The sequence below is a fragment of the Phodopus roborovskii genome, unplaced genomic scaffold, assembly GCF_943737965.1.
Source record: "Phodopus roborovskii unplaced genomic scaffold, PHOROB, whole genome shotgun sequence".
Taxonomy (NCBI): Eukaryota; Metazoa; Chordata; class Mammalia; order Rodentia; family Cricetidae; genus Phodopus; species Phodopus roborovskii.
In genome coordinates, this window is record NW_026125375.1 from 34501 (window position 1) to 166603 (window position 132103).

Consider the following 132103-nt stretch of genomic DNA (forward strand, 5'->3'; position numbering starts at 1 on the left):
TGTCAAATGGGAGGTGTTAAACTACAGGGTTAAAAAAAATCCAAGCTTTAGTGTTGTTCAGAAACTTCAATGTATAAAGGCGCTTAATGCTATGACTGATGACCTGAGTTCAAATGTGGATCTTATAAAAACAAATTGTTTCCAGTTCTCTGTACCTCATTTTCCTCGTCTGTACTTTTAAAAATGTATCTTAAAACACATATGTGAGATGTAAATGTAGTACCTTATCATTTCTAATATTTAATAAATCATGGTGGATTTGTTGGGGGAATGTGTTAAAAACATGCATCCTAGTACCTTGCACATAGTAGGAACACAGTAAGCCACTTCAGGTAAAAGTCTTGGCTGAGAGGGGGAGACAACACTGCTCTTATTACTCTGTGGAAGGAGGGGGAGCTGGCAGGTGAGCATATGCTATGTCAGCCTCTCTTACCTGTGGGAATTAACTATTGATTTCATTTTCACTTCATTAGGTAGGATATTGATTTTAAGAAGGCAGAGTGTAAGATGAGAGTTGATCACTAAGCAAACACTCAAGAAAGCAGGGAAGTTTGCGCATCCTTCAGGAATGGGGTTATTCCAGACCACCAGACCTCCTGTAAGGTTTGCTGGAGAGCCTAGCCTGCTCCTTAGGACCATGAAAAAGAGATAAATCAATAAAAGGGTAGTCATTAAGGAATCAACATGTACTTGCCTCCTGCTTTTAAGACAGTAGTTGAGGTGTTCCCTATCTCAGAGCTTTGAAAGTAGTTATAATTTTTCTCAGTGCACCAGACCAAAACATCCTGAGGCCAAGGTTAGGAAAAAGTGACATGGTGGGATATGTTTGGACACTGAAGATGGAGAGGCAGGGATATTCTGGGTCAACTTTGAGCAACAAGCAAATATTTTTAAAGGACCCCATCTTGACCTGGACAGTTGGGTGGAAATGAAGTTACAGGGCGCCAAGGGAATGTGCAAATAAGTCACAAAGCAAGGAAAATTGGCAATGTGTATGTAACATGATCCTAACCATGTCTGAGATTGAATCAACTCTTGTCTAAGGAACAAATCATGGTGATAGTTTGTAGCCAACCATCCCTGGAACGATCTGTTAATTTCAGCCCCCCTCTACTCCATTAGGTGACAGATGAATAAGCCTCTGTCAAACCAGCCATGCTAACAGTCCACAGCAAGTGGACAATAAGTAGTAAGGCAGTGGCCTTAGGAGCTATGCATGGAAAGGCTCTGTTCTCTTTTTTATCAGGTTGCCAGTATATCAATATAAAAATAACACAAACCACCATGATAAAAAAAAATTATAAAAGAGAGTCACAGAAAATTGAACCACACATGGTGTCTCAAACATCTTTTCAGAAAATGTCAAATGAAAATGTTGTTAAGTTTAGTAACTTGGTTTCACACTGGAGATTTATTTGTTATTTTAATAATTATTGTGTGACTGCATTAGACACACACTGGAATACATCTACTGTAATACCTATTTGATACATGGAATACCAAGAATAAAAGGCATGATTTTTTGGTACAAAAGAATTTTTCAAAGAATCTCCTGGAAGTTCTGTTTTAAAGAACCTAGTCTGAAACATTCAGATTTCCTTCATATGCTTATCATGATATGCATGAATGAATATATTTTTAACATGCATATTTAACTGAGGAGTGCTGAGCTTATATGTGAACCTGGAGGCCAGAGGGTGATGTCAGGTGATTTTTTAGTTTACTCTGCTCATTATATATTGAGTTAGGGTCTTTTACTTTAACCTAGATCTAGTTTACTGATTTGTCTAGCCTAGCTAGACAGCTTGTTCCTGGAATCCCCTGCTTCTACCTCCCATATGCTGGAATTATAGGCTGAAAGACATTCCGTCTCAGCATTTAAGGGGAGTGCTGGGGATATGGATTCTGCTCCTCATGCTTCACTGACAAGTGCTTTTTTTTCATTATCCAACCACACTGACCATATCTTATCAGATTTCCTTTGAGAGTTGATGAGGGGCTCTTGCAGGGACAGACTGAAACTTTAGAGATTTTTTAGAAATTACTTTTCCCTAGGTTCTTTTTCTGGAATTCTTTATCTCTGGTCAAGACATTTCCCCTAAAGACTTCAACCCAATTATCCCCTGTTAATCATCTACCATTGTGATAGCAATTGTGGTAGCCACAAATGCAGGATCTGAAGATATAATAATACAGTCCCTCATTGAGGTCTTGGGTAGCCTTCCCTTCTGTAAGGCCTTGGAGACATACCTTTTATAGCTTGTCCATATTTGCTCACCCCTACCTGCTTTCATGATGCACTCTGTAAAGTGGAAATTCATTATTTAAGTACTACTAGCTTCTGCTATTTCTCGGTGGAAAGAATGAGAAAGCCACCATACCGATGCACTGTAATTCCTGCACAGAAGGACAGTATCGTAGTTCGATTTTCTGTTGCTGTGATGAAACAAAATGACTAAAAAGGAAGTTAGGGAGAAAGGGGTTTATTTTGCTTTTACTTCCATATTGCTTTCATTATAGAAGGAAGTTGGGACAGGAACTCAGATCTGGAGGCAGGAGTTGATAAAGCACCATGGAGGGGTGCTGCATACTGGTTTGCTTCCCTTGTCTTGCTCAGTCTGCTATTTGAAGAACCCAGGAGCCCCTAGCCTAGAGATAAAACCACCCACAATGGGCTGGGCCCTCCTCCATCATTCATCTATTAGGAAAATCTCTTTCAGGTGGATATTATAGAGACATCTTCTGAATTGATGTTCCCTCCTTTCAGAAAACTCAGGTTGACATAAGACTAGCCAACACAAGAAGCACAAGTGTATATCACCAGCAAGACACTTCTCCAGTCACATGGTGCATGCATGCGGAGGTCAGAGGATAAAATCAAGTGTTTGTTATATTTCCACATTGATTGACACAGGGTCTGGAAGACCTATAGGTGTCTGTAGCTCTTCCTGTCAGTGTCTCCCATCTTCCTCTAAGAGCACTAGGATTGAAGCCTATATTCCACAACATCCTTTTATCTAGGTTCTGAGAAATTAAAATCAGACCTTCATGCTTGCTTTCCCCACTGAGTCCTCCCACAGTCTCCTACCTATAACCATTTTGATCCCCATTTTTTCTTCTTCACGTGCAAATTGCAAATCAGTGGTTCTATTATTTGAATTGAACAGGAAGCTCTAGACAGAGACAGTGTTGTAGATGAAGAAGACATAGACATTCAGAAGGACATGGTGAAAGCAGAAGCTTTTGAGGGCCACTTGGGTGCATCCTGGCTGAATTAAAAGATAATGATGTTGCTTGTTAGTTTTTCTATTGTGTTTATCTGTGTCAGTCCTTCCACCATTTGCAACTCAGTTTCCTTGAATGGAAAAGTGGGTTAAATTTGCACCTTTAGTATAGTTCTTGTGAGGATTTAATTAAATGGGTTGATGGGTAGAAAAGTGCTCAAAATTATTATGTGAGGAAGAATTATGAATGAGGCCTTTTAAGATATTTTTTTCCATAAAGGACTAAAGTTAAAAATAGTCATCTAAACTTTAACATTAATCAGGTGACTGATTTTTTTATAAAAGAAAATCAAGGACTTATTTTATTAACCTATATTTAGAGGTTTGATATGAACTGATTTCTCAATTCCTGATAACCATTTTTATCCAAATTTCTCTTTGGGTAGCCATGATTTAAATTCACCTAGCTCCTCCGAGTTTGATCGGCTTTTAGCCAAAACATAAGCTGCAGGAAACCAGGGCTGGCAGCTGTAGCTGTATAATTTTGACAATTTAAAAAGCCAGCCAGTGGGGAAGTTATTTTTCTCAGCATTTTAATATGCATGAGTAAATGGTTGATTGACAGAGTAGTGTGAAGTCATGAAGAAGGAACTTTGATCTTTTTCCTGGACTTACATAATTCTGGTTAGCTAAGTGTCCCCTGTGCCATACCTCCTACCCAGAACATCAAAAGAGAAAGTGTAAAAGCCACACTATGTGAAACGAATATGTGAAACAGGATGAAGTTTGCTGGAGGGAGGGTGGGAGCAGAAGAAATGTCACTCTGAAGGGGAGAGGGCTTCACATCTGTATCAGCCATGAGTATGGAATGATGTTTCTTCTGTAGGACCAGCACCGATTAACTTACAACACTCATTGCAAACAGTACAGGTTGTAAATTCCTAGTTCTCACTATATGCTTACTATGAATTTTGCTTCTCTCACAGTTGATCCAGGAATCAAAAGTGCCATTCATATCAATTTTAGTGACAGTACTTTTGATAGACCTGTTTTTTTGTTGGATTGATGAACTCACCATCTAAGCTCTATATCAACTGTCTGAAAGACATTGTCCTGTGGTTGATGCAGTAAGAGCTATATGACTCTGGGTCAGGAAAACTTCATACATAAGAAAGTCAGGGGAGTCCTCAGAGTGGCAGATTAGCCCAGATCCACAGTACCCCAAAAGCTCTATGACTCTTTTTTGTAAAACTAAGTGATGTTTGAAGGGATAGCTTCTCTCTGTTTTGGCTTAATTAAACACTGGAAACTTGATTTCTTAGTTGTTCTACTATTGTTTAACCCAGTATCTCCCCTAAAGGCTCCTAGATTATAAGTTTTGTCTTTACTTCTAGGCACTACTAGGTAAGCAGGTGGGAGTGGGGAAAAACTCCTAATAGATGAAAGAAAGTCAGGTCATTGGGAATGTACTATTGAAGGGGATGTTGAGACACCAGCCCTTTCCTCCATCTTTGCTTCCTGGCCACTATTTGAAGCTGCCTCCCCAGGTCTATGTCCCACTGTGATGAACTATGCCATCACTGACCCCAGATGGCTATGAGACTCTTTGGCTATGAGACAATGGAGCCCAAACTAACTGTCTCTCTTTTTCAATCATTTTAAATATTTTATCACTGCCATAGAAAACTGGCATTAGCTTTATTTAATACCTGAAAATTATAGAACAGAACAAAAAAATTGGTGCCCAGTGGGATAATTTCTGTTCCCCAGGGAATAAGTGACAATATCTGGTGACAGGTTTGATTATTACAACTGAGAGGTGCTACTGATATGTAATGGAGAAAAGCCAAGAATGATGAAAAGCTAAACATTTTACAATGTCATGATAATTCCTCTGTTCCCCAAACACATTACATGAAGAATAAAATAGCTCAAAATGCTAACATTCTTACAGTATAAAGGCCTGGTATAAGAGGCAATATACAATGCACTTTGCATTTTTCCATTTTCCTTTAATATTGTACTTCTTATGATGGCTCCTTGATTAACAGTATGATGATATTTAGGATCAATTCTTCAAAAGAGATAGCCTGTAATTTTTAGAGGAAAATCCTCGATTCAGGCCCAAAGTATCAAAGATCATCTAAAAGTGACTATTTCTGTGTCACACCCAATTAGGAGTGGCGCTGGAGCTGGCTAATAATGGCCTCCCAACCCAGTGTATTTTGAACCCAAAATAGATGAAAGTTTGACCACCAAAAAGGATTTTCTGGGCCCACATCTATCTATCACCAATTAGAAAATTTAGCACTGACCACTTTCCTTAGTTCAAACGTCTTAAAACAGAATTTGTATTAGAAAGAACTAGGAAGCTGAGAAAAGATGCAGGCATTGGGATTCTGTTTGCTCTGATATCTGGCAATCACAAGGTGTCCTCATCAGGACCATCTTTAAAAATGCATACTAACAGTTAGTTACCTAGCATGTGCTTGCACTTCCTGTTCCTTAGTTTTGTTACTCATTACATGTTTCACTTGAAGAATTACATATTTTTGTATATTATGTGTTTCAACTATTCATTGAAGGAGGCAAGAAGGGAATAAAGGAGAGCATTAGTAGTTAACATCTTTGAGGTGAGCTCCATAGCAGGGCTTCTGATAGAAGCATGGTTTCAATGAACTCATTAACACCAGACTTATCTACTAGCAGCTGTTGATACCCCACCCCACCGCACCATGTGCTACTACAGCTAAGGAAATGAATCAAGTCACTTATTCAAAGCACATAGTCAATAGTGAAAGGCATGGCTCAACTTTTCTAAAATGTAATATTGCTCAGGAGAGCATTTTACGATAAGTAAACATAAGCCCAATACCCAAATCTCAACAAATAGGAAAAGTGAAATAATAACAGGAAAGCTTTCTTTGCAAGATATATCCAAGGAAGAAAAAGAATATGCAGCAAGGAACCAGGTAGAACCAGTGAGATGAAGTCACAGGTGATTTTAAACCCTGCTGGCAATGGATACTCTGGGAACCCACCCTCCTATGGAAACTGTAGGATGGGGGTTGACAAGGTGGAAATTGATGATACCAGCTATAGCACAGTCCTAGAGGAAAACACCATTTTAAAACCTTTATAGGCAATCAGTTTTCTGCCTTACAACCTTCTTAGGCTGAATTCTCCAAAGCTTTCCTTGCAATACTCCCAGGAATTGAAAGCAATTCCCTGCTCCCAACACTCATTTATTTTTTCCAGGTCCAGCCTGGCAGCCATCTGTAACTGTAAACAATAGTTCCATTTGGGACAATTAAAATTGATTTTCTATTACACTAAAAACACTCAATTAGCATTCCTGTCCTCACCACATTGATAGATGTTTTAAAGATGGCATTTGAATATCTGTGAAGGAGAAGGATATCATTAGAATCCAGACTGGCCTTGTCATATGTCACATGCCTTCCCTCCTCATTTCTTTTTTGTCATCCCTAGGAATGTGTGGCTCATGAATAACTTCCCCTTTGCAAACCAACAGCTTTTGGGTCCCTTCCCAACTGGCTCTAGACTGGTTAAAAGGTTATTCTAAGTATGAATTTGTGGATTTTTACAAATAACTTCATTCACATTCTAGACTTAGAGAAAGATAACCCATAAGCTTATGCATGAATTCCAACTCCCCAAGGTTTCTTCTGAACTTGAATAAAAAAGAAAGAAATAGAAAATCAGAAACAAAAACATAAGAGAGATCTCTAATTATCCACCCACAATTCCATCCAAATGACTCCCTTCTTTCTTATATAAGCATGTATGCAGATGCCTTCAGAAGCCAGAAGACAGCATTAGTAACTCTGACCTCTGGAGCAGGAGGTACAGGCATTTTTGTATAGGTCACTGGTGATGTTGGGAAATTAACCTGGGTCTTTTGCAAGAGCAGTTGATACTTTTAAGTACTGATCCATCTCTCCAGCCCTCCAAATGATTCCAAAAGTATTTCCCTCTCCTCAAAATGCTGAAAATTGTAAAACAAATATTGTATTATTGTTATTATTGTCATCATCATTATCATCATCAAAATCAGAGTACATGGTAAGAGTGGGAAGATTGTATCTTCAGGTACAACACACCAACACACACACATGCACACACACACACACACACAAACACAAACACGCACATATATATATATGATATATATATATACATATCATATATATATGTATATATATATATATATACATATATATATTCTGGAGCCATTGTGAATAGCCTTTGCAGAAATCATATTTATCACAGACAAACATGAATTCATTCCTGACAAGTAATACACCAACTTTTTATTGTCTCATTTATTTTAAGTAATCATTAGATATTACCTTTTATTTGTTACACAAACTGTTCCATCCTGGGCCTTTTCATAGTCAGTGAACAGTCACTCCCACAGCCACACTCATATGTATAATTTCAGACAATATCATCTGGAAGTTAATGTCAGATACAACCTGCAAGTGTAATGGAAAGAGTCCCCTGTTACCTGTTTTGTGTCTTTTGACTTCTTTAGACAGTCACAGACACATATTCAAATTCTTCTAGGACTCTCCAGTTTGGCTTAATTAACAGATAACTTACAAAACCATAAGACTTTATAACACCCTTCCATGGAATATCTATGGTACTCTGTCACCATGGCCTGAGATGGCCCAGGTCTTAGTATAATTACAGTAGTCTCAACACTGCAGGGAGATGAGAGGTGTCATTGATGATGAATGTGAACACAGTCTGTAATGGTGAATCCACTCAATCTTAGTGACACAGGGTCATCATGTCAGGTGTGTACCCACCAGTGCTCAGCAAGCCTCTGAACGTGACCAGGTGGCAAACAGATTTTGTTGATTTTGGAAGAAGGAAGTCCTTCACTCTGATGTTATTTTGGCATCCCTGATCAGGCTACTGGACATCTGTTCCTACTGCTAACTTTCTAAATGATGAGGGCATTACTCAACTTTCTTTCCACCCAGAATCTCACAATCAAGGTTTAGGGAAATAAACCTAAGCCAGGCCACTCAGGGTCTCTTTCTGTGGATTACAAAAACTAATCCAGAGCTGGTAAGGAGGCTCACTGTGTAAAGGTGTTTGCTTGCCAATCCTGACAACTGAGTTCATTCCAAGGTATCATTATGGTGGAAAGAACTGACATCCTCTAGCAGTCTTCTGACATTAGCATGCTCATTGTAGCACACATGTGCTCTCTCTCTCTCTCTCTCTCTCTCTCTCTCTCTCTCTCACACACACACACACACACACACACACATATACACACACACAGAGGCACACACACTCACACTTACCCCCACACACCACATGCATACACAAACACACACAGAGGTACAAACATACACACAGAGGCACATACATACAGGCATACACACACACAAACAGATATAAAAACATAGAAAATATATAACAAAATGAAATAAAATAGTGAGCCAGATAGAGACAAGAATCAGTCACAAACCCCACATAGATTACCGATATTACTTTCATGTCCAAATCTCTGAGGTCTTGGTGCTAGCCTATTTCCTGTGTGGTAACTTAACATGGGTTAACTTTACTCTAAAGGACTGAGGAATGTTCTAGTGATAGAGTGTCATTGTTATTATCCATCTACCCTGTGGCAGTTGAAACACAGCCACATAAATTCTACAAGCATATGCATTCAGGCAAAGAATTTGAGTGTGTGTGTGTGTGTGTGTGTGTGTGTGTGTGTGTGTGTGTGTGTGTGTGTGTGTTTGTGTGCTCTTTGTAAGTTATGACTTATTCTCCTCTTTTTGTCTTTTGTTTCTCTTCAGCTGCTGAGACTATGAAAGATATTTTCAGCATGTTTGCTTTGCCAAACAAGACAGGTTTGATCCAGTCTCCGGGCTTTATACCCATCTTTTCCTAATCACTCCTTTTATTTTGTCTCACATAACTGGAGTTCAGTTCTGTCATATGACATGAAAGAAGAGAGACTTTAAATGGCAACACTTTTACTCATATCTAAGGGAAATTTGCCACCAGGTTCACCAACCACACAGATTTTGTCACTTGATCATGCCTGCATCCGTTCTGCTTGGATCACAAGGGCATGTCTCTTGAAAGCTCTCTTAAGATCAGCCTGAGCAATTGAGTGAGTTCCCATCTCAAAATGAAGAGTAATCAAAGGGGTTAGGGATGTAACTCAGAAGTAAAGTGCTTGCCTAGTATGAGACAAAAACCTGGGTTCAACTCTCAGCACCACCAGAAGGAAAAGAGCTTTTAGTTCAAGGCCTTTAAATTTTACTTTTTCTGCTAGTTAAAATAGAATGTTAAACATCACAAATTATGAAACTAATTTGTGTTAGGAGTGAATAGAATCCTATATGAAAAGCGTCTATTTTAGCCATTAGTTTTTTCAAGAAAACACACAATTAACCAAGAAAAATCGGGGTATTAACTGCGAAAATCCTCACTGGTGATTTCATGGCAACTTTACTGATGTTCTTTTACTTTAATCCACAGACAATTCTTCAGAGCTCTTTCTTAATACTGTAGAAAATCTTCCCAGCTAAGAGCATCAACCTGGCCTCACTTATCCTGTCCTTGGAAGAAATGGATTTGGGATGTGTTCTCCACCAAGTCTTTCTCAAGTGCTACTAAAGAAAGATAGCTCATAGGTTGACCTGAAGACTGTCATTTTCTACCTTTCTTAACTTGGATGGATGGGCAGTCCTATGCCCTGAGGAGTTGTGGCCAAAGTTCAGGGCTTACTAGAGTGTAGATTGGATCTATGAAAGGACATATATCCCTGAAGTTCTGCCTTATTTAGTATTGTCACACCTGTGAAGACAGACTTACCTAATTTCACCTCAGGATGAGGTGTGGAACTCACAGAAAGGGTCGGAAATACACAGGGAACCAATGGAAAATACTTTGAGCTGAATTTATTACACCAGTATTCAAGTCTTCACAAGAATTTTTATAAGTTCTAAATATCTTATTTTATTTCTTCCTAAATCTCTTGTAACTATTATGGTAGGAATCTAAAATATTCCCCAGGAGGTTGATTTGAAGGCTTGTCCCCTAACTAAGGAATAGTTAAAGAAACATGAATGCAAAATTCATACACATATACATACATACATACATACATACACACAAAAAGCATACATAAACATATGTTTCTTGGCTCTTATATTGACCACCTGCTACTTTAATATTTACTTCTGTGTACAAATCTGCTTTCTACTTCTTTCTGAAAAGATTGTTTACTACATGTATGTACTTAGTTTGAATGGGTATTTATGTGGGTGCACATGTGTCTCAGGGTACCCAGAGAGGTCCAAAGACAACTTTTATAAGTCTGTTCTCTTCTTACATCATAAAGGTCCTGGGGGCTGAATCGTGTCATCAGATTAGGTGGCAGGTGCCATTGAACCAGCCCTGATTTTATTTCCCAGGCTATTTTATCACCCAAAGCTAACAAACTTCCTCTGGTGATAGGTCCACTGCAGTGACATCCCTCACCAGCTCCATTTGTGGAATCTACCTAAACTGTAAATGGCAAATGAGTATTTTAACACAGCATTTCAAAAACATTGCTTTTGTTTTAATCTTCTGAATGAGGAAAGCAACCAAGATTTAGGTGTCAGAGGAAGGAAAATGAAACTTAAGGACATAATGGCTGCTGGGAAACAGTACATCTCCTAGCCTGGATTATGCAATAGTAAGAATTCAACTGTTTTTAAAACATAATTGAACACTACAGAAACAGTATAAATTTTTACAAAGAGAATGGATGTTAAAAAAAAAAATGAAACCATGAAAACACCTGCAATATAAAACCCTAGTCACCATCTTTGTTTGCTCAGTAATTCACTGTGAATTAATTACCTCAGGTCTTCTCACTAGGTGTTGAATATCTAAAGTCATTGCAATCCAGCCAGTTCTTAAATAGGGTTGTACATCAGGGTTAGATTTAGCCTCAGCCTTTATCTGCTGCTAAGTTAATTGGCTTCAATTAGCTCACACACCTTATCACAGCCACAAGAGTCTCTTTAATCTGGCCAATCTTTGGCTCAGAGCAAGTGATTTTCTACAAGTAGTTTCCCTGAAAAACAAAGAATGTTGTGGGCTTTCTCCCTTGGGACATAATATGTTTCCTTCTGCTTATTTCTCTCTATCTGGAAGTACTTGTATAAATGTCCAAAGACAGATATTTAACATTTACTTGTCTCAGCAGCTGCATCTTGACCAGACACTGGCTGCTAGGAGCCCATTATTGAGGTGTTTACTGTCAAGCTCTTTGGACTGATTCCTGCCTTGCTCTCAATTGGGTTTTTACATCTTTAGAAAAGAAAATTCCATTCATTGTCTCTCTGCTGACATTAACCAGGCTCATTTTTTTTGTTATTTACAATTCTTTATACCTGAGAAAGATTGCATGAAGATATCAACCATCTTGTGACAGGCTATGGTTCACTAATGAACAAAGGTAGAGTTTCTGTTCATAGCTTGCATCTTATAAGAAGTAACCATACATGATTGTGGTATGGAGCTGGAGGGGTGGTTCACTTGTTCCTCTTGCAGAGGATACAGTTTGTTTCCCAGAACCAATATGGAGGCTTACAACCATCCATGAGTCCAGTTCCCAGAAATCAGATGATCTCTTCTGGACTCCACAAGAACTAAGTATGTATGTGGTATACTGACATAAACACAGTCAAAACACTCCTATGTGTAAAAATAAATAAATATTTTTTAAAAGACAATTTATTGGAAGATGGTAGGTGCTTGAACACTGTTGGGTCCCTTTGAATACTGTCATCTGGAGATAACAGCAAGAAATAATTATACTACTATAACTCAGATTTAACTGAAGGAAAGGAGGCACCTATTTTAAGAGATAGGGAAAGATATTCCATGCAGAAGGCCTTTAGGGTATTCCTGTGCTGAGGAAGCTGCTAAGCAGGTGTGAAGCCTTGTGGCCAGTCCTCCAGTATCAAACTCATTCTTCTATCTACCCATTCATCCTCTTATCTATCCATTCATCCATCCATCTATGCATTCACCCATTTATCTAACAAATATTCTATTCTGGAGGGAAGAGTAAATAATAATGTGATCTGAAAGATTTTGTTAGCTTTAAGGAAAGTAGTTAAGCAGTTTACCATTTAGATGGGCCTAGTCCTTTTTTACCTGCCTTTGCAGCCACCTACCAGTATAAAGTCTTCAATATCCATCCAATCCTACACACAAAATATCATAGAATAAAAATTTGATGGGAGTAATTTATATAAACACACACACTATATATATATATATATATATATATATATATATATATATCAACTTCTTTCATAAGTTTGACCTCTGTTTCTCAAAACAATTTTAAAACCTTTCTGAGTTTGGGATATATCAGTCACAGTTCATGTTTCTACACATCAAGCATGTGGTCCATATCCCACAGTTGATATTCTAAATGCTCATCCATAGAGAACTGTTAGACCATTCCCATGGGTAAGACTAACCCTGTAGAGATTTCTCTCTGTGGATCGCCTTACCTCCACATTCATTAATTAAAGCAATTAGGTTGGAGATTCTTTGTATTTCCAGGCTAGACTGAAAAAGCTGACAGTTCAATTGAATTCGTCAGGTAAGTACCTAAATTTACAAGCTCTTATAATTATAATTGACTTTGGAGATTTTAGCAAACAACGACAAGCATACCAACATTTTCAACCCCTTCTAACAACGACTAACCTTTAGTCTACCATACTAGTATCCTATAGGGAGGGTACATGCAATATACAACCAAGTGGGATCCATTATGCCATGTCTCATTAAAAATGTGTTCATCACAGATGACAAAACACATACAAACACTGGCACATGTATGCTCACAGATGACACACATGGAAGAATAATGAAGATGTAACAAATAGCAGAAATGCAAATTACTTGGACTTGTTTTTGAAGTGAATAGAATTGACATGTTTACATATCTTATATTAGGTAAGCCTTTGAAAAGAGTTGTTTTTCTCTATCCTTGAACAGGAGGTCCTTATCCTCATATCACTAAGCATCTAGGTGAGAGATATTATGGAGGGACATGAAGGATGGCTTTTGTCTGGCTGTCTATTGACTAAGAAGTCCATTGTTCAAACCAATCCTCTGGACCAGCACAAGTCAGCAAAGGCATGCTCACCCAAGGGGGTGGGAGTGAGAATCTGATGGATAATAAGCGTTTGTATCTGAATTTTTCATGCAGTTGAAAGCAAATAAAAAAACAAACAAAACTCTTAGTCAGTATCATTGAGTAACATAAGACATTCATTTCAGGCCACTGGATAGAGAAACTTTCAGGAATGTGGGTGATTGGAAAAGCCAGTTTCAATTCTCCCTCAAAATCTTTTGTGTGATGACTCAGGTGAAGAAAATTGCCTGCTGCATTTGAGATTCCAAATAAAAACATCAAGAGGTCCCTAAGCTTAGCAATGAGAAGCAAATGCCAAATTTATCCTCTTATCACCCTTAAAGGGAATGACACCTTCAATATATTTCCAATGAGAAATGAGTTCGTTCTCATTTCAATGGTGGATTGGATAGGAAGATTCTGTTTTGATGCAACAGAATATCTTATTCACGGTTATTTGAAGGAAGACTTGGAATCATATGAGCTTCACAGTGAATTGCATGCAGGTGATATCTTAACCTGGTTTGTCAAGACTGGTTTGCAAAAGGCTCATTAAGAATAATGGATGCTTGAATATGAGATGGGTATGTGCTATGGGGCAGAGAAGCCAGAAAGAACGGACTCTAAAATTCACTTTAAAGTAGCATTCTGGGCTATGCCTGAATCATAGCTTTCTCAGCTCAATCATGAGCTTAGAACCAGACAACATGTGAGCATTGATGTGTAACTGTTTTTATCCTATGCATCATTAGCCACACAAAATCTCTATGACTCTATCTCCTTGAAGGAAAATACAAACCTACTTCTAAGGATTTTGTGAGAATTAATAGGTAACATTAATAAAAGCAGCATTCACTAGAGATTTTCCTCCTAATACATTAGCTTTTAGTGAGACCAGAGCTGTTGCCATCATTATACATTAGAAGTAGATTTGTTTCGCTAGGGTTTGGTGGTTCCTTAAAGGACTACAAATTTATTGAGCATCATGAGCAGCAGTGTCTATGGTGTCCATTGAAAATACAAGGGTCTTTGGAAAGAGAAATGCTATAGACATACAGGAGACAGAGACAGGCAGATCCCTGTGAGTTTGAGGCCATCTTAGTAGGCAGAATGAGTTGTAGACTAACCTGAATTACATATTTAGGACTTTTCTCAAACAAACAAACAAACACAACCAATAAGTTAATAAAAAAATCAAAATGAACAAAATTAAAAGTGATGAAAGACAATGATATCAACTCTAAATGAGACTTGGGATTCATTTGACAAACATTTAAAGCAGTAATCATTACAATGACTCAGTCATCAACTATGAGTTCTTCTGAAACAAATACAAATATTTTAAAAACCTTATGAAGGAAAATAATAACATAAATAGAACCAAATGGAAATTATACAATTAAAATTACAAAAGTAGCAAATAAACTGGATGGGCTTAAGAGGAGACTGAACACAACAGAAGTTGGGATGAGGAAACTTGAGGAATCATGAATAGGATGTACCTAACTTGATCAAAAAGTAGGAAGTTGTCTGGACAAAATGACCAGAAGTATCTATTTGGTGATAGGAATGTGCTGTATGTATAACAGACTCCCAGAAGGAAAACAGAAAGAGATTGAGGTTGGAGAGTATTTGAAATAAATAATAGCTGAATTCTCTCCACACTTAGTAAAAGACACAGCCTAGACACTTAAGAAGATTACCTCACTCCCCAAAGGACTAACCCAAAGAAACAAACACCATAGTTAAATTTTTGGAAAGTAAAAAGAAACAAACAAAAAAGAAACAAAACAAAGAAATACATCTGGGAAACACCCAGAGAGAAATGTTGTGTTTTCTATTGTAGATCCCTCATTGAAATAATGAAAGCCAGAAGGACAACTTCAGATTCCAGATGCTTACAAATGATAATTGCCAATTTTGAAGAATTTCAGGTCTTATAAAACTGCCTCACAGAAATAAACCACTCATTCTAACATTTTCCTTGGAAGTCTCATAAATCCCATGCTGGAATTGACACTAAAATTGCTGTACTGTTTTTTTTTTTTTTTTTTTTTTTTTTTTTTTAGCTAAGATAATGAATGACAACAAAAATGGTAAACAGAATTGAGGTTTCTATGTTTCTCTCAAAGAGGAAAACATTGAATCGAGTAGAGTGTTTTAATGGAGGTTCAGGTACTGTAATACCGAGAAGAGATACTGCTAAAATACACAGATGCCTTCAAAATAAACAAGTCAAGTCAGAATTCTAGAGACCGTTTACATAGTCCAAAGGAAGCGTTAAAAGAAACAGAAGACCAAGTATCAGAGAAAATAAGATAACAAGAGGGTATAGCACTGATTTTCAATTATCCTGAATACAGATATTCAAAACACACGAATCAAAAGAACAATAGCCAGAGTGGATTAAAATTTATATGACCCAATGACACAATTTGAACAAACACTTTAAAGCATACTTCATAAATAGGTTAAAGTAAAAGGGACAGGGAGAGACATATAATGCAAGCATTATTTTAAAAGTGGAGATCCACTAGATTTTAAAATGTGATAAAGTAGACTCTTGAAGCAAAATGATTGCTAAAATATCATAATAAAAATGTGTGTACATATTGATGTTTAATAAGGACCAGGAGAAACAAATAGGCCGAATAGTTGTTTATTCAGGGAGAAATAACTCACAACATAGACAGATGAACACTAGCAGGTTCCTGGTCCCAAGGATGCCTCTGGAAATGCTCCTTCGGGAAGTGCTCCTGTCCCCGTGTTGCAAGCAAGAGAGCACTCTGGAGCACCCTCCTCAGCCTTAGTTCCCCCAGATCACATCCTGCCCTGTCTCCACCCCACGTGGGCATGGTCTATGCCACAGGTGCTGACAAGGTGAATATCTCACTACATGTACGTGTGTATGTGTGATGTACATGTATGTGTTACTCTAACAAATTAGAAATACAAAAGTTTTCCAAGCATGAAAAGAATATTTATTAAGATAGAACATAGGCTCACCTATAAGCAAAACCTAACTAATTTAATGTAATTTAATTAACAGATACTGTGAACAGGAACTACCTTGTTAACAGGAAATACAAAATAGAAAGACAACAGGAAAAAAAAAAAGGGAAAACAATACATTTCTAAATAACTGATAATCTAAAATGAATATCTAAGAAAAAATATAAAATATCATTAAAGTGGATGCAAATAGATCTGGAGACAGGGATTGATGCACAAGAGTGCTTGCTTTGCTTCTTTAGGACCTCAGTTCCAATCCCCAGCACTCATGTTAAATTCTGGGTATAGCTGCATATCAGTGTAATACAGGCATTGGGAGAGCAGACAAGGGCAGATCCTAAGACTTCATTGGCCAGCAAACATAGCCTAAATGGGAAGATTCCAATTCAGTAAGTGATGGGAGATGTCATTCTGTATATGTTTCTCATACTTGTTAATGAATAAAGTACTGTTGGCCAATAGGAAAGGAAGATAGGAGGGACTAGGAGACAAGGAGGAAATAGGATGTAGGAAAGAGGAGTCAATATGGAGAGCCAAGATGGAGAGTCGGGAGAAAGCAGTATGCCGGCCGGCTCCCCGGTTAGAAAAATACATAGATGAGCAGAAATGGGTTAATACTTAAGACAGAGCTAGCCGAAAAGAAACAAGTACCTGGCCAATAGCATTGTATCTAATACAGAGTCTCTGTGTGCGTTATTTGGGGCTGGCGCAGGGGCGAGACAAGACCAGGCGGCGGGCGGAAAAACCATACTCCTTACAAGTAAGAGTCTCTGTTTCCAGGCAATAAGGTAGATGATGTCGGAGGAAATTATATGGTCTGTTTTGATCCCTGTGTATGCAAACCTATGCCCCCCCCTACACACACAGACAACATGAGCAGAAACAATCACATTTAAATTGTAGGATGCAACTAAATCAGGAGTGACTGTAGAAATGAGCACCTCCATTAACTACAATGGAGGTTGGGGAGATGATTAGATGGTTAAGAGCACTGGCCAGTCCTGCAGAGAACCTGGGTTTGATTCCCAGCACCTATGATGTGGCTCACAACCATCTTTAAGTACAGTTCCCGGGAATCTGATCCCCTCTTCTGACCTCTGTAGGCAATTCACTCACATGGCACATATGCAGGCATAGAAGCAAGGCACACTCAAGTACAGAAAATAAAATACATACATATTTTAAAAATGTTTTCCAAAGTATAACCCAGGATATGTTCTAAGAAGCAAAGGGAAAAATAAGAGATTAATTACTCAAAGCAAGAGAAAGTAGAAAATATTGGGGGAGGGGGTAGGAATAATGAAAAAAGATGTGTTTTTAAAAGTAGAATTAGCGTCAATAAAAACTGATGATAGACAAAACACAAATCACAAGCAAGCACCAGAAATTAAGTGAGCTTTTAGTATAAATACTGCAGATCCTTCTATCATTAAAAATAAAATGAACATGACCAAGTACTTCATACCCATGAATTCAATAAATTTTAAAAAATCATAGCCCATCTGAACTCCTTTAAGATGAAGCAGGCAACTTGAATAGGTTCATGACTATAATATCAATCTGTAATTTTAGAAAGCTCCAGGCTCTCATGGCTTCATTGGAGGATTTAATCAAACATATAAGTAAGGATTAATACTAATTGCATTCCATCTCTGTTGGAGAAGGAAGAAACATTAACTCATTTTAGGAAACCAGTGTTGCTCTGTTTCAAAATCCAATGGGCACACATTCATTAATTTAAATTCAAAACCCTCCATGAAGCTTAGCAAATACAATCCAACAACACAGAAGAACTGTAGACCATGCTAGCAAGGATGGTTCCATGACAGAAAAGCAGCCAATGTAATCCAATATGTTACAAACCAAATTATGACCCTACTTCATTGTTTCAATACCCACTCATATTCTTCCCAAGGGAACTCAGAAGACATTTCCAGAAATATCTGTGAAAAGGTGTTTGTTATCAGGAATTTGTAAGGTTCTTAGCATGCTCTAAATACCACCTGGTGTTTCTATGTTGTGTTTCACTTAGTCTTTACTACTGTCTTATTTTTCAAATAAAGAAACTAACAGAGAAAGATGACTAGCTCAAAATCAAATACCTATTAGTAAAGGAGTGGGTGTCTAATGCCATCCCTAATATTATCACTTCGCCTAGTGACTAAGAACATTTCCCAGAAATGTAGAATTAAAGAAACTCGCTCCCTCCCAATGAAAATCAGGCAGTGAGATACTATGCCAACCTTCTTGGCCTTCTTGGTATCTCAAGTCAATGTTATAGTGAACCAGAAATGCCTTTTGCAAATTATAATACAGAGAAATTCTAAATGTTAAAGGAAAAAGTTCATCTTTTTCTTAGATAGCCTATCAAATCATTTTCTTCAACAATGTACAAAAATAAATTGAAAATAGAATAATTTACCCACCCAGAATTAAAAAAACAAAACCAGTGTTTTTTCCCCAATTCCTTATGTTTGTTTACCCAGGTATGTTTTAATTATTTTCATGGTCATGTAAAGTATCTGAGCTGAGCACTTAATATAAACTAAGAAATTATATATTGAAAGAAAGAGTAGACAGGCTCTGTTCTAAGGACACAGCTAATTAGGGATCAAAATTTATTACTAGATAACCAGCCTTTTTGCTTTCTGATCTAAATATACTTGAAGACATCACAACCATTTAAGGGTAGCCAAGTTGTAATCAGAAAGATATTGTCCATCAACTGATAAGAATAAATGCAGAGAGCCACAGCCAAACACTAGGCTCAGCCAGGGGGACCCAGAAGAAGAGTGGAAGGAAAGGACACTGGTGCCAGAAGGGTCAAAGACAGATACCACAAGCAAATTACCACAGAATCAACTAAGGAGGGTTCATATGGGCTCACAAAGACTGAAGAGACAATCATGGACCCTGTATGGGTATGAGTAGGTCATCTGCATACATTCTGGTTCTTTAGTTTAAATTTTTTGTTGGACTCATAACAATTTGAGTGGGGGTATTTATGATTATTCTGCCTGCTTATGGGAACTTTTTCCTTTTACTGGGTTGCCTTGTCCAGCCTTGATATGAGAGCTTGTTCCTAGTCTTATTGTAATTTGTGATGCCATGTTCAGTTGATATCCCTAAGAAGTCTGCCCTTCTTCTTGTTCTTCCTAGTCCTCCTCATCTTCTTCATCTTCCTCATTCCTATTTCTTTCTTTTATTTTTGAAGGAAAATAGAGGAGGAGCTAATCTAGGGAAGAGGTGAGGTGAGTGTTGTGGGGGGCTGGGAGGAGTGGAGTTGGGGGAAACTGTAGTCAGGTTGGAATGTATGTAAAAAAAATAACTGCCACTAGCTCAAGCCAACTGTCTCTGTGGTTTTCCCTCTTCCCTCTCTTCACCTGATCTCCAAGAAGGAGCTCAGCCTAGAGCATGGTTGTGGGCCACTGTATCCACTTCCATCATTTACTGGATGCATGTTTTATGGTGACAATTAGTATAGTCACTAATCTGATCAAAGGGGAAGACTACTTCAGACACCCTCTCAACTGTTGCCAGGAGTCTTAGCTGGAGTCATCTTTGTGGATTCCTGAGAATTTCCCTAGCACCAGGTTTCACCCTAACCCCATAATGGCTCCATCTATCAAGATATCTCTTACATTGCTCTCTCCCTCCATTCCTTCCCCAAGTCAGCCTTATTGATCCCTCATGCTCCCATCTTCAATCCCCTCTTCTACCCCAGTTTATCCAGGAGATCTTAACTATTTTTCCATCTAGGGACCTTCCATGTATGTCCCTCTTAGAGTCCCCCTTTTTAACCTATCTTCTCTGGCGTTGTGGATTGTGGGGAGGTTATCCTTTGTTTTACTTCTAATATCCATTTATGAATGAATTTATGCCATGCTTGCCTTTCTGGGTGTGGGTTACCTCACTCAGGATGTTTTTTTCTAGTTCCATTCATTTGCCTGAAAATTTCAGGCAAATTTGTTTTGTTTTTCTGATGAGTAATACTCCATTGTATAAATGCACATTTTCTTCATACATTCTTTGCTTGAGGGGCATCTAGGTTATTTCCAGGTTCTGGCTATTACAAATAGTGCTGCTAAGAACACAGTTGAGTAAAAATGTCCTTACAGTTTTGATTGTACATTCTTTAGTTGTATGCCCAAGAGTGCTATTGCTGTGTCTTGAGGTAGGTTAATTCCCAATTTCCTGAGAAACCACCATACTGATTTCAGACTATGGATTGTCAGCTGGGGAACCTATATGGGACTGAAGTGGCCCTCTGAATATGGGTGACAATATGTGGCTTCATCTGTTGGAGGGGGTGGCAGTCAGTCAAATCAGAACCTATCCTGGATTAATGAACTGACTTTTTGGAGCCTAGTCCCTGTGGTGGGTTGCCTTCCTCAGCCTTGAGACAGTGGGGAGGGGAATGGTCCTGCCTCAGCTTGGTATGCTAGACTTTGTTGACTCCTCAGGAAAGAAAAACCTTATTTCCTCTGAGGAGCAGATGGGAAAAGGGAAGGGTTAAAAAAAAAAGGTAAAAATGGGGGGGGGAGCCATTTACAGGCCTACAAAATGGTCTAGCAGGTAAATGGGCTTAATACCTATGTTCACTTACCTGAGTTTGATCCCTAGAGTCCACATAAAGATAGAAAGAGAGAATAGACTCCTTAAAGTTGCCCTCTGACCTCCACATGCCTTTGTCATATTAGGCCTCACATGCTCGTTCACAGTTGTATATATACACAATGTTAGAGTAAAATAAATTATTAAATATAAAATGATGTACCATTGAAGGGCTGGGAGTGTATAGCTTAGTCGTGGAATACTTACCCAGCAAGTTCCAGGAGTGATGTCAATATTAAGAGTCACAACAATTAGATATACCATTCAACATATATGTTTTACTTGCTTTCAATTGTTAGTTATGCATTTCCTTTATTTTAGTTCATATCTTTCCCTTAAACTCTAAGGAATAGAACTGTGGGTCTAGAAAATATTTAACATATGATTTCTGAAATTCCTGTCTATACCTCATACAGCTTACATGAAGATAATATGTAACAACTATGTGTATTATTGTGATTTTCAAAACCCTTTGAAAGCGGCCCATTTTGAAGAATAAGAAGAGAGTTTAGTATATGCATATATAAAACTCTTTCTTCAAATCTGGCCATGGCAGCTTTAGTGAGGAAATGCCTACAGCAGTCTGTGTTGTTTCAGCACTTGGTCCTCAGGTGATGACACTGTTTGGGCAGTTTTAGGAGCTGTAGTCTTGTGATCAGATGTCAGCCTTGGGTTTAAAGCCTTACCCATTTCTAGTTCACTTTGACTGCTTTGCCCTTGTGCTTGAAGACATGAACTCTCAGCTTCCTGCTCTTTCCTCCACCATTCATTCTTATCATTACTATCCCATATCCTCACAATGATGGATAGATTCTTATCTCCCTGGAACCATAACTATAAGTAAACTCTTCCTTAAGATGCCTCAGTCCTGTTATTTTACCACATGCAACAGAAAAGCAACATATAAACTGTATTATATTACAACAGACATTGTGAGGTTTTGTCCATAGACAATAAATACAAATATTTTCTAGAAAGACTAAATTAAGTTTTAGAGTATCAGGCTTAGAGAAAAACAACAGTTTATGCAGTAAGTCATTTCCTATTTAGCCCATATGATGGGCTGAATATGTGAACTAGACCTCCTTGGGGAGGTATAAACACAAGAAACTTACAGGCTCCATTAGTTAACTGAATACTTGTTATGTTGTTTAGTTGTATGTGCTCTTGTCTATACTATAGCTTATACATTGTCTGAAAGATGATATTTCCTGTGCTTTAATTTTCTTAAGTAACATTAAAGTACAAGATGATGATATGATCCCAAAGTTGAAAATATTTGCAAAGAGAATTGTTAAAGACATAAAAGGAATGAATGTGATGGGTTTTCATTACACTATAGTTATTTATTTTTTTGTTTATTTGAGACAGGGTTTCTCTGTGAATTACCTCTGGCAGTTCCAGAACTCACTCTGTAGACCAGGCTGGCCTCTAACTCAAATATCTACCTGCCTCTGCCTCCTGAGTGCTGTGACTAAATTTATACAAGATATTCAAAGACTAAGTGAGTCGACGATCATATTTATTAGTTATATATCTTTGATTTCTTGTTTTTGAATTGAGATTTTGTCATAAGTATGTAATTAGTTAAAGTTTGGGAATAGAATATATTTAAAAAAAAATTCCGATAATATTATTGGGGAAAATAATATATATTTTGTATTCATTACAAATATGTAATGAAATATGTAACATAGTTATTCTCTACAAGTTTTTGTGTTGTATATTATTCATAATGTGCTCCTGTTCACATCTTATATTTAGCCATGAAGCCTGCATGCACTCTGTAAAACTTAGCTGTTTTTGAAGTGTTGGGTTTGAACCTAAGACCTAACATTTAGCTATATCTGGAATTTCTCTGTGATAAATTTAAATATTCATTTGTTTTAATTTCATATGAGAATTTCAGCTGCATGTACGTGTGTATTTTTTTGTAAGTGTGTATTTATGTGTACTATGTGTGTGTCTGTTTCTTCTGGAGGCTAAAGGAGCCCACCAGATCTCTTGGAACTACAGTTACAAATGGTTGTGAGCAGCTGTGTTAATGGTTGCTTCTGAAATGGGATATCATAATCAGTCACTCATAATCTTTGAGCCATCTTTATAGGCACCTGTAGTGAAGTTTAAGTACTCAGCATCTATGTGACCCTAATAAATGACTCTATGAAGAGCATATATTCATAATATATAACAGAATACTAATTGAAATATAATATGATGAACTAAGGTAATATATATGTACATATTTTTGGCTGGTACTCCCAAACATCCATGCTTTCCACCTAAATTATCTGTGCAAATGTTTAGGATCCCACAGCAAGACACAGAACTACTTAAAAACAGTCTTATGATAGAGAATGTTGCTGTCACAACCTTATACTTCAGCGTGAGGAGACTCAAGTTCTTACTCTCATATGAGTCCAATGAGCTGGCAACTACTAATCTACACTTTCAATCCCTCCTCCAACTTGCACTTATAAAAGTGAAAGAAAAACAACTTGCACAACATAAGTTGTTGTGCATAGTGTGAGGTTATATGTGGCCACATGCCCTAGTCTCTTGACAAATGGTAATAGTGGTGGAAGGAGAGATTAGGGAAAAGGAAGACATAGGTAACATTTAATAGTGTTCAACCAACACCATTCAAACAATTAAAAAAAGAAAATAGATTCCTTCCTATGTGTATGTGTGGGCTGTGTTATGATATGTACTTGTTATCAGAGTACACATGCAGTGATCTCTGCTCTTGGTGGTGGGTGTAATGTGATGCATTCTCTTGAGTTCCTGCCTCTGTGACTTCCTCCATTGTGATGGACTGTTACCTGGAACCATCAGCCAAATAAGTCATTCTCCCTTAAGTAGCTTTTGTCCAGCTCTTTTACATTGGCATCATAAAACAACGGGACACCAGCTTTATTCTAGCTGTGTAAGGCTTGTTGGGATAGGACTCATGTTTATTTCTATTCTCACCCTCCTTGTGACTTTCTTTGTCCTAAGATGTTGCACTAAATCGGCTTTTTCATCAGTGAGTACCAAAGAATGTGCAGTCAGGAGGGGGAAGAAAACAGCTCTGCTATTTTGCAGGGCCTGGCAAACATGTTCATGCTTAGATTTTGTTTCTTCCACTTAGGTGGGTAATTCTGAGCATCTGTACTGCCTAGTTAGACTCTGTGATAGATGAGGCTGTCTGTCTTACTCTCTCTGGGACTACCGGCAGCTCTGAGAACAAAGCTCTTGCACACAGGAGACCTTCAGTCACCTCACTTGACTGATGATTATATCTGCATCTGACAAGCTGGGACTCCATTGTGCACAGAAATCGCATGGGCAAGGGCTACATTGTGCACTGCAAATGAATGGGCAGGGTCTAAATGAAGAAAAATGTCAAGTCGTTTGTTTGTTAGGACTCTTCCTGGCATCACATAAATTACCTGAGTGGTAAAATAAAAATAAAGGTTAGACTTAGTTAACTTTTATGGAAGCATAAGCATCTTTTTAGGCAATATTTTCCTCTTTTGCTCACAGGGATATTTCCAGGGACTATATGGAGTTGTTATGAATGCAGAATCTGGAGGCAGACTATTGAACTCATTCCTCATCCCAACTTATTGTCTGAAAGACTTCACAAGAAAGCCATTGGGGACCTAGTTCCTCATCTGAAAAATGAATGATAACATCAACTTTGTGAAGAAGTGATGAGGGCTAAACAAGCTAGCAGGTTGTCTGGTGGTGACAGGTTTAAAATGGGTGGTTGAAAGTTAAATATAATTAGTTATTATCATGGAACATACTCTTCTGCATGAATAAAGTAAACTCTCTGAGATGGAGAAATTTGGGGGATTAGAAGCATTAGATGTGGCCTACCCATGTCTGCTTGGCATACCTCAGCTTTCACCTGCTATACCTCCTCAGTACTGCTGGGCAGACACTCAGCAACAACTGTTGACATGGCAATGTGGCTCTGCCTGAGGGTGTTTTGTGATAGTGTTGACATGACATGAGTGCTGTGGAGATTGTCACTAGAGCTTAGGGTTCGATACACCAAAGCATGGAGCTCTTGGGCAGTTCTACTAGCTTCTTTCCCACAGTACTTAGGCTGAAATGAACACTCTGAGTCTCTTGCAGGACACAGAACACATATAGGAGTGTCCAGCCTGGCACTCTGTAGGGGCATCTTTCCTTTTGTGGCTTCACTGGCCTTCTTTCTTACATGTTTTTTCTTAAATGTTTTTTTTTTTTTTTTGGGGGGGGACCATCTACTAGATACAAATCTCATATTCTGCTTTATTGGGAAAGGTGAGTAAGGGCAGTGTTGATATCCCTTCCTTACATACAGATTCATCAGTGTCCAGAGAAGTTTGCTGGAGGATGTGTCTTGACTGCTGAACTGAACCATAAGTTTATGATGGCCATATTTTAGGGCATTGAGAAATAAGAGGAGAATCAAATAACCAGACAACAAAAGGATTGCTCCTTTAAGAAATATATATATATATATATATATATATATATATATATATATATATATTCCTGAATGCCTGGAGAAGTTAAGTGAGACTAAGTTAAGATAACCCATCTTGCTTACTAGTGATATTCTGAATATTAAGAGAGCATCATTCTTCCTGTTAGTTATTGACCATGGTGTTTCTCAAACCTATACCCTGCATAGCCTCCCTGAAATGTTTCCAGCTGGCTTGGGGGGTCATTCATATATGACTAAGGTCAATAGGTTCAGGATCCTCCTCCAGCTAGGGCTGATAATTATTTCTTAATAATCCCCAGAATTTCCCAGTAATTAATGTTTGGAACCAAATCTTATTGGCAAAAATATGATTGCCAGCTAAGATATTCACTGACTAGACCCCATGCTTCATTCTCTCCCCTTCATTTTCAAAACTTCCCATTCATCTCTCAGCTGAAATCATGTCTCCTTGATCCATTGGCCAGCATAAAACTTTAATGCTATGAGCAATTACCCAGGCAATATCTTTCCCACTGCTCCAGAACTGAGGGAACAGAGCCCACTGCAGTGAAGACATCCACCAAAGAGGGGCAGGAACATATGGTCTTTCAATAGGTCAGTAGCTCCCCAAGATATTTTTATGGAAGGTGTGGCAAATACTAAGGCTACAATTTCATGTTTGCTCACAATGCTGTCAGTATGACATTCGGTGAGCTGAAGAAAGGACCATGCCCATCGGGGATGTGTAAGCATAGCAAATGAGTAAGGGGGGAAGTCCAAGATCTCATTTGCTTCAGCATGGACTGTGATTGGTACTTTTTCATACCAAGTACATCATCTTTTCTGACATGTGGGAAAGGGAAGGTGCATGAAGCCAAGTCAAGGCTTTGCTATTTACCATTAGTCACCAACACCCATTGTAGGAACTACTGTAGAAACTACTGTGTGCTAAGGCATTTCCATATGATTTTTACCTTTCAATGGAAAGATTTAGGCTTTGGTGAGAATGAGGAGGGAAACTAGAAATCTCACGAGAAATGGCTGGAAGAAGGGATATAGAACATTCAAATTAAGCTTCACAAGGCTTAAATCTTAGAAAGGAATAGATATTTCCCTTTGTGTGGATCACAGAAAAGTGCGAAACAAACAAAAGGTCTAAAACAACATAGACATATATTTCAGAAAGAAATAATGCAAATGAGAAAAGGGTACATCCTAAAGCTGTCTAGCTGGCAGAGAATTCCTTCTTGAAGAAGTCACCTAACACAGATAATGAAATCTGTTCCTTCAAGCTACATACCTGTGTCTGCTTTGTTGAAAATAATGGATTTTGAAAGTAATTAATCACTGTGTATACATCTTAGAAGCCATCTGGCACCACAGTCAAAGGGAGACGTTTCAGGAATACACAGAATTGGAAAGGGTGGGGGATTGGTTAGCTCTTTCTCTGTCTCTGGCTAAAGACCACTTCCTACATCCTGTTTCTGCTGTCCATGGTAACATGGAAGGCTGAGGTTCCCCAAATTGTTGTGGTAATGACAGCCAGACTTCTTGTTGCTTTGAGAGCACCCTTTAAATGTAAGCTAGTGGTGTTCTGTCATCTACAATCTGAATTTCAGTGTTCTCTCTGAATATAAAATTGGTTCCAGAGGATAGATCTGAATTTTCACCTCTACACTAATTCATTCTGAAGTAGTGACATGGTGCCTGATACTGTGATAGGTCCTTAAAGATACAGTGCAGTGGAAGAATTGTTTGGGAATAGTTAAAGACAAAATATCAATGTGGCAATGGGAGGCTTCAGTCAGGGAGGTCAAGGAAGGAGTTGTTCTGGGTGTGAATATATGCAGTAGGATAGAATGGGTCACATGCATGAAAATGTATCCAGAAGGGTAGTTAGGTAAAAGGAGAAGGCAGGAAGTGGGGACTGGTGTCTACAACCATATGGTGGGATGGTATAGGGAGTAGCATGATCCATTTATGTCTCCAAAAACATAGCAACAACTCTCAGGAAATGGTGTGGTCAGTAATGTATTATTTAGGCAAATCTGAGGACCTGAATTCAAACCCAAAATGCAACGTTAAAAAGGCAGACATGTTTCTAATCCTAGCACTAGAGAGGCAGAGACAAGCAGATTCCAGGGATTCTCTAATCAGCTTGCTCACCAGAATTCTAGAGCAACAGAGTTCTATGAGAAACTCTGTACCAGAAAAGAAGGTAGATAGCTACCAATGAACACAAGGAAGATTGATTACATATATGTGCACATACATGTGCATGCATACACCCCCACCCCCCCACACACACAATGAACACATCCATATGTACAACATTCAGGCTTGCAATGTACATATAAATACACACAAAGGAAAATACCAACAACACACCAGCTGTCAATCACACCAGCTAAAGTCTTGAGTACAATTAAGGTGACGATGGGTTGGGGAGCATTATTAGTCCCATTACATAGATATGTAGAACAAGGAAATGAGGGGTAAGGCAAAATACACATTCAATAAGCAGCAAATTTCAGGATTCATACCGAACCAAATTGCTTCACTCTATAGATTTGTACCGTTGCCCTGTGTTCACTGCATATGAATGCTAGCACATGCTTGTTAACATGACTGTACTGAGTTTCTTTCAATGTTTCAGAAAGAATAAGTAAGTGGGGAGAAGCAGATTTGACCACAATGATCAATGATAGTTTTTTCTTGCAAAATGATGCCACTGAGTACTGTAGCTTCTGATAATTTTAAAAACAAATTTAGATACAAAGCACAGGTCGGTAAAAGACAGCATTTCAATGCTAGTCCCTGAATCTTGATGACACAAGTTATCAAAATGATCCCAGACACTCTAGAGTCTAATAAAACACTAGACATTGAAAAAGCTATGAGGCAGCTGTGAAATCGTCAATCGTTTAGCTATAGAACTGTCAGGTAATGACTACAAAGCAAGTTAGTTTAGCCTCCTGCTCAAATCTCCTTTCATCATTGCTGCCTCAAGTGGCAATGGCTCTCATTTGTGTAACAATAACAGTGATGAGAGAGAGGGAAGGAGCTTTTGGTTCTGCCCCTTCTGTCATACTGCAGACACCCTAATCTGGTATTATTGACTGAATCCCAAACGATTTCCATTTACAGCTAAGGTGATCTATATAGTTATTGGAAAAAATTTAACTACATTTGGATTACATAACTGACTATTCACTAACTTCGATGTTAGCTTCTTACAGAAGCAGAAATGATTCTGGTCATTTCAGGAAGCCACTTAGTGCTCTAATGCATATGCAATGGTATGTTAAAGCTTATGCAGAAGGCATGATTTTCTGTAGAAGGCATCACAGTCCCAGCTAAGATGGAGGTCCTGTCTCATTCAGTCACCTCAAAGGCTCCATCACAGAATGCTACACACTCTATCAAGAACACATTTGCTATCAATGAGAAATTTAGACTTTATAATTTCCCCATTGCATCCTTTTTGCTTTCCTCTTCTGACACTGCTACTTCTTTCTTGGGAAGGCTCTTGAGATTGACTGATAGTACTCACTATGGGTAAATAGGAGAGTGCTAATTGAAGAAGCCATGTACAATGTGCTTGAGCTTGGTCAGGTAGCTGTGTAAGCAAGTACTTTTAAAATACAATGCATATAGTTGGAAGATGCTCCCAAGTCTCTCCCCTGGACTTTTCTCTTTATGTCTCACCAGAACAGACAGGATGGATTTTTATCTCTGGGCTACACAATCAGCCTAATGGAAACATGTGAGCTTTAGCATTAAAAGCTCACTTAGCCTTCTTTCCAGATTAACAATAAGAAATTTACTATACAGCTGTGAAATCATCATGAGCCATCACTCATTTCCACTTACCTATTATACAAGGAGTTGAGGCTCCCATGGTAGCTATGTTTAGTATTTTAAAAACTTGACCATATTTTTAACATGTTTTTCTTCTTTTCATTTTTGAATGCAATGGAAGACAATTACTTGGGAATCTTGGATCTCAAATGTCACTGGAAACATGAACTGGGGTGAAGTGGATTGGGAAATATAATTTAGTATAACTACAAGATTATCAAACTGTATACAAGAGGAGCTCATGAGCTCAGAGCAGGTGGCATGAAATAACAGTGAAGAACATTAATTGCTTCCTTTTATTTATTATTCAAGAATTTCATACTTGCATACAGTAAATTTTGTTCAAATGTACTCTTTCCCCCCGCTTCTGTACTTCCCCAATGCTACCCCTCTTCTCTTCCAACTTTAAGTGCTCTATTATACTTTTTAGAGTCAATGAGTCCACTTAGAGTTGACTGCACGTACATGAGTGTTTAACCCTCTATTGGAGCATGGGTAGCCTCTCAGCCATATCCTTGAGGTCATAGGCCCCAATGGGGGACATAGTACTATCCTAATAAATGGTCACAGCAATGAACTCTGACATCAGTTCTTATTTGTGTACCCACAGATTAGTGTACCTTTTGTACTTTGATCATATTTTATGTTTTCATATCTCAGTTCCCTGGGAGCTCCACTCAGTTAGGAGGCTGTGTTATATCCCAGATAGGGAGACTGAAAACAGATAGAGATGAACAGAAGTGTCTCCTGGAACTCAGCTAAGTCTCCTGTGGTGAGTTCACTCATTAACTTCTGGACATATTAATCTAAATTCCTGGACATGTACCCTAAAGTCAAGTGGATCCAGTTTCTTTATTCTATTTAGTGTTTTCTCTTTGAGACTTTCCAGATATGGAAACAGAGATTATATCATCTTGACACCACTCATATTCACACAAAAATTTCATAATTTTTTATACACATTCACAATAATAGCAACTCTGCAATGAAATTCCAATATTTATATGCTAATCTTCCCAGAAAAGTAAAGTCATTCGATATACTAAAGAATGACTAGAGGCAAAATAGCCAGTTTCTCCGATTTTCCCACAAAGACACCCACTTTCTAATTTCTGAAACCTTCAAACACATCATATTAAATGGCAAGAGAGACTTTGCAAGTGAAATGAAGTTATGGACCTTAAAATTCAAAAGATAAACCTCAGTTACGTAGTTCAATTACATAGATCTTTCAAAATGTAAGTGTGAGATGGTAGATGAGTTAAAGAAATGTGCCAATCGGGCTTGGCAAGATGGCTAAATTGTTAAGAATGTACTGTTTTGCAGATAACCCAAGCTCCATTCCCAGTACACATATCAGACAGCTTACAACCACCTATAATTCAACTTCTGAGGTTCTAATGCCTTTTTCTGGCTCCCAGGAACAGTGCACATGCACAGCCCAACAGACACAAAGTCACACATACACATACTTGAAACATACATTTTTAAAACATTAAATGTTCTGAAAGATATAAAAAGCAAAAGGACCAGGATATTAGACCTGTCCTCGATGCCTTAGAATCATAAACCAAAGCTGCTTCTATGATATGGATGTAGCTGCCTGTGGAGACTCAAGGACATCAGATCCAGAAATATAAGGAACTGAATTATTTCAGCCAAAGGAAGAATCTGAATAGAATTTCCTAAGTGCTTTGCAAAAAAGAGTGAGAATACTGGTGGGTTGTTGATTTCTAGAAATTCAAGTTAGTGATGGGGCATTTTAAGATTGATTTACTTTTATTTTAAATGTAGGAATGTTTTGCCTACATGCATATCCATATACCACACTTTCCAGGTACCATACAGGCCAGAAGATGGCAAAACCACTGTAAATGGAGGTATGGACAATATAAACTGCAGTGTGGAGTTTGGGAACAAAATCTAGGTCCTCTGCAAGAGTAGCAAGTGATTTTAAGTAGTGAGATACCTTTTGAGCTCCAGAATTTGTGGTATTTTAAATCAGAGTTATGTAGCTTAAATATTTTGTTTGCTTTTTATTTTTCAGTGTAGAAACAAAACACAAATATAAGAAATATAAGCATACTCTCATATGCATTCTTAGCATGTTGTAGTATTCTTAATGTATTTGCAAAGCGCCCATCCTAGGCAGTTAAATTACTTGACATTATTTTAAAAGCTAAATAGGTTGGGTCATACAGTGGGCACATGGTCCTCTTGCTCACAGATAAATGCTAGAGAAACCAGGAAGTTTGAGCATGCTTGTTTCTTCAAAGGAGGGGTTGGTTTTGTGAATATGTTTCCCACACAGATGGCTGGGAATGGATGTGCTAATAGCCTGGTTATCCGTGCTACCTGTAGGGAGGGGCATGCCACACCCAAATCTCCCAGGCTAAAATATTTACCCAAATTCTTCCTCCCTAGACCTTCATCTTGAGCATTGCTTCTCAGTCAATAGAACCCATCTGTCCTGGCTAGCTTTATGTCTTCTGACACAAGCTAGAGCCCTCTGAAAAGAGAACCTAAACTGAGAAAATGCTTCCATAAGATAGTAATTAATTAATTTATGGGAGAGGGCCAAGACCATGGTGGGTGGTGCTAACCTTTGGGATGGTGGTCCTGGGTTCTTTAAGAAAACCTTACTAAGCCAAGATATAGGAAGGTGGGCCTTGGTCCTGCCTCAAAGTGATGTGCCAGACTTTGTTGACTCCCCATGGGAAGCTGTACCCTGAGGAGTGGATGAGGGGTGGGATGGGTAGAAAATAGAGGGGAACAGGAAAATGGGACAGAGTGGGAACTGGGATTTGTATGTTAAATGAGAAAAGATTGTTTTAAAATCAAAACAAACAAAAAAAAGTAAATGAAGAAAGCAGACTGAGTAAAGCCTTGGAAGGAAGCCAGTAAACATCACCCTCCATGGCCTCTGCAAAAGATCCTGCCATCCACTTTCCTGTCCCATTTGTGTTAATGTCCTGGCTTCCTTCAGTGGTGAACTACAGGGTTATGGATGTGTAAGCCAAATAAACCTTTCCTCACCAGCTTGCTTTTTGTCATGGTGTTTCATTGTAGCAATAGATACCCTAATTAAGACACATCCTTAGGGCAGATGTCACATGTAGTTTATAGCCTCATGACCTTTATGCTATCTATATGACTGAGACCACATCAGATCCTAGTTCCTTAAGAACTCATCTTCAATGTGGAAGTTAAATGTACTTTGTAAAAGAGTTTGATGTAATCATGCCTTAAGCTTTATTGTGCACATGGAATTGAGATAATTGCTAGCACTAAACTTTTTTTCCCAAGTGTATACTGTACTTACATATGTCTAAAATAAACCACTTAGTGTCCGGATCTAGAAGTTTAAACCAGCATCAGCTTACTAGGTTGTTCTAAACTGAATTAAAAAGTGTATCATGATAGGAGATTCTGGGTCATTGTGGAAAGTCTAGCGCCATATCCCCAAAGGAAAAACCCTGTGGGCTATAGATTCAAAACCCCAAACTATGTGCCAAGTAACCCTCCCATTTCATAGGCAGATTAGCTCAGGTATTTGGCCACAGTGATGGAAATGTTACTTACAAAGGATGTTACTCATCAGTTTCGGTAAGCACTTAATGGTAAAGGCTGCGACCCAGATGGTACTTTCTGTAGGTATCCCAATTTTTTCTCATCTCCTAGTTATTTGCAAACACTTCTGACATAATTCCTATATTTTAATATAAAAAAAATAGGAAGACCATTCTACATGTTTTAGCTTTCTGGTGACAAAGGAATCAGAGATAGGGGAACATAGATTTGTATTATTTAATTTCCCAGTTAGATTAGCAATAACTAGGATGAGTTCCTGATAGACTAGCTGAGCTCTCTAAACCCATTCATTTTTATTTCCCTTTTCCATATATACTTTGCCTGAGTCTAAAATGCAAATAGTAATGAAACACAACAATTTCCCTGCCAAGCCCAGAGTATTTAAATAAATATGAAGTGATTTGCTTGAATGCCTACCATGCAAACAAGAATTTATGGGAGTTCAGGGTTCTGTAATGCACATGTTTGTGGAGCCATATTTATAATTATAAATACTATTAATCTTCTAGACACACACAGAAAGAGCCCAGATATACACCATTGGTTACAAGAAGAGATGCTAACAAATCAAGGGAGAAGCTGTCTCTTTCCTTTCTAACATGTTTTGTACTAGGGACAAAGATGTTCACAAACAAAGCTACTGTCTTCTGTGAAAGTATCAGTCTGTTACGTACTGCAGTTATTGACCCTCTACAAAAAGTATTATTACCCACTTATGGTTGCTTTAGGCCATTAACTCTATTGATATATTATTGTTGATTTTCTGGAAAAAAAATTCCAGAGGCTGTAAATAAGAAGTAAAGCATATGCTTAAGCCAAATTAGTAGAAGTCAGCTTGGACTTACTGTCTACCTTGTGTGAATGAAACTTTATGTTTGTGTGAAGCATGGGTACTCTGTGGAGGTAAGTAAGTGGATGAGAGTGAGGGTCTGTGGTCATAAGAGAACTTAAACCTGTCTAAAGTGAAAAGGTGTGATTTTGACATAGTCAGTTCAGCATTTGTTGGGCAGGAATAAGGCATATTATTGCCAGAGGTGACCTTTCAGAGAAGCCAAGAATATATACATCTGATTATAAATGGAACACCAAGTCATTAATATCTAAGCATGCCTGCTACATTCTGTGTGGGTTCTCATATGTGGTTAGCTGACAAATACAGACAGTTTACAATGGGATGTGTAAATGTCTTTTGTTGTATTTTATATCAGATATGCCGAAAAATGGAAGTACTTCCTGCCTCTCTGGTAGCAAGTTAAATGACATCTGTTCGGAGAGCATGCCTCTTTGTGGAGGTTCAGGGAGCTCCCAACTTGATAGTCATAATTATAGACCAGATCACTCTACCCCTATATTTTTTATAGTTTCATTTGTCCTCTATATAGAGGGGAGATAAGGAAACAACACATACAATGATGCCTCATCCTTTTCTTATTATTGCACTCTACTGAAAGCAGAAGTACCTGATGTCTTCTGTACTTGAGATGATGCTCCAAGAGCAGTAATCCCATCTCATGTTTTCAAGGAGCTATCAGCAAGTTTCCAGAAGTACAAATCAATGGGAGCAAAACCCCAACAATTTCTTTTCTTCATTTGCTTCTTTTCTTTATTACTTATCATTTATAGACTAAGCCAGCATATTTCTGTGACCCAAAAATAACTACAGAGCTCCTAGAGAAGAGTCAGGACCCTATGTGCTCAATCAACCTCCTTTCCTTTTGAGACACGACTAAATATATAGCCATGGCTGGACTGAAATTCTCTATGTAGACTAGGCTGGCCTCTACTTAAACACTGATTTATCTGCTTCTGTCTCCCTAGTGCTGGGATTCTAAAGGTGCACACAACGTTCTCAGCTGTAAAACAAGTTATTAAATTATTTAAGTTATGCAGAACTCCTGACTGGGCTAAACTTGTCATTGGGATGCTAAATTAAAATTAACATGCTCTGTAATTTATATAAAACATTAGTTTTTTATCTCCCCATTCACTTAATATTTAATTAGATATGTCTATATGCTAAGTATACAGGCAAATGCTGAGTTATAAGGAAAAGTCATTAGTTTAGCACTAGAAATTAAGCTGTTGAAGAATTATAGATCACACTAGGGACTATCACTATTTCATTATTATTATCATTGTTGCTATAGTAGCCAAGGAGTGCTGAATAGTTACTGTTTCAACTATTTTATATGTATTTAATTCAGTTACTGTAATTCTAACTTAAAGCTGCTAACAGTAGAATTTTGACTCATTTACCTTCTGTTGTCTGGCATGCTCCTCTGAATTGTAGCATTCCTCCAAATTGAAATATTACCTTCAACAGGGAAGAGGAGGTTCATGAGCCTTAGGTGGTAAAGAGAAGGTCACCAAAATGTCACAAGTGCAGGACAACAAGCACTTGGAAAAGTCTTGACAAATTGGACACCAGGACAGCCTTCACTTTGGTCTTTTCTAGACTTTCTAGGATGAGTAGACCTGTATGTTGTGTCTATCCAGGAAAAGTCTGTTACACAACACCTCCATAGACTTTAGACCTTAATTACTCACCAATAACACTATAAGTTAAAAGAAAAGAACTATTAATGATGACAAGTAGCAAGCCAAGTTGATTAAATAATTTAAACTGAAGCTGAAGAAGTGCTAGAATTTTTTTTTATGTCTATTTACACTCTAGCACAGTGGCTATGGATATTGGAAGAAGATGATGGGTTCTATGGAGCTTGAGTTACTAGCAGTTGTGAGCCCCCTAATCTGAGTGCTGGAAATGAACTTGGGTCCTTTGCAAGTGAGAAAATGCTCTTAACTACTTAGCTATTCTCCACACCTGAAGTACTATCAAAATGAACATATTTTTTGTTCTGCCAGTATTGCTATAAGTATGGCTATTGCCCTATGTTAATCAAGTACATTATGAATTGATGGTGATTATATTTCTAGTAAACATTTTACTGTTGTAATTATAATACAATAGAGTGATTAGTAATCTTATAGGTAGGTACATGATTATAAATTCCCAATTTTAATAAATGTTAATTTTGGAAATCAACTATTGTTAATTCCTCAAATGTCTGCTGCGGTGAAAATTCTAATGAATGTGAAAGATTTAGTATTCAACAAAATTAAAACTTTAGGTATTAAATTTTAATTAGTGCCATGAAAACCTTTGCCCAATAAAATGAGTTTAACTTTTACATTTCTTTTTCATTCTCAGCCAATGCCCAGACCTAGTTTCTGTTTTCTTTCTTTTTTTTTTTTTTTTTTTTATTTTTGTTCTAGTGATGAACCCTGGGACCATGAGCATACTACTCAAGCATTCTACCGTTAAGGTATATCTAGCCCATTAATTTAAAATTTAATCAGTTAATTAATTAATCTAATGCATGTAACCTGTGCCAATGAAAGTACTTGTGGAGGACAGAGGACAACTATCAGGAGTTGGTTCTCTCCTACCACTTTGCAGGGTCTAGTGACTAAACTCATGTCATCAGCTGTCCCCCAATTACCTACCCCAAGTGAAAGGAGGCACCTATACTCATGACACCCAGGGTCTGCCAGTGTATCTCAGGCTGGCTTTGAATTCCTGACCACCATGCCTTTCATCGACAAGTATTGGGGATATCTGTGTTTTTCCCCACACTCTACTGTTTCTTTGTTGTTTACAATGATGACAAGATTGTAGGTGAATCCTATGTTACTTGAATTCTTCTTCCAATGTGATACTAAAAGAAGATCTCAGAAATCATTCAAACAGCTTCTAATGAAGGGCTTTCTAAGGCTCACATAGTGTGACATAGATCTAGTTTCTCTTTATGAGATTTGGTTCCTTTTCCCTGGAAATTATACACTGTAGCCTCAAACACAAGCTCCCCAAGCTCCCGATGGTGTGTTCATTTGTTATACATAGAAATAGCATGTTGACTACCCAAACAGGGTAGTGGCCATGCAGTGGTTTATCTGTGAACAGCCTTTGCTAAACATACCTTAGCATCACCATGCCCTCACTGTCTAACTTAGGCTGAATTGTTGCTGTCATGGAACTTGGAAACCATTTATATAGAAACAAAGGCTAATGAAGGAGATATGGGTGCTAAAAAATCCTATCTTCACTCCCCATGGATGTATACATTAACTTAAAAAAATGCTTAGCTTATTAACATGCATAAAATATGACCCCAACCTGGATTAAATCCCTGCAGTTTTGAATATCCAAACATGAATTGTAAGTTCAATACAATGGAAATTATTAACAAAATAGCTGAAAACCCCCATAATCCTTAGGGTTTCCCCATGTTATTCTGCTATAGCAAAGAACAGGTAACCTTGGGATAACTTGAATCATTTGTATAGTGCTCAGCAAGATTCCCTTGGCTTCCTCTCTAAGAGAAAGAAACCTCAAGTAATTTTCCCGTTAAGACTAGCACTAAAAGCAGCTGGAGAGATGGTTCTGTGGTTAGGAGAGTACATAGCTATTCTAAAACACTCTAAATTGATTCCAGTATTGTTTCTGCCTCCAGTTCCAGGGTACCTGACCCTCTTTTCTTGATTTTGTGGTACATGTACTCAAATATATGAATATACAAAATGAAAATAATAAATCTTAAAAAACTAAAACATTAATGTTCTCTTATTTGAATTTCAGCTATTTCCATAATTAACCCTTTGGGCATATCTGAATTTCCTACTAATTCCAGATAAATTAAAGATGATAGTTTTAAAAGAAAATCACTTTTAAGAAAGGGAAGAACTTGATTTCAGGTTGGGGCAGGCAACCGTTCCTTGGTTATATCCTTTCCACTGTTACCATTACAGAATGCATATACCTATTCAAGTGAATACATTGAAACAAAACACAATCACTTTTGTTTCTATACCGAATATATAACAGTGCTTTAAATATAGGCATAGAAAAGGTTTAAGCACACACATTCCACTTCTTTCTTTTTCCTGACATCTACTTAAAATTTGAAACACAACCACGTTATTCATTCTCAAGCATTTTTCCCCTCAACTCTTTCAAGGAAAATACTTATGACCCTTTAAGATGCTGATCATAGGTTTCCTTAAGCCAATAGTTCTGTGTCCTATAATATATTATGCATATTATAATCGCCTCATTGCAGTCTGGACTCTTCAGAACACAGGGACCCACTCTGCTTATCTTAGCATTCTCATGGGTTGTCATTGCCTGACCCAAAACTTGTCCCTTCTTTCCCATGAAGTTATTTTATGGAATATCTTGATAGTACAATAAAAACACGAGTAACCGAGTCAAGTTTATTTTTGTAGGTACTTTCAAATGGCTGAGTAAATGATTACTTTGTTTCCATTTCCCTTCTGTGGAATTTTGGGTTTATTTTCACACAGAAATACTCTAGCATCACACCACATAGTCATCTTGTTAAGATCTGGGATAACAGAGTCTTAGAGCTACAATGTTGTTGGAAGGGCACATGAGATGCTCTGTAATAGACAGCACACCAATAGGCACCCACATTCAGGAAGAGCACATCCTGGAAAGCTGGGCAGCCTGGTTTGCGGCATTGGGATGCTGAAAACTGAAAAGTACATTGGCTCAGAAACTAATTTGCAATTACTGACCTCAGAGGAAGCACTCCTAAAAATTTCATTTGTTAGAAAAGATGTAGCTGGGGATTGAAAGAGCACCCTTGAGTCTTTGTAAATGAGAAGTAGAAGCATTACTTCAAATGCTTTGTTTTGTTCCACTGAAAAGAAGAAAGTGAACCAACAGAATGCTTGCTTAAATTCCATGCTAGCTGTTAAAGAAAAAATATAAAAGAATTATGACAGACAGGCATTACAAAAGGGACAGCAGGGACAAAATAATGTTACCCAGGAGACCAGTCACCAGATGGGACACCTGGACCATGGCTCTGAATCTCCGTGTATGTAGAGTGAGGTTTAGTGTGGGTACTATAATTACTTTTTATTTTTATCACCGGCTTTAAATGATTATATTCACTTTAACAATGACAGGTTTTCTCACAGTGACCTCCTATTCCGACCACTTAACTCAGTGGCTATGCCATCTGAATTTGCCATTGGTCATTGTCAAAATGGCCTTGTTTGTGCCTCAGTCATTCATTATACTTCCCATACAACCAAAGAGTAAGCTAAGACATCCATGTGAGATTTGGATGGCCAGTTCTCTTTACCCTAACACACTGCCACTGGTGTTACAAAATGTAACAAAGAAATACTCATTCAGTGCCAGAAATCCTCCCAGAAATCAAACAAAACTCCCAAGCATGTGGTTCACTCAACTCTATAGGAATTGTGGATATACTATTTTTAATCTTGGTTCAGTGTAGAGTAGTAGAAAACAGTGTTATTTTCAAGGAGATAGTCAAGGCCTGAAGGGGTCCTTCCTGTTCTGTATTTCTTTACTAGTGGAGTTTCAAGCCATTTATAGATTTAGTAGTGGGCACCACTTTTTGTGTGGCTGTATGTCCATATCTTTCTCTATGCTCATCTTATTCTTCCAGATCTAGGAAGTACCACATATTTAAAAATTCCAAATAACTTATATTCTTGATTCCATTTCTCCCACTCTTAGCATCCCATCTCTTTTAACATACTGCCAGAAGCCATAAAGAGTTTCACATAATATATATCTACCACTCACTTTGCTTCATTTTCATGGACAAATAGAGTTTTCAGGCAAGGATTCTCAAAGGGTCATTAGCTCTCCCCTGGGACTTCTTAGAAAGGCAAACATTTGGTTCTACCTAAGCTTCAGACCTAATGAATCATACTCAGGGGATGAGCCTCACTTTCTAGAGTTTATGAACCTACAGATGGCTCCAACAAACAGTGATATTGAGGGGTGATTAGCTCTCCACTCATTCTGCTCTGAAAAATGCAAAAAGACTTTTACATGGTTTTTCTGCTCCTACTCTTTCCACCTCCAATTCATTATTTGCCCAGCAATCAGTAATTAAGAGAAAGAGAGAGACACACACAGAGAAAGAGAGAGAGCAAGAGGGAGGGAGACAGACAGACAGAGAGAGAGAGAGAGAGAGAGAGAATAGGTAAAATCACTCTAGCATTGTTCATCAGGAGATGTCTAACTTGTTCTTTGAGACAGTCTCTCTCATTAGAACCTGTGTTCATCAAATATACTAGTCTGTGTGGCCAATGTGTCATAGGGATGCCCCTGTCTCTGCTGTTCCAGCACTGAGATTACAGCACATGCCTCACATCCATTTTTTTTAAAGGTAGGGGCTAGGGACTGAACTCAGGACCTTGTATTTGTGCAACTAGTACTTTATCCACTGAGCTATCTTTCTAGTGTCTCAAAGTGATGTTTATTTTTAAATTTTTAAAATAAACCAATTTTTAAAAATTTTGTTTCTACATAGTTACACCTTTCCTTAATTTGAAGTAGATTTTAAATTATCTGAGGAATAAAATTAAGTGGTTTTCCCATGATGTACAGGAAACTGCATTAATATGACTGCATGTTAGTGCCATACCTCTTACGGCTTCTTCCTTATTTTCTCATGGTTCACTATCTCTGGCTAAGCCTTTTGACCCGCCACCACTCATATTTTTCACAATGGTAGATTCCCATCCCTCAGATCCCTCCCTTCCCATTTTCACTGCCCTGTTTCCCATCACCTCTCAACCACACATTGTAATTTCTGCATGCATGTTTGTTCTATTGTGTACCTTATAGCTGTATGCTAGGTGTGAGATGTGGGGTTGCCTTTGTTTATCTCCACTGTGTAACTCTCATGGTACCTATCATAGGAAGGATATGTAAGGAAAAAAAAACAATAACAACTTGCTGATTGGAAAATTACATACAATTATTATGAGGGATGGTATCAATTAAAACAAAATGAGCTTGCTTAAGGATTCCCAGATTACACTCTGGTATGTAAGGGGCAAGTGGGCATTCTTATGGACATGGAAAAGTCACACCTACTCGAAACTTAGCATTGGTGCTGAAGTGTATCCTGAGAAACACTAAGGAACAAATTTAATTTCCTCTCTAATATATAGTCATAATTTCTGCATAAGCCAAATTGCTGCAAGTCTTGACTATTAGGCATATGCCTTTAAACTTGGATGACTGAATTTGTACCACAGGGATACTAAAAAACAATTAGGCAGGAAACAGTGCTTTGATTTTTATTATTATTATTATTATTATTATTACTATTTAGGATTTTGTGGCACAAGTCTCACTATCGTATCCCAGGCTAGCCTCAGACTGTCTACTAGTCTCAGACTCCCTAGTCACTAGTCACAATTTCCAAAATCAAACTTGATTCTAGCTTTTTATCATTAAGTTCTAAATTTAACCTTCTGAAAGGCTTTTTCCTTTAAATTTTTTTTTAATATAAGTTTGGTGTGTCTTGGATTTGGCCTAATTTCAGCCGCTTTCTTTACTCTTGCCCTTAGCCATGACTGGTTTCTGCTAACTGGCTCCATCATTCTCAGACACCAGAACGTAGTCATTTGGGTGGCACTCCTCAAAGGAAAGAGAACAGACAAGTGTAAGTGAAGTCAGCACAGGGCAATGTGTGCGTCAGATAACTGGTCAGCAGTATTTTGACCAGTTCCTAGATCTAGCTGTCATACTCCACCCTTTCACCTCAAGTTATCTATTATTTTTATTTCTGACTGTGAGTTTCCTACACATTTCAAACTTAACTTGACTTCTCTTCCTGAATGATCACATTTGTGCTAATCATAACACCAAAAAAGAGATATACCTTGGGTGTGTCAGCCTCTTTTTTCATTAATTGCTACAGTGTCTCTGAGGTTCAGACTGGGGAAAGCCACAGGCATATACCCTCTTTTAATGAGATACAGAATTAATTATCTGTGATGGTAACTATGATGATCAACTTTATATGTTAATGTTATATGTTATATGTTAATATGATTGAACTACAGAACATACATGTATTCAGCAAAATATAATTCTGTGGATACCTTCAAAGCTATTTCTAGATAAATTTAATATCTGAGTCAGAGACTAAGTAAAGCAGATTATCCTTCTCACAGTCCTCCCTACCCCAAGCTTGCATGTGTCTCAGCCAATCCAGTTAAGGACCAAAGAGGACATAAAGATGGAGTAAGAGTGACTGTGTTCTCTTTTAAGAGGGACATTGACAAGCAAGCAGCTGCTCAGTTAAGGACACACTGTATAGAAAAATAGAAATGTTACACAAAGGTATTGTTAAGAGGTAATTCTGAACACAAAAGCTTAAAATGGAATGATAAAATCATAAAAAAATTATTACTATCAAATGAAAAAGGAAGAGAGAGGTATTGGTCTCCTTAACAAATAAGCTTTTAAAATGTAACTCATTAGAAATATGAGTAAGATTCAATGAAGGATTTCACAGAATTAAAAACTAGTATACAAACTCAATGCTAGGCCATCAAGCTGTCTCAGCAGTTATAAGGAATTTGCTGCCAATCTTGAATGCTTGAGTTTGACCTTAGAAACTCACATGGTAAATAGAGAGAGTTGAGTCCTTCAATTTGCCATCTGACCTCGACATGCATGCCTCCCCTCAATCAAACCCAATACACACAATTATTGTCATCATTACCATCATTACTACAGTATTTGTGGGTGGATGGGTTATCACAGAGCCTGGAACAAATTGCAAGTTCCATTTATATGTGCATAAACACATAAACAGGAAACAAATATCTATTTGACAAATTAATACCCCAATTATTATCATACCAGGAAAAGAGAGGAACAATCAGAACTCACATTGAGCTGAAGTTCATCTGTCCACTGCCCAATGAGACGATAACCAGGGTTGGAGGTGTTTGTTGTCTGGTACTGGAAGATATCATACCGCCCAGGGGCATCCCCATTTTTGTTAAACATCACTGGGGTGCCAGCACTACCTGAAGGACACAAGAAAATGCCAGAATGAAGCAAGATTCCTTCCATCTTCTGAGTGATGAAGTTCAGAGCTAACTGTATTCCTAGTAATATGGTCTCTAATGTTCTCTCCAGCTAATGGCAGGTCATCTCTACAGTGTCTGCACTATGGTAACAGAATGTTGGGAGAAAACATCTCTGTTCCTTTGCATGGCTCTATTCTTGATCTTTCTGAAGATTTTTTCTAAAGCTTTCTCATAAGCAAAAATCAATCCATGAATTAATTTTCAGAGACAAAAATATGTTTTAACACAATGCTGCTGCTAGATGTGATTGCAATATTCATGATGGCTATTTTGTTTTGTACTTCACATTAAATTGAAATTAATAAAGAGTAAGTTCAAAAATAGTAATTGTTAAAATTGATACATCATTACAAATAACCAAAATAATTCACTTAAATGTATGTTTCTCCCCTGACTGAATTTAAGTACTTCTTATATTGATTATTTCTAATTTAGAGAGAGCATGTAGGAAGTAAATGCCAAACAGTGTGCCTGGAAGATAGTCCATAAACATTATTTTCATCTTCAAGCCTTACTTAATTAGGTCTTGTTAAAAGGTACACTTTTGATGAAAAGTGAGATGTTTCAGCAAGTGAGAACATCTGTTGAGCAAATCTGAGAACACGGATTCAAATTCTCAGCACCTCTCCTTCTGTAGTAAAAGAACTGAAATATCAATTTATTCAATTAGGCAGGTGTTTCACATTTATATTTTGATGCACATACAAAAGTGAGCTTGTAAAATTGTGTCATTGTCTGATGCTTGTAATAACTTTGCTATTGGAAACAGAGACAGAAGGGTCTCCTGAACTTTCTGGCTGCCAGCCTCGCTCCAGGTTCAGTAAGAAAGCATTTTTAAAGGAAATGTGAGAGATAAGGCTGTGAGTGGTAGAGGACACCTTATTAGGCACATGAATACCGGACACTAAGAACAAACCCACATCCAGAAAGAGAGATTCTATATTGGGTTTTAAGAGCTATATGAACTGTGTCATCTTACTGAATGATACAACATCATAGCTAGGACAAAGGAACATCTATGGTACATATCTTCTTGTAGTTACGAATTACAGATTTTATGATAGATCTGAATTTCAGAAAAGAAAATCATAGCTTGTGATGGGATGCAAAATGGTCCCAATATGCCTGTTCTGTAATGATGTGACAGAGTTCATGGCCTTAACATGTATAGAAATTCCTGTATAATGTGACTTGGTCCAATTTTCTTACACCAGTCTAACTAAAATAGACACAAAAGGAGCCAAAAGCAGTGTATGTGTGGGTGTATATGTGTCTTATGACAAAAGTAGGTGTGTTTGGAGACATTCATTACAACTGAAATGGGTTATAGAATCTATGAAACAATAGGGAATAGATTTTTATTCAGTCTTCAGAAGGATAATAGACTTGCCTTCACCATTATAGGGGTCCTGGGAAATCTATGGTGGTCTTCCATATTGAAGATATATGAGCTAGTCCATGTTGTGATGGCTAACTTGTTGGTAACTTTGAAACACCTGGGAAGAAGGAGCCTCAATTGAGAGTGTATTTCATCAGATTGGCCTATGGGTCATTTTCTTGATGGCTAATTAACCTAGGAGATACCATCACTAGACAGGGTTATCTAGCCCTGTATAAGAAAGATAGTTTAATGTAAGCCAGAAATCAAGCCATTAAGCAGTATTCCTAAGTGGTAGTCTCTGCTTCAGTTCCTGCCTCCAGATTCCTGTCTTTATCTCTCACTCTGGAGTCTTTCCGTGATGTCTGTGACCTATTAGCTGAAATAAACCTTTTCTTCCTCTGAGCTGTGTTGTGGACATGGTAATCATCACTTGGGCAACAGAAAGCCAAAGTAAGGCACATGTGCATTGTTTAAGACATTAGATTGTGGTTATATTTAGAGGTGTGTGTGTGGGGGGGTGATTAGGTAGGAATTAAAAACACAGCTGGAGGACACAGAACACCAACCTTCCTCATCTTACAGTTAAGAAATTTCTTAAATTCAGGTGGGAAACTTTTCTTGTCTGTGACACAGATAATGCCACCAGATAGCACAGATAATTAAACCAAAATAATACCTAGTAAAAGGTTTTTGAATTTTTGAGACAGATTTATATTACAGTTTGATCTCGCAGTATCTGTGTGACTTGAGTAAATTATTTGAATTTAGCCAACTGTCTGCCACTGTGATGCCTTTCCATAGGGTTAGTGTGCATACTGAATGCAATAACCTAACAGTGTGCACACTCCTGCCTGTGCCCTCAGGTAACAGTCACCCCATAGTAATGCTTTTTTAAAATGAGATCTGTGAATGTGAGTGTTTGTGTGACTCTATGCCACATGTACAGGTATGTGTGGAAGGCAGAAGAGTGGGTTGGTCCCCCTGGAGCTGTAGTTTCTGACAGTTGTCTGTCACCCAGTATTGGTGCTGGAAACTTTACTCTGCTCCCCTGCCCCTGAAAGAGCAGTAGTCACTCATAACTGCTGGAGCATCAATCTAGTTGTTTAATGATTTTGAATAGTGTTTATGTTGTCAGTGTTTATTTCCTTATTGTTTGAAGACCAGAAATAACTTATAGATTTGGTTAGGCAGACAGAAGCTTTTTAGTGCACTTGTGTTGCTCTTTTGAGATCCAATTAAATTTTTTCCCATTTCTATAAACATTTTCTATTTACCAAACAGCAGTATAGCAATATATTGTCCTTAGTGGGAGTGGGCACCAGAAGTCTGTGAATATTGCTCAGATCCCACCAATTTGAGGCAGTGGTTGGTTTGTGGTGAAAGAAATAATTTCAATTTGCTGCTTCTATGCTTTGTCAAGAAAAAATCACCAGATTTAAAAACACTTCATCACAATTCTTTTTAAAAATATTCTTTGAAACCAGGCGGTAGTGTCACATGCCTTTAGTTCCAGCACTCGGGAGGCAGAGACAGGCAGATCTCTGTGAGTTTGAGACCAGCCTGGTCTACAAGAGTTAGTTCCAGGAGAGGCTCCAAAGCTACACAGAGAAACCCTGTTTCGAAAACAAAACAAAACAAACAAAAATATTCTTTGAAATTATAATATAATCATATCATTCTATCTTTAGCCTTTCCCATACTCCCTAACTTCCTAACTTGTTCTCTCTCTCTGTCTCTAATTCATATCCTTGTCCCCATTTTATTGTTGTGACATATAGCTTTCTGGGTTACACAAAGCGTGTGTAACAAATGATACAACAAATGACAAATGATACAACAGAATTTTCAACAATGGTGTCATGCTTTTTAGCAAATATTCCAGGTATGTAAGGACAATAGATGAAATGTGATGTTGCATGTCATTAGGGAGAAATGTGGAAATGTGAGTCCTGTCACTGAGCAGCAAGATATTGCTATTCATATGCCCAGTCTTTCTCTCACTTGGGATGCTTGGACTCATTTTGTGCTTTATTTTTATACAGCATTTTCTAGTCATTAAATTGCATGGCTGGGGCCATTCACACTTTGTGATCAGATAGAAAGAACATCTGAGACCCAGAGCTCCAAGCACTCTCATGTTCACTGGCTCAGGCTTCATCAGAACAGGACACATGGACTAATCTTTCTCCCTTCTCAAAATCTACATGAGGGAAAATGATTCTTGTCATGCCTCTTCCATTCCTATTAAAGTTCATGTTCAAAATTATAGTAGAGGAGATGAAAACTTTATCTAAATGATGATTTCTAATAGTGTATTTTGTACCTCTGACCTTCTGAGTCTATTCTTTAATGAAATGGGCTTATTATTCCCGGAGTGTTTTTTTTTAAATTTTTTAATTTTTTTATTCTTTTTCCATTTTTACATTTCCCTTTAAAAGTACCTACTCATGGACTCATTAAAAGGGAAAATAGGCAAGAGACTTTGAGAACAGAAAAAAGAAAAGAAAGAAAGAAAGAAGTCCAGAGAAAAGGAAAGAAGATATCAGAGTGGTGATTGCCTGCAGAGATCTGTAAGGTGTGAGGGACAGAATGCTGGAACTCTAAGTAAAAGAACTAGGGCTACCAGCCAAGATAGGCCGTGTTATAGCCCATGAAAGCACAGTCACAGACAGGGCTGGCACAGAATTACCCTTCATAACTTCATTGTGAACTACGGGATTATATATTTTATTTTTAAATTTTTATGTTTGATATACAGACAGACCGAGAGAGAGAGAGAGAGAGAGAGAGAGAGAGAGAGAGAGAGAAAGAAGCCCACTTAGAACTCAACTTCAATTTATACTTTAGAAATTCTATAACATCCTTTCAAACTAGTCACAAACAGATTCAGATAAAGTGAACATGCGTCTCATGTACCTAGATAGGAAAGCAAAATAATTGATATTTTCTGTTTTTATAATATACACCTAACTTCCATTTCTTTCCTAGAAATCAGTAAATCTAGCTATAGGCATATTCCTGAATAAATTATCTAGTTATACAGAGATTATTTCAGAATTTTATATACCAGATTGTTTTAAGTTACATTAGGAAATTATTCTATTAGCCCAATTAGTCAGGGTGGACACAATTAGAATGCATTTGCACTCAGGTGTCTGCATGTATTTGTGATGCAAAAAAAAAAAAAAAAAAGAAAAGAAAAGAAAAAAGAAAAAAAAAAAAGATCAGAAGGAAAAAAAGAGCTCCCACTTGCATTCTTAAGAGGTTACCTACTTGGAGGGGCTGAGGTCATACTTTTCAGACACTGTTATCAATTCCTGAAACAACATTTTCCCTGAATTTGAAGTTCAGAATTATTGAGTTATACTCAACTGGTCTAAAGATATGCTCCTAGGGGAAAAGGGCATTTCTCACCAATGTGTTAGGAGAAGTTTTTATGATTATAAAAAAAAAGTCAAAATCTTAACTGTGCAAAGGATAGCAGAATTCTCTATAGCAGATTGCAGAGATGCAAATTATAGATTGGTCCCTGCAATTTCATAGTTGTAAAGTGGGAGCCAGATATTTTCTTCTCTATGCACATTCATTTATTAACTGGAAATGAAGAAAGTAAACCAATATATATATATATATATATATATATATATATATATATATATTTCTGCAAGGAGTTCTGGTATTTCGGACTGAAAAAGATATTCTTAATAAGATCCTAGTTCTAGGTATTCTTATTTATTCTGAGATGCCATCTTTGACGAATAGTTAGGTAGATATATACAGCATAAGGCACATATACATATCTTCATGTGTATCTATTTTGATACCTATCTGTATAAATATATATAAATTTGTGTGGATATCTGCAATTTTAGTCATATACAATTTCTATTAATTTACTGCTCTGACATGAGGTTCAATATATACTATGCATTTAAAATTTTCTCAGTTCTATTACCTGCAAAAGCTAGTATCAGAATTGTGAACAACTCCAAAATGCATATTTACTAGCTGTTCTGGTTTATTTTTAATGTTTGTTTTTGTTAACTTGACACAAGGTAGAGTTATCTGTGAAAAGGAACTTCCATTGAGAAAGTTCCTCCATCATATTGCCTGTAGGCAATCCTAGAGTACATTTTCTTGATTAATGATGAATTGAAAGGGCCTTGCACATTCGGGATGGTGCCACCCAAGGGCAGGTGTTCCTGAGTTGTGTAGGAAGGCTGGCTGAGCAAGCCATGGGGAATAAGCCAGTAAGTAGTTTCCTACATAGCCTCTACTTCTGGGTTCCAGACCTCACTTCCTTCTATTATGTAATGTTTTGTGAAATAGAATCTAAATAAACCCTTTCCTCTCCAAGTTGATTTTGGTCATAGTGCTTTTTCTTTCACAGCAGCAGAAACCCTAATTAAGACACTAGGTATGTGAAATACCTGAATATGGTATTTTTTGTCTCTAGCCTTTAATAGTTAGGTATTATTTCCCCAAGTTTACTGTATTCATGTTTCCTTGTTTATTGTTGCTATAGTGCTAATTTGTAATACAGGTAGAATTTTAAAATATATATATTTATTATTTTTTCTTATTTTACATATCAATCCCAGTTCCCTCTCCCTCCCTCCCTTCCATGTCCCCTGACTCCCCCCCCTTGTCCCATTTACACACCCCCCACTCCACAGGGAGGATGATGCCTTCCAGGAGAGATCATCAAAATCTTTCAAGTCATTTGGAGAACTGTCTAGGCCCTCCCTCTTGCCTCTGGAGAGGCTACCATAAATGATCTTCACTGATAATGAGATTGATAACTAACTTATATGCCGTCATAGAGCCCTCATCTAGTAGCTGATGGAAACAGAAGCAGACTCCCACAGCTAATCTCTAAGCCAAACTCCTGTAATCCAGTTGCAGAGAGGGAGGAGTCATAAGAAAAGGGGTCAAGACCAGGCTACAGAAACCCACAGAGACAGCTGACCTGAACAAGGGGGGATCTCATGGATCCCCAGACTGATATTTGGCAAACCAGCATTGTACCCACTCAGACCCCCTGAACATGGGTCTCAGTCAGAAGGCCTGGGCAGCCTAAGGGACATCTGACAGTGGAACCAGGATGTATCCCTGGTGCATGAAAAGACTCTGGGAGCACATTCCCCATGGAGGGTTATTCCCTTAGCCTACAGGTAGAATTTTTTGTTACAAGATCTATTGAGTTTTAATCGAATTCCTTAAGTTTTGTTATGCAAAGCATCAAGACATCTTTAGACTCAGACTATAGAGAAAGTATTTTTGCCTGTCACGTTTGCACTATTTATTTATTTTGTCTACTTATGTTTACTAGTTTCTTTTAGGTAGCTTATTTTAGGAGGATTTTGTATTTTGAGGGGTAGGCTCATAATCTGAGATGTAAGTTTATACTACAATTTTAAACTATCCCTTATGACCTTGCGACTATGCATCTCCTGCCTCATTTCCTTCCTTTATTTTCTCTCTTCCTCACCTACGTTCTCTAAAGAAAAAAAAAATGGCTTTATATGAAAGATCTGGATTTCAAGAAAAGAACATACCATAGCCCTCTCACATGTAGTCATTCATTCTCTTTTCTATGTTTCATTTCTTCACCCATTCCCACACTGGTTTGTTCACTTGAAAGTACATAATTAGCATGGTTATGATCTTACTTGAGCCAATGGCAATGTACTTTATGTAACTTATGAAAAAGGAGATGATATTTGCTTAGCATTCCCTTCAGTACAGACATTTATAGACTCACCATTGAAATTAACATTGCGGATATACTTCAACAACTTCTTTCCCCCTGCTTGCTCCATCTCTGGGCATACTCCCCGGTAATCAGCACACAGATCCTTATTCATGTGATGAAGGGCATGCGCCATGGCGTAGACAGCATCAATCACAAACTGAACTTTACCCTCCTGCTCATAATTGGAGTCTTTTCCAATTCGCTCCTGTCCTGCACATTAAAACAAGAAACACAGACAGATTCGAGTTGATTGGGAGTGCACATTTCCATCTGCTTTTGATCTTGCATGAAGATAATAAGTATCTGGGAAGACTAACAGTGCAAGCCACTTAGTCACCTGTGGTCATCATGTCCAATTTTTTTCTAATTTGGGAATTTTCTTTTAGAGACCTTCACATTGACTATTTGGATTTATGACATACAGCACAGAAGGACTTCAAAGGAGCACTGTGATGATGTCTTTTGTCATGAGCCAACATGGAACTTGGAGTAATGTGCTCTTACCACACCTGTTTCAGTTTGGAGGGAGTTGAGAGATCTATATTAAAATCTTTAAGGATTGTTTGCTCTGGAAGGGACAATGGTATCATGACAGACATAAACACACAGGTCTGCAAGCCTGAACTCTCATTATCTTTCCTGTACCTGCTTTCCTGTTGTGCTCCTGTGGTCATTACTGGAGACTTGGGTACTCAGAGCAGAAACTCTGGTCTTATTATTTTTATAACATTTCTCTCTCCCACTGTCTCTCACAGACAGATGCAATGTATGTCACAGTCTTACCAATTCTATCTCAGACAATACACAACATTTTGGACACACTACCAATATTTGTGTTTTAACATGTCTTGATCTTTTATTATAATGTGAGACTAGAGGTGTTTATTTAATGTTTCATTATTCATGTTTATCTCTGCAAATGGCAGAGCTCACAACCATACTCAAGACTCATTCAGAATCTCTTACCAGCTCCCCACTAACCACAGAATATATATTAAGTAACCCTCTTCCCCTGTTCACAATAGGTAGTCATTCTTCAGCTTGGCCCCATCTGCACAATCATGGTGACAGCTGACAAGGACTGTGTTTCCATGCACATTGGAAATACTTTTTATCTTTGTTCTGCTACTCTAAGTTCTACCCTCACTTGGAGAGTTACATAACCTACCTCCTTATTCAACTCATGGGAAACAATGGTGTGCTCAGTTTGTCATATCATAAACAATTGTATTATCATATTGACCTTCCTCCATCCTGTCTCCAGGTTTCTTTGTTTTTGTGTGTGGTGATCTATTGTTTATGATATAATAAAGCCACTGAAGACTGCAAAGCCAGCCACACTAGTTACCCATAGAAGCTGGGCATCAGTGGTACACACCTGTAATCTCATGACTCAGAAGACAGAGGTAGATGGATCTCTGTGAGTTCAAGGTTACCCAGGGCTACATGAAAGTGAATCAGCCTCAAAAAGGAACAGAGTTCATACCATTAATCCCATCACTAGAGAGGTTTATAAGGAAGAAGCAAAGGGCCTCGTGTGAGATTCAGTCACATGGAACATGTATCTCATTTCAGCCTTGGTAGAGGTAAGAGCTACTGGTTGGCTGCTTTGCTTCTCTGATCTTCATCTTTAACCTCAAAATATGTTTCTTGGCTTTTATTATTTGTGTTATAGGTGTGTGTGTGTGTGTGTGTGTGTGTGTGTGTGTACTTTTAGTATTCTTTTTAAATTTTCCTTTATTTTAGAGATTATAATATAATTTTAACAATCTCCCCTTCTCCTTCTTCTTTCTAAATTTTCCCATATACTCTCCTTGATCTATTTCCAATTCATGGCCTCTTCTTTCATTAATTGCTGTTATAGGCATATATGTATACACAAATATATCCTTAAATACAATGCAGTCACTTAATATAATGTTACTTGTAAATATTTTCAGGGATGACCAGTTGGTATTAGATGGCCAATTACTGCTCAGTTCCCTGAAAAAGAGTATTTTCCTAATCTCAGAATTGTGTATTTGCCCACAGTTCTTTATTGAGGCCTTGTGGATTTCTCTGTCTACTCTTACCTGTCTGTTGGTATTGTCCTTGTTTATGTTAATGTGACCATGCTATTGGGATTTTACTTATAAGGAGACATAATTAACAATAACCTTTTTCCATGTCTTCTGTACATCTGTGACCATTGTTAATTTCTCTAGCTTTGCTCACATTCTTTGACTTCCTTTGATAGGAAGTCCTTTGTCTGACTTTCATCCTTTATAGTTTAATTCTTCCTTCCTATACTTTGCTTGTTAGTCTTACCAAACATTACAATATTCTATTATATCCATAGGCAAAATATTATAAAGCTTCACTCATAGGCCTCTCCATGACAATTTATATTCCATCTGTCTCCATGGCAAAAAAGCACAGCATTTGAACATCTAGCAGATGTTCAAGACCTGTGTGTTATATTATGTAACAGGCCAGGTATCATTGGTAGGTGCCTGTCATCTCAGCACTTAGGAAGTAGAGGCAGGAAGTTCAACATTTTAAGACATTTAAGACCCTTTCTTTAAAAAAAATGTATGGATGAAAAATCATAAAATAGATTTTTTTAAAGTTTTTCAAAATTATATTCACTTTATGAGACCTAAAAGTCTACCTCCACAGTGAGACACCCACTCCAACAAGGCCACACCTCCTAATAGTGCCACTCCTTTTGGTGGCCATTTTTTTTCAAACCACCACTTTGAACAACCTTCATATCAATTGCTGATCTATACCAGTAAATTCCCCACGAGATGGGCTGCACCATTTTTCTGTGCCAATCACAAGATGGAAAATTTTTTGTTTCCTTACCACCCACCATGACAGTAGAAGACACTGCAAAATTTCAATATGAGTTCATTGGGTACAGGGCAGCTTCAACTACTGTTTTATATGTTATATTTCTTTGTGTGTATTTGTGCCATCTAAGTACATGTCTGGGTACCGACACAAAAGAGACAAGAGAAAGGCATCTGGAATCTTGCTCTAATATTTTCTGCCTTATTTTCTTGACCAGTATGCAAGATCTATTCTGGCAAACGTTGTGAAGAATGAATCCAAGTCTTAGTGTCTCTCTGGCTATTGTAACATTACCATTGGATATTGTTTTGTATTAAATATATCACAGTCCTGTTCTCCAGCTTGAGTATCTTTTGAATATACATTGTAAATTTACATGTAACTATGTCTATGTCCAATTTAAAATCTGCTTATTTGTTGTTTTCCACATACTAACAGTGAAGTTCAAGTTATTATGGCATGATAATATCTTCAAATAGCTTGCTAAGAAAGTTTTTGCCCTTTGGCTGGTGGGAAATTTGGTAGGAATAAGCTGACCTTGAACTTGGAGCAATTTTCCCAATTCTGTCCCAAACACTAGCATATCAGGTTTATGGCCTTGAATCTGACATTCCTGGTTATTCTCTTATATAATCTTTATTATCAGTGACCTAGCTCCAGAAAAAATAAATAAATAAAAGAACCGTTTAAGCAATCAGTAACAAAATTTAATCAATTTGTGTTGTTTAAAAAAATTTACCTTGGACAGAAACTTTACTAAAAGTGAGACATCCTAGGTACCATTTGATTAATTTGAGTATCTTTTGGTTATTTCAATAGTACTTACAATTGTTTTCTCCTAAAAGTTTTTCAATTGTTTTATATGAGTGTTTTGCCTGCATGTATTTGTACTACATGCATGCATAGTGCTCAGTGGGGCCAAAAGTGAGTATCAGAAACCTGGAAAAGAAGTTTTTGACATTTGTGAACTGTCATATGTGTGCTGGGATTGAACCTGGATGTTCTAGAAGAAGAGTCAGTGTTTTAATTTTATTTTTTTATTTTTTGGTTTTTCAAGGCAGGGTTTTTCTGTATTGCTTTGGAGCCTGTCCTGGAACTAGCTCTATAGACCAGGCTGGCCTTGAACTCACAAAGATACACCTGCCTCTGCCTCCTAAGTGCTGGGATTAAAGGCATGCATCCACCAACACCCAGCCATCCAGCAGTTTTAACTCCTGAGATATTGTTGTAGTTCCTCTGACTTAACTGTTAAGTGTTCCTTAGGTTCTGTCTCAGTGAGGGCAGATGGTTTTGCTGCTTCATATACAGCTTTTATTTTCCATGTATCTTCTCATTGGCTTTTATCTATGCATATGAAACTAATATTTCACCTAATTCACTGGATTCCAACTTTTTATTACAAAAATTTTAAACAGAAATCAAAGTTAAAATAAATTTAGAGTAAGTCTGGCAATTATATCTTAGCATCATTTTATTGTTGTAAGGCCATGTTTATTGTGCTAACATTACCATCTTATTTTATATGCCTATTCATTTTTAATATTAATTTTCTAACATGATACTTTGCAAATTTTTCCTGTTTTTATAGAACTCAAAAAAGCAATATTGGAGGTATTACAACCACTATAAACTCACACTATGAAATGACTTTAGTCCAATAATATAGGAGAACAGTTTCTAGCAAGCTTTAATATGGACATTTATCCCAGAAAGAACAATTTGAAAAATAATAGAACTGTTTTTGGTAATGAAATATTTTATTGCTGGAGAAATAGTTCAAGCTTTATGTCTTTCTTGGAGAGTCACCAGGTAAATTAACATATTAGAAGCTCTGGGAAGGCTTCAGGATTAGATTTGTAAGACTCACAGAACTTGAAAAACATAGCCTTGTTATAGGGAACCAGATATAGGGAGGTTATTTACCAACAACCAAAAGTATCAGGTAGATACTTTTGTGGCAAATGATTTTCCTACTGTGGCAATTGATTATATCACTGTGATAAAACAGTTTGAAAAAGACAGTTTAATAGAGAAAAGAAGTATGTTGTCTCAGTTGTAGAGACCAGTCTGTATGACCCCCTGTACTTGAACAATATATCATGGCTGATGAGGCCTGTGGCAGATAACAGGTAGTCCCATCAGGGTGATGAAGAGAGTGACAGAAAGTGACCAGGGATAACACACTCCCAAGAACCTGTTCATGGCAACCTTCATCCTCCAGCTAGGTCCCATCTTTCCAAGTCTCCAGAATTATACCAAAATAGCATCACAAACGGCACTACAAAATTGAAATGTAAGCCTATAGAGGTGGGGGGTGAGGTTTAAAATTTAAACCTCATCAGGCAGTTATGAGTATCTGCTAACTTTGAAGTCTTAGCTACTCATGAGGTATGACTTTAACTCCTGGTTCATTTTCTACTTGGTATTTGATTACGTTGCAATATTGATGGCAACTACTGGGAGTGAGGAATGCTGGATCCCTCTGGAACATTGAGGGATGATTTTAACCGGTCAAAACTCATGGCCTGTTTCTCTCAGGTAGTGGTTTCCATCTCTTCTTAGAGGGAATATCTTGAAGACTCATAAAGTAAATGAAAATTAAAAAAATAGAACTCACAAGAAGATCAACATTTAAGAATCACAAGATCAACACCCAAGGTATAAACTTGGACTTTCTGGCCAGGAGAAAAGCTGAGCTCCCTAAGAATCATTCAGAGGGATGCAGAAAGCTCCATGTATACAGCTAGTTCATTAATGTGCCTCTAAGTAACCCTTCACCCATTATCCTGCAAATAAGACCAGGAAGTATGATTTCTGATTTTCTTGATAGATTTTTTTTTTGTCTGTCTTGTCTGTCATAGTTATGCTATCTGAAGAAAGAGAAGTTAGTCCATGTATTATCTATGTATTATCTCCCTTCCCCCACCAAAAGGTGACAAAATATTTTCCAGTGGATCAATGTAGAAAGAGGTGTGGGCTTTAAGTATAACCAATGAGATGAACGAGTTTGCTTACAAAATTCTGGAAGCATTGAATGCTTTGATGAAGAGAATCATCTATTGTATGATAGGTGCCCTGACTCCCACCATCATTGCAATTACTGTAGTCATTGTGTAGTCCTGAGTAAATAATGTATTATATCCATAGCAACAGAATATAGGGCAAATATACAAAAGTATATCAGAGCAATTAATTAGTTAAGACTACATTTTTTCCATGCAATAAACTAATGGTTTAAACACCTAATAAAGCTTGATATCCAGTATCTCTAGGTTTCTTCAACTGCTGCTTTTATTCACATATCAATTTACAAAGTTCCAAAGGACTAGCATTAAGTACATAAAACTCACGCTGCATGGCAGTATTAAATATCTTCAACAGCATAGCTTGCAACAGAATTATAAAAAGCCTTTTCAATTAATTCTCACTTAACACCTCGTTCTTTTAACTGTTTAAATAGGATGTTCTTATACCCAGTCCTTCATGTTCTTTACTTCACTCTCACCATCATATTTGCAAGGAAGTCTCTGAGTTTGAGATAAAGTAAGGACTTGGTTGCATTGTATTCTGGGTGTCTGGTCTGCAAAGAAGCTAACCTTCCTCCCTCTCCTGATTTTCTGCTTCTTACTTTTATCCAGAGTCTAGTATTTAATTTTTAAATGGACACTCTGTTTTAAAAATAATATTTTATTAATTCTTTGTGAATTTCATATATTACAATTTGATCAAATGCATACTCCTCACTTCCTTTTGAGTAAGAATTAGCAGCTTTGTACAAGAAAAAATCAACTCATGATTCTCACCATCAGAATGTTTAATGGTAACTCCGCTGTGGAGCCTTTTACTTTGAAGGGCTTGCTTATCCTGCTTTCTGGAATGCATTCCTTTCTCAGATTACAGGGCTTTGTGAAAATGCATATTCAATTAACAGGCAAAATGGATATGGAAAACTGAAAAAAAGTAGAACTGATATTATTAATACAGGTGATGCTATTGGAAAGAGACTGTAACAGGAGGAGATGAGAATGGGCATGAGAACCAATCAAAGACATTGGTCTTCTCACTAGAGCCCAGAGGTCCCAGAAAGGTACAGTAGAAATCAGTGACTGGTTAATTTGATGGCTTACTATATGTTTCTAAAGGAATGAGAAAAGAATGAACATCTGCAAATTTTATTTTGCTTTCAAGTGTCAGTTGAAGTTATTTGTTCTTCAAAGTACTCTGTGAAACTAAACTTGCTTTGTCCTGGTAGTACTTTTGAAATTTCCCTCCCTCTCTCTCTCTCTCTCTCTTATCTCTCTCTCTCTCTCTCTCTCTCTCTCTCTCTCTCTCTCTCTCTCTGTGTGTGTGTGTGTGTGTGTGTGTGTCCCAGTGGATACAGCACCACTCATGTTTACATCAGTGAACATCCTTGAATGATCATTCTTGCCTAGTACATTTATCAAATAGTGTTCTTGTTCATTGCTATATATACTAAGATCTCTGGCCAAAAAGCTTCCAGGGATTCTCCCAACTCTACCTGCCATCTGGCTTTAGGAGTAGTAGGTGTGAGTAGGAGTAGACAGGTGTGAGCTACAGGTCTGGTTTATGTGGGTTCTGCAAATCCAACTCAGATTCTCCTGCTTTCATAGCAAGTCCTTTACCCACCTGTCATCTTCCCAGACCTGGAAGTCCCTTTAAATCTTATGTTACATTTTGAACAAAAAAAAAACACGGAACAAAAAGATTTATATATTTATTGAGATTAAGGATAGATACTGTGTGTTTGTTGCTGACTGTCCATGAGCTAGGCTCTGTGGACAGGGCTTGACTTTTAACCTTTAAAAGACCCTCAGTTAAGAATAATTATTTTCTCTCTTCATACCCATTTCCTGTTTTATTGTTATTTTGCTATACTTTATGTAGTACAGTGAAAGGATGTTTTTCCTCCTTATTCTTTTCATGCTCTGATTAGATTCTCAGTCATAATTCATCTTCCACTTTCATCTTAGCAAATATATATATATATATATATATATATATATATATATATATATATATATGGGTTTAAGACATAGTCTCTAGCACAGGATAGCCTGAAGAGTCATTTCCGATAAGGATATCCTTGAGTTTCTGACCCACTTGACATCATCTATTTCATGTTTGGGCCACAGTTATGCACCACACCTGGTGTGTGTGATGCTCTGGAGCAAATCAAGTGTTTCCTAAATGCTTGGCAAACACTATTCTGCCTAAGGTATTATCACCAGTCCCTAGCTATGATTTTCACTTGCATTCTCTGATCATTTTGAATGATTCATTGCCAGTTTCCTGTAGGATGAAACGAATAGTTAAAAAAAAAAAAAACATTATGACCATCTATGATGTTCCTGTAGGAATAGAATTTAAAACCCAGAACAACACATAAAATCCTAGTAGAAAGAATAAAAGAGAAAGAAAAGGAGGAAAAACGAAGGAAATCTTATTAATTCATCCTCCAATTCTTGTAACTACAAGTTGCTTTCAGCAGAAAAGGGATCACTGTAATGATCTAGAGCAATAGCAGTGACCAGGCTACTTCAGATGAGCAGAGAACACCAGGAAGCAGGACAAGCTGTGTAGTCAATCCATCTCACTTACTGTTTCAAGTATTCATGGAAATGCCTCCTCTACCTTAGTAAACCCAGTTTTTGTTAATATGATTGAATCTTATCTTCACACATATGTAGATTTACTGGGGAGATACTGAATTTGAAATGGAGCAAAGATGGCTAAGGATGTTGAATACTTTCTTAAGTGTCTTTGTGCCATTTTGGATTCCTCTGTGGAGAATTATCTATTCAATCCTGTACCCCACTTTTTAATTGGATTATTTGGTGTTTTGGTGAATAGCTTCTTAGAAAGTGCTCAATATCCTTAGACATCAGGGAAATGTGAATCAAGGTAACTCTGAAATACCATCTTATTCCTGTTTGAATGACTAAAATTGGGAATACCAATGACAGTTTATGCTGTCAGGATACAGCAAGAGGGGAACACTCCTCCACTGTTTGTGGGAGCGAAAACTTGTACAGCCATTTTGCAGATCAATATAGCAGTTCCTCAGGAAAATGGGAATCAGTCTACCACAGGATCCAGCAATTTCACTCTTAGGCTTATAACCAAAAGATGCACATCCATGCAACAAAGACATCTGTTTAACTATGTTCGCACCAGCATTATGTGTAATAGCTAGGACCTGGAAACAACCTAGATGCCCCTCAACTGAAGAATGGATAAAGAAAATGTACATTTACACAATGGAGTGCTACTCAGCAGAACAAAATCAATGAAATCTTGATATTCACAGGCAAATGGATGGAAATGGATGGAAGGAGAAGAAACAATCCTGAATGAGGTAACTCAGTCACAAAAAGACAAACATGGCTTGTACTGACTCATATATGGATTTAGACATAGAACAAAGGATTACTAGCCTACAATTCCCACCACCAGAAAAAAATAGGAAACAAGGATGACCCTAATAAAGCCATAATTGTTTCCCCCAAAGAAGAAGAAGAAATGGAATAGATCTCCTGAGCATATTGGGAGCAAGGGGGAGGGGGTCAATGAGTAGAGAGGGAGTTAGGAGAAAGAGAAGGGGAAAAGAGGAAGGAAGAGGAGACCATGAGGGAACAGGAAGATTGAGTTAGGGGATAAATAGAGGAAAGCAAGAAAAGAGATATCATAATAGAGGGAGCTATTATAGGTTTGAAGAAAAATCTGGCACTAGGGAAATGTCCAGAGACCTATGAGGATGACACCAACTAAAAATCTGAGCAATAGTGGAAAGGCTACCTTAAATGCCCTTCCATGAAAACTCCAACCCAAGGAAGTTAACTACACTCACAAACATAGGCAATAGATAATCCCACTTCACCAGAACCCACAGGGAAAGCAGGACAAATATATTCACAATACTATGGCCATCAACAAATCTAAACACACAAGCATTAATAATCAATGGTCCTTACTTTCCCTGAACGTTAATGGTCTTAACTAGCCTATAAAAAGACACAGGCTAAGAGAATGGATAAGAAGACAGAATCTATGCCCCACATACAAAGTCACCCACATTCATAAAAAAAAAAAATGCAACTAAAAATCAAAGCTTTCACACACTCATAGTGGGAGATGTTAATACCCCACTCTCACCACTAGACAGGACCACCAGACTGAAACTTAACAAAGAAAAGAAACAAAAGAACTAAAAGAAGTTATGTCTCAATTGGGTTTAACAGACATCTACAAACATTCCAACCAAACACAAAAGAATATTCCTTCTTCTCTGCCCCACATGGAACCTTCTCTAAAATCAACCACATAGCAACATAGCAAACCTCAACAAATACAAAAAAAAAAAAAAAAAAAAAATGAATAGTCCCCTGTATCTTATCAGACCATCACACTTTAAAGTTGGAATTCAACAATAAAAATCGCACAAAAAACCTACAAACTCATGGAAACTGAATAATGCATAATTGCACCATATTTGGGTCAAAGAAGAAATATAGAAAGAAATTATGAACTTCCTAGAATTCAATGAGAGAATGAGGACATATCATACCTGAACTTACGGGACACCTTGAAAGCAGTGCTACGAGGGAAGTTCATTGCACTAAGTGCCCAATGAAGAAAATAGAGGGTAGTCACACTAGAGAATTAACAGCACAACTGAAAGCCTTAGAACAAAAAGAAGCAAACTCACCCCAGAGGAGTAGATGCCAGGAAACAATCAATTTCAAGACTGAAAACAATAAAGTAGAAACCAGGAAAACAATACCAAAAAAAAAAAAAATGCAACAAAGAGTTGTTTTTTTGAAAAATCAACAAGATAGACAAAACTTTATCTAAAGTAACCAAAAAGCAGAGAGAGAGAACATGCAAATTAACAAAATCACAAACAAAAAGGGGGATATAACAATGGACACTCAGGAAATCCAAACAATTTTCAGGTCATAATTTGAAAACCTGTACTTTCACAAAATTTGAAAATTCGAAGGAAATGGACAAATTTCTGTATAACTATCACTTATCAAAATTAAATCAAGAACAGATAAGCAACTTAAATAGACCTATAACCCCTAATGAAATAGATACAGTCGTCAAAAGCCCACCAACCAAAAAGAGCCTAGGACCAGATGGCTTCAGTGCAGAATTCTACCAGAAATTCAAAGAAGAGCTAATACCAATACTCCTCAAATTGTTCCACACAATAGAACAAGAAGGCTGATTACCAAACTCTTTTTATGAGACCACAATTACTTTGGTACCCAAGCCACCCAAAGACACAAACTAAGAGAGCTACAGACCAATATCCATTATGAACATTGATGCAAAAATACTCAATGAAATACTGACAAATGGAATCCAAGAACACATCAGAGAAATCATCCAGCCTTAACCTACTAGGCAGGGAGATGAAGGTAATCCAAATTGGAAAGGAAGAAGTCAAACTGTCACTATTTGCAGATGATATGATAGTTTACATAAGCAATCCAAGAAACTCTACCAGGGAACTCCTACAACTGATAAACATCTTCAGCAAACTAGCAGGATACAAGATATACAAACAAAACAAAACAAAACAAACAAAAAAATCAATAGCCCTATTATATACAGACAACAAAGGGGATGAGAAAGAAACCAGAGAAAAATCACCCTTTACAATAGCCACAGTAAACATAAAGTTTCTTGGGGTAACTCTTACCAAACAAGTGAAAGTCCTATATTTGTGTCTTTAAAGAAAGAAATTGAAGATACCAGAAAATGGAAAGATCTCACACACCCTTAAATAGGGAGGATAAAAATGGCAATCTTACCAAAAGCAATCTACTGATTCAATGCAATCCCCATCAAAATCCCAGCACAACTCTTTACTGACTTTGAAAGGATAATAATCAACTTCATATGGAAAAAAAAAAAAAGGATAGCCAAAACAACCCTGTACAATAAAGGAACTTCAGGAGGCATCACCATTCCTGACTTTAAGCACTCCTATTGAGCTGTAATCCTGACAACAGCCTGGTATTGGCACCAAAATAGACATGTAGACAAATGGAATCGAATCCAAAATCCTGACATTAACCTACACACCTACAAACACCTGATTTTTGACAGAACAGCTAAAAGTATACAATGGGAGGAGGAAAGCATCTTTAACAAATGGTGCTGGCACAACTGCATGATGGTATGTAGAAGACTGCAGATAGACCCATGTCTATAGCCATGCACAAAACTCAAGTTCAAAGAACTTCAACATAAATCCAGCCACATTGAATCTCTTAGAACAGAAAGTGGAAGGTACCCTTGAACAATTTGGTACAGGAGACTGCTTCCTGAACATAACTCTAATACCACAGTCACTGAGATTGACAATTAATAAATTTCACCTCCTCAAACTGAGAGGCTAAGGCAATGGACACAGTTGACAAGACAAAATGGCAGCCCATAGACTGGGAAAAGATCTTCACCAATCATACATCCGACAGAAGGCTGATATCCAAATTATACAAAGAACTCAAGAAACTAGTCAACAAAATACCAAATATCCCTATTTAAAAATGGGGTACAGAACCGAAGAGAAAATTCTCAATAGAGGAAATCAAAAAGGCTGAAAGAATTATGAAAGTGCTCAACATCCTTAGCTATCAGGGAAATGCAAATCAAAACAACTCTGAGATACCATCTTACTCCTGCCAGAATGGCTAAAATTAGGAACACCAATGAAAACTTGTGCTGGAGAGGATGTGGAGAAAGGAGAACACTCCTCCAGTGCTGGTGGGAATGCAAAATTGTACTGCCTTTTTGGAGATCAGTATGGTGGTTCCTCAGGAAAATGGGAATCAGTCTACCACAGGACCTGTCTGTCCCACTCTTAGGCATATACCCAAATGATCCACATCCAAGCAACAAAGACATATGTTCAAATATGTTAGTAGCAGCATTATTTGTAATAGCTACAACCTGGAAGCAACCTAGATGGCCCTCAACTGAAGAATGGATAAAGAAGATGTGGCACATTTACACGATGGAATACTACTCTCTGTGAGGCAATCTTGAAATTTACAGGCAAATGGATGGAACTGGAAGAAACCATCCTGAATGAAGTAATCCAGTCACAAAAAGAGGAATATGGTATGTATTCACTCATATATGGATTTTAGACATAGAGCAAAGGATCACCAGCTTATAACTCACATTGCCAGAGAAACTAGGATACAAGGAGGATTCTAAGAGATTCATACAAGGTCCCTCACAGAAGGGGTAAGGAACAAGATTTCCTGAGCATATTGGGAGTGAGGGGACAGGGAATGGAGAGGGGGCTAGGAGAAAGAGAAGGGGAGGAGTGGAAAGCACATGGGACTAGGATGATTGAGTCTGGAGAGGAATAGAGGAAAGAAAAGGATAGAGAGAGATACCATAAAAGAGGGAGCCATTATAGGTTTCAAGAAAAAACTGACTCTAGAGAAATATCCAGAGACCTACAAGACTGACCCCAAATAACAATTTGAACAACAGTGTAAAGGCTACCATAACTGCCCTTCCTTGATAATGAGATTGATGACTAATATATCCACCACCATTGAGCCATCCTTTAGTAGCTTATGGAAACAGAAGCAGACACCCACAGCTGAACACTGAGCTGAACTTGAATCCAAATGCAGACCAGGCTACAGAAACCCATAGAGACAGCTGACCTGAATGAGGAGGAGCTAATGTGCCCCCATTCTGATAGCTTGGAATCTAGAATTGGAGCCACTCAGACCCCCTGAACATGAGTCTCAGTTAGAAGGCCTGGGCAGTAATGGACTTCTGACAGTGGAACCAGAATGTATCCTGGTACATAAAAGGACTTTGGGAGCATGTTCCCCATGGAGGGGTACCCCCTTAACCTAGAGGCAGAAGGGGGCCTAATCCCTATTCCAAATGACTTGACAGAATTAGATGACCCCTCTGGCTAGACATCAACCTTCATGTGGAGTATGGGTACGAATGGGATGGGATGGTGGTCATGGGAGGATAGAAGAGAGGGAAGGAGGGAATGGAGAAGGAACTGTGATCAATATGTAAAATAAGAAACACAAATAAAAATATGTACTTCCCTGATAATGAGATTGATCAATACCTTATATGCCATCCTATATTCTTCATCCAGTAACTGACAGAAACAGAAGCAGACACCCACAGCTAAACACTGAGGCGAACTCCTGGAGTCCAGTTTCAGAGAGGGAGAAATGATGAGCTAAGTGGTCAAGCACAGACTGCAGCATCTAAAGAGACAGCTGACCTTAACAAGGGGGAGTTCATGGACCCTGACTGATAGCTGGGAAACCTGCATAGAACAACTTAGACCCCCTGAATGTGGGTCTCAGTTAGAAGGCCTGGGCAGTCTATGGGACCTCTGACAGTGGACCCAGTATGTATCCCTAATGCAAGAAAGGTCTTTGGGAGCACATTCCCAATGGAGGAATATTCCCTTAGCTTAGAGACCTGAGGGAGAGCCTAAGCCCTACACAATATGACTTGACAGATTTTGATGGTCCCTCCTAAAGGCCTCACTTTCCCTGGGGACTGAATGGTGAATGGGACAAGGTGGGTGACAGGGGGGTGATGGGAGGGTGGGAGGGGGAACTGGGATCAATAAGTCAAGTAAGAAAATCATATAAAATAAAATTAAAAAATAAAAGAAATGTGTTCTGAGGAGCATGGTAAAATTGTGCATGCCTATAATCCCAGTACTGGAAAGGTGAACGAACACAAGGGAACCTTCAGTTGAAGTACAGCTTGTCCCATGTAGTAAGATCCTGTTGGAAGGATCAGGGAGTTTTCTTCTTAATTTAGGAAATATTGTTGTATGTACGGGTACTTATGAAAACAAAACTAAAACTTCAGCTAACACGTTTTCAGATTAGAATGAAAACATGCTACTTTGTTTTCTTCTTTTTTTTTAAACTAGAATAATTTTCCTTTAACGTGGATTACTGTCACTTCTGATAACAATACACAAAATGAAATACTTGTTTGCTCACTTTTCTTGTGTGATATAATTGTAAATGCAACATATAGCCAGGTAAACAATCTGAGAAAGGAAAAGAAAGCAAAGAAGGGACAGAGGGAGGAATGATTTAGCAGGGAGGGAAGGAGAGAGGTATAGAAAAGTAAAGGGCTACCAAAAAAACAAAAACTAAAAAATGAAAAGGAAACAAAGAAAGCAATATGTGGACGCGATAAGGTGGAAAAGGAAAGGAAACAAGAAAGAAAAGAAATTGAGGTTGGAAAAAAGAGAGAGCCCGTTTTTTTGGGTCTTTGTATGTGGTTCTTTGCATCTGTATAAGATTCTGTGTGAAGATATTTACAAAGCGAATATTCTATTACTCTCACCCTGTTCCTTTGAGGCAGTGTTTTTTTCTGAGCTCAGAGCTCACATCTCAGTTAGACTGGATGTTCAGGAGCTTCAAAAAGTTCTCCTGCCCCTGTGAAAAACCTATTGGTTCCTTATGCAGTGACAGGATTTGAACTCCAGTCCTCATGGTTTGGGAGAAAGCATTCATAACTATTGAACCAGCTCCCCAGTCTCAAGTACTGTGCATCTTTAAGGGAATAGATAGCTTAAAGATAAACTACTCAGTAATTTAAAAGCAAACTCACATGTATAGTCTTGCTTTCCACTCACTGTAGGTTGATAACACTAACACAAATGTCTTCCCACTTGGGGGTCTTTCTCAATAAGGGTTTTGGGACCTTTTGTTACTGTTCTGCTGAAGGAGCATAGTAATAAAATATGTGTATAAACACAGACACTGGTGAATCCTCCACTGACAACTATCTTTTTTTTTCCCAAAGATATTTAATGCCTTTGCTTGCAAAACAAGGAGAAGCAGAAGTATCCATAGTGGAAATGCTTATGGACTTATCCTTTCACCTCTCCTTCATTGATGCACAGGGCAATCATGCATCTGCCTTTTCTCTTTTTTATTCTCATACCCATGAACAAGACTCCTGGTTTCATTTATGTTCTCCAGCATTTAGAATTATTGATCCTCTTCCCTTTAACCACATGTTGTAAAATTTCACCCATCTTTGTACTTTCAGTGAATGATGCTATTAGACATTTTTTCCAGGTATGCTAAGCCAATTATATTGAATATGATAGTTTTAAAGTATGTTGGATCTAATCATGTTGTTTATTTATTTGTCAGAATAGTACAATTACCCATGATGTGACTGGTTTCTGTCTTAATGATGCTCAGAAATTACAATGCTTATTTATAAACTATATTGCTTGTAATCATTAAATAATATTTATAACACCAAAACTATCTCCAAATCAAAAATAGTACCCATTTTGTTACCTTATAAATTTTAAGTAGATAGTTAAACTATATAGCTTATTTTAAGAGCTTGAAATAAGTAAAAGTAAACAACTTAGAAGATATTTGGATTTTATTCCCCTAAGTGCTTGAATTACCATAGGGGAAAGTTAGGCACTATGAATGCCTTGTTTTTTAAAAACATAACGGAATATTTCAAGCCAGGGAAATTCCAGATCCTTGAATTGCTGTTTATGAGAGGAAAGCAACATTTTGGTTCAAGTCCTGGCTCTGTCAAATGCCTACAACTTTGCTGGTAGACACTTAATGAAACAGTAAGAACTTTGCTTTTCTGTCTCTTTAGTGGACTGTAAATATTGCCACCCCTGCTAACTCTGCTGAGTTGTAGGGATGATCATCTGATGCAAGGGATATTAAAACAATTTAAAGACTCTAAAGTGCATCTCATAAAAGATAAATCAGTACCCAAACATAAGGAAAAAAAAATTCAATCTTGCAAGTTTTCTAAGAAACACAAATCAAAACAGAGGTAACATTTCAGTTGCTTTGCCAGGGGCTGAATATATTAGTGCAGTGCTTCTGAAAGCAAACATAGTGATATATTTCAATTGTCCAAAAACTGTTTATCCTAATTGAATTGGTAATGTTACAAATGGATAATGCACATTTTGCTAACACTTATCAAAGCGTCCTGTGTCTTTGCATTGCATTCAGCACTTTACACAATCTAATTCACTCAGAGGTTCCCTTCAAAGTACAAATCAAAATGAAACCCATCAGACAATTAGCAGTATCAGAGCATTTCACCAATGAGTAGATAGTCACAGAGATGCAAAAACACTTGCTTCATGCTTCATGGCTGATATGAGGCAGGAACCAAACCTGCCCTGAGATGACTGGGCTTCAAAATCCTCATTCTTTATTTAATTTTACAGCTTTTAAAAATGACAACAATTGAATTGTCCCATGGAAAGAAGAGGGATGAGGTCTTAGGGTATTTTTATATCTGTTTTATATAAACTCACTAGTAGCAAAGTAGAGAGCCCCAAAATTGTCAAGAATCAAGGCATAGGACTTTATGCCACACTCAAGTAAACTAACAATAGGTAGACTGTTTATGATATGCAAGGTTTCCTGAAAAACTACTAAAGGGTCTGTAGAACCACATTGGTGACCCATACCTATAATGGCAATACTTGGGAAAGAAGATGATTGCAAGTTTGAGTGCAAATTCAAAGGCAGCTTGAGTATTCATGCTGTCATTTTTTTTTCAAAAAAATTTAAGTTTATACATCTTTATTATAACTCAAATTAGGCTACATGGGATTCCCAGAACCTGGGTCCTTGCCAGTGCTGTCACTGTAAGGTTTCCACAGGATTATGTGCATGCATACACCTAGGAATGACAAGCCAGGATCCAAAGCCTCAGTGACACCATGGGAGAGGCAGGGTTAGTCAGTATCTAAACAGAACACACACATACACACTAGCATTAAACTTAGAAGATGTTAAAGAGGCAAACCACACTATGGGCTTTGCCAAGCAGAGGGTAGCTGTGGAATACACTACTGGAATTAATGAGACTTGCAACCTATCAGAAAGGTGATAGCTGTATTTCAAGGACAGCCATTTTCCCCCATTTGGTCACATTTTCTCATTATTCAGTCACTGAGTGATAGGCAAGGACTGTGAGTCTGTAGCTCTAAACTCCTTTTAGAAACCAGAGTTAAATGAGGGTCTATAAAATACAGTCCTACTTCATTTCTTTCTGTTTTCCTCTCCCCATCTCCCCATCTGATCCATTGCATTGAAATATTTCACGCCAAGCAGATTCACTTTTCAGCGTGGAACATAAGCTGTTTTATAATAATTTTCTAATTGTTTCTTTAAACCATGTAGTTACCTGGGATTGAAGATATGAACGAAACTGGGGAAAATCAAGAGATGTAAGTGCCTGGTTTCTTTAAGCTTGGAGCTTACTGTTATATAGTAATTTCCTCTAAGTTGAGATCTTGCATGCAAGAAGTAAAATGTTTGGACAGGAGGCTTCTTAGGACTCAAGTAATTAACACATATCCCAGGAAGTATCTGAAATTGACTAGCTTCAGAAGGTTCTACCTTCTGCTGTTAAGGTGCACTTTCAGTGATACAGCTGATTTTTTTTATTTGTTCGTTTTTGTTTGTTTGTTTGTTTGTTTTTGAGATGAGGTTTCTCTGTGTAGCTTTAGTGCTTCTCCTGGCACTCACTTTGTAGATCATGGTGGCTTTCAATTCACAGAGATCTACCTGCCTCTGCCTCCTGAGTGCTGGGACTAAAGTCATCCACCACCACTGCTTGGCAATGCAGTTGCATTAGAGTTGCCCATGGCCCTGTAATACCTCACAAGTACTCCTCCTATAAGTAACCTCTGAGGATTAGAAGATCCTAAGCCCTCTGAGTATCTGCCCACTTCCCTGGATCCCCTGTTCCTACAAAGAGGCTGGCAAAGAGCTCTAAAAAGTTTGTATCTGGGTTTTTATATATGGTTGATATTTATATTTATCTTGTGAGCACAGGTTTATTCCCTATAAAATGAATATTATGTTGCATACACTGTAAAATCTTAACATGTTTTAGTGTCCATATTTCTCCCCGAGGACAGGAAATGGGTAGATGACAACCTCTATACCAGAAGCTCTTCCGGAAGAAGACTATATTCCATCTCAACTAGCTTAATGACACTTGGCAAGTCATTCAACAGCTCTTTCTTAGGCCTACTAAAATGACTCAAAGTGTCCAATTCATAACACTTAGGTTGATCGTAAGAGGCACTGTGTTTATAGGCTCTTGTGAGGAGATTCATGGGCATTAATTCCCCTAGATCAAGAATTCCTTTTTATTAACACCCTGGCCTAACAGACTTTCCAAATAAGGGAGAGCTATAATACCCACATTTACAGCCATTAAATGAGTTCATGAGAAAAAAAAAAATAACACATCTCAAGTAATTATGGTTCCTAGCACCAATGAAAGCAGTTTTGCTTGAATGCTTCTGTTTTAACACAGGGTTCCTCCAGTGCTTGGTTTATACAGTTTAGCATTAGATACTGTGCCTCTGGATACTTCAAAGTACAATATGGCCAGAATTTGGAGACAGCAACATGAATCAAAATGGCAATTAGCAATAATCCTTTTTCCGGTTGTTCAGTGCTGGTTGAAGAAGGCAGAGTGTTTTTAATCTGTGAGACGATATTAATAGCCACCTATTGCATAAGATTAAAGCTAGCTAGCTCCACCCTGAGCATCTGAAAATTATCCTCTAAGTTTAGAGCAGTGTCCCCATCATTTATTGACGATAATAGACTACTCTATTCTTGCTTTGCTACCTCAGTCCCACTTTGGTTGGTGTCACACTATCATATTTTCATACAATAATGTGTTATATTGTGCATGAGGGTTTTTTTATTCATTTGAATTTTTCTACTTTTTTCTATACTAGATTCCAAGTTCAACTCTTTTGGTAAGGGTAGACATAATAGAACACAAGAGAAGAAGGGATATAAAAATAAATAAACAAAAGGCTGGCATTTTAAAAGCCAGTGTGATACATACAGTTTAGGATCTGTTCTTCAAAGTTGAATTTATTAAGGTTTCAGGAAGTTAACTATAAACAAAGATTTATGAGACCCAACTGAAGTCTACCTATCTCCTTCCCCAACCTCTACCACGTTGTTTGTTACTGAACAATGATAAATGAATGGCTGAGGACATTGCCCTACATGTGGAATTGGGGTGGGGGTATGGGAGGGGAGGGTGGTCAGGGTGCATGTGAGGGGGGAGAGATGGTAAAAGGGAGGGAGGGGGAGGGAGAGAGGTAAAGGGAACTGGGATCGACATGTAAAATAAAAAAACAAAAATAAATAAATAAAATATTAAAAAAAAAAAAGAGTTAGCATATGTCCCTGAAAGAGTTTCAACTTCCCTTAAATAGTCTAGTCATGTGAAGGTGTTTAAGTTTTCAAAACCATAGAGGGATTTTGTAAGACAGAATATAGAACCTAGTACTCATACCAGGAATCCAGCTATCTTGCCTTCATTACCAAAGGTAGAAACAGATAATATAGATTTAGAATCTGGTTTGTAGATAGAAAGAAGCCATGGGAAGATTGCAATCTTCAGAGGAAGAAGGGAATGCCAAGAGGTTGTTTTTTCCTATACAGCCCTGAAATTGAGATGTGAGAAACAAAAGTACTACATGGAAAGGAATTACAAGTTGTATTTCATGCCTCACAATCATATTGATAGAGACTGATCACTGTTGCCCAGTGATGATCAGTAAGGACTCATGAATGATGGCATTTCTTTCAGCTCCTCTTTTCTGATCCATTCATGGAATATGTGACCGTGGTCACAGCTGGTAATATGCTTTCGCAAGAAGAGTTTAGTTGACATTTAATTCATAAACCTCTTTGAAAAAGCATTATTGTCACTGAAATAATACAAGAAAATATACCATAATATATAAGTGAATGAAAATTAAATACAAAATTAGCAGGACACAGGCTGAAGAGAGAACTCAATGGGGGAGTGCATGCTGCAAGCATGAGAACCTGAGTTCATATCCCCAACATTTAGGTGAAAAACAAAATAGCTGGGTGTAGCCACACAGAGGTCTGTCACACAAGCACTTGGGTGGTAGAGACTAACAAATCCTCTGGGTTCACTCCTGCGAGTGAAGTCAATCAACTTGTGCTGGGTTCATTGAATGACCCTGTCTCAAAAAAAACTAGGATGAGTGTTTTTGAGGAAGATACCCAACATTGGCCTCTCACTTCTAAAAGTATGTAACATATGTACATGTGCACTCCCCTTCAACACAAAGCATTGCTGTAGGAGGTGATGACATGATTTAATACAGAACTAAATTATGGTTCTATTTATTATACATGGGATTCCAAACTCCAGAGACCTACTCATCTTTTATGTACACATATAAGACTTACTCGGTATTTCATTTTTTTAAAAAAGGATTTGGAGGTTTTCTATGTCCAATGAGAATTTCTCATAGTAGTTACATTCATCTCATTTCAATTTGGAGAGTAATGGAATCGTAAGATAACTGCCACCTCATCTGTCTAAACCATATAGGCAGACATCCACGCAATTGCTGTAAAATACTATACCAAGTTGAAAGTTATATCTCTTTTAATATTTATGTGATGGTCCAAAGATATTTAGTTCTTAATATTTTCCATCAAATAAATAAATCCTAACAGTCTGACACTCTTCCAGTTTTCACAAAAGTAGAAGGTAGGTAGTCAGAAAATTCAAGTGACAGCACCCAAAAGACTGAACTAAACTTTTGTTTAGAGATGAGTCGAGTGTTTTTAACAATAATAAGAAACCATATTAACACAGAATCCGAAATATATGATCATAGAAACTAACTCATAGTTTATCTATATCAAGTGTCTATTGAAAAAAAAAATGAGGAAGGAGTAAAAATGTGCTTCTATTGTGTCTTGTCAAAACAGTTCAAAAAGTCTTCTTGAAAGGCTAAATAATTAGATGCTATGTATCTATGTACATTTTGAGATGGACTTTTTAAAATCATGTTACATAGATTAGGTACCACTATAAAACATCTATATAACAATTAAAGGTCAACTTAGACGGAAAGGAAAAATGATAGAGAAAACTAAATATTTCAGTCACAAAGCGTTCAGTATATATGTTCTCAGCTCACTTAGTTTTCTTAAATATCATTCATTGTCTTAATAGACTTGTTGAGAAAGTCAGCAGATACTGATTGGGTTACATCAAGAATGAGATATTATGAATGATGGGGTTTGTGAGACTTATTAATTAACCTTATTTATTAACAGCTCTTTAAAAGAAAGAGGTGTTCCTTAAAACATTAGTTTTGAGTAGAACACAATTTAAGGATTCTGACTACACACTGTGAAAATTCAAAATCAGATGTAGTGGATCATACCTATAATCCAAGAACTCAGGAGGCTGAGGCAGAACTGCCTACATCTTGCTCTACAATAATACCAGTCCAGCCAGAATCACAAAGTAAGATGCTTAAAAACAAATAAACAAAATAAATAAATAAACAGAAAAAGAAGGCATTTAGTAGTGTCTGTTATATTTGCACAGTGGATATTAGTTTAAGAGGCAAGTCAAACTGAATTTTTTGTGTGACTAGAAAACACAAAAAAGAAAGACAGTGAGTTGCTACAGGGGGTGGAGATAAATTCTACCCACTTATTTATCCTTTGTCATATGCAAAGGAAAACAAATCTCTAACAGTCAAATGGGCTCTTCACCAGGTGATGGATTCCTAAATGCTGAGTTCTTTTCAGTGAGGAGGTAACTCTAATGAATCAGTGTAGTCAAGTACCACCTGTCAGAGCAGTAATTTTTGTTAGACAAATACTCTGTGCTCTGTTAGAGCCCCAAGACACAACAGACAGATATGGTTTTCCACAGGCAAACATATTCAGATTCCTGGAAACTTGTACTGAATTGGAAGGATACATTTGAGGGAGACCTTGAAATTACACCATTTTCAATTAAAATGGAGGAAAATCTGGGCAATGAGTTATCTATCTGGTTCAGAGCCAGACAATGCCTGCATCTGCACTCTGTTAAGGTGCTGCACTTCTTTGATACTGGGTTTTCTATTACACTCACAGCTTCATGTGGCTTCATGCCTGTCTGCAAACATGTTTGCATATCAGTACAGTGTCATGGACTGTGCACCCCATGGAATGCTCCTGTCTATACCTTTGTATTTAGTCAAATTTCTGGTTTTATTTTCCTGTTGAAATTTTATATATGACCTTCTCTTCTTCAGAATTCACATAACTAGGATAGCCATGAATTCCTCACAGGCAATTGCATTTAGTCAGAATTGTGAGTAATTGATAGCCATATTGAATTGAGACCATGTGCTAATGTCACTTCAGATTTAACACTTGAATTATGTAATTTAATCCCTCACAGCAGCTTCAGAAGATTTTCATTATTCAAGCATGAGTAATGACTTTGAAAAGTTAAGCAATACTGCACATGCTTTCATAGGTAAACTCATGATAGGCCTTGATGGCAGACCCTAGATTCACTGATTGTAAAATTATTAACTATATGGGTAAAAACATTTCCCCAATTGGAGACTCCCTTCATTTGTTTCCTAAAACAGCATTTCATTTTCCTTCTCGTCTTAGTCTTTCCAAAGAACCATCATCCTCAGCATGATCAGACTTGGACCAAATCTCTATGATGCTAGTAGTACTGTGCCAAGTCTCAGGGGGGAAACATACTTAATAGGTGGACTTAGTATCAGGAGTCACAAGTTCAACTAGTAAACACAATCCATATGCTCGTTTTGCTGATTAAGTACAAGTGATCCTCATTGAACTGCCTAGTAGGGTCTATTTCCTAGTGGGTGGCTCTAACACTGTTTCCAAGGGATGATATACCCCCAGTATGAAATATCACAAATGACAGTGACTCCAATCATATGGGGATCTATCTTCTGCAAAAGCCTGTACCATTTTATGTACATTCACCCCCAGAATGTCAGGCATAAGGAGTCATGGAAAAGTTCACATGTTCAATGTACAATGTTCAGCTTGTAGCAGAGAAAATAATTTCAAGTGATGGTAGGAGAAAGATGATTAGCTTTTGGAGATAGGAGTACCAGGATTGGGTATACAAGAGCTTTGGAATATTTTAAAGATGTGGAGCAATGAAGAAATATTGCTTGCCTTATAGATATGTCAAATGAATGCAAGTAATTTATGGGACAGGTGGCTAGATAGTTTCCAGTACTTCGCTTTAAGATCATCTATACACCAGAACTCCCCAAAATTCTACAGGAGCAAATATCATTCTCTATTCCTTAAGTTTTCTAACCATTACTTTTCCTTTCAAAGCCCATTAGTTGTATGCAACCTCGAAACATTCCTTACAGAATTAGAAAAGCAATCTGGTTTCTTCAAATGCTACAGGTCTCACTCTTCACTACCAGAGACCATAAGGTAGTAGATTCCAAGTTGGTCTGCCCAGAACTAATACAGAAATAGAGCTTGTTATAGTCAAGAGGCTACTCAGAGCAAAAGAAAAGAGACAGTATTTTAAGTGTGTCCACATTCATAATTTTAGAACACTCATTTTTTCTCAGAGCACAATCATAGGAAGGGATGAAGGAGGCTGGTTTAGATTTTTTTCTAGTCCTTCGGCAAAAATATCTACTGTCTCTGTGCTGTCAGTTTACAATTTCAAATCGATAATTCCATGGTCTCCTCATGTGGCTGCTTCTTTCTGCCACATTCATTTTCTTTACTGTTATAAAATGTAGACATCAAACAGCTTTCTTTCCTAAAGCCTACCAATGCTTTCTGCTGCTGTCCACATCCTTGATTAAGTGGGTTTGTTATCAAGATTTCAGGGACTTGTCTCTAACCTATTGCCATTATTTCCTTCTTCTCTCTAGACTATCAATCAGCATAACTTTTCCTACCACTTTCTACTTCCAAGATTGAGGTATATCTAAATGTCAAGATATTATAAGAGTGTTTTGAAAATACTACCAGTCAGTCTTGGAAAAGGAAAGGGCAGGTAAGAAAACCAAACAAAACCAAAAACTATTCACAGTATTCTTTGTGTTTTGTGCATTTATATTCACAAACTTGAACACTAAAAACCTTAGTAATAGTATTTTCTTCCACTTAATAGACATGCATTACTAACAGAGATAGTTTAAAGAGAGACTGATGATTAAACTTGTTTGTCAATATGCAAAGTAGATTTGATATATCTGTGAAAGTGACATCCAGAAATTTTCAAATAGGGAAGACCCACTATCATAATTTTTGGCACCTTCAAAAGAGTTGACCAGATAGAAGTAGGTGAAAGGAAAAAGCAGGTGCTGCCTGTCTTTGTTACTTTCTTAGAGGATGCATCTATGCTGCTGCTGGTGCTATTGCTGTAGCTGCCATCCTTGACAGACATTACATTATATGTTTGAACTTCTACATGAACTGAAGATGTGCAGCTCTCCAGGACTTTTTCAGTCCTTCCCAATCAGACTGGAACTACTGAGGCATATGCTAAGCACCCACCAGATTCCAAGTATTTGCAGTGTACAAATAATTACTGTTAGATTACTCAGCCCCTATTGAGTAAGCTATTCTCATTAACACATTTTTATATATAATTATGATTTTGTGTATATTCTACTTTTCTAAATACTATTTAACTATTTCCCTAGAGAAAGCAAAGCCTAGTAAGGAAGGATATATGTAGAGAGAATAAGAGAATAATTTATAAATGTGACCCTAGAAGAGTAGGACAGAAAGACGCAACATACTTTTCCATTTCTGATTGTGGATTGCCATATTTGCCATATTTGGTTGTGATAAACTTCAGTTCTCTTTGCTAGGCACTTAGTTGTGTTTATTCAGAGAACATTCTTGGTTATAGCATGCAAAAAGACAAGTCTTGGTTTCACATAGGAACAAGCCTAAGTTCCATTTTGACAATCCGTTCCACCTCCAGCCATTCTACAGAACATTGGATGTCAGAAACACTCTGGAAACTGTCATACATCATCTGCATACTGTCATACACTTGAGTGTTCCCTGTCTTACAGACAAATTATCCAGATGTCAAACTAATTTTTTAGTTTCCACTTGAAAGCTTTGTGTCACCTAGGTCTAGTCAACATTGAATCAATTTTATTCACTTTCTCCCAACAATAGAAAGACCATGTTTCTAAGAACACTGTGCTATTATATATTTTGGTTTGAACAGAAAATTCAGTTATTCTGACATTCTGGTTAGCAATGATGCCTCCAATATATGTGTCCTATTGATTCTGCAGCAATATTTTTATTATGGTTTCTCTGCCATAAACTTCCTTTTCATAAAAACCTCCTTAAGAGAAAGTGAGCTCTGAAGTATTCTCAAATCCTACATGATATCTTAAGTACTATGTATTATATATATTCTACATAATTAATAGTTGCTAAATGAAGGGCTCAATCTAAAAGATTCAGATGATTAAAATATAGAGTTAGATTGCAAAGAAAAACTAAGTAAGAGTTGTATCTAAGGTGACTTCAACATGGTGAGAGAGAGGTATAAGAATAAGAATGAATTAGAGGTAGTGTGTGTGTGTGTGTGTGTGTGTGTGTGTGTGTGTGTGTGTGTGTGTCTGGGTGTGCTCATATGTATGTGTACATGTAAAGACCAGAGGATAATCTTGGGTTTCATTCCCCCCTTAGTCACACTCTTCCTTATATTTTGAGATAGAGCCTATCACTGGTCTGGAGAGATTAGGATGGCTGGTCAATGAAGATCAGAATTCTGCCTCTGCATCTCCAGTGCATATCATCATACCATTGATTTTCCTCTAATATGAATTTGGAGAATTGAACTTTGGTACTCATTCATGTATGATTAGGACTTTTAGTGTCTTAGCTTTCCCTCTGCCCATGTCCTGCTTGATCATACTTAGTACACACTGTATGGTGTTGGGATGTATGAAAGTCACTATTACAAAGGTTGAGGGCTAGTGGAGAGTAGATTTAGGTTTAATTCAGCCTTTCATAGTTATTCAGCACGCAAATTAATGATCAAATACAAGATTAAATACAAATCGATATCAAGTTCAATCAAACATACAGTATTTTCTCTTCTTTTGGATGTGACTACCTTAGCACATTCATTCTCCCTCGATTACTCATATTCTCCCCAAAAGTGAATGTGGCTAATTCACCACTTGGGTGGTGGGATGCATTATATCCTTGGAGTTGCAGTAATCCTCTTGCTACAGAACTGTGTCATGCTATTCTTCATCCATGACTTTTCACTCAGTTTTCTTCTTCACCAATTGGCTGCTGTCTAATCCATTTACAGATGCATTATTCCCTCAAGGAAGTCTTTGGAAGAAAGTTTTTGCCTTCAACACTACTGAAATCCCTTTGTTTTTTGTGCTTGTCATCTAAGCTCACACCTTCTAGTTTATGTGAAAAATTAACTGAAGCATTGTCCATGCTCTTCTCCCACTCTAATAGTAAATTCTAAGCTTCATGAACACAGAGGCCCCGACTTTATCTCACTATAAGACCACTGCTGCCTAGGATAGTGCTTAGCAGAAAGGTGATTACTTAATAAATGTCTATTACTAACTAAATGAACTGATGTCTGCTTTCCCCTTTATCTATTTACAAACACACTTTTTACTGGTAAGAAGTTCACAAAAGATTTTATGAGAAGCAGTGAATATTTTAAGCACACATTAAATAGCAAATGACTCACTTATATATTAAGAATGCTTATTATTATAATCTTAAGCATTCTATAAACTGGATCAGATATACTATGGATAGAAACAGTTCCTACTGGTCCTGGTGCGGGATGTCTTAGGGACTTTTGCTTTTGTGAAAATGACTTCATTCTCCTAGCTATAACATGAACTAATATTTATTAATATGAGCATTTGAAGCAATAAGATCTCAAGATCAATGGAAATGCCAATTACAATGAGATGGACAGGCAGAAAAGAATACATTCTTGTCTCTATTTCCCTTGACCTGCAAGAGTTACACTCCTGTTCTATTTTCTGAACAATCTAGTAAAATTCAATTTAGTTTTTCAATTTGTCTCCAGCCAGGTTTCCTTCTGTCAGCTATGCAGAAATCTTAATGCTGGCCATGTAAAGTCACAGGAGGAGGACAATGGGAATGAAATTACCTGTGCATTTGCGATCTGTGTCTTCTTTTTTGGACCCACTAATTGTCAACTTGCAGTTGAAGTTTTCTTCCCAGTATTCAGCAAACCAGACATTTCTCCTGTTGTTCTCAAGTGTGCGGGATGTGAAGTAAGCATCAAACCCTAAACAGAGTTAAATGAGAAGGTCACAACTCACTGAGAGTATGGCTACCATATAGAGAATAAATTAAAGGATCAAAAGTGTCAGCAATGGATTGTAGAGTAGAAGACTTATTTATTTGTGTCCATCAATATACTAGATTGATGACTATCAAATAAACACAATCTCTTTCTCTCTCTCCCTTCCTCTCTCTCTCTCTCTCTCTCTCTCTCTCTCTCTCTCACACACACACACACACACACACACACACACACACACACATTTATTAGTTAAACTACAGAAATGGCTCTAATTCAATTAGTAAGGGAGAAGTGTGATGTGCAAGCACTATTTTCAATATGAAATCTACACTGAAATAAATAAATAAATGTTTGGATTTCTAGTGTGCTAAACCAGAGCAAATATCTTCAGTAGTGATGATTGATATTGTCAACTTGAGGGTCTTGGCATCTATGTGGCAAGTCTCTGGGAAGTGGTGATGATTTCTATTAGATTAGTCAAGGTAGGAAGACCTACCTTAACTGTGGGAAGGACCATTCCATGGGCCAGGGTTCTGGAGAGAATAAAACAAAAGAGCAAGCTCAACGCTAGTACTCATTGCTCTCTGTTTCTGTGGATGGGCTGTGACAAACTGCTTCCTGAAATAACTTCTGTTTCATGCCATAATGGGCTCTACCCTCCAACTGTAAGCTTCCTGATACTCTTTAAGTTGCTCTGGTCAAGTATTTTGTTGTAGCATTAAGGAAATTTACTGATATATGTATATATATATATATATATATATATATATATATATATATGTATGTATGTATTGTCATCTTCAGATAGTAACTTGTAGTTTCAGTGCTTACTATAAAGCTGGCTGTGCAGTAATTATTATCAATATTCTCAATTGATACATTAGAAAACAAAAGCTTAGAAAACAAATCATGACATGTCCCAAGTCAACCATTATTATGCTCTAGTCTACATTCTTGATTATTTCAGCTATACTGGTTAGTGAGTATCATTCCTTTGGTGTTGTCCCATCGTGGAATTGGCTTCTCAGTTAAATGGGAAATAAAATAGATTTTAGAGAGGCCACAGGTAAATAAGCCTGTCACTTTGATGTTATTCATGGCACATCCACATTAACAGAGACTCAAGGGCCCAACTACTATACAATTCTGTAGCTGCTGTTTTCTGGAGTAGGTAACTTTAAATATTACAATAAAGCTATGAGGTCTCAAGAGGATCAAAGTACAAAAGAAACAAAGATTAGACTCAAACTATCACTTGAATTAGGCTTGAATGTCAGGTCCACTAATATCACTATGTCATAGAAATATGTGAAGTCCACAGTTTGAATTGCAGATATTCCTTTTTCTATTTCCAGAAATAAAGATGACACCATCTCCTTCTATTACTCTCCAAAATGCCTCTGTCACTTTCCACAGTGCTATCAGTGATAGTAGGAGCAATATAGAAATTTAGAAAGTCTAAGGCCAAGAATCATAAGAGAAGGTAGAACTACTAACATATAAAGTATCCAGCTTTTCCATATGTCATAAAAATTGTGTTAAGGTTTACACTGACAAAAGCAAAAACATTTTACATACATTTTCTCTTTAAGTGTTACATTAGCACTAGGCAGTGGGTATTACTTAGAACCATACTTTAAAGTCAAAAGTGAAGATTCAGAAGAATTTTTTATCATGGTTCCTGGTTACAAACATCATTATCTGTCATATACACTACAAAGCAGGCTCATATTTTGGTGAGTGTCATAATAATTTGGACAATTGATCATGGAAATGAAGAGCAGATTAACTGAGTAAGAAGGGAAACTGGAGTTTCATTTTCTCTTTCATCTTCTGGAAATTTCCATGCTCACCAAAGATCCAGGAAAGTCCTATGTAGATCGCTGTGATCCACACACCATGCCATTTTCCCTCTTTTCTAGAAGATGTCCCATTATGAAAGAATTAGTACTACAGGGAAACTGGTAGTTCAACAAGCAGAAGATAAACTATTATGTATGAGATCAGATGATAGAATGGGGAAATCAATCAACTCAGTAAATGGTTTTGTGGTCTGTTAGTAACCCGGGTTTAGAAAACAGATCTTCTCACAGAAACACAAAAGGCAGATGTATAGATAAAATAGTGTCATCCACTGAGGCTCTTCTTGATGCCTTGCTTTTGCTTGTCTGAATCAGACTTTTTATAGGACCTGACAATCTGGTTCCATCTTTTTATCAGCTCATGGGAGAAGACAAATGGATTCTTATTACGTCCCTCTATTCATTTCCATCAAGAAAGCAGAAAACCAATAACATGTAAGTTCTTCAAGGTTTGAAAAGCATCTTATTACAGCCAGATATTTACATTGCCTGAAAGTAGACATGGTAGCCCTTTTAGTGAGGAGCACTTTGCAATGCTCTTTACTAACATATAAGGTGTTTCTGACATGGAGTTGAGATAAAACTTCCCTTCTGCCTACTCATTGAAGTCCCTACATATAGTCTGTCATTACAGTATCAGAAGCCTGAAGATTCTACTTATCTCTCATTACAAACAGGACACATAATATAAGAACTTTAGTGACCCAGGTACGGCAGACACTTTGGGATAGAATCAGACATGAAAATAACTAATAACCAGGCTCATTTCCTTCTCCATCTCCCTCCCACTGCTTGTGTGTGAAATAAAACTTCTCGTCATCTCTATTAAATTTCAGCAGAAACAGGATCTGAACATATAATAGTACAATTAAGAACATTACCCGAGTTTTAAAATACAACCCGAGATACAAAGTCCCCTAGTTTTGATGAAAAGGAATCATAATCAAAGTTTTGTTAAAGGAAAAACTGTCATTCTTTTTATATGAAACAGATGGAATTCTCTGTGTGATTTGTTTCTTTAACTGAGCTTATGAATATCATTTGCTGAGTTCCTTTCTAGGCTGGTCTGAAGCAGTATCCCACTGGTACATGTTCAGCAGAACTGCTATCATTTGGGATGCTAATTCTAAGCAAGAAGGAGGAGCAGAGTTTCAACAGGCATGACAAACTGTTCTAGCCTGGTTCCATCCTCATTGAAATTATGAGATAGAAATAATCCTCAGTTACCACATGAAATCTGTAGAGTATAACTTAATAGGGAGTATGATTCATCCTAGGGACCATTATTAGGAGGTGGCCCTTTTAGATGAAAGGCAAAGGAAGGTCTTACAAGAGGGGAATATGAGGAATACTATTAAGGTGGCTTTAGCAGGTCACAAGACAGAAGAAGGCTTTACATGCCATCGAATACACGTAAAATATACAGCAGCTAATAGTTCTAGGTTTTCAACCCTGGGAGTGCATTACAATCCTAGGAACATCCTTATAAGCTCAAGTGGGAAGCAGCACCAGAACTTCCAACTTTACACCTCAAGTGCAAGGACCCTTAGCTCTTCTTACTGCCCTGCTTCCAGCTCAAGAAGCCTGGCTAGTGTTTAAAAATCAACATGTTTATCACAGCACACAATATCTGAACTGTTAAGTGGGTTTCACAGTGAAACCCAGATCCTCTGGAAAATCAGAAGACCAATCTGGCATCTTGTATTTATGATGGATATGGGGCATTCTACTGTTGAAAGTTATGTCTCTCTTCAGTGCACTTACAGTGAGTTCTGAGCTGTGTTTAAGCTCCTTTGCAAGGAGAAAAATCAAGCTGGATGTTTTGAATAAAATACTTTACTAAACCAATAAAAACATAAAAAACTTAGGAAAGCATCAAGGTATATTAAAACGGAAAAGTCATTCATATTTATACACTCAGATAACAGCTCTTTACAAGATGGATTAGAAATCTAAATTTGTAATAGCTACACAAACAAATAAGCACAAATAGCAGTTACTTTACAGGTCATATGAGTAAATGTACAAGGGTGTTAATATTCTAAGAAAAAAAGAGGAAGTGTGTATGGTTCTTTGAGGGTAGGGGACAGAAAAGAAGAAGAGGAGAGATAACTATGATGGAATTGCCATGCCTAAGCAATTCTAAATTCCCTGGGATAAAAGAAGAGAGAACCTGTCACAGAAAAAAATGAAGCCATATCTCCAAAACACAACAAAAGAAACACAGATAGGCATGGGGATATAATATACTTGAAAATAAGGTGGCTTTTCACGTGTGTATGGAAATAACGCCCTTCTTTCAATCATCTAACAACCATCAACTTGTTGGGGTTAGGGATGTGATCTTTTTATTGTTATTATTATTATTATTTATCTTTATAACCAAGTCCATTTAAATGAAAACAAACATTTATAGACAATATTTGGGAATTTGGGCATTGTTCTTTCCAAACTACTTCCTGCTGGTAAGGGGCGTTGTCATGGGGGATTCTAAGAAGATGCAGAAATCCTGGCTTTAGTCTGCATGGCTGCTTTGTCCAGCTGTTTTGAATGTAGGATCACCTGGAGGGGTGGGGGGATGGGAGGGGAGGGTGGTTAGGGTGCATGTGAGAGGGCAGAGAGGGTAAAAGGGAGGGAGGAAGGGAAGGAGGGAGGGAGAGGGAACTGGGATTGACATGTAAAATAATAAATTAAATTTAAAAAAAATGTTTTGACTCCAAAATTTAAGTTCAAGGACAAGTTACTGGGGAAAAGGATTTCTATTTTTCTTTCCACAGAAAATGAAAAGCTGTGGGTTCCTTCCAGACTAATGTGGTTTGATCAAGCCAGACCGCCTGAAACAAAGTACTAGGGATGTGATCTTATTGTATCCCAGGAATTACACATTATCTAATCCACAAGGTATATTGAGAAACCTCATGTAGACAAATGTGAACAACAGTCACTGATCTGGAAGCTGACTTGAGAGGATGAGTATTAATCACATGGTTGTAAGAACTGGTGGGGTGGGGGTTTCCTGCATCCTTGATTCAGGTGTTATATAGAGTTTTGTTGTCATGCCTCCCTTCTTGGTTCCACACATACCTGCGTATTCTTAACTTGACTTTCAGGACTAAAGATCAAAGTCTGCACCCAATTAAAATATGCCTTTCGAATTTGCATGTCTGTAAAGTTTAACCAAAGTAAATAAAGTTAAGGAAATATGACTCATGGAATAAAGCTAGACAAAGATGCACCCAGAAATTCTTTGACTATGTATTCTGATGAGACTGGTGGCAAGCAGCCATGATTTTTGAGCAAACAAGAGTTACTGCAATGGAAATTATTCCACAAAGAAGAAACAACCCATGGGAAATGTTTATGGATGAGACAGAGGGAGAAGGCTATGTAGCATTAGTCTAAAAATGTGCCCGTTCTTAGTGTCAGCTGATATTATTGTCATTCTAGTTCCAATTAGCAAAACAGTAATTTTTGAATGATGCATGCATGACAGAAATCACTGTTTGGTTTATTTCAACTAACAAAATGACCTCAACTCATGTTGTCATAAATGATATGATTCATTTCTTTAGTCTTTGCTTATGTATTTAATGATTCCTTATATGAGATATTCACACATAGGAAAAGAAAGGTGGTTATTGGTATATTGTTACATTACCTGCAGATTCTACATGATATTCAGCCTTCTGCAAGAATTAAAGCTTTGTATAGTAGCTACTCTCTAAGACAAGGTAATATTGGTTTCTATGCAAATATTCACAGATATAAACTATTAATAATTCACTATGGTACATGAACTGTGCATACTAATCATATTCATGTAACTGCTTTCCACTAGCATAGCAGACTTGAATAATAAATCCTGAAAATCATTGTTCCCAATTTTTTTCTCTAGCTCCTTTTTCAGTTTAAATCTGTAGGGAACTAAATTTAATACAGGAATGGATGAGCTATTCTTAATAAGAAGGTATGTTTCCTTTCCAAGAAAGTGTTGTTACTATTTACAAATATTTTACTCAAATACAAAAGATAATTAATAGTAATACACTTAAGATAATTTATTATGCCCAGAGCTTCAGTTTAAATGCTTTTGGGGGCTGTATTTTGTGCAAGCACACTTTTCTTTGTTCTCCTGAAATTTAGTTTGTTATCAACTCTTGAAAAGCCATAAGGCAAAGATCATGGTGTTTTTACCTAGTAGACTCTGTTCACCATTTTCATGGTATAAGTGTGATAGATTGTCATGGCTGCCTTTCAGAAATATAGGAACAGTAATATTTGCTGCAAAAATTCTTTATTCATTAGTAGCTCTGCATTTTTCTTATTTATATTACATTGATTTTTATTTCCTATAGGACTCAAAAGAGCTCAGGAAACTTATGGTTGTTACTGCTGGATCATCAAGATGATTCCTGGTAGGACAGGAGGACAGCTTTCTGGTGGTGCACCTGCAACTCAAAGTAATATTTTCATATACAAAATTACAAGAGTGGGTATTTCAGCACCCCTAGCAACAAAAAAGACTGACAAAAGGACAAAGGGACTAAGATAAGCTCATTTTTATATAAAGAAATCAATATGCAACCTTCCAGAATCAAGACTTGGAGGCTGGAGAGATGATTCAATGGTTAAGAGCACATATCTCTCTTGTATGCACCCAAAGTGGGTGGGGCATAACTGCCAAAAAACTGTAACTCTGGGTATCTGAAGGGAAATCTTTCCTCCACTGACTCTTGTGCTCATGTGCACATATCCGCACAGACACTCCAACACACACACACACACACACACACACACACACACACACACAAACACAGACACAATTTAAAAGGAAAATAAACATGAATCTGACATTTACCAGTGTTTCTCTCATCTGTCACTAGAATTTGAATACCCCATGTTAACTGCTACTATTTATTCAATATCCAGAAAGAAAAAAAATCTGACTGTATTCCAGACTGGAGCTTTGCTCAAAGAATGAGCTAGATAATATTTATTATCCACAACTACATATGGAGCCTCACAAGGTACCTCTAAAACAAGGTCTGCCCTCCACAAAGAATGGCCTTTGCATATTTAGAGCCTTGTTTACCAAGATCAGGTATCTCTGGATGCCTCTCTAAGGACAGACTTTCATCAACCTATATATAGCCACTTTTCTAGAGTTCTTTTGAGGCCTCATCCCATCATCTACACAAGTTATGTGCCAGATGTCTTTGACTAGAACAATAGCAGTTCATGTCCCTGTACAAATGCTAGGGCAATATATGATATTTCATAAAAAGAATTCACCTATTCTTTGACTCTCAACGATATCAACATCAGAGCACCTCCTAGTGGTTCAAGTACATGAGCCTTTTACTTCCCAGGTGGTATGGATATAAAGGCAGACTTGACAATCTAATACTCTAGAGCATTACACAATTTAAGCCTTTTAAGCAACTTTTATACATAGCCCTGGAAGAACCATGTAAAGTCTACCAGAGGTAAAGAAGATGAAATCTTCTAATCTGAACGTGTGATTTTTCATGCAAATGTATGTATTATATATTGCGATTATGGTATAAAGGAATGGACATTGGTGATGAATGTCACGGGTGACTGCATTTTGATGTATTTTTTTTCAAAAATGTTATTTATGTTATAAAAATTTGTTAAAATTTTAATCAGGAATATATTGGTGTTTGGAAAATACCATGTTTCTTCAAGCCAGATGTCATATTAATGACCAAGCATTGAATTTTTGTTTGTATGATGGATTGTATGAAGACTTATATAATTTTATGATAAATCTTTTAACACATTTTAAGAATAATATTGAATTATCATGACTGGTTTATCTGTGTAAATTCTCTAGCCAATATAATCTAACAAGATAATAAATTTTAAATGGAAAATTATTGATCATTTGAGTGTATAGGATCTGCCTATTTCCCCAAGAGAAAAACAACACATCAAAGGCTAGAGAATTATTCTATATGGTTGAGCTACACATTTTATTTTTAATAATAGTACAAGAACCATGTTGCCTGGTTACCATCTTCATTTTATACTCTGCTCTAAAAATGTCTCAGCAGCCAGAAGTATTTTTTTTTTTTTTTTTGAGCTAAACTTACATAATCAAACAATTATAACAACCCAAATGGTTTATCCAAAATTGTATTTCTTTTTCATTCTGATCATAGATTCTTCCACTTCCTAAAATTTGAAGGAGGTAAACTAAGAAATGGTAACATTTTGAAAGAAGGGACTTGTTACATGCATGTCTAAAAAGGGGATACTTAGAGGAAAACCAAGACCTCATAGTATCACTGTCCCTAAATGTATAACCATTTAATAGAAGAACTTTTTGGTCAAGGAGCCTCTAGAGGTACCCATAACAATACAGCCTTTTTTCATTGCTCTTAGTGGTCCAGTAAAACTAGATGACAAGACTTGGTTGTAGAAGATCAAACACTTCAGTTGCACAACAAAGAGAAGCCAATTTTGAACTGACCAGGAAACTGCCCCTCCACACCAGTGTATATATAATATTCTTCATACTGGAAGGCTCCTGGGAAAACAAAGACACTGATAGTCTTACCCATTACTGGATTTTGTGTGATGGAATATCAACCTACCAAGCCAATTTGGTCACTGGTGCAATACCTGCAAGGATGTTTATGGGGGGAAAACAAACTGTTCTCTTGATAGGGTTTGAGGCCTGTTCCATAGAGGAAAATTCAAACTTGATATTGTAAATGTGTTCAAAGTCTATGGCAAAGAAAGTCATACATAGCATTCATGCATAAGAGTTTCAAAAGTTCAAGCCAATTAAAATTTCCATCACAGAAGAAAGAGGAATTCCTGAGACCTTTCCTCTGGTTGGGGAGAGCCTGATAGTTGATGGTTTCTGGAGGGAGAGTTACTTTACTTTGGGGATGTGGCTACCGGCTGACCTGATATCCATGGCCATGTGGACTTAAATGACACTCGTTTTCTTTTTGTTGTTGTTCTATTATTTGTTTGTTTGTTTGTTTTTAGAGGGTATACAATTGGAAGAGATATTGTCAGAGCTAAAATAAGGGTTAGATATTATCAAGATTTATCATGTGATTGTATGATTTTCAAAGAATAAAATATAATTTCAAAGAAAAAGGTTTCTGAAAATGGAGGAATGATATTTACAGAATCATTTCAAACTTCATGTTAATTTCTCCAGTATTTTAATCAAGATGTAGAAGCAGCTCCTAAATCCTTCAAGTTTGAATGTTATTCCTCAGTGGATGTTTGATTTGTTGATGACAATACATTATATAAATGTAAAATCAATCCATGAGTGGACATTCTTGGAAATTAATGTCTTCACTTAATGGATCTTAAGTTTGAGAAGGAAATTCATATCATTTCATCTCCTCCAACATGACTTACTAACATATTTTAGAGAAGGGGCATAGATCTGGGTTTTGTAAAAGGCCATCTGTATGAACTAATAATATTTACACTTTTATACAAATTCTATTTAATCATCATTTTTTTCTAGATCCTTGTGTACAGTTTTGAATGAATGCAATAGAATGACTGGCATAGAAGTCAATATCCATTCCCAGTCAAATGCACTTGCCTGTTAAGTTGAAGTCAGTAGTAAGGAATACAGGTCAAATATCATTGCTTGGTTTTTGTTTGTTTGTTTTTCTACATGGAATTGTAAACTCAAGACTTGCAAATGGCAGCCACATGCTCTTGGAAGAAGACATTTGCTTCAGGTGAGAATGGATCAATTAGATACCAACAGAGAAGAGTGATGTAGGTAGGGTACCAAGGATGTTGCTGTTCAGGATTGTAGTTCATTTCACAGATCTTGCTGTGTACCTTGATCTTGAGTCTATAAGATATTCCTTTGTTCTTAGAGTAAATCCCCCATTCAATTTTGCCTTTGGAACATCCCTTTGTATATTTGTATTTGCAACTGCATAACTGCAGTTAATGTTGATGTATGATCAGATACAGGTTTTGCTCTCAAAGAGACTGCCAAGAAGCAAGACACAGATAATATTAATAGGTGGGAAAGAGGTTACTAAGTTCTACACATGTGCTGATACATATATCCAAACACTTCTCAATCTCATCAAGATGGATCAATACATGTTGAAGAGCAATTTCCTTAAGGTATGGTGCTGAGTAAAGAGAAATTCTACTCAGTATTTTGTGTTGAGAGTAGTCAAACTCAGTGTACAGCCCCTTAGTTCAGAGGTAGCTTTTCTTTCAACAAGGAATACACTGTTGGTAGAAATAATTTGTTCTCTGTACTTCAGTGAGCAATGTGACGGCCATGTTGTCCAAACAATATGGTAACATTAAATAATAAGGTCTTGCCTCAGATGTGACATTTTTCACAACAAAATATGGACAATAATGTTTGGATTCCTGCCCTACTGATAACTTTCTTTCCCTCTGTGGAGCATGCAGAGGGAAAGAGCATGCAGCTATACAAGAGTTTAATGACAGTCACAGGCACAGGCTGTGCCTGGGATTATTACCCAGCTCAGTGATATTACCAGAGGAAATGTATTTCCATTTCACTCAACACAGGTGGCTTCTTTGTCACACAATTTTCAAGCATGTCTTGAATATAATCAGAAAATAGTTTGATAGAGTAATTAATTATAGCAGAGATTAATTAAATGAAGAGGCATTATGTTAGAGAGAATCTGAAAGCAAAATACATATTCCCTGTCAATGAGACACTTTCAGTATTTGGTGGTAGGTAAGAAAATACAAATAACCACAGTAATGGTTATCTGACTCCTGTTTACTAAAAGTTTTTTTTTAAATGCGTACACTGGATTAAAATTATAAAATATAGTATTATAATTTTACAACTACATAATATTTGTTTATGGTTATTATTGCTATTTGGGTAATTAATATATTACAACTCATAATAGAACCAACATAGCAGTACTGGGATACATTTGTAGCACTGAGAGAGTATTTCACATTGGTTGAGTGACATGGTTACAGAAAAATTAATTTTAATTGTTTGGTATAACATTCACAATACTATGAAGTAACCATGCCTTACTTAGATATATTAGTATATTAGGGTTGTATCATAAAGCATATTTTCCACCAAGTTTATCACATGGAAATTATGGTCAGCAGTTAAAAGCACATACTGAGCTTTCAAAATACCAGAGCACTCACTTTTGTCTTCAAGAAATGAAACTCCAGCTCAAGGAGATCCCATGCCCTGAAATCTGCAGACATCTGCACCCACACATACACATAGCCCACACACAGACAAACATAAAAATAAAACAAATCTTTAAAACAGAAAGAAATTATGGACAAGATGTTTTAATTCTAGTTTGTTTACTTTAAATCATACAGTACTATTTTTCATATGTAACATGCTATATCGAATTATTGAAAAGCTTTAATAAAATAATAATTTAATTTCTACTGAATATTATTATATCTATGTTAACCTATTTGTCTATGAAAATGCATTTAACTGTTCTAATTGCTGTATAATGGAGGTTAATCACAATTCTAAATATTATAGGTAAGTTAAAGAGGACACATATAGCACAGGTCATATGTTCAGCAGTGGAGATTAGATCTTATCCTAATCCTATGCCTACAAAGATGGAGCTCATGGTCCTGATCAATCTCAGCAACAGCTGATGAAGCTACAAGTGAAACAAGTTAATGTACAGAAAGTTTCACAGGAACAGAGTGAAAACAGGAACTTGAGAAAGAATACATACTAAAAAGTGGTTGCTACATATACAGTTTTGGGGGATGTAGATGTTAATTCAAGAAGAAATTAACTGAGTTATTAAAAATAGAAAATTGAGATTATTTTGAATCCTTGATCTTGAGCTGATGTTTGAACCACAGTGCAAAATGCTTTAAGTGTGAAGCCGTAGGTTCAGAGAAAATGTCTATGGAACTTGCTACTAAGGAAAAAGATGAAACTTTTCAGGGGGAAATTTATTCAAAGGGGACAAAGTGCGTTGATGGGAAGAACTATGGTGAACATTATGAGTATGTCAATGTAGGATTTATAAGTGGGAGGCAGAGGACTAAATGCAAGAGAAATAGTGGAAAGATAGTTTGAATTGTCAACCTGACACAATATATAATCATTTTCAAACAGACTGTTTTTAAATTTAATTTATTATTTTACATGTCGATCACAGTTCGCTCTCCCTCCCTCCCTTTTACCCTCTCTGCCCTCTCACATGAACCCTAAGCACCCTCCCATCCCATCCCTCACCCCAATTCCATATGTAGGGCAATGCCATCCAGTTGGGGTCATGTAGATCTGACAGGTCATTTGAAGTAGGGACTAGGGCTTCTCTCCTGCTTCTAGTAAAAGGCAGTTACCCTACATGGGGGATATGTTCACAAGGTCCTTTTGTGCACCAGGGATACATCCTGGTTCCACTGTCTGAGGTCCCTTAGACTGTTCAGTTCTTCTGGCTGAGACCCATATTCAGGGGGGCCTGAGTCAGTCCCATGCTATCAGCTATCAGTCTGGGGGGGGCAGTTAGCTCCTCCTTGTTCAGGTCAGCTGTCTCTATGTGTTTCTGCAGCCTGGTCTTGTCTTCTCCATCTGCATCTGGGTTCTAGTTCAACTTAGTGTTTATGCATGGGTGTTTGCTTCTGTTTCCAACAGGTATTAGATGAGGGCTCCATGGATAAGTTAGTTGTTGATCTCACTATCAGGGAAGGGCATTTATGGTAGCCTTTCCACGGAAGCTCAAATTTTTAGTTGGCAGCAATATTGTAGGTTTATATACCTTTCTTTGGGTTCAATTTTCTCTTCAAACCAATATTGGCTCCCTCTTTTATATTCTCTCTCTCTCTCTCTCTCTCTCTCTCTCTCTCTCTCTCACTCACTCACTCTTCTCTCTCTCTCACCACAATTCATCACTGACCTTGAAAGGATAATAATCAACTTTATATGGAAAAGCAAAAGACCCAGGATAGCCAAAACAACCTTGTACAATAAAAGAACTTCAGGAGGCATCACCATTCCTGATTTTAAGCTCTACTACAGAGCTATAGTTCTGAAAACAGCCTAGTATTGGCATAAAAATAGACAGGTAGATGAATAGAATCGAATTGAAAATCCTGATATTAACCCACACACCTATGAACACCTGATTTTTGACAAAACAGCTAAAATTATACAATGGGGCAAAGACAGCATCTTCAACAAATGGTGCTGGCACAATTTGACGAGGCTGTGTAGAAGACTGCAGATAGACCCATGTCTGTCGCCATGCACAAAACTCAAGTCCAAATGGATCAAAGACCTCAACATCAATCCAGCCACATTGAACCTCTTAGAAGAGAAAGTAGGAGGTACCCTTGAAGAAATTGGTGTAGGAAACCACTTCCTGAACATAATTCCACACTGAGAGCAACAATTAATAAATGGAACCTCTTCAAACTTAGAATATTCTGCAAGGCAAAGGACACAGTGGACAAGACCAAATGGCAGCCCACAGACTGGGAAAAGATTTTCACCAATCCTATATCCGACAAAGGGCTGATCTCCAAAATATACAAAGAACTCAAGAAACTAGTTAACAAAACACCAAATATCCCTATTAAAAATGGGGTACAGAACTGAAGACAGAATTCTCAATAGAGGAAATCAAAAAGGCTGAAAGACACGTAAGAAAGTGCTCAACATCCTTAGCTATCAGGGAAATGCAAATCAAAACAACTTTGAGAAACCATCTTACTCCTGCCAGAATGGCTAAAATTAGAAACACCAATGACAACTCATGCTGGAGAGGATGTGGAGAAAGGGAATACTCCTCCACTGCTGGTGGGAGTGCAAACAGCCATTTGGAGATCCATGTGGTGGTTCCTCAGGAAATTTGGATTTAGTTTACCACAGGACCCAGCAATCCCTCTCGTAGGCATATACCCAAATGATTCATATCCATGCAACAAAGATTTCTGTTCAACTATGTTTATAGCAGCACTATTTGTAATAGCAAGAAACTGGAAGCAACCTACATGCCCCTCAATTGAAGAATGGATAATGAAGATGTGGCACATCTACATAATGGAATACTATTCTGCAGAAAAAAATAATGGTATCTTGAAATTCACAGGGAAGTGGATAGCACTTGAAGAAACCATCCTGAATGAGGTAACCTCACAAAAAAAAGAGGAAATAGTATGTACTTACTCATATATGGATTTTAGACCTAGAGCAAAGGATTACCAGCCTATAATTCACACCACCAGAGGAATTGGATATAAGGTATATTCTAAGAGATTCATATAAAGTTGCTCACAGAAGCAGAAAGGGAAAAGTCCCCCAGAGCACAGGGGAAGGAGGGGCGGTGGTGGCAGTGAATGGAGAGAGAAGTAGGAGAAAGAGAGGGGGAGGAGAGGAAAACATGTGCGACTAGGAATATTGAGTTCAGGTAAGAAAGAGACTCTTGATGAGAAATGTTCTAGATTAGGTAGGCCTATGGTCATCATTGTGGAATAGTATTTTGAATGCTCAAATTGAAGTGAATGTAGGTAGAATTACTTCATTGGCTGGGCCCTTTCTAAATGAAATGAAAAGAGAGAGCTGAGTACTGGCATGGATGTATCTATTGCTTTTTTCTGAATACAGATGAAGTGTGACCAGATCTCTTAAGTCATTTCTACTGTAAGTTGCCCAGTATGATGGACTATAAACTGAAATTGCGATCTAAAATAAATCCTTTTTGCCCCAAGTGTTTTTTGTTATAGCATTTTATCAGAGCAATGGGAAACAAAATGAATACATGAAAAGGTGATACATCAGAGACTAGATTTATGAAAGCTATGACTTAATAATACCTATGTTTAGCATCAAGAACATGTGACCTTGAATAGTCACATAAGTTCTCTGCCTTAAATGTTCTCAGCAATTACTTGAAAACTACATTTTAAAGTAAATGTCCTTTCATATTTTTAAATACAATCATCCTCCTAAACAACAGAGCCAGTTTGGAGATCATCCCAACTACTGAATTTTCAACTCTCCATCCAAGGGGAAGACTCCTTTAGAAAACTATTTAGCTTCAGTCTGTCACATCAGATATTTATCATGTATTAGAATAACTTCTTATATATGGAAACACATGGATAAAATCAGCTTTAGTATGATTTTTGAAAATGCCTCCCTAGGTACACTATTGAAGAAAACAGTCCCATGTATGCCCATGATATATGGTGTGGATCTATGATCCTAGAACTTGGGAGGCATAGAATGTAGTCATTGTGAGTTTGAGGCCAGCATGGTCTACAAAGCAACTTCCAGGACATCTAATGTTGTTTCACAGGAAAACCCTGTCCAAACCCATCCCCCTCCCGAGCAATGTGATGCTCATGGTTTACCTTAGAAGTTTCATTTCAGTAGACTGAACTGTTATTTACTTACAACTTGTTAGAATATTTTTAGTATATAGCAGTTACTCAGTAAATACTACTAAAATGGAGGTTCTGAGTCACATACCCTAAGTGGTTTCTAAATTTCTGTAGAACTGTTTGCTATGATTTGACTCTAGAATGGCCCCAACAGGCTGATGATGAGCTTGAATATTTGATCTTGACAGGGTAGTGCTATTTTAGGAGATTGTAGGGTCTTTGGGGTCTACCTGGCAGAGGTAAGTCACTCAGGGAGATCTTTAAAGATTATGATTGATTCTAGTTTTGGTCTGATCTTTCTGAATCCTGCCCACTGCCATGTGAGCAAGACACTGCTCTGTTCCCACATCCCCATATCAAGATGCTATCCTCTATCTACATCATCACAATAAACTTAAAGCCCTCTGAAACCATGATCTAAAAATAAGTTTCTTGTCTAAGAAATTGATCCTATCAGGTATTCAGCCAAAGCAATAAAAAAGTAGATCATACAGTTAAAAATAACATGTATGATTGAAACTATCATTTTCAGAATTCTAAGCATGTGTGTAGTATCAAAGTATTACCTTGAAAAATATTTAAAGATAGTGATTGTACATTTATTCAATCTTTTAACCTCTCCAAATTTTCCTTAAACTGCACAGTGGGGAATCCCTATAATTTGGGTCAATGCATTGTTGGTTATGATTGACTTATTTTCAGTCTCATTAAATTAGAATCACTCAACCCCAAAACTTTTCATCCAGTGACCACACAATGCCTGTGGTTGGTAGCATTCCTAGACTCTTCCTGTGATATGCCAGTAGTACTCACAAAGTGTGACAATCAGAAAATTTACAAACATTACTTGCTGTCTTGTGAGAGACAAAACTGATTGGTGTCCATTAAGAGCATCACTGTTTAAAATAAGACAAATCTCTGTGATTTCTGTAGGTAAATGTATGGTATTTTCTTCATGGAATTGCACAATTTTCTTTTAATCATGGTGAAAAATTAATGTAAAATATTTTCATTGTGAGGTACAGGGTTCTGGGAGTTGTGGATCAGTAGTAAGTTGTCCAGAACAACAGTCACCAAAGTTTCATTAGGTTCAACCTCCCTTGGTTGATAAGATTCAGTTTTTTCTTTATTGTTTTCATTAGTTTAGTTACTTGTTGAACTCTTCATGGTCTCATCATTGTTTCCAATTGAAATGAAGGCTTTTGGTAATCCCAGACAAATTATATTTTTCATCATGGAAACACATAATAAAAAGAAGTGAAGTAAGAGAACTAAGCCTATGGACACATTCTATGAATATGCCTCACACAAGCTCCTGGAACACTGTGTTCCTTCACTTTATCACTGAAGGATCTCTATCCCACAGCTCATGAGAAATGGGGACACTGTTACATCAAAGAAAGTTCTTGTAATTTAAGATATTGATGTTATTTATGAGCACAAGGGGGAAATAATCAGGTACAATAAGCAAGAAGTAGTGTTAGAATAAAGGGTAAATAATAGAGCATAGTTTGTCCTAAGGAAGAAGCTTGGAGCTATTAGCAATAGAAAATATTATTCATGATGCTGGTGCATTTCCTATGAATGAGATTACTTCCCTGAGTTACACACACACACACACACACACACACACACACACACACACACACACACACACACCCTTCACATATGCACCCATATACTTGTATACAATATGTGTGTATGCATTCATGAGACACTATCTTCTGTGTTCTAAACCTTCATTTAGATACTCATTTTACTGATTTGTTCAATCAGTATAATTTCTAATGACACTTTAAATACTTACATTTATTCCCACAAGTAATTGTAGCTCTCACCTCTTATCCAAGATATTTTTTTTTCATTAGACGGAAACTACCACAAAAAACCATAACTGGTAAAATAGGAAATGGGTGTCAATGAAGTACCCAGCCTCACTAGCCATGTCAAAATGCAACCTCCACACATACCTAAAGCTAAGGGAACATCATAGAAGATAGGATGGAAAGAATGTAAGATCCAGAGTACCCAGGGGTCTGATGTGAGATTGAGTCTTCTACACATGAAAGGGAAACTACACATATGGAATCTTAATTCTATAGCTACCTAAACAAAACCTTCACAGTGGTTTTATCAGTGGACAACATGACATAAATCTCACAAGGCTCCACACCTAGATGAAGAGCTATAGGAAATTAATGGCTACTGAGAGCAGGTGAGTCAGTCTTCCACAGAGGTGAGCCTCCTAATTGATTATAGAAGCTCAGGTAGTCTATCCAGACACATATGCACACAAGCAACACTAAATGGATTCAGGATGTTGTACTTATTCATTATAGTTGGAAGGGTACATATATATGTAACAAAGATAATTAAAAATAAAAAAATATGAATTTGAGAGGGAGTACAGAGTAGGGATGAGTTAGAAGAAGGAAGAGTGGAAATGGACATAAACATAGTACTTATTCATGCAATCAATAGAAATAATGAAAAATATGAAGCACAGATGAATAAGATGTACCCAATACATTTTAATTCAAAATTCAAGAGATGAAAATTTGCTGATTTGTGACTAGGTAATCAGTGAAGATTTAACAGTTCTTTTTCATGGCTAGTAAATATTTTTAGAAAACAACATGAATATAAAATCCCCATAGGGTACCATACACATGTAATGCTAGCTTTTAAGAGCCTACCCCAATTTACAGAGTTCATGGACAGCCTGAGATACATAGCTAAACTTCATGTCAAAATAATTAATAAAAATGCCAAGTAAGTTAAAAGAAATTTCCCCTCTCTTAGGTTGATATTTTTAGTCTGTATGCTTATAGCTTTATTTAATTTCAACTTTAAATAGAGCATTATTAATCTAAATATGTAATTAAGATAAATTTTAAAGGGTAGTTATTGATAAATTATTTGTTTTATAGAAAATCCAGGTTTACTAAGTCTCAGAGGTAACTATGACATAGTTTTAAATCAAAACATTCTTCCAGTGAGGAGACTCATGCTTCACATGGAATCATGGATTCTTGGGGCACATTTCCTCACTTGACTATGAAAAACTCTTTCTCTGGCACAGAACTCAATATTAGACACAGGAAATGGTAGGTTTAAAACATTTTTAGTTTGTAAATTTAATATCAGAACAAACTGCCATCTTATTTGCTACAGGTAACTCAATGGGAAAAAAGAGTAAATACCTCAGTTAAAATTCTGTATTGACTCTGTATTTCTTTGAAAAATCATATACTTAAAATTGGAGGACAATAAAATATTTTATAATGGGAACTGAATTGCAGCTCAAGAAAGATAGTGTAAGAATGGGGATCATAACTTTGAGTGTCATAAATTTCATGACCACATCATTCACTCTATGAACATACTTATAAGAAGAAAAAAAGTAGTCAGAAACTGCTGAAAATATGAAGATGCTGTAAAATCTCAGGCAGAAAAAATGCTTTCCCTTCTTTTAAAAGGAAGAATTAAGATGAAATATAAGCCGGGCATTGGTGACACATGCCTTTAATTCCAGCATTTGGGAGACAAATCTCTTTAAGTTCAAGGCCAGCCTGGTCTACAAGAGCTAGTTCCAACACAGATTCCAAAGCCACAGAAAAACACTGTCTTGGAAAAAAAAAAGATGAAATATAGAATAAAAATTTCAATGTTGTTCTTCAGAAAATTCCTATGCATTATATAATTACATAGGTGACAGCAGTTAATATTTTCACAAATACACTTCCATGTACACACCACTGCACAGCAAATCATGAGCAAAAACATCTGAGCCATAAAAGTGACAGCAACCCTGTCTTCTCTGAATGACAGAGTGGATGAATACACTGCAGTATATTCATAGGCTGATATCTGCCTGCAGTCACAATGAATATCCTAATGTTGACGATGACCCTTAAAATGAGAGTTCACATCAAAACTAAATAGTAATCAAAACTGCACAAAAATCTACTTTTATTCTACTTAAATAAGGGCAAAATGTGTGGGCTATGAACAAAAATCTATGAGTTTGACCGTAAAACTGATGGTCTCAAATGCTAAGGGAGTTGATGGTGTTACAAAATCAAGGTAACACAATGTTTCTCTTCCGGTGATGGGGACAATAATACAATGCCATATTCATAAATTTTCCTATTTATCTGAGATAATGCTCATTGCATGGTTGGTTGAAACTCTTTTTCGAACTAGCTATGGAATGTTATGTGTATTTACCCTTTGCACATAAGCAAGTTGGTTGAAAAAAAACAGCTGCTTAAACTGGAGATTCAGGAGACTGCGTCAATGGAAAGCAAAAATGTGATGAGGGTCCAAGGTCAGAGAACAGGGGTTGAAATTAAACATAGTTACATTCACGTTGAGGTACTATCAATTTTTATAGTTTAATGGTCTTGGGCATATTGTATAAAATTTCTAAGACCAAGTTCATTTCAAAGATGGGTGTATTATTAATACTTTTCAAATAATTAATATTGTAATAGTAACATCATTGTAACACACTGCCATAATGTAGTAATGTCACTTTGAAGTTTAAAGTTGGGGTGACAGTTTGACTCAATTATGTGCTATACTGGTATCCAACTACAATTAAAAGTAACAAAAATAAAAAAAAATCCATTCATGCACTTGGGGTGGCTAAAATTCCCATTTATGTTTATTTTCTTGAAGTCAGAGGTTTTGATCAGTGAGGATATGGACATCCAGGATAATGAGGTAGAAAAGTCATGAGGCAAAATGGAAAGTGCCCATTGAACAGTCTCTCAGGAATCAGAACTTGTATAATGTGGCTTGGTTCCTGAGATTCAGAGTCTTACAAACCCCACAGTCTGTTTCATCAAGAGAACTAAGAAGACAGACCCATCCAAACTTCAGCCAATGCCATCTTAGGCTTATATAGTTTGCCCCCCACTTACACACAGACACACAGACACTCACACACACCCACACACACACACACACACAGACACACAAACACACATACATCATTTTAATTTTCAATTTTTACATGTGTACATATATATATATATGTATATATATATGGATACATATATGTGAATATATGAATATTTTTGTATAAATTTTGCGTGTGTATGTGTGCATGTGTGCATGTGTGCATGTGTGTGTGAGAGCACATTCTGTGTTCCTGGTGAAAAACCCAAGACTGCATGCATACAAGGCACAGGCTATACTAATGAGCCACCTCCTCATCTCTCCACTTCTATATTCATTTCTTCTTTTGTTTGTTTGTTTTGTTTTTCTAGTTTCCATTGAGTATTTCCCATGTTCTAGTCATTGTTGGAGTGAGCTCAATTTTTTGTGAACAAAATAGAAAAATTTCTGCCTTGTGGAGTTTGTATTCTTCCTAATGAGTCATGGGAGGGTTTTGTTGCTTGTAATAGGATTCTGATTATTGAGGAGAATTCCCAGAAAAACTGAACAAAACTCAACAAATCTCCATACCACTGTAGCCTGGTTCCATACAGTGGGAGCTTACTTAGCACATGAGAAAAAAAAGCAACATGAGGCAAAAAGGTATAAAAGGAACAAGATTCCCTTGTTTTTATATTCAGCACAGACCAGTAGAAACATAAAACTCATTAGGAATATGTAACTTGGTAAAAAGCATGTACTTGGTATACAAATTGCCTATTGCTACTAGAATAAGTAAAAGTTCTATGGACCCCTAAGTAGAGCTGAACTATAGCTGTAAATAGATCATAAGGAGCAGGTACTTTAAAGAAATAAGTAGAGCAGTTAGACAACAAAAACAACAACAAAATGATAATTACTATGGTAATTAAATGGTGCTTAAAATGACTCTTGGTTTTCTTTCTGTATCACACTGGATTTTAACTCACAAACTTTGAAATCACTTAAGGGTTCAAGAAAGTGAAGAAGACTGAACAGTTCTTCAACTGTATTTTGGAGAGGATTGCCAGTCAAGAGCACCTTATGTTCCTAGATAAACAAGAACAAGCGAGTAAATACCTTGATATTCAAGTTAAATGGAAGCTCATATAGGTTATAACAGGTTCACTGTACGACAAGCAAGTAGTTTATGAATATAATATTCACATATTGATTAAAATGCAACAATATACAAGATATTGAGCAATGTATTGTCTAGTCAATTAAAAGAACTCTTTATCAAAAAAAAAAAAACTTTAAAATCACTGAGTTTCTGATGTAACCAATATATCAATATGCTAGAATAAAAAGAATAAATATAACACAAAATACTTGGAGGTTTAGTTTTCCAAGTCCAATAAGCATGCGTATCCTGAAATAAATGACCACACACATATTTTGTAACTTGAACATGTTTTAGCTCTTCTTATCTTAATGTGAGTAAGACATTAAAAATCACAGCTTTAGTCTTTCAGTTACTGCAATTCCACAATTTTAATTTTTATTCTATTCTATTTTATTTTAATTGTTGAAAGGTACTTTTATTGAAGTCCTGCAAAATGTAAAACTTTCCAAATGGAACAGCAAAAATATTTCTTTCATTTATAGTTGCCAACTAGCAGGCAATTATTAATATACTTAACATCTTGTTTTATTTATTTCTTTTTTATGATTTTTAAATTTAAATTAGAAAAATTTGTTTTACATGCCAATCCCAGTTCCCGGTCCCCGGTCCTCCTCTCCCCTGCCCTCTACTGGCCCCTTTTCTTCTCCCCAGGGAGGGTGAGGCCTTCCATGGGGGATCTTCAAAGTCTGTCACATTTGGAGCAGGGCCTAGGCCCTCCTCCCCCTTGTATAGTGAGATAGTTCTTCTGTAGCACTGACCACGCCCATTGGGGGGTGGAGAGATGGGCGGAGGTGACCTGAGGAAGGAGGTCGGAGGGGGCCAGGAAGGCGCTCTCTCTTCTCTGGTGTGACTCTGACAGGAGAGGATCGGGTTGAATTTCCTGGTGTTCATCTGTCTAGGTTGTAAGTTATTTCTCCCTGAATAAACATCTATTCGGCCTATTTGTTTATCCTGATCCTTATTTACCGCAATACCCTTGTGTTTAGGCTGAGTGAGTATACCTTTATGTGGAATAGCCTCCCAAAGTCAATTTTGTGCATTAGGGATAAATACTGATACATTACCAGACGCCCCATAGAAACCCAGTCCTCCTAACTGACACCCATTTTCTGGGGGTCTTGGATGATCCTATGCTAGTTTCCCAGCTATCAGTCTGGGTTTCTCAGACCGTTGTTCAGGTCAGCTGTTTCTGTGGGTTTCTCCAGCCTGGTCTTGACCCCTTTGCTCATCATTCCTCTCTCTCTACAACTGGATTCTAGGAGATCGGCTTAGTGTTTATCTGTGGGTGTCTGCTTTTCTTCCATCAGCTCTAGAATGGCATAATAAATCTAATTATAGTGGAAAGGCATTTAAGGTAGCCTCTCCACTATTGCTTAGCTTGTTATTTGGGGTCATCCTTGTAGATCTCTATACATTTCCCTAGTGCCAGATTTCTCTTTAGATCTATAATAACTCCCTCTATTATGGTATCTCTTTTCTTGCTCTCCTGTATTTCTCCCTCAACTCAATCTTTTTTCTCTCTCATATTCTCGTCTCTTCTCCTCCTCTCCCCTTCTCTTCTCTGTGTCCCCCAATGCTTATAATTTGCTCAGGAGATCTTATATATCTCTCTTAGGGTCCTCCTTGCTTCCCAGCTTCTCTGGCTGTGTGGATTGTCAGCTGGTGATCTTTGCTCTATGTCTAATATCCTTATATAAATGAGAAAATACCATGCTTGTCTTTCTATGATTGGGTTACCTCACTCAAGATGGTTTTGTCTAGTCCCATCCCTTTGCCTGTGAATTTCAAGATTCAATTGTTTATTTTTTGTTTGTTTGTTTTTGCTTTTTTGTTGCTTTTCCCTGCTGAGTATTTCTCCACTGAGTAAATGTACCATATTTTCTCCATCCATTCTTCAATTGAAGGGCATCTTGTTTTTTCTAGGTTATTTCTATTACAAATAATGGTGCTATGAATATAGTTGGACAGATGTCCTTGTTGTATAAATGTGTGTCTTGGTATATGCCTAAGAGTGGGTAATTCCACAATTTTCAAGACAGTTCACTAAACACTTTCTCTAGAACACTGTATTTAATCTGCAACTTGAGATAGCATTCCAGCTCCTATCAATATATCTAAAAATTACTTGTTTATTTACTGTGTACCTGTGTGTGCACGCATGCTATAGTATCAATGTGGATGAAGGCCAAAGACAACTTTGTTGAGTCTCTATCATCCTTCTGTTATGCAGGTTGCACATCCTGAACTCAAGTCATCAAGCTTGGTTGCAAGTGCTTTTATGTACTGAGCCTTGCAGTCTAACTGTCACTACTTTTAATTTATTTGTGAAGAAATATAATCTTGTATATCAATGTGATCTGGTTTTCTGCCAGATATTTGTTCTCAGAACATGAATATGTGTCTTTTTACTTCCTTGACTGCCAAAAACACCTTCTGATGGTTTAATAAACAACTAAATGGCCAATAGCTAGTCAAGAGAGGATATGCAAGCCTTCTGGGTAGAGATAACAACTCTGTGAAAGAAAAGAATCTGATACATGGTATTTGCTAGTGAGACACAAAAAAAGTTGGACATACAATGTAGAGGACAGGTAACAAGCTACATGGCAGAACATAGGTTAACACAAATGGGTTAACTTAAATTGTAAGAGTTAATTGGTAACAAGCCTAAGCTAAGCCTAACCTTTAACAATTAATAAGTCTCTCATCATTATTTGGAAACTGGAGGTTCAAAGAAAGATCTATAACACAGGTTCACTGGAGAACAAATTCATTCATTACTTTTCTTTCACTTGTTGGGGTTATCTCTTTTCACATTTATATTTATATGTTATGATGACTAAACATTGCCAGTGATTAGCAGTGTCTTCCATACTGAGCCATAATTTCCTAAAATCATGTTTTATGAATTTCATTAAAAACAACACCAATTTCTTTACTTAATGTAGAACTTTGGCATCTATAAGTAAAATGTATAAGAATGAATTAATGCATAGTTAGAGAAATGAATGATGGATAAACCACACAAAACTATCGTAGGTTTTGAAAAGAAAAACCCAGATTTGTTAACTGATCACAGAATCCAAATAATGTATTCAAAAATTACAAAGCAAAAGTTAAAAAATTCAATTTTATTTTTAAAATGAACATAAGAAGTCTCAGGAATAAATAAAAGAATGAAGCTAGGGAAGAGACAGATGAAACATAGAAACTTAGGTGGGAGAAAATAAAATTGGGTCTCAGTAATTCATTGCACCAAACTAAGATTGAAAAAAATGATGACATCAGCTTTTACATTTGACTTCCTCTATCACAGGAAGTGTCTTCTACTATAAATTCCATCTTCATTCACCTTGTCTTGTGATCTCAAAGTAGACAGTATTTCTTCATAGAAAGTTTTGGGTTTTAAGATGGAAAAGCACCAGCTTCTCTTAGGGTTGTATACTTGGAAAGAACAGTGTACACAGAAGTTCAACTGATTGAGCATGTACAATGAGGTGCATGAAATTCTCTCCCTCTGTGATGAACCTATGTAAGCCATAACTGTGCAAGAGACATATTCCTGTGGATCTGTTCAAATTTGGTACCATAAAAAATTTTAATATATACAACATTGAACAGGTATGACAAGCTTATATTTCTCCTTGGATTGCCTTTTTTTTCTGGATTTGGGCCTTTCACCATATTGTAACTCATTTTGTCATGATATATTGAAGCTAAATGATTCATAAACTTATAAAGTAATGTTTATTTATAGGTGTACTGTCAGAAGCAGAGAAAAGTCCACACGTGGGAGATATGCATAGGACATACTTGAGGTTGTACTCCTTGAACAACTGTAGGAAACACAGTATGCCAACATTAGTTAATGACTCTTACAAATACCATCCCAAAATATGACATATTGTGAACAATATGATACGAAGCAGAGTACAAATTCCTTCTCTCTTTGTTCCACATGAAACTCATAGCCTTAGTAACACAAATACTTCAAAAGAATATTAAAACTGTTGAAGACTATATCTGAACTATTTCATTCAAGTTATTTGTTGTATTCGTTAAAGAAACATTCTAGACTTCTCTGTATAATTATTTACTTCTCTTGAACTAGAAAAAGCATTTACTGTAGCACAAGGTTATACAGACCTCCTCCATTTTAAACAACTCCAATCTTCATCATGAGGTAAAGTGGGTGGTGTTGGATTTGCATATCAGTTAGAGCTACAGGGGAAAAAATAATAGAAAGTGTCTTTTTACAGTGTAATCCATTAATGGAAAAGGAAAAAATGTCAGGAAGGTTTGCAGATTAAGAATTCCTAGATGATAAGGAGGATGGAAGCAGGATTTGAGGATGCACATAGAAGACAAGCCAGGGAGAAATGGTGCTCCATTCTCTGTATACCATTGTCCTTATACAACAAGTCACATGACCAAGAAAGTGCCCAGTTGGATTGACGGTGACCGACAAGGACTCAGGACAACCTCATATTCCTACAAAAGAGCTACATGGGAAATGTTGCCTAATTGGTTTACATTTAAAGTAAATCACCACTAGGAGTATACCCTCCAAAACATTTGTTCAACTCCACACTGGAAATACACACACACACACACACACACACACACACACACACGCACGCACACACACGTGTACATATGTACGTACGTATATGCATATATATATATATATATATATATATATATACATACGTGTGTGTGTGTGTATTCTCACACTATTTTGCAGTATATAAAAAAATAACAGAAGAGTTTTACTGAAAAACGTTTAGGAAAAGAAAAGTTGTAGTTGTTTTCTTATGAGTATTGTAGGTTTAATTTGTTCAGTTTTATAGTTCTTAGGAAGATGCCTATAATCTCTGATCTGTAACAGGGCTAAAATCGTTGCATTATGTCTTATACATTATTTTATGCCCCATGTAGGTTACATTCCTAACCACTAATAAAAATCTCAATGAATTTATTCTGAGGGCTGGCAAGATGGTGCAGCTGCTTTTTGCAAAGATATGGACTATGGTTGCCAAGATTCAGTTGCAGCTCACATCTGATTCTACCTCCAGCTCCAGGGTTGATATTTGTTCTGAATTACATGATGCACATGTATGTGCACATTAGAACAGGTGCCTAGAGTAGGTACAGGATCCACTAGAGCTGGAATGAACAGGCAGCTGTGAGCTGCCAAATGTGGGTGCTGGGAACAAATTCAAGTCTTCTGCAAACCCAGTGCATGTTAACTTCTAAACAATATCTCTAGCTCCAAAGTTACTGCATTTAAAATGCTCAGAAGATACCTACATGTGGTATCAATATTAGTTCAATATGGTTCATTAAAACTAACATTTCAAAATTTTGTTCATTTTGATTTAATTTGATTTTTTTGCAACCAGGGAAACCTGATAATATACCAGAGAATATCTCTGTCAGATATTGTAACATCATTGCAACCAGACACAAGAATTTTCTGTTTCATAGAGGGACACTGGGCAATACTGGGGGAAGGGAGGAAAAATGATACATGAGCTAGTATGTACATAAGCTATAAAATAGTAGTCAGTTCCATGTGGCAAAACACTGAAAATTATTGAAAGGTTGTAATCATCTACATGGCAACTGATTATTCCCCTTACTTCTGAGTATATATACATTTTCATTAAATACACATGTTGCCAGTATGGAACAGATCATAGGTATCCAACATTCCCTGATATATAGGGACAGGAACTAAGCACCAAGCATTGCTAAATATTATTAATTCCTGTCAAGTTTAATTAGAATTTTCAGTTTTGTGCTGAGCTGCTGATAAGCCTTCACCATTGATGCCTTGGCAATGATTAGCAGGAATGATTAAAATTTTCTTGAGATTGTCATTTGACAGACACTCTCCTTATGCCTAATAGCCTTGACTAAGAAGCTGTCAACTAAGCAGCCCCTTCATACACTGGCATCATGACAGCTTATCAGTTGAGGACATTTAACATTAATGCACACTGAAGAGAATCCAGTGTCCTCATTAAAGGACTAGTGTTTCAAGTGGAACAAATCTTTCCATCCTGGCCACTCCAGGCTTTAGCCTTGTAAGTAAATCTTGGGTTAACTTAAGATAATCCTTCAGCCATTGTGACCTAGGCTAGAGTGAAACTCCTCTCCTTATGGCTAAGTGAAAGGCTTTTGATTGGTGACACTCCAGTTCTCATTTGCATGAAGGATTGTAATGAGTGGTACAAACACAGTAATTTGCATGCAAAGATGTGATGTGGGATAATGTTCTTTCTTGTTCACTGTAAAGATTGGTCACTTTTTTTGTCTTACAGCATTAGCTAAAACTTCTAGTACGATATTGAAGAGATATGGAGAGAGAGGGCAGCCTTGTCTTGTTCCTGGTTTTAGAGGAATTGGCTTAAGTTTCTCTCCATTCAGTTTGATGTTGGCAGTTGGTTTGCTGTATATTGCTCTTATTATGTTTAGGTATGTTCCTGTTATCCCTGACCTCCCCAAGACCTGTATCATGAAAGACAGTGGAGCCAGGATGTATCCCTGGTGCACAAAAGGACTTTGCGAACATATCCCCCATGGAGGGATAACTGCCTTAATCTAGAGACAGGAGAGAAGCCTTAGTCCCTACTTCACATGACCTGTCAGACCTACATGACCCCAACTGGATGGCATTCCCCTACATATGGAATTGGGTTGGGGGGGATGGGAGGGGAGGATGGTAGAATGCCTGTGAGAGGGCAGAGAGGGTAAAAGGGAGGAAAGGAGGGAGGGAGGAAGAGAGGGAAGGAAGAAGGGAGGGAGGGAAAGAGGGGGAGGGAGGGAGAGGGAACTGGGATCGACATGTAAAATAATAAATTAAAAAAAAATGCTTTGACTCCAAAATTTAAGTTCAAGGACAAGTTACTGGGGAAAAGGATTTCTATTTTTGTTTCCACAGAAAATGAAAAGATGTGGATTCCTTCCAGACTAATGTGGTTTGATCAAGCCAGACCACCTGAAACAGAGTATGAGGTGATCCTACATTCAAAACATCTGGACAAAGCAGCCTTACAGACTACAGCCAGGATTTCTGAATCTTCTTCGAATCCCCCATGACAGCACCCCTTACCAGCAGGAAGTAGTTTGGAAAGAACGACGCCCAAATTCCCAAATATTGTCTATAAATGTTTGTTTTCATTTAAATGGACTTGGTTATAAAAATAAATAAAAAAATAAAAGAAAAAAAAAAGATTTGTCACTTATATTTTTTAATAAAATGCTGATTGGCCAGTAGTCAAGCAGGCATTATAGGTGGGTCTACCAGACTAGGAGAATTCTGGAAAGAGGTAAGGCAGAGATTTAGTCATAGGCCAGACACAGAGGAAACAAGATGGGAAGTTTTTACTGAAAAAAGGTACCAGGCCATGTGGCTAAACAGAGGTAAGTATTAAGGGTTAATTTAAGTTGTAAGAGTTTTTTAGTTATAAGTCAGAACAATAAGCTAAACAGTTTATAATTAATATAAGCCTCTTTGTGCTGATGTGACTGAATGGCAGCAGATCCAAGTGGAACAGAAACTTCCAACTACATGAGTGCTTGCCACACTGTGTGGATGTGATTAGTGCTGATAACTTGCCACACCTCTGTCTATAGCAGCAGGCTTGTCAATCACCTTATAACTAAGCTAGTTAAATTTCTCCTTCACTGCCTCCTAGTGATAAAGTATTATCTCAGTGAAATTTTTTTCTTTCCTTCTTCTAATCTCTATTATAGATTAGAACAGTAATGTCAGTGGTGACAGTGACAACAGCAGTCAGGGGACAGGTAAAGAATTTCTGCAAGTAGGTGGGGGCATATATGAGTGGAAATAGAAGACACAGAAGGATTCGGGGATATCAGCAGCAAAGAAACACAGGGACACTGGTAACTAAAAATTATGCCTCCAATTTGAGCATCCTGTGATGTCAGTTTCTGTCATCCAAATCATGGTGCAATACAACACAAGCTCTCAGGCTTTGAGACTCTGAACCTTCCAGTCTACCCTCTAAGCAATAGGTGTTCAAGAGCCCAGGAATGCCAGCATTGGGAGATCCTGTTCTCTCCTACTCAACAATTCATATTGGCTGGGTAAGAAGACCCCATATCACCTATTATCAATGATATTAGTAAATATGCTACATGCTTATTTAACATTGGTTAATATTACCCAAATAAATGACTTCAAATTTCTATGAAAAGAACAATGTCCCAAATGTTACAAATCTGGTTCAACCATGAATACTGGAGTCACATTTTCTATCAAAAGTGCAGGAATAGAGGCAGCATCTGGGGGAAGAGGAACCAAGGAACCCTTAGTTACTAACATTACTGAAATCCTTTATGATTTTCTTTTGTGGAACAGAAACCCAGCTCAGTATCACTTGAGCAAACAGAATTCTTTTTTTAATTGGTGTAGGATTATGTATAGAGTTATCCAACTTTAGTGTTAGCAGATTCTAGTCACAAAAGGCAATCAATCCTCATTTTCTGTCTCTGTCTTTTTAGTCTCTAGGGCAACAACATGATGGCCAACTTTAACTTCTACATTTGTTCATGTTTTAGGACTAAACATGATTCCTTTCAATAGAATCTCACAAGGATCCAGTAGCTCTGCCAGGGCTGTGGAGTACTTCCCAACCAAGACCCCATAAGGCTCTATCTTTAAGTACTATGCTTTTGCCTCAAATTGAGATGATCGTTAAAGGTATCTAAACCACACAGAGTAAGATAAAGGTAGGGATAGGAGCCACACAGAAGTGACAAGGTTCTAGGAAATGAATCTGATAGTTATGCATGTATTACTGAAAAGTGACTAGTGCAGCCTACACAGACAAATGGAGGGATCAGTGACATATACGGTAAAGAATTATGAACACTGTTTAGTTAGTTAAGTGGCAACATTCATGACTTTGACAGTTTCAAAGGGAGGCACTCAATCCTATTAGTACAACTTGTACTCAGTGTTTTTAAAATTCTTACATAATTTTGAGTTATGTAAGTATTTATATTTGGCCTCCTCAGTTTTCAGCTTGAATAACTTTTATCAAAAGAACTGGTTCTACTCTTGCAGGAGATATCAGGCTGCCTTCAACCATGAAAGCATGACAGGGATTCCAATATCAGAAGTCTCTTTCATGTTTTATCAACACTGACATGATGTGGTTTTAATTCTTCTGTTATTTTACTAGTTGCTTTTCAAACATCAGTTTTTGTCCTCTATGACAAAACTGTCATCATCTCCTCTTCCTTATTCCCCCATGACTATGTGGCCACCAGAATTCTCTAGCCCAACAGCACTCTGTGGATGCTAGACATTGCCTCAAATGCTGTGCATGAGCACACCCTCACTTGATTTCAGTAGCATTTTAAGAAAGAGACATGGTATGCTCAAAGAAATGAAATAAGTTGTCTCATTTATCATCTTAATACAAAGTTCAGATGGAAACTCAAATGCCACTCAGAGTTGTCAGCACCACTGTGGCCATTCCACTTATCCCCCATGACTAGGACTTCTAGTTGATAGGGTACCTCACTAGGGGTGTCTTTTCTAGTTCTGTTCATTTGCCTTCTAATTTTAAGATGTCATTGCTTCTTTATCCTGAGTAGTACTCCATTGTGTAAATGTACCATAATTTCTTTATCAATTCTTCAGTTGAGGGGCATCTAGGTTGTTTCTAAGATCTGGTTATTACAAATAAAGTTTCTATGAACATAGTTGAGCAAATGGCCTTGCAGTATAAATGTGCCTTCTTTGGGTAAATGCACAAAAGTGGTATTTCAGGGTCTTAAAGTAGATACATCCACAACTTTCTGAGATATCACCATACTTATTTCCATAGCAGCTGTGCAAGTGTTCATGCACACTACCAATGAAAGTGTTCTCCTTTCTCCATATCCTCTCCAGCATAAGCTGCCATTGGTATTTTTGATTATAGCCATTCTGATCCATGTAAGATGGAATCTCAGAGTGCTTTTGATTTGTAGTTCCCTGATAACAAAGGATATTGACATTTTTAATTGGGCTATTTGGTAGTTTTATGTCTAGTTTCTTGTAATGTTAAGATACAGCATCTAGTATGAGCAAACTCATGAATACGTCTTACCTTGATGGACAGCTGACAATTAGAATGGACAAATTACAACATGAATATTATCTGCTGCTTAAAACCACTCTTTTTAATCTAGTAACCATAACTGGCAAGCAGTAGCTTTTCTTCCATGCTGCTAAGTGGCCTGTCAACCTTCCTCAATCTCCTCTGGCTTCTCCAGTTATGGCTATTCTTGCAAAGCACTGAATTCAAAAAGAGTTCAAGTCCATGAGTTGATTCCAGCAAACCTAAGCCCAAAACCTAACTGTGGTATTTCTTGTGTGAATATGGAGGAAAATAGATTCAAATGGATGCAGAAAGACAGAGACAAAGAGAATAAAATCTATGAGCATGGTTATTTTTAGTATATGAATTTGAAATGTCTACAACAGATTCAGCTTGAAAACTCATTCCCCTTAGTTGATGGGTTTGTTTGAGAATGATATAGAGACTTAAGGACATGAGTATTAACAGGTTGAATTGAGTCATCAGAGGCTGGCCTTTGAAGAACATATTTGACCTCTGACTCTTTTGATATTTGAACAGAATCTAATACACATGATTGGAGCTATGCAGTGAAATGGTCTACCATGCTTATACCACTTTCACCACCATATGTTGTAAAACATGAACCAACATACAACTGTTCCACCTTAAATTTTTCTCTTTGTAGTTTGTTATTATCACCACTACATCACAGTAAAAATTAAGGGATGTTAAAGTAGTACAAAACCCTTACTATAAAATAAGCTTTAAATATTTATTAGCTGTTACTATTGATCACATGTATCATATTATTACTACCATTTCGTCCCATCCTCAAAACATTTTATTACCCTTGTAGTTGTAAGTTCTTATGTCCAAATCTGTCACTAATTTTTTATTTACTTGAGAGATATATTTTTCTTTTCTTTTTTTCTTGAATATTCTAGATCACAGACTCTAAGAATGGTTCATCTCAGAAATTCACACTCCTGATGTCCAGACAATCAGAACTGGAGAAAGTTTTCAGGGAGCTCCCATCACTGTGTGTCATAGGTACAGAATTGTAAATTTTAGCTTTTTACTGCAATGTATCAGCCTTTTTCAAAGAAGTACTCTTTCCATACTGATTTTCAGTTCTACGTATTTAGAATGTATAACTCAGCAAGTGATCTGCAATGAATGCACTCTAAATGCTTAACTGTTTTTTCCCCCTGGGGAGACCAGTGTTTGACTAAGTTATCAGCATGTATTACACTAGGCTTCTGATGGTAAATTCAAGACTTGGAAAATTTCAGCAAAATTTGAGTTCCGGAAATACAGATAGTATGGGAAAATTAATTTTACAACATTCTCTATATGATGTCATGTATTCAATCACACAAATAAAGAATAGAAGAAGAAATGCAATCTCTGGATTTAGTTTCTGCAATATTAATATTGTATGCAGAAGTGCTAGTACTAGTATCGATATACATGATGTATTCTATGCAGGAAGATGGTTTATGAGGGAAAGGAAGAGTATCATCCCTTCCCATGATAATGAAATATGCCATCCTAGAGCCTTCATCTAGTAGCTGATCGAAGCAGAAGCAGACACCCACAGCAAAACAGTAACTGAACGCCTGGAATCCAGTTACAGAGAGGGAGAAGTGATGAGCAAAGGGGTCAAGAACAGGCTGGGAAAGCCACAAAATCAGCTGACCTGAACAACGGGGAGCTCATGCATCCCAGTCTGAAAGCTGAGAAACCCGTAGATCCCTGAATGCATGTGCTAATTAGGAGGATTGGGCAGTATATGGGGCCTCTAGTAATGGATCAGTATTTGTCCCTAGTATACGAATAGACTTCAGGAGCCCATCCCACATTGAGGGATACTTTCTCAGCTAGGCCCTCCCCAAATTATGTGACAGACCCAAAGAAAGGGGACTCCCAGAAAGGGGATGGGCTGCGGTTTGGTGGGGGATGATAGGGGAGGATGGGAGGGTGAAGTAACTGGGGTTGACATGTAAAACAACCTTGTTTCAAATTTAAATAAAAAAGGAAAAAAAATAAAAATAAAGATTTAAGAAAAACCTATAATTGACAAATTTGGGTACAATTTAGTATCAGATATTTAAGTTTCAGACTTGGCCAATAAGCTAAAAAACAAACACCTTTAATTATCTGAGAAGCATAATTGGAAAATTTTATTTCTAAAATCAGAAAGTTGGAGATAGAGGAAAACAGAAATATAAACAAGAACATGTTATATGTGTACCATATGTGTTCCTAGTAGCTATATGGGTCAGAATAGCATGTTAAATGCCCTGAAAGCATAGGTATTGATGGTAGTAAACACAAGTGAGATATTGAAGCTCTGAACCTTAGTCCTCTGCAAGAGCAGCAGATGCTTATCACCTTTTAGAAATCAAGTCTCCCTAACCCCCAAATTAAAAATCATAATGATTCACTATCCAAACATAAAACTCTACTCTACAATCACAATGCTCCAAAATCCAATAATAATGGCAAAATATCCTATCTCTACTACAATGATCCAGTTTCCCATTACTCCATCGTATTTCACTGTCCATTCATGGTTGTCTCATCTCCTCAGTCCTTCTATAAAACAGCCCACTGAATTATCATACTTGTCCATTGTCCCATCACAAAAGTCTATCTTCCCATCACAATGTTCACTGTCCAAAAACAATGGTCCAATGCTCCATCCAAATGTTTCACTTTCCTAAAACAATTTTTTTATGCTACTGCTACATTCCTCTGTCTTCTCACTGTGGTTCAGAGTACTTGTCCTCCTCATAATGATCCACTGTCTCATAATAATAATTCTCTGTAATGTTACAATGAAAGACTGGGCTATTATGAGAATACACTGTCCACCTAAAACAATCCTTTGTGCTATGACCATTTTCTACTTTACTATTCCCTACTCCAAAAAAGATTATTTTCCTATCAGAACGGTTAACTTTTCCCACCACAATATTTCACTCTTCTACCTCAAAGATTCATTGTTTCATTATAATGGTTCAAATTTATATCCCCTATAACAATGGTTAGCTTTCCCCACCACAGAGATCCATGCTCACATAACAAAGATTCATGCTCCCATCACAATTTTTCACTGTAACACTGTTGTAGTCCACTGTCCTAGTCTCTCTTAAATCTTTCCACTGTCCCACCAAAATGGTTCAAAGTCCCATAATACTGAACTTTTCTCCCATCACAATGGTCTACTGTCCTTTACACTTTGGGAAGTCCACTGTCCCAAAACAATCATCCACTTCCTATCACATGGGTCCACTTTCCAATTTACAATGATTTGCTGCTCTATCAAAATGTTTCACTGTGCAATCTCAATGGAAAACTGTTTCATCACAATGGGCCCCACATCTATCATAATCATTCATTGTCCTATCCCCTGTCATAATTTTCCATTATCTCTTCACAACAGCCCACTGTCTTATTCATTTCATGGTTCACTGTCCTTAAACAATAATTCAATTTTCCATTACAATTATTGAGTGTCCCACTACAATGCTTGACTGTACCATCATAATTGACCATTGTCCTTTCACCTATCACCATGCTGCACTATCTAATTGCAGTGTCCTACAGTTCCTTAACAATCCTTCTCTGTCCTTTCACAATATTCCACGATAACTTATCAGGTGTTCTATTCCTTCTCAGAACTGTTCATTCTCTTTACAAAATGGTCTTATCTTCAATAACAGTGGTCGACTATTCCCACACAATGACTCATGTACAATCACAATGATCTACAGTTCCATGAGGAAGAACCCCCATCCCATCAAACTGATGATTCACAGACAAATTAAAATGGTCTATTGTCCCATAACAATGGTCCAATGTCCCATAACAATGATTCACTGTCCCATGACAATGATTCACTCTCCCATTGCAATGATCCACAGCCCTAGAACAATGGTCCACTGTCTCAATTCAATCTCAGTGGTGAACTGTTCTAACACAATGATTTACTCTCCCTTTACAATGGCCCACTATCACTCACAATCATTTACTGCCATTTACAATGTTCCACAGTCCCATGACACTGATTTTCTGTTCTGTAACAGTTACATACTGTCCAATTATAATGATTCACACAGGAATACACTACCCAATCATAGTGGTCCACTATCCTATTTCCTATCACAATAGTCTAGTATCCTGTCTTAATGATTGACTTTCCCATAATACTATTTTATTCTCCCATGTCAGGGATCCACTGGTTCATCAAAATGATATAAAATCATATTCCTGTAACAATGGTCAACTTTGCCATCATAGTGGTCCATAAATATATGGCAAATATTCATGATTCCATAACAGTTTTCCACTGCTACATTGCAGTGGCCCACTGTATTGGTCCCTCTCAATGATCCACTCTCTCATCACAACAGTTTACTCTCTGATCATGATTCATAGTACTATCAAAATGTTTCACTCACATACTAATGGTCCACCATTCCATTACAATAATATACTATCCCATTACACTGTACCATTGTTTTGTCATAATGGTCTACTGCCCAATAAAATGACCCACTTTCTTATCTGAATGGTCACCTGTCCCCTCACAATGATTAACTCTCTCATCACAATGATTCACAGTCTTAGTAACCATGTTTCACTATTCTGACATTTTTTCTGATGTCCCATCACAATAAGGCATTTTGTTATCACAATGGGCCACCTCCCATAACAAACGGCTATTGTCCTATCCCATGTCATAACACTCTACTGTCTCTTTACATTGGCCCACTATCCTAGCCTTTATTAGAGGGTAGTTGGTTCTCTGTCCTGTCCCAATACTTTACTTTCCCATCACAATGATAACATGTTACCATTACAATTTCACATTGTCCCATAATTGAGCATTGTCCCATCCCCTATCACAATGGTCCACCTATCAAAGTGCTTAATAATGATTCATAGTCCTAAGACGTGGTTAATTCTTCTATTCCCTCTTTATCATAGTTCACTCTTCCCTTCAAAAATCTTCACTCTCTCATCACTATTGTTTGCTGTCTAACCATAATTGGTTACTATCCCATTACAATTATGCACTCTTCCTTCACAATTAACAACTCTCCCCATCACAATGGTCTACTGTTCATTAAAACTTATTCACTGTCCCATTAAAATAGGCTATTCTTATATCACAACTAGACATTTTCCTATCTCTTATGATAATGTTTTATTGTCTTATAACAATGGTCCACTGTATTATGGTGCATTATTTGGTTTACAATGATTTACTTGCTCTTCATGATGATTCAATGTCCTACCATAATGCTTTACTGTACCATACTTGACAATTGTCTTTTTCTCTTATCAAATGGCCCACTGTTTAATCACAATGGTCAACTATACCTTCACAATTATTCAATATCCAAGCAATGTTTCATTGTCTCATCACAATGGCTCATTGTCCCATCAGAATAATGCACTGCCCTATTACATTGTTTGTTGTGCAATCATAATGGACCATTGTCTCATTAGGATGATCTGCTTCCTATAACAACAGTTCACTGACCTATCACTGTGTTTCTCTGTCTCATCACAGTCATCTATCCATCTAAAACCTCTCTATCATGCCATAAAAATTATCCAGTGCCCTGTCTCTTATTACAATAGTGCACTAAACCATGAAGATGATCTGCTTTCCCACCATAATGTCCCACTGCCCAATAATAGTGCTCTACTGCCTCATCACAACATCTATTTCTTCACATTAGTCCATTGTTTATCCAAGTTATTCACTCATTATCATGAAACAGTAGATGATTGTCAAGGAACAGTGAGCCATTGTGGTTGGGCAACAGATAATTTTAATTGGAAAATATACCATCATTATTAGCTAGTGATCATTGTTATGGAACAGTACTCAGTTATTATTGGAGCATGGATTGTGATAATGGGACAGTGTTCCATTTTTATGAGATTGTGACATACTATGAGAACAGAGTACTATTATGATGGAACTGTGGAAATTTGTGATTGGATGCTGTCCATCCACTGTCCCATCACAATGATCCAAATTCCATAGCAAAGATTGACTGTCCACCACATGTTCCCTGTCTCATGCCAGTGCTCCACTGTACTCTTTACACTAACAAAGATTTACTGTTTCATGAGATGCTACATCATCACCTCACAATGATTCACTCTCCCATCCTAATGCTCTACTGCTTCATATTAATGGATGGATATTCTGTTCCTTATAACATAGACCACTGACCTATCACAATATTCAAGAACCTTATCTAAATGGTTAACAGTGTTTTTCACAGTCATTCATTCTACAATTACAACATTCCACTGTCATTTCACAGGGATCCACTGTCTTATTCCAGATCACAGAGGTCACTGTCCTTTCACAATAATTAACTATTCTATCACAATTATCCACTGTCCTATCACAAATTACTTCCATCTCACCACAATAATTTATAACTTCTAAAAGTTTGATTGTACCATTATAATGGTTTCTTAACTACTTTTCCATAATATTAGTCCATAGGCACACCATAATGACTCACTGTTCAATAGGAATGGTATAATAACCCATTAAAACTATCTACTCTCAATCACAGTGGCCAATTGTCTCATCAATCACATCACAATAGTCCACTGTACCTTTGCAATGATTTACTTTCCTGGGACAAAGGTCTCATATCTCACCGTTATGATGTATTACCCCAACCCAATGTCCCACCATTTCATCACAATGTTTTCCTTTTCCTTCACTATGATTTACTGTGCCATAATGATGGTCCATTGATATATCTCTATTACCAACTGTCATATCACAATGGTCCATTTTCCAGTCACAATATTTACTCTCCAATAACAATGGTCCATGGTTCCATTACAGTGGCCCACTGCTCCATCAAATGTTCTGGTATCCTATCAAAATGGTTCACTGTCCTATCCTGTTACAATGAGTAAGTATACCATTCCAGTGATCTATTGTCTTACTGTTCCATCACAATGCTCCAGAGATCTAATGTCTCACTATGATGTAATAATGGACCAATGTTTTATACACCATCATAATGATAACACTCTTTCATCAAAATGATTCATTATCCTATAAGAAAGTTCCACTTTTAATTACAACACTACCCTGTAGTGAGATGGTAGTCCTAATATGTATACATCATCAAAATTGTCCACTGTCCCATCATACTGTTTCATTATTCCATCACAATAATCAAATGTCTTATCAGAACACTCTATTATCCTAAACATCACAATGGTTTCTTTCCATGAAAAATGATTCACTGTCCAAATCACAATACTTCTTTTTCATCACAACTGCCCATGGTCACATAAAAAGGTTTCACTGTCCTATCAGTAGTTTTTCACTTTCATAACACAAGGTCTTCTGTCTTTTAAAATGTTCCACTGTCTCATCACAATGGTCCACTGTGTTATTACAATGGCCCACTGTACCATCACAGTGATCCACTCTCCCATCATAGTTGTCTACTGTCCCATCATAATGATTCTTTGTGCAATTGCAATGAGCCAATTTTTCATCAAAGTGATTCACTCTCCAGTCACAAAGGCCCACTGTCACATAACAATAGCATATTCTTTCCTCCAAATGATTGATTTTACAATCACAGTAGACCAATATCCCATTACAAAGGTGAACTGTCCAACCAAACACAATGCTCCAATTTTGTATCACTGAGGTCAAATCTCTTATTCCATTACCATCAGACTGGCATACTGCCCTTCCACAATTATCTATCTTTTCCACCACAATTTCCACCATCCTCTCACAATGATAAAACTGTATCACTACAATTCTCTGCTTTCCTTTAACAATGGCTCCCTCTCTTATTATCTTTAAAATTATCGACTCTCATATCACAGTGTTCTACTATCCTATTACAATGGTTTACTGTCCTTTCTTTATTATCTACTCTTTTAATATGGTTCATTCTCCCATCACTATAGTCCTTGTTTCGCACAGTGGTTAACTGTATTATTTTCCTTTTCACAATTACCTATTGTCCCATAAAATTAGTAAATGTTCCATCACAATGATTCATTGTCCTAGTACTATTCTCCATCATAACATGATAATGGATCAATCTTTTTCCCCTATCATAATACTTCACTGTACCATCTGATGATCCACTGACCCATTACCATGCAATGTTCCACTATCCTATCACAATGGCTCAAAGACCCAACACACTTAAAAAGAAATCCCACATTCTCTTCATAATGGTCCATTGTATTATCCCTTGTTACAATTGTCAACTGTCCATAAAATAAGCTATTGTCTCATAGCAGTGATTCACTGTCTTATCATAATCATCTACTTCTCAATCACAATGTTCCAGAATCCCGTGATATACTAGTGAACAATCCCACTGTTACAGTGATACACTGTTCCTTCAAAATGATTCAATATTTCATCAAAATAACTCTCATACAATGTTTAATATGTTAAATATGTTAAAATAAGGTTTCAAAGTTCTACCCCCCATTACAATGATCCAGTGTTTGCATTATACTATTTTTACCAACCCATCCACTCTTTTGCCACAATGGCTCACTCACACATTAGTGGTTCATTTTTAGACTCACTATTTATTGGTTCATTTACCATCATAGTGTTTTATTTCCCCATTACTATGGCTCACCCATTACAATATTCTCTATCCAACTACAGGGACTTACCGTCCCAAAACAAAAGTTCACTCTCCCATAACTATATCCTCTTCTCTCATCACAGTGCCTTACTGTCCTGTTCCCTATTGAAATATTTACTGTTCCTCCACAATGACCACTCTTTACAATATCAATGATCCCACTGTGTTATTTCAATGGTCAAATCTCCTATCCCCCTTCCACAATGGTTTACTGTAATCATAAAAATACTTCTGCAGTGTTTACTGCAATAGCAAAATAGTGCTCTATGTATTCTTTATTAAAATGATCCACAGAAACATTATAATGGTCCACTTTCCCATCACAATGATTAACTGTTCAATCACAATGATTCAATCCCATAATAACAAAAGCCACTGGATTCCATCACAATATCCCTCTACCCCATGGGGACCAGTGCCTCACTGTTCTGTCATAATGATAACACTGTCCCCATACAATGTTTCACTGTCCCCTCCACAGATTTCATTGTCTTATCCAATATCACAATGGCCCACAATCATTTCAGAATCATTCACTTTCTCATCCAAATATTTCCCTAATTTATCTCCAAGTCCCACTGCCTCACCACTATTTTTCTGAAGCCTTTTTGCATATAAAACTATTCTAGGTTCTACCTTAATCATCCATGATTGTATAACAGTGATTCCTTATAATATTTCATTGCACAACTTTTCCTTAATAATGTACAATATGCATTCCCTTTTACCAATGGTATACTGTCCTATAAAACTACTACTATGCCTCACAATGGTTGATATCCCATCAAGTTCTTCAATAACGTCAAAGTGTTCCAGGGTCCTATTTTCTTTCACAATTGACCATTTTCCTATCATAAAACTCCACTGCCCCATTACAATAATTTGCTTTCTCGTCCCAGTGGTTCACTGTGCTGTCAATATAGCCCACATTGTTATCACAAGGGTCACTGTCTCATCCAAATTATCTACTCCCCCATTGCCATGATTATGTCTCACCAAATTGTTCATATTACTATCACTATATAACGTTGTCATATAACAATGTTCTGCTTCTCCAATGACAACGTTCCACAGTTCTTTAATATGCTACTGCTCTTATCCCCTACCCCAAATTCCACCATCCCTGAACAATGTTATTCCTACATCTTCACAATGATCCACTGTCCTATCGTAATGATCCATGATCCTATTTTCCCATCCTAGAACTCCTCATTCCCTTAATGTTCCACACACTTCTTCCTTCAGTACAATTTACAGATGCCTACCATCACAATGCAGCGCTTTAAAAAAATAATGCTTCACTGTCCTATTTCCTATCACCCTGGTACACTGTTATATAACTATATTTCAATATTTCATCACAGTTGTTTATTATTCTATCACAATATTTCATTGTCACATCAGAATAGTTCATTCTTTTTTTTCTCTCACAGCGTTCAACTATTCTTCTTACTATTCACTGTTCAAAGACAAATATCTACAGTTCAATCACACTGTTCCATAATAAAAATTCCTTATTCCATCACTATGATTCTTGTCTATTCACAGTATTCAACTGTACATCTTCTCACAATGATCTATTGTCCAATAATGATGATTCCACTGTCCCATCAAGGTAATTCCTTACTTCTGTTCCCTGTCATATTGATTGACTGTCCCATCAAAATAATTAGTTTTTCTATCACTTTAGTTCACTATTTAATCACTGTTCTAATACATTATTTCACTATCTTAGTGCAATAGTTCAAAGTTCTATTCCCTATAACAATGGTCTCATAACACATATTTACTGTTCTGTTACAATAATTTGCCTTCCAATCACAATAGCTCTCCACCTCATCACAATTAACCACTCTCTCATCAAATCAGCCATATAGTCCCTCACAATGATTCACTTTCCTAGCATTATATTTCATTATTCCATCATTATCGTCCAGCCCTTATAACACTTATGTGCCTATCTCATCACATAACTCTGTTAATCTATCTCCTTTCACAATGGACCATCATCAAATCATAATTATTTACTTTTTAATCACAAAGTTTCCAATGTTTCATTGGTAGATCTAAAACCTCATCACCATGGTATCAAATCGTATATCCTATAGCCAATGTTCAACTGCCCCATCTAACAGTGACTAATTGTAATATATCATTGTATCACATTACCTTAATAATTCTCCAATATCCACTTTCTTTTGCAATGTTACAATATCCCATAACAATGTTTCTGCTATCTCATCACTATGGTTTATTTTCCCATCATAATATTCAACTGTGATATCAGTGTCCCACTTTTATCTCCATAAAATTTTCTACTGTCCTGTCACATAAGTGTACAGTACCATCACATCAATCCACATCTGTAACTATGGTCTACTTCAATTTCCTTTGGTTATGGACCACTGTCTTATCTCCTATCACAATGGTCCATTGTCCCAAAACTGTTCCTACTATTCCTGCCCAACTGTCTACTCTGCCATAATAATGTTCTTTGTTCCATCAAATTGATGAAACACTGTTTCATCATAGAATTCAAATTCCATAAGCCTTCTAACAAGGGTTACAATGATATACCTTTACAGTATTTCATTCATTCACAATGGCTCAGTGTCACATCATGATGTTTACTGTCACATCACAATGATCTGTGATTCCATTAAAATTGATCCACTCTCCTGTCAAATGATCAAAGTCCAATCAGAAAGATCAACTCATCACAATGGTCTACTCCGATCATAATGTCCAAACTGTTTCTTCATGGTCGGCAACTGTCCCATTATATTTTTCCACTATCAAATTACAATGGTTCACTGTGTCATCCTCCTGGTCCTATCACAGTGTTCTACTGCTCCATCTCCCTGATTCATTGCACCATAATAATGCCTTATTGACCCATCACTACACTGTGCTGTCTCAGTTTAGTGGTCCAATTTCCTATTCCATGCAACAATGTCTCATAATAATCATACAATGTCCTTTCACTTATCTAGCTATCCTTTTCCATGTCAAAACGATTCAATTCACATCATAATGGCTCATTGTCCCATCAAAATGTTTACTGTCTAACAACAATGTCTCATTAACCCATCACAGTGACCACTGTTTTATCAAAATGATCCACTGTCCCATCACAATAATTCAAAGTTCTATCATAAAGGTCTGCAGTGTCATTATAATAGCTCGCTGTCCCATCCTTATTGTCTGCTGCAACATCATAGTTTTCTACTGTTCCTGCAAAATGATTCACTTCTCCAACACGATTCACTGTTGTTTTTTTATCATAATGATACATTATCCCATTACAGTGGTCCATTGTCCCATCACAATGATTAACTGTATCATCATAATGATGTACTTTCATCCCTAATCATCCATGAATCTGTAATTATCCACTGCTCTATCAAAATGTTGCACAAAAATGCCCCACTTTCTCACCACAATGACACAAAATCCCATCACAAAAGATCCATAATCTCATAACAATAACTCACTGTTCCATCACTTTGTTCACTGTCACATCACAATTCTTCACTGTACCATCAAAATGATCCACTATTCCATGACAATGATTCACTATAATATCATAATAGTCCATTATCATATCACTGGTCTACTGTTCCATCACAAGTGTGTACTGTTACAGAACAATGGTACATCTTACAATTCTCTGCCATAATTATCCATTTTACACTCATTAAAACTTGCTTTTATATTACAATGACTCATTGGTCTATTACAAACCTCAACTGTCACTCTCATAATGGTTATTGTCCTAACCCTTATTGTAATGGGTCCCTATTCAATTACAATGTACCACTATCCCTAGCAACATTCTGCTCACTATACAATCAAAATGGGCCACTGTCCTTCAAAATGTTTCTCTGTCATATCACGGTGATCCATTCTATTCTCTCACACAATGTTCGTCATTCCATCGAATGCCCACTGTCTCATCCACAGACTTCCACTGTCTTATTTTAAAGATCCAAATTCCCCTTACATCATCCCACTGTTCTATCTCAACAAATGACTGTCCCATTACAGTGATCCATTGTCTTATCAGAATGGTCCAAAGTCATATCACTTATAGCAATATTCAGTTGTCCTATTTTACTAATGCATGATCATATTACAGTGACTCCCCTTAACATCTCATGGAACCACTTTCTCTTAATAATTCTCTAGTGCTCATTTCCTTTCACAGTAGTTCACTGTCCTATAATCATGTTCTGTTATACAATCACAATGGTTTACTGTCTCATCATAAAATTCCACTGTCATTCACATCAAGGTGTTCTACTGTTTTAATCCATCTTCCAGTTTCCACTGTCTCAAGACAAAGGTTCATTCTCTCAATGATTCACTGTCCCATCAAAATGATTTATTTTGTCATCACAATAGTTCACTATTTCATCACAATGGCTCACAGTCATATCCCAATGATCCACTCTCTAATCTAATTAATCTACTCTCCTATTGCAACTATTACAATGGTCCACAGTTATATACAACAACTCATTATCCCATAACAACAGTCCACTTTCCTATCAGAGTGCTCCGCGTCCTCTTAATTATGGTCCACATTCATTCCTTACCATATCGATTCACTGTACACAAACAATATTTCACTATCCCTTATCACAATGATTCAGTTATGATTTCAATCCTACCATTATGTTCACTGACTAGTCATGGTCATTCCACAGTCCCTTTATAATGATCCAGTATTCCACCACAATGGTTCAAAGTCTCATAAAAATGATTCACAAATTCATCACAATATCCCCTTTCCCTTTACCTATAACAGAAGGTAAAATGTCCCATCTCAATATTCTGCTGTTTCATATTAACTGCTTAATTTCCCCATACCAAAATCCACTGTCTTATGACATGTCAATAATTCCCATAAAAATTGACCAATGTCCTGTTGCCTATCACAATGCTGCACTGTTCCTCTATGGTGCTACACTGTAAAATCACAACATTCCACCACAACATAATCATTATTCATTTTCCTATCTTTCATCACAAAAGTCAGTGAAAATAGCCTTCAACACATGGTCACAAAGAATACTTTCTAAATATAATGCCTAGTAGCATAGACACTGAGAACAACAATTCATAAATGGGACTTCCTGAAACTGAGAAGCTGCTATGAGGGGAAAAGATATAGTCAATAAGACAAAATGGCAGCCTACACAATGTGAAAATGTCTTTGAAAATCCCATATCTAACAGAGGACTTATCTCCAAAAAATATAAAGAACTCAAGAAACTAGACATTAAAACCCCCAAATAATCCAATTAAAAAATGGGGTACAGATCTAATCATAGAATTCTCTACAGAACAATCTCAAATGTTCAAAAGACAAGTAATTGCTCAACTTCCTTAGCCATCAGGAAAATGAAAATGTAAATGACTATGAAATATCATCTCTCCACCAGTCATAAAGGATAAGATAAAAAACACTAATGATAGCTTATGCTAGAGAGGACACAGAGTAGGAAACACTCCACCATTCCTGGTTGGAGTGTACAACCACTTTGGTAATTAGTATGATGGTTTCTCAAATAATTGGGAGTCAGTCGACTTCGCGTCACAGCAATGCCACTCTTGGGAACATTCCCAAAAGATATACCCTAATATCACAAGCACATTAGCTCCACTGTTCATAGCAGCATTATTTATAATATCCACAACCTGGAAACAACCTTGATGCCCATCAAACAAAGAAAGGATTTAAAAAAAAAATTTAAAATGTGGTACATTTATACAATGGAGTACTACTTAATGGTTAAAAAAAAATCAATGATATGAAATTTGTAGGCAAATGGACAGAAATAGAAAAAAATCCTGACTTAAGTAACCCAGACCCAGAAAGGTAAACATGGTATATACTTACTCATAAGTGGATAATAGATGTAAAGCAAAGGATAACCAACCTATATTCAATGATGCCAGAGAATCAAGGTAACAAGAAGAACCATTAGAGTGACATATATGAATTCCTCTGGGAAAGGGAAATAAACAAGATTACTGAGAAATTGGGAGTGTAGTGGCAGAAGGGAGTGGGGAGAAGAAAAAGGAGAAGGGAGGGGGAAGGGAGAAAATAATGAGGAAACTGGATGGTGGAGATGGAGGAAGGACAGGGAGGGAGAGCAGGGAAAGAACTATCTTGATTGATGTATTAGTCTGGGGTTAGTGAGAAACCTGGCACTAAGGAAATTCCCAGGCATCCCACAAAGACAACTCCAACTTAGACACTAAGAATTAGTGGGAGAGGTACCTGAATTGGCCTTCCCCTGTAATCAGATGGACAATTACATGAATTATCATCATAAAACTTCATCTAGTCATGATAGAGGCAGATGCAGAAAGTGTCAGCTAAGCAGTGGGCCAAGAACCTGGAATACAGTCAAAAGAGAGAGAGGATAGATAATAGAGATTAAGACCATTTTGGGGGTGCCCCACAGATAGCTAGCCTGAGCTATTGGGAATTCACTGACTCTATATTGATAGATGAGTAATCTGCATGGGACTGAATTCGGCCTTCTGAATGTGGGTGACAGCTATGTGGCTTAGGCAGTCTATAACCACTAACAATGGGACCAGGATTTATCCCTAGTGATTGAACTGGCTTTTTAGAGCTCATTCTCTTCTGAGGGATGCTTTGCTCAGTGTAGATACAGAGTAGAGTGTCTTGGTTCTGCATCAAAAAGATGTTCCTGATTACATTGACTCCCTAGGTGAAGCCCCTTACTCTCTGAGGAGTAGATGGGGATAGATATGTGGAAGGTAGAATGCAGGAGGACAGGAGAGAGTAGGACCTGGGATTGGTATGTAAAATAATGTTCCTCTGTCCTATCATGATGGTCTATCTTACCCTAATACTGTTCTACATTCATATCTCCTATTACAATGATATGTTGTTCTCCAACAATATTCCAGTATTCTACTACAATGCTTTACTATCCCATCTCTATGTTACACTGCCATAACATAATGGAATATTCTTCTATTTCCTCTTATCATGTCAACTATCCCATCACACTGGTCGATGTCCATTACAATAGTCCAAAGGCCCACAGAATGATTCACTGTTTGGCAATATCGGTACACTGTGTCATGACCATGATTCACTGGCCCAGCAATATGATCCACTGTCATTTCACAGTGATGAACTGTCTCATTTCCTCTCATAATGATCCACTATCACCACAAAAATCCACTGTCTCATCCTGTCAAATGTTTCACTGTCTCATCACAGTGGCTCACTGTCCCTTGCCCACTAGTACTTTTTCTCATCACAAGTAGCCACTGTTTATGTCCTATCTCTTGGTTCACTGCCCAATCTCAATGACTCACTTTGCTAACACAATGTTCCAGAGTCTCTAATAATTGACCAATATCTTATTCCCTATCACAGTGAACTAGTATCCCATCAAAATCTTCTATTATCCCATCACAATAGTATTATGATATGGTGTGAGATGAACCTTGGTGGGTGGAAACCAGAGCCCCACTGTGTTGAGAGACAGACACATCATGCAGACAGAGCTCACATGGGGAGTTTTATTGGGCATAGAGAGAGAGGGAGGAAGAGATGAAAGGAATGAAGAACAGCCTCTTGGAGGGAAGAGAGGTGCAGAGGGGCAGGTAGGGAGACAGGATGTGAGAGTGACAGGTGGGAGAGAAAGAAGAAGAGGGAGAACAGGCAGGGTCCCACCTTTTTAAAGGGAGGGACATAACACATGTGCCAGAGACTACAAAGCAGGCCAGGGTATTTTCCTGTGTACTGAACATGTGCCTACATGAGTGATGCAGTATGTAAAGTCTCCAGGGAGTGGGCCAGGTATGCCTATGTGCTAACAAATAATTCCTTAATAAAGACCCACAGTCCCTTAACAATGATTCACTGCCCTATCACAAAGTTTTACTATATCTTCACTGCATTCAACTCTCCTATTCCCTCTCATATGGTCCAGTCTTCCTTTATAATTTCCAGAGGCCATTATCAAAAAAAAAAAAAAAAAAACAGCAGATGACAGTAATATTCAAGGTGTTAACCCTCAGGAAGAAATTGTCTGAAGGGAGATCTAATTTAAGAAAGACTGAGACTATAGATCAGGATTGTCTTTGTTTCCTTCTGTTCCTTTACATGTTTGCCACTGTAACCTCTCTCTGATATCTCTCATGGTGTGAGGGGATTGGGAGATTCCTCAGTGTGTTTTGTCATGAATACATTCCAATATAATGGGGGTTTCCATATGTGGATTATCAAGAAAGTGACTCTTCCTTAAAATATATTGTCTAGTTGAATTAATAATGTTAGGTTATATAGAATTTTAATGAAGAAGAAGAATACAAGAGAAGCCACTGAAGTAAGGGGTTATGAGTTCCCCTCAGGAACTGTCTTTGATTACAACTTAGCCAGACAAAAGCAAAAAACAAAACAAAACAAAAAACCAAAATAGCTGTATTTCCCGAACTGCAAATATAGATGCTATAAAATTTCTCCAATGGTATAAAAACACTTAAGGAAATGCTCAGCATCCTTAGTCATCAGGGAAATATAAATCAAACCACTCTGATATTCCATCTTACATAGATCAGAGTGGCTAAAATAAAAAATACCAGCTGACAACTTATCCTGGAAAGGACTTGGAGAAAAGGAAATACTCCTCCATTGCTAGTGGGTATGCAAACTTATATAGCTGCTGTGGAAATCAGTATGTTGATATCTGAAAATTAGGGATTAACCTACCTCAAGACCCTGCAATGCCCACTTTTGGGCATATACCCAAAGGAGGCACAATTACACCACAAGGTCATTTTGTAACTATGTTCATAGGAACATTATTCGCAATAGCCAGATTTTGGAAACAACCAGGTTCACCTCAACTAAAGAATGAAAAAATATATATGGTCTATTTTCTGTGGAATTACTACTCAGCAGTAAGAAACAACAACATCCCAACATATGCAAATAAATATACAGAACTAGAAAACAAAACAAAATGAAAAACATCCTGAGTGAGGTATCCCCAAACCTAAAATACAAATATAGTATGTACTCACTCCTAGTAGATACCAGACATAAAGCAAAAGATACCCAGCCTATAATTCCCAAGCCCAGAGAAGCTAGACCCTCTTCCAGAAACAGATGGGAGCAGATGCAGAAATCCATAACTAATCAAGTGGGCCTCTCTCCTGGAGTACAAATAAAGTAAGGAGAAACTATGAACAAAGGAGTCAATATAATGATGGAGCAGCCCCACAGAATCAGTTGACCCGAGCTAGTGAGAAAACACTCTCTCGGGTATGACAAATGGTAAACTCATAAGACTGAACTAGACTCCCTTAATATAGATGACAACCGCAACCAGAACAATATATGAAGCCACTGTCAGTGAGTCCAAGATCTAACTCTAATGCACAAACTGACTTAGTAGAGCCCATTCTATTTGGAGAGATACCATGCTGAACCTTGACACAGGGATGTGGAGGTAGGACAGAGTTATTAGACTTCCAAGGAGGCCTTACCCTCTCTGAAAGAAGAGTAGATGATATGTGGGGGGAGGGGAATAGGGAACAGGAGGAGAGAAGGAATGGGGAACTTGAATTGGAATGTAAAAAAAATAAATTCATAAAAGAAGAAAGAAAAATTGATAAAAAAAAAAAGTGTGTGGGTACCTTTCTCTAAACCCTCTCACTTACAGAGATTTCAGCTTATACTGACTCTGGATTTCTCTCATACCCTGTGCATTGTCTAGGAATGGCCCAGTCTGCCACCTTAATGATTTACTATCTAATCACAATTTTCTACTGTCCACTCATAATGGCCCACTGTATCATCACAATGATGCTTTCTTCTTTCACAAATATCTATTGTCCTATCAAAATGGTCCACTTCGTGACTTCTATCAACCTGTTTACTTCCCTGAATCACATTGATTCACTTACTAATCACAATGGTCCATTGTGCCACTAACAATCATGCACTGTTTTGTAGCAATAATTTACTGTCTCATTGTCCCATTGTCCACTGTCCCATTGCAATATTCAAGTCCCTTAATAATGGTTTAATGTCCTCTTAACTATTGTTCACTGTCCTGTCATGTGATTCAGTGTATTATCACAACGGTCCACTGTGCCATAATTATATTCTACTCTTTTATCCCTATCATAATGCTGTTCTTTGCCATTTTATTAATTTACTCTCCCATAACAATAATTCAATGTCCCAACTCAATGGCCTATTTCTCATCACAATGATTCACTGTTACACAACAATTATTCATTATCTCATCACAATGTTCCACTGTATCATTAGAATATTTCACTGTCCTTTCACTATTATCTACTCTTCTCTCATAATAGTCAAACCATTTCGCAATGGTCCACTGTCCTATCTTCAATCACCATGGCCTACTGTCACTTCACATTGTCCTATTATTGATTGTAATGTTCCATTACAAAATTTAATAGCTTAATCAGTAATGTCCCACACTATACACCATGGTTTTATGTGCAGATATTCAATCTTGTCTTCTACTGTCCCTTCACAATAAAGATGTTCCTATTTCAATGCAGCTGTTCTATGGAATGTGCTAGTGTCCATTTACCCATGTTCTTCTGGCCATAAGTTAATGGTATGTTGTAATCAGACATTATAACATATTTGATAATGTACTAATTAAACTGATTATATACAAATTTGAATTACTTCTGCCTTTTGATAATACAATACATTTAAAGAGAATCTCACATGATGTGAATGGTATTTTCTATGTGCTACACAGATGTTGTTGTTGTGATTCAGAATTAAGTCCACCACAGTCTTTTAGTTCTCTACTGTATAGAGGAAAATGATGCTTTACCTGAAATCATATAAGAACCATACATGGCAATAAAAAAATTTGGAGCAATTGTATATCTAATTTGGGCTATGGTTATTTCAGTAAAGCAACATTTACATAATTTCTACAGAATTAGCTTTAGAATCAATGAGAAAATACTATTTTCCAAATATTTTAATTATCAATTAAAGATATTCTTTAGTAAAATTTATAAAGATGAAAAAAAAATCATTGAGTAGAACCATTTTATTTTATTCTAGTAACATCCAGGACTTGGAGATGGAAAAATTCAAATGATTGATTTAAATAAAGATACTTTGACCATTTTGGTTATTATGGTTATGGCTCCTTAGATACATAAATGAGCTTGACATAATACCCAATAGCCTCACTTATTGGGTATATACTATGTCTTAATCTTTTGCAAATTGAATGTTCATGGTTACCCTACAGTACGACCATCTACTACCACAATTTTCTATTCTCATTTACTCTCTATGTGACCCTGTGTCAAATTTTGTGATTTTTCTGAAATTTTAAGCTCTATTTAATATTCTTCAGATCATATGTGATCAGCACACTTCACTTAAGGGTAGTACATTTAATCCAATGAATGTTGTGTGGGTCCATGGTCCAAATATTCTCTCTTCTCTCTACAAATTTCTTATGTTATTCTAGTCACTGAGGTACTATATTAAAATTAAGCTAATTAGTATCCTCACCGTGACCTCTAAATATTTCATAGATAAGCTGCAATCTCCCATTTTAATATAAAATCTAGAAATGATTAAGCTCCATTAAGAAACTCATGAATAGGCCCTAAGACATTATGAAGATGGGAGAAGTCTAAATGGAAATTCCATTAGGCCAACTCCCCTGTGATCAGAAATTAGAACCTTATGGAAGAATAAAAATGATTATAAGAATCAGGGGATGGGTATTACTGAGGATAACATGGCCCACCAAATCAAGCTAAGCAAGGTTCACATGGTCTCATAATAATTGAAATGGCAAGCATGGAACCTGTGCGGGTCTGCACCAGGTCCTCTGCCTATGTTATGGCTGTAAGCTTGCTGTTTTGAACAGTGATGATGGGCATAACTCTGACTCTTGTCTGCTCTTGGGACTCTTTTTTCTTAGGGATTGCCTTGTTCAAACACTGAGGACTGTCACTTTGTCTTGTGTATCTTGTTTTGTCTTATTTGGCTGTCATCTGTTGGAGAACTGTTATTTTCTGAAGATCAAACAGAAAGAGAGTGGACTTGGAGGATATATGAGAATAGGGGAAGCTAGGAAGAATAGGGCAAAGGAAAACTGTGGTTGGGATATATTGTGTGAGAGAAGATTCTATTTTCAATGAAAAAAAAGACACTGCACTAAAAGCCGCATTATGAATTCAAATATGGAAATATCCTTATTGATGAAGAGGAGAATTTTTTTTTAGTATTCAATTATTTATTTATTTATTTTACATGTTGATCCCAGTTCCCTCTCCCTTCCTCTTAGCTCTCTGCCCCCTCACATGCACCCTGAAAACTCTCTCCTCCCCACCCAATTCCACATGTATGTGGCCATGTGTCATCCAGGTGGGGTCATGTAACTGTCGTCATTTTTGAAGTATGGACTAGGACTTCTTGCCTGTATCTAGGTTAAGGCAGTATCCCTCCATGGGAGAGATATGTCTGCAAAGGTCCTTTTGTGCCTGAGGAATACATCCTGGTTCCACTGTCTGATGTCCCTTAAACTGCTCAGTCCTTCTGGCTGAGACCCATATTCAGGGATCCTAAATCAGTCCCATGCTGGATTCCCAGCTATTAGTCTGGGGTCCCATTACCTCCCTCCTTTTTCAGGTCAGCTGTCTCTATGTATTTCTCTGCGACTTGGTCTTGTCCTCTCCTCTTCATCTGAATTTTAGTTCAAGTCAGTGTTTAGTTATGGGTGGTTGCTTCTCTCATTTCCAACAGGTACTAGACGAGGCCTCCATGATGGTAGATACGTTAGTTGTTGATTTCACTATCTGGGAAGGGCGTTTACAGATCAAATGAGCCATATTATTATCATGAAGCACAATTCAGAGCAGCTAACTTTCAATGTCCTCAGGGCTGAGAGAGATGATGATAGACTTCCACATAGCCTAAGAGAGTAGTGAGTAGTCCTCTCCCCATACAAGATGCATTAACATATAGCAGTTTGCTGTTGAATTCATCTTCAGGGAGATAGAAAAGACTCTGCATCCAGCAGGAACACAGAAAATCCCTTCAATGTCTGTGACTTTCATCCATTACAATGAAATACAGATAACTCTACTCCCTGATTCCCAAAATATAAAAAAAATCATATCAAACTAGTATCAAACAGTTCCATATTTTAAATAGCAATAATAACATAGTAAATTATAGAAATATGTACACAGTAGCATCATGATGACTGCTAAATTAAGGAGTGGCTATAGGAATATTTAATTTTTTCTTAAGTTTTTTTATTAGTATTAAATTTATTCATTTATTTTACATTCTGACCACCACTTTTCTACCTCTTTCCTCTTATTCTCTTCTCCCACATCACACCTCTTCTCTGGCAACCCAGTGTGAAGAATAGGTTCTGAAAGTAGTCAAAGCATGAAGGACAGACATTGCTTCCACCACTAAGAGTCCCACAACTAGATCATGATACACAATAGCCACACATATGCTAGAGTGCCTACATCAGTCCCATGAAAGCCTCCTGATTGTTGCTTGAAACTCGGTTAGCATCTGTGAGCCCAGATTTGTGGTCTCTGTGGTTACCCTGTAATGATCTTGATCACTCTGGCTCATACAATCCTTCCTCCCTCTCTTCAACTGGATTCTCCAAGTTCAGCCCAGTGCTTGGCTATGGATCTCTGCATCTGCTTCTATCATTCACTTGGTTAACAACACTTGCTGATGACAACTGGGGTGTTCTCACAATCTGA

General features: G+C 37.2%; 1 protein-coding gene across 1 annotated transcript; it reads right to left on the minus strand.

The window, feature by feature from the left end:
* Positions 1-42734: 42734 nt before the first annotated feature.
* Positions 42735-121604, minus strand: LOC127214603 (metabotropic glutamate receptor 7-like; the record flags this gene model as incomplete). Its single annotated transcript, XM_051174948.1, has 4 exons — positions 121376-121604; positions 78007-78147; positions 50083-50283; positions 42735-42874 (listed from the first exon to the last, which is right to left on the minus strand). Coding segments are annotated over exons 1-4 (711 nt in total), but the record flags the coding sequence as incomplete, so codon positions are not given.
* Between the last annotated feature and the right edge of the window lie 10499 nt (positions 121605-132103).